The sequence below is a fragment of the Thamnophis sirtalis genome, unplaced genomic scaffold (genome assembly GCF_051295495.1).
Source record: "Thamnophis sirtalis isolate CommonGarterSnake01/CBP01778 unplaced genomic scaffold, rThaSir2_p1.2 scaffold_8, whole genome shotgun sequence".
In the NCBI taxonomy this organism is placed as follows: domain Eukaryota; kingdom Metazoa; phylum Chordata; class Lepidosauria; order Squamata; family Natricidae; genus Thamnophis; species Thamnophis sirtalis.
Genome location: NW_028261388.1, coordinates 35962761 through 36106939, shown reverse-complemented (window position 1 = coordinate 36106939; position 144179 = coordinate 35962761). Strand labels below are relative to the sequence as shown.

General features: G+C 36.5%; 8 protein-coding genes across 16 annotated transcripts; 3 read left to right on the top strand and 5 right to left on the bottom strand.

Annotated features, from left to right (window-relative positions):
- Positions 1-16724: 16724 nt before the first annotated feature.
- Positions 16725-27660, bottom strand: CUNH3orf38 (chromosome unknown C3orf38 homolog). The gene is made up of 3 exons (XM_014052776.2): positions 27433-27660; positions 24730-24950; positions 16725-20705 (listed from the first exon to the last, which is right to left on the bottom strand). Exons 1-3 carry the CDS (start codon positions 27569-27571, stop codon positions 20118-20120), a joined length of 948 nt encoding a protein of 315 aa, XP_013908251.2. The 5' UTR covers positions 27572-27660; the 3' UTR covers positions 16725-20117.
- Positions 27661-31238: 3578 nt separating this feature from the next.
- On the bottom strand, positions 31239-54801 carry ZNF654 (zinc finger protein 654). Its single transcript, XM_014052777.2, has 9 exons — positions 54630-54801; positions 47968-48113; positions 45865-45946; positions 41940-42075; positions 40785-40987; positions 38847-38986; positions 37460-37601; positions 34273-36556; positions 31239-33383 (listed from the first exon to the last, which is right to left on the bottom strand). The coding sequence occupies exons 1-9, from the start codon at positions 54759-54761 to the stop codon at positions 33376-33378; spliced, it is 3273 nt and encodes a 1090-aa protein (XP_013908252.2). The 5' UTR covers positions 54762-54801; the 3' UTR covers positions 31239-33375.
- A 609-nt stretch (positions 54802-55410) lies between these two features.
- CGGBP1 (CGG triplet repeat binding protein 1) lies at positions 55411-66910 on the top strand. Its single transcript, XM_014052778.2, has 2 exons — positions 55411-55541; positions 62406-66910. The coding sequence occupies exon 2, from the start codon at positions 62422-62424 to the stop codon at positions 62917-62919; it is 498 nt and encodes a 165-aa protein (XP_013908253.2). The 5' UTR covers positions 55411-55541; positions 62406-62421; the 3' UTR covers positions 62920-66910.
- On the top strand, positions 55474-83646 carry LOC106538326 (B- and T-lymphocyte attenuator). Of its 2 annotated transcripts, XM_087721461.1 has the most exons (7): positions 55474-55541; positions 72604-72722; positions 77026-77349; positions 78542-78709; positions 79411-79457; positions 80926-81215; positions 82847-83646. In XM_087721461.1, exons 2-6 carry the CDS (start codon positions 72653-72655, stop codon positions 81211-81213), a joined length of 897 nt encoding a protein of 298 aa, XP_087577587.1. In that variant the 5' UTR covers positions 55474-55541; positions 72604-72652; the 3' UTR covers positions 81214-81215; positions 82847-83646. The 2 variants fall into 2 exon arrangements, with proteins under 2 accessions (XP_087577587.1, XP_013908254.2); XM_014052779.2 differs by having other exon boundaries at positions 80926-83646.
- Positions 83647-89715: 6069 nt separating this feature from the next.
- On the bottom strand, positions 89716-107232 carry LOC106538321 (OX-2 membrane glycoprotein). Of its 2 annotated transcripts, none has more exons than XM_014052774.2 (6): positions 107103-107232; positions 105873-105954; positions 102573-102896; positions 100682-100945; positions 99503-99616; positions 89716-92168 (listed from the first exon to the last, which is right to left on the bottom strand). In XM_014052774.2, the coding sequence occupies exons 1-6, from the start codon at positions 107103-107105 to the stop codon at positions 92161-92163; spliced, it is 795 nt and encodes a 264-aa protein (XP_013908249.2). In that variant the 5' UTR covers positions 107106-107232; the 3' UTR covers positions 89716-92160. The 2 variants fall into 2 exon arrangements, with proteins under 2 accessions (XP_013908249.2, XP_013908247.2); XM_014052772.2 differs by lacking the exon at positions 107103-107232 and adding an exon at positions 106098-107070.
- Positions 107233-117301: 10069 nt separating this feature from the next.
- LOC106538316 (OX-2 membrane glycoprotein) lies at positions 117302-124043 on the bottom strand. Its single transcript, XM_087721460.1, has 5 exons — positions 123948-124043; positions 122914-123234; positions 119329-119646; positions 118459-118598; positions 117302-117828 (listed from the first exon to the last, which is right to left on the bottom strand). Exons 1-5 carry the CDS (start codon positions 123997-123999, stop codon positions 117724-117726), a joined length of 936 nt encoding a protein of 311 aa, XP_087577586.1. The 5' UTR covers positions 124000-124043; the 3' UTR covers positions 117302-117723.
- Positions 119421-130429, top strand: LOC148044365 (uncharacterized). Of its 4 annotated transcripts, none has more exons than XM_087721458.1 (4): positions 119421-119537; positions 125066-125164; positions 126615-126663; positions 129011-130429. In XM_087721458.1, exons 2-4 carry the CDS (start codon positions 125139-125141, stop codon positions 129206-129208), a joined length of 273 nt encoding a protein of 90 aa, XP_087577584.1. In that variant the 5' UTR covers positions 119421-119537; positions 125066-125138; the 3' UTR covers positions 129209-130429. The 4 variants fall into 4 exon arrangements, with proteins under 4 accessions (XP_087577584.1, XP_087577582.1, XP_087577583.1 ...); XM_087721456.1 differs by having other exon boundaries at positions 125066-125908; XM_087721457.1 differs by lacking the exon at positions 119421-119537 and adding an exon at positions 124697-124842 and having other exon boundaries at positions 125066-125908.
- Positions 130430-131410: 981 nt separating this feature from the next.
- CUNH3orf52 (chromosome unknown C3orf52 homolog) lies at positions 131411-142664 on the bottom strand. 4 transcript variants are annotated; one of them, XM_014052782.2, is made up of 6 exons: positions 142275-142661; positions 140388-140511; positions 137715-137872; positions 137109-137179; positions 134123-134319; positions 131411-133622 (listed from the first exon to the last, which is right to left on the bottom strand). In XM_014052782.2, exons 1-6 carry the CDS (start codon positions 142401-142403, stop codon positions 133615-133617), a joined length of 687 nt encoding a protein of 228 aa, XP_013908257.1. In that variant the 5' UTR covers positions 142404-142661; the 3' UTR covers positions 131411-133614. The 4 variants fall into 4 exon arrangements, with proteins under 4 accessions (XP_013908257.1, XP_087577581.1, XP_013908256.1 ...); XM_087721455.1 differs by having other exon boundaries at positions 134123-134322; positions 140388-140508; XM_014052781.2 differs by having other exon boundaries at positions 134123-134322; positions 142275-142657.
- Positions 142665-144179: the final 1515 nt, after the last annotated feature.

Sequence of the window (144179 nt, the reverse complement as noted above, 5' to 3'; positions counted from 1 at the left end):
AGGTGTGCTGTTTAAACAATGCATTTGATTTCAGTAGGAATTGGTACGGATTTTCTTGTTTAATTTGTGAGTCACTGCTTATTTTTTATTTTTATTACAATAATTTATTTTTAAAGAATACAAAATTTTGCCCTCTGTTAAGTCCTAGCAATAGCTCACAAGAAAGTTGAGTTCTCAAAGATTGCTATTAGCCAAGTTATAGCACGGAAAAAGGAATTCGATTATAGAATTCTGGAAACTGGGTATGTTACCTTAGCACCATTAGTATGTAAGTTTGTTAAGAACATTAAGAAAATGCCTTCTTGTTGCCTTGGATACTTTTTTAAACTGTCTCTTGACTCAAGGGGAGATCACTACCCATTTGAGAGATGCAAAAGGAATGTGCATCTTCTGCATTATTTTGGAAGCATCCATTCCTGTTTCGGGATCAGAGAATTCTGATGCCGAGGTGGCGCACTGGGTAGAGTGCAGTACTGCAGGCCACTTCAGCTGACTGCTAGTTCAGCAGTTCAGCAGTTCAAATCTCACCAGCAGGGTTGACTCAGCCTTCCATCCTTCCGAGGTGGGTAAAATGAGGACCCAGATTGTGGGGGCGATATGCTGACTCTGTAAACTACTTAGAGAGGGCTGAAAGCCCTATGAAGTGGTATATAAGTCTAACTGCTATTGCTATTGCTATCTACACAGAATTGTCAATGTGTTACAATGAAAGAGACCTGAGAAAGACTGAGAGTGAACATCTTTCTTCAGCCCATGAGTGTAGGTTCAGAGGGATAATTTATTTCCAGCAAGATCAAATTACTTTATAACTATAGTTTAAGTTCATAAAATCCAAAACTCTTCATAAATGGATACATTTCTTGTTTTAGCAATGTAATTCAGCTTACTCAAGAAAGTTCATAAAATATATTTTGACTTTCCCAAGCTAAAGTGCTTCATTGCTCTCAATGATGAAGAATTTCCTGTAGCAAGCTACATGTTAAGTTTATTTTATAGAACATAGCTGGCCCTCTAGGGTATTTCTATTTTAAAATAAATGACCCAATCCAGATACAACCAATGAAAGCAGTAAAGATTTCAATCTCCCACTAGCTGATTTATTTCAGTAATTCATCTCCATCTAGAGCAGAGATTTCCAAAAGTCTTCCATCTAGGGGCCAGAGGCCATGCTACTGCTGCTGTCACTATTTCTAGCAGACTTGTTGCTGTACCCATGATGATGCAACTGTTAAATATATTTCTTTTGGGTATCATGGGCTAGATGATTTTGAATGGCAGGAAGTAGGCTACATTTTGACTAAGCATGCACAGTATTGCACTGTGTAACTAATACAGCATATTTCACCCAATATGGATGATTAAGAGAATGTAATGAATGAGAAGTATATAGTCATTTCATTTCATACTGTTATTGATTTTAAAAATGTAGTTTATCCTTTATTGGTGAAATATATTAGTCTGAAATCATTTTATTTATGATAAGTGGTGGCTTGACACTGACATATTGTTAAAAAGGAAATCACACGTACACAGATAAGGTAGACAAGTTTAAATCAACATTTATCTTTCCTATTTTAAATAAGACAAACACATGCTTAAGATTAGAGCAATTTCATTCATTTTTGATAGATTATTCTTCTTATAAACTGACATCCAGCTTGCTTATGACACTGAAAAGCAATCCTGTATTCATTAGGGCCAAAGCATAACTCTCTATGGTGTTGAATTTCTTGAACCTGCAATTTAAGGAGAACCCCTGCAAATGGAAATGAGATAGTTCAAAAAGAAAGCATGATTGAGAGTTCAAACTAAGAACTCAAATAGCACCAGAAAGGTCTTGCCAGAAATCACCCACAAATACAATCAGTTTCATCTCAGTTTCTAGATTCAAATCTGAAACAGCTTTAAAAGGGGTCAATCTATTTCTTCTAACAGTCCAGAATATACAGAAACTGTCTTCTCAATGGTCCTCCAAGGAAGGGAAAGTTGAAATTGCTTAAAATGAGCAATAGATTCTTGAGAAATTTAACACTGTCTCTTTTAAGGCAAGCAACATTATCCTCTTCATAAATGCCTCTGATCATGACCAAATCTACCTGGAAACTTTTCCCAATGAGGAAGAGCAGGAATCCAAATTGTAGATGGCAGAACCAATATCATACAGAGCTGTATCCACTGTCTCAGGAGTCATATACACAAAACCCACTCAGAAAAGTATCTCAGTCATCTCTGAGCTACCAGCTACCATGCCTGGCTGAATTGATTTCTTCTGGGGGGAAAACTGCCTGGAAAATCCTAATCTGCCCTAACAAGTCTGAGTCACTTTAAATAGTGACTATTTCTCCATTCCTTTCTATAAATGTGAGAGGAATAGAGAAATGTGGAAGTATTACCAATCATACAGCCACAGTATAAACCCAAATATGAACTTCTATTTGTATTCAGTCTGATTTGCTATTTGGTCTCAGCATAATTCTAAGAATCTCTTGAATTAACTCTTCATCAGCTCATCAGTAAACCAAAGAACATCCTCCAGCTTGGCAAACCAGGAAAGGTTGTTCGGGTGCAATCTTACTTAAGGTTTTTGGAATCTCCTATTTCAGCAGAAATGCTCAACTGTAATTTTGAGAAACACTGTGGTTCCATAAGATACCTGGACTAGACAAATATATTCATTCTCCCTGAAGAGGCAGGTGGCCCCAATCAACTTCATAGCCATCAAGAGTTAATCTGACAATGACAAAGGACATGTGGTAATGTACCAAACCTTCAGATCACATCACATTTGCCATAAGACAAAACAGATACAGGATGTGGCATTCCATACACTTCAGGTCCTGAATGATCCCAGACAGGGCCATGGTAGCCATGAATTCCCCTATTGCCTCTGACTCCCGTTCCAGGAAAGGCATGCTAAAATTCCCCAGAACCACAATCCTGAAGATTTCCATCATCAACTTCATGATAATACCTTCTCCTTTATGCTGATGCCAAGTCCAAAAATGGATGAATACATCTTTGGAAAAAGAGGTTCTGCTTTTCCTAATAGAAACCAGATCTGTCCTCTTAGCCACCATACAATCATGGATGAGGGATTTATGGCAGGCAGGCATTGCAATTTAGCAGTAACAGCTGAACATCAGGGACTCCAAAGATCCAGTAAACTGGCTTTGGGATCAAGATTAAGGGATTTTTGGAAACAATCCTTCCCCTGCCTATCATTATATCTCCCTTTGCCAGTCACTTCTTTGATCTTTATTCTTTCCTTCAGACTCCAATCTTATCCCTGGGCTTCCCATTTTCCATAGTCCATAGAAAGAACCCTATTTACTGTCCTATTCACATACCCCTCCATGTTTTTATCAAATCAATCAAACCTGTAACATTCAATGCCCTTACCCAAACCCACAAGCTTTCTAGAATACACTTGAAACCCTCTGACAATTCTCACCTCCAATTAATCTGTTCAACTTTTATAATTTTCTATCACCCCTCCAATAACTTGCTGTCACCCAAACCGGTCAGGGAAAATATTAATTTTTAACCATGTCTCATAATTGCTTTTGAATTATGTTGGTGTTGAAGAAGGCTCTTGAGAATCCATGGAACTGCAAAGAGATCAAATCAGTCAATCCTAAACAAAATCTACCCTAACTATTCTTTGAAAGGACAGATATTGAAGCTGAAGCTCAAACACTTTGACCACCAAATACAAACAGGGGACTTATTGGAAAACCTGATGTTGGGAAAGACTGAAGGCAAAAGAAGAAGAAGACGGCAGAGGACGAGATGATTAGATAATGTCATTGACACAATGAACATGAGTTTGTGCAATCTCCGGGAGACAATGGAGGCATGCTATGGTCCATGGGTCCTGAAGAATCAGACCTGACTTAGTGATTAATCATCATCATCATCATCATCATCTCTCATTATAATCAAACATGGCACTAAAAAAACTTCTTGGATTTTTATATAATTTTTCCATTGAAGAGCCTTTCGCAGTTAGTATCTCCCTTACTTATTAAACCAAAATTCTTAAATTAAATCATAATATGCCTATAAAAATTAATATATGTAGCAAGAAGGCTATAATATAAAAGAGAGCAAAGACCCAGAGTTCAGGTCAACAATAATGGTCTTATATTGCAAGAAGTCATAGTTTGGTTGACAGTTAGGGGAAAACAAAATATTAAAACATTAAAATATTAGTATTTGAAGTAGACTAATAGAATAATTATCCAGAAATAAAACTAGTTTCTCTTTTGTAGATGCATTTAAATAGAGGCTGGGCAGTGATCTGTCAGTATAGTTTAATTTGAATTCCTTAACTGACCAGTGAGTTTGGATCCAAAGACCTCTAAGGTGTCTTCTAATTCTTTAATTATATAAGAATTCCAAGTGGTGTAAATAAAATGTTTTATATTGTCACAAATCAATCCAAATTCTTACAGAAAACAAAGACTTAATCACTGTCATTCTGATTCTTCAGGAACCCATGGACCACAGCATGCCTCCATTGTCTCCCAGAGATTGCACAAACTCATGTTCATTGCATTGATGACATTACCTAACAAACAAACAAAGTAATCAAGTAATCAAGTCTAGCAAGGGTGAGAGTACAATTAGATCAGGTCAAATGGTGGGATTCAAATTTTTTACTAATGGTTTTGTGGGCATGGCTTGGTGGGCGTGATGTGGCTTGGTGGGCGTGGCTTGGTGGGCGTGGCAGGGGAATGATACTGTAAAATCTCCATGCCTACCCCACTCCAGGGGAAGGTTACTTCAGAATCCTATTCCCTCCTGATCAGCTGGTTCTTGGGAGGCAGAGAATAGATGGGGGTGGGGCCAATTAGAGGTGCTATTTACCAGTTCTCCAAACTGCTCAAAATTTTCTGCTATCGGTTCTCCAAAACTGGTCAGAACCTGCTGAATACCACCTCTGGTCAAGTCCTCAAAGATGAGACCTGGGACGGCATAATCCATATCTAGGAAAAAGCTGATGGTCAAAGTCATGCAACTAGAAAGAAAAAGATGCAGACTTTATGATATAACTAGGCAACAGGATGAAAATTTCTATTATTTCCAATCCTTAAGAATCCTAGAGGCTGGCCTTTAAAGTTTCCATGGCTCTGAATAATCACTTGGGCTTAATCCAGCATTATAAAACAACAGATTAGAATTAGTAGCAATTAATCCGGGAACAAGAAATTGATAAAAATAAACATAAAGCAGTGATGCAAAAACTGTACCCCATCAGACACTTAAGGCTTACCAGCATAACTTTTGCCACCTCCCTTGGTTCCCAAATATTTTCAGCAAAAAATTGGACCACAGTATGTTGCACAAAGCTTGGTGGTGTCCATCAAGCAATCTGGGGAGAATTGAAACTTGTTCTTCCCTTTAGAGAAGAAAGATGAAGAAACCATAGAAAGTATCAATGGTTCCTATGCAGTGGTGGGATTCAAAAAAACATTTACTACCTGTTCTGTGGGTGTGGCTTTGTGTGTGTGGAGTGGCTTTGTGGGCGTGGCTTTGTGGGCATGGCAGGGAAAAGATACTGCAAAATCCCCATTCCCTCCCCACTCCTAGAGGAAGGTTACTGCAAAATCCCCATTCCCTCCCCACCCCACTAACCTGCTTTCCAGCTCCATTCTCCTGTTCAGGGCAATAAAAGTACATCAGCTGGGAGGCTGGGAGGAAACGGGGGCAGGGCCAGCCTATTTGCCAGTTCTCTGAACTACTCAAAATTTCTGCTACTGGTTCTCCAGAACTTGTCAGAATTGGCTGAATACCACTTCTGATCCTGACTCCTGATGGAACTTTCCAGACCTCCAGATTATCTGGAGATGCTTCAACTCTGGAACATCTACAAGCAATGTTGCCAACCGCAGGAATCCCCTGCTTCCTTTTTTTCTCGAAGCAAGGACAATGAGGATATACCTGTTCCCAGAGGTAAGCAGTTTCAATCTTCCAGTTTTGCTCATCTCCTTTAATGATCATTTACATTGGCAATCAGACACCAGTTTTCAAGAATCTAGCTGTGGAGTCAAATATGACAAAGGTATTCCTCTTTTTATTAAGGCAAAAGAATGGAGTTTTATTTCTAAGAGACTTCAGGAATGGTAAGATGAAGACCCAGAAATTTAAATCATTTTCTCAGCTTACAAAAATGTGCAAAAACAGCTCTTTTAAAAAAATCCCTAGAAGATGTTTTGAGATAAATAATTCCAAAGCTTTTAGAATTACATTTCTCCCAAAGTCTTCCCAAAAGCTTTGGTGGAAGCTTCTCCAAAAGTTCTCATCAAATAATTTTTTTAGTACAAAAACTGGGAAATTATTTAATAGATAGAAAGTAATCATATTAACTGTACTTAAATAAATTACATTTTAATTAGATGAAATCCAATTTAATTTTGTAATTGTTCTAACCTATTTTCAGTACATTTCCCCCATTCAAAGGTAAGTGAATCTTTGTAATAAAATAATGATGTTATGGAATTTGAAGGAGAAAAAACATCCATAAATGTGTAATAAAATAAATTAAAACATCAGCAAAATAAAATATTTAGACTATATTAATGGTATGCTTTTATATTTCATGTAATGTATAGAATCTCTACTGAATATAATGAACAATTATTGTTCTCCATTTCAGCTTCTACTGGAATACATTTTCAGAAAACATAAAAGGCTTATTGACTTCAGTGTACTGTAGATTTAGGCGTAATGAGAAAAAAGTTGATACATGTACTTTAAGAATAAAACAAGTTTACGTCAATCATTTGATTTGCATGCTAACTAGTTAATTAAGATCTATTCTATACCGCCAGTGTTTTTAAACTTAGATTCAAATTAACTAGAATCATCTGCATCACTGCTTGTAATGCCAAATCCAGGAGCAAAGATTATGATGCAAACAAGGCATCATGTGAAGAAGAAAGAAGTCCTCATGTTCAATCCATAGAAAAGTGAAATTAAAAGAATTAAATGGCTAAAATCACATATATCCCTAGTACATATTGTTTTGTGGCACAGGAGGAACAGGAGGTGATGAGCCAACATTCGCCATGAAGGAATTGATGAGACATCTGAAGCAGAGGTGGAGTGCTACAGGTCCACTGGGTTCGGGAGAACCCGTAGCTAACATTATGGCTGGTTTGGAGAACCTCCAAATCCTACCCCTGTCTGGCCCTGCCTGCCCCTCCCCTCCCAGGAGATCCCACGCAACCTGTTTTGGATGCGAGGTAAGTGCAGGGCCCGTGCAGAGGCTAGGCGAGGGGAAAAATAGGCCTCCTGGAAGTTCCAGAAGGTCAGAAACGGGGCCTCCAGAGCCCGGGGCAGGCAGTTTACACCCTCCCAGAGGCTCAAGGAAAGCTTCTGTAGCCTGGGGAAGACTAAAACGGTCCCACGCCATGGTGCAGGAGGTGAACTAGGCCACACCCACCATGGCCATGCCCACCCAGCAACTGGGCAGAGAACCCATTGCTGAAATTTTTGAACACCACCACCACCACCCCGATCTGAAGACCAGGCGCCAGAAAGTAGAATAAAGCAGACATTCTTTCGAATGGGAAACTCTGTGGAGTTGAAACATTTCTAAGCATTACAAAAGAAAATACAAAAGTTATTGTGAAAGAAAAACTTTACTGCAAATTCATCTACTCTGCAGCTGAGCCAGAAATCAATCAGGTTCGGTTCTCCGACATTGCTGATATTAAGTTACTTTCAAATTGGCATCAATATCTAACATGAAAGTGGCTTTACCGTTTGAACACTACAAACTCAAAGGAGAACAGAATGAATAAAACAAACACACATATACTGAAAAGTTGCCTTTACGCCACTCTTGGACAATATAGTGATAATGATGACCTGCTTTTGTTGTTGTTCTCAGATGGGGGGAAATGTCATTGCTTCTATGTCATTATACTGACCTTGATTTGCATACAAATAAATATTTCATAAGAATACGCTCTATCATCAGCACTTTACTTGTTCAAATGTAAGACTAATTTACATTCAGTATGTTGCTTCTACTGACCATCACCACTATACTCAGTCTCTCAAGCACACATACAAGAATTCTTTAGGGAAACTTGTCAGAAAATAAGCCCATAAGGAATGCATAAAAAGTTGAAATGATAGAAATAAACCAACACTGAAATATTAACCATTTCAGTTCACCTATGCATGAGAAGAAATACATATATATTTTCCCATCTTTTCAATTTACAGTAATAGTAACATAATCCCATGCATATAAATTATTGTGGATTCACTACCAGTACTTACAAACAGATTAAAGGTGAACTATAGATTTTTCCATTAGCGCTCTATTCTGTGTTAACGAATATATTAGTTCAATAAGATGAAGGTAAAGCTTTTTATGAGAAACTAAGACAGAATTGATGGGAAAAATAGATTTGGATAATGACAGTTCAACTGCTGCATGAGCACACAATTCATTTCTTCATGGATTATGGTGCAACACCTCCACACAGTGGCAATTATGGGAATTTCCCTTAAAACTCTAATGGATGTATTGATATCAAGTTGTATCTCGCAGGAGAGGTGGAAAAAGGCAAAATTGTCTAATATACCCAAACAGTTTGGAACAGCTTCTGATGCTATATATGAATTGAATAACACTGTAGCAGTGAAGCAACATATTTAATTGCATGAGTGCATTCGTTTCTGCTCTTTATTTTGGAGGAGAGTTGCCAATGCAATGAAAACTTCCTTCCAAAATGATGGATGCCTTGAACATGCAAAGCTACTATCAATCTGTGAAAACGTCATTAAAACCAATTGTACTACCATAAAACAAATAGAACATCATATATTTTATTACCTCAAAGCATGGAATTATTTTTTACAAAGAGTATAAACAATTTACTTGGGGATTATGAAAATTGAACCAAAGACTTTTTGTTTACAAAATCCATGTTCTATTTTGCTAATGGGTTTTCAGCCCCATATATCTTAATGAGAAATAATGCTAAGCACACTATGTATAAATTTAACATACTTAGTAAAATGGACTTCAGTGTGTTTAGCTTCAGATGAATTGAGTCCAATAGTTGATACTGCATTTTGTTGATAATCTCAATAGGATACTTACAGAACATTTCAATCATTCAGATGACTCCTCCTGCTCTCCAATATTAGATACTTTCACTAGCAATACCAGCATAGAGATGCACATGTGAGATTTCCACTGCATCCATATCTTGCTTGACATTGGCTTAATGAAAGGCTTGCCTTCCCCATAACTTTATCTAATGTTATGATGGCATATGGTATTTATTTCAGTTAATGCATCTAAATGAACATTGAATCAAAAGCCTACTAGATATTTGCAGAACAACCTGTGTTTATGATTACTTCTGCCCTCTCACGTACTCTTACAGGGTCATCATGTTCTAGGCACCTCCTTGAGGCAATGTCATCTGATGGGACCTAACAAGGAAGCCTTTTGTCTTATGAAACCTGCCTTTCTGATCAAACTCCCCCTGTCTCAGCTTGAAACTCAGATAACTGAAATGCTCTTAGCTTTCAAGAAAGCTTTAAAAACTTGTCTTTGTCTTTATCTTTGGGCATTGGCCCAGAATGATAGATGAGCCCATCTTCTGGGTGGAATTATGATGTAGTTGAGATACTGGCTTATGGATTTTGTCTGCGGTTGATATTTTGTCATTTTCATTGCATGATTTTAGGAGTGACAATTATTTCATGTACCTTGACTGGAATACTGACTACATGGCCTGAGTGACTATATAAATCTTCCAAATAAGATGAAAATCCATTTCAAACATATTTGTAACTCACATTTATATTGTTGTTCTTCTTTAACAAAACAGGCTTTTTATTCCACTGAATTGGCTTTTAAGGGAAATTTATCATTAAAGTCAAAATGTTTGACAGCTACTCTACTGTTCAATTGTTGCAATGCATTAAATATGGGATAATTTGATATTTTTTTTCATTATGTGCCCTCAGGTAGATGTCACATCTTAGTGACTATATAGGTTTCTCCTTGACAATATGCTCCTAACTGCTTCAAGTGTATGTCCTTTCTTTGTTACTATAAATAAGCAAAGCCTTCAGTTAAAGATTTTGTTCTCTCCCTTGCTTCTCTTATCTATTTAATTTTCTTATGACTTGTATTAAAAGACTATAGTCATGTTTAGTATTTTAAGATAATATATTTAAAATAGTTGGACAAATGTAATTTAAACGGACTAATCCCAATTTAGGTTGAAATTATGCTTGAATATATTATAACACAATTAGATTCCAAATAAATTTCAAAATAAAAGTGGTACTCCACCCTTGGAAGAGAAATATCTGATTCCATATAGCTTGACTTTCTAAGTTTATCATATATGGAAAAATAACATGTCACTTTCAATGGCTCACATGCTTGTCTCATTGTTAATAAACTTCAGTCATATCATCACAATCTCAAATGAAAATGAATGTATAATGAACACATATGCCAAGAAAACTAATAGATCTTGATTTTAAGTACCGGTAATTGAGATTTTTAACCTGTGGTCTCTGGAGAATCACCTTTAGCACTGCTTGCAGGTTCAAATGAATCTGGATGTCTCTTTCACATCCAGAGGTTTTCATGGCATGTTAACTGCAATGCTTCCTATACAGTGTCAATGTTGTTTTATATTCATTAGAATTATGTTTGTTTGTTGTAGAACAAAGAGATTTAAAGCTATTCTTGAAGACTCTCTAGATTTTACTATTTAATCCAAAAAGCAATAGTACTTAGAGTTACTGTATCTATTATCCCATAGTGCTTTACAACATTCTCTGAGCACTTTACCAATCTCAGAAGAATGGAAGGCTGAGTTAATCTTGAGCCCATCCAGACTGCAGGCAAAATTAGACTGCAATACTGCATTATAATCACTGCAACTATCTAACTACTACTTCAGGCGTGGCCAAGATGCTTGGCTTCTTGAGGCAGAGAAGAAAATTAGAATCATTTCCAGGCAATGCACCTGTTGAGTGTACCTAACAATTCAACAAACCATAGAACTGTCTTTCTCAAACTTGGAAACTTTTAAGATGTGTGAACTTCTTAGTTCACACATCTTAAAGTTGAAGCCCACACATCTTAAAATTGCCAAGATTTAGAAACACTGCCATAAATAGATGTAGGATATAGGTGTGAGCGTGAATGCTTAATAGTGAAATCAAATAATTAAAAGTCTGAATTATTCATGTGTATTTCTTTACATGGTCTTTCATTCTTATAGTCTGCATAACTGGTAGTTTTCCTATTTCTAAAATACCTAACCAGCCACAAATAAAATTTTCCCAACATCTTGTCATCTTTTGGGTAGCAATGTGACTACTTTAGCCAATAACTATCAAATGTAAAGATATTTATGCAGCAGGTCTTCCAATAGCCACTTCGTTTGTATATCTTGCTCCATTTGTTCAATCAAATGTCCTTATTTTTCTTACAATAGAATTACATTATTTTTCTTATTTCGAGTGAGTGTAAAGATAGGCAAACAGGTGCTGAAAGAAAACAATTCCCGTTCCATTCTTCCCACTGATATGATTGTTACAATTTGTAGTCAGGTAAAGTGTGTGGGCCACCCTGGTGCTTTCTATTTCAGTCTGAATCCTAAGCCTACAGGGATCCAGATTCTCAGACAGGGGTTAGTTAACAGGTCAGTTGAAATTTTGTTGTCAGCCAGCTCGCTCTCATTTTTTTCTCTGACAGCTGTCATGGATAACATTTCCCTGTACAGTATAGTCTAACAAGTCTTTTTTTCATTTTTTTTTAAAAATCACAGCTTGACATCATTGACCAATTGGGAGAAGGCTAGCTTTCAAAAACAGCAAGGCTGAGTTCAATTTTTATCAATGGCAGGTGAATCGTCTCCATCTAAGGGAGGTAATTCGGGACTGAGGAAATATATAGCACTTGCATTATTGATGAATGGGTTCAATAGCAGTTCTCTGTTCCAAAAGCAAGATTAGTACTTTTTCCTGCATGCATGAAAGAAATGCATCTCTGGTCTTTCCTCCCGCCTTTTTAGATAAGATATTCAATTCTTCCCTTCATTTTTCAGAACATGTATTTGACACGACTGACTTCTATGAGCACCTCCACCACAAGAAGAAGTCATTTTGCATCAATTCACCATTTAATATTTTAAAAAAGGCATCAGAAGAAACAAGCTGATGGGGGGGGGAGGTGAATCTCAAGGTGGTGCTCTCTCACTCACATTGATGATTTATTCATAGGCAATCTAAAACAGTCAACACATTTAGCAGAGAAATCCCCTGGGACTGTCTTATATCCACACTATCCAGAAAGAATGCATTCTTTCAAAATGGCTTTGGCAATACATTCTGAGGAGTCTTTTTTTCCCCTTCCCTCACTAAAATGCATTCACCATTTTTGATTGTATGAATAAGTCATGTGTTAAATGAGCTCCACATTAGCATTACCTCTTCTTCTGATTCACATTACCCATTTAGAAATAAAATACAGTTCTTAACCTCTGCGCCTCCCTCTCCCCGTCCTATTGATTGGAGGAGATGGAGGAGAGGATTACCGGATTGGTTTGTAGCAGGATGGAATTTGCCTAGTAGATTGAGTGATCAGGGACTAGGAAAAACTAAAGTTGCCCTTGAGTTAAACATAGCAAGAACTGTACAACCTTTTCCCATCATTACTTCAACTGAGTAATTGATCCAGGCAGTTTTTCAAAAGTATTTTGCTTTTTGTTTTTATTGTACATAAGCAGAGTATATTAGATCAGAACAGAGCCCAATAATGGAGCAAATACTGCAAGAAAAAAAGTCAGTATGCGGATAGTGCCAGTGCAAATGGTCTGGATCCTTTGAATACTAGTGGAATATTCTTTTTTAATGAGAAGTTCCTATAAAGAGAACAACTGTATCTCATGCAGATTAGTAAATACAGGCGGTCATCAATTTACAAGTTTATTTAGTGACAGTTCAAAGTTACAGTGGTACTGAAAAAAGTGACTTATGACCATTTTTCATACTTAAGACCTTGCGGCATCCCTGTGGTCACATGATCAAAATTCAGATGCTTGGCAACTGACTCATATTTAGAATGGCTGCTATTTCCTGGGGGGGGGGGTGTTCATGTGACCACTTTTTGTGACCTTCTTGCAAAGTCATAGGTTACTAATTTATCAACTGTAGTGATTTACTTAAGAATTGTGATAATAAAGGTTGTAAAATGGGGCAAAACTTACTTGATTTAGCAACAGAAATTTTGGGCTCAATTGTAGTAGTAAGTTTAGGACTACCTGTAGAAAAAGAAAAAAATTAGGGAGTACCTGCCAAACATACCTGAAGAGAGGGATAGCCCAGAAAATAGTGTGACAGTAAGTGTTGGGGAGAAGACTAAAAGTAATATGCAGGTAGTGGAGGCACCAATAATGAGCAAGCATTGAAGAATATATCAGGTTACATATTCCAATATTTGCAGTGTTTCAGTATACATTCTTAGGGTATGGAAAACAAGCAGCAAGAATTAAACACTTTCTTTCAGAAAGGCAAATAGGATTTAGTAGTCATTACTCAAAACTGGCAGGATGACATTCATGACTTAAACGCAAGAGTTGAAGGGTATACCAAATTCAAAATGAATAGGCCTTCTTTGACAAAAGTACCATTATTTGTGAAGGGAACATTTCATGTAAAGATATATGAATTTGACCATAAAAGTCCAGCAAAGAGCATTCAGGGAAGAATAAAGGGGAGAGGAAAATATCAATGAAATTACTGATCTATAATCAAGCCAGGATGAAGATGGATAAATGTCCTTCTGTATTAGATTACAGAACTTTTAGGGAAGAGAGATTTCAACTATCTAGAAAGCCAAGACTGCATGGTCGCCAAAAAAAACCTGTTTCATTTTTCAAAAGTTGAGGAACTGACAAGAGAACTTGCATAGATCTGATAACTAATATGGAAGAGTTAATTGATTAAGTAAAAACAGTAGAACCTTTGGAGGAAGGGATCACGCCACGGCTGTCAGATTCTAAAGGAAGTTCATTTTGAGCAGAAGCATACATGCATAATAATTTCTGAACCAGGCACTAGAGGCTTAGAGAGGCACTATGTAGGATCTTATGGACAGAAATCCTTTTAAAGAAAGTGCAGGTGGGTTAGGAATTTCTCAAAAATAAGATACTGTAAATACTACTGTACACTATTCAAATAAGAAAAGCACATGGAGAACAGCTGAAAATACTACTGCAGTTTTATAGAGAGACCTGTGTAATGAGCTTGGAACTGAAAAGCATAAGAAATTTAAGATAGAACTAAGGTAAATCAGAAGAAGTCTAATTTTTCAGAAATCAATTAGAAAAGCTTAAACAAAAGAAACAGCTTAAAAGTAAAACTGAAGACTTTAAAAAGTATCTTTTTTGGCAATACCAGTAGTAATGTAAGAAAAAACAAATAGTGGGCCTGCTGCTAAAAGAAGATGAAAGGATGGTAACAGATGATAGGGAGAAATTGATGTTCTTGAATTTCTAGTTTGAGAACAGATGGCAAATGGGCTCAAGTGGGCTTAAGCAGAACAATTTATACTAAGGGGAACTGGCAATTCAAGCTGAATAAAGATATGGAAGCAATGAGCTACCATGAATGAATTTCTATAGAACCAACTCTGTTACATCAGTCTTGAAGGAAAATGCAGACGTCATTTCACAGCTCTTCTCTTCAAAAAGATGATGGTGATGATGATGATAAAAGAACCCACATAATTTACAAAACTGTTATCTAGTAAAACTTTGGAACAGATTATTTTTAACAGTTTAAAATAATGCATTATTCAACAGAACCAAGCTTATCCAAATTACAGTATGCCATGCTGAACAAATTTGATCTTTCTTGGTAGAGTGAATGGCTTAGTTAACCACGGTAATGTGGTGAATATAGTGTGCTTTGATTTCAACAGAACATTTGGCAAAGTCTTCCACATTATTGTAAAAGAAAAAAAAAGAAAAATATGAGCTGGTCTGCAACACTATTAAGAGCAGACTGTACAATCATACTGTACCCAACAAGTATGTATCAAAGGTTCAGGCTAAGGTGAAAGGAAGTGTGAAGCAGCATATTACAAGGTACTATTCAATGTCATGTATTGTTCAACATATTATAAATCTACTTAATAAGGGATCAAAAAAAGATGGGAAGAGTGATGGAACAGCAAAGACTATCCCAAGATTCAGGAAGGTCCTGATAAACTAGATCAATGGGGAGATTTCAGCAACATGAATTTAAATTCCTTATGAATTTTCAAATTACAAATTTGAGAGCTAGTATGGTGTAGAGTAGTGCTTTTCAATCCATGGTACGCATACCACTGGTGGTACTTCAGCACCTGGCTGGTGGTACGCCTACGACAGGTTGAAAAGTACCGTTTAAAAAGAAGTGTAAAAGGGTAGCAGGGCGAAGAGTTGAAGTGGCGGCAGTGCTGCACAGGCCTGTGGGAGAGTCAACTGGAGCTGCGGTGTTGCCAGGTCTCTGCCGAGAACCCAGGATTGGCGCTCACGGCTCCAGCTGATTGGCACTTCCGGAAACAGCATGTAGCCTTGGGGATCAGAGTCAGCTGGAGCTGCACCAAAAAGGGGACTGGAGAAGATATAAAAGGTGGTGGTTTTGGGAGGAAAGGGAGAGGGAAAAAAAACCAATGGGACAAGAGAAGGGAATGGAGATGGAAGAGAGGCTTCTTTGAGACGAGCAGAGGGAGAGAAGGGGATAGAACAGAGCAAAGATTAATATCAGTTTCCCATTAATAGCGTGGTTGTACAGATAGTCCTCAACTTACGACCATAATTGAGCCCAAAATTTATGTTGCTAAGCGAGACATTTGTTAAATGAATTTTGTCCCATTTTATGACTTTTCTTGCCACATTAGTTAAGTGAATCACTGCAGTTGTTAAATTTGTAACACGGTTAAGTAAACCTGGTTTTCCCATTGACTTTGCTTGTCAGAAGGTTGCAAAAGGGGATCATCTGACCCTGAAAAACTGTGACCATCATGAATGTGAATCAGTTGCCAAGCATCCGAATATAAATCACATGATGCTGCAAAGGTCATAAGTGTGAAAAATGGTCATGTCACTTTTTTCAGTGCTGTTGTAACTTGGAACAGTCATTAAGCGAACTGTTGTAAGTCGAGGACTATCTGCACTTTATCACTTTTTCCCGTCTTTTTTTAGTCATCAAGTTTTTGACACCTGGCTAAGCGATGGTACTCAAATATTGTCATATCCTAAAAGTGGAACAATCTGTGAAAAGGTTAAAGAACACTAGTGTAGAGGTTAGGTACTAGACTAGCACCGTGGGATCCAGATTTGTCCACACTCATCCACCAATGTTCACCAAGTGATTTGGGACAGATCCTCTGTCCAGCCTACACCACAGTTTTGCTGGAAAGAAAAATAAAAGAATGTATGTGCAATGTCATTATCTTCCTACAATATGAGACAACACTGATGCAACTGCAAAAAAATATATGCAAATATAAGTACAAATATAACCATAGGCTTATTGATATAAGTACTGTATCAAAATTAAGATATATTATTGTTGGTCTGTTGATGTCTAGAGTACTGAGTATTTCTTTGGCATATTTTAATAAGAACATGGACAAATTGGAACATACCCAGAAGGCAACAAACAATTTACTTAAATTATAGAGAAATAGATTTTTATTGAATATTAGACACAATAGTAATAATTGGAAGGTAGTAGACTTTCTTTAGCTGGAAATATTTGAACATGTGGACTTGTATCTGACAAAGATAATGTGGGAGTAGATTCCTGAACCAGATATGGAATTGGATTAGATAATCTACAAGGAGTTTTCCAACTCTTACATTGTGATTTTGATTTAAAAAGAAATGATAAAAATAAGTCAGTACAAGCTCTTAAAAAGGATCCAAATTAAAAAGGAGCAAGAGTGGGAGAATACAATAATAAATAAATAAATAAAAATAAAGGAAAAAACTTTCAGTTTCAGTTTCCAGCAGTAAAAAATATATATCTGGATGCAGACATATCTACCAGATTTTAAACCAAAGTATTGTTATAAATAAGTGTCTCGTATTTTTAAAAAACTATTTGTTTTTGTTTTTGTTTATATTTAGAAAATATGTATGTATGTATGTATGTATGTATGTATGTATGTATGTATGTATGTATGTAAGTAAAGTCACAACCCCTGGTATGCCCAAATATGGGTGGAAGTTTCCTGCTTCCATTCTCTGTCTATTGGCTCATCACAAGAGACCATCCAGACAGAAACCCAATATTTTTACTGTTTCCTTTGCTACATTTGTGTTGTATTTGTGCTGATAAATAAATAAAGGGAGACTAGTATAGATCTATTTCAAGCTATTTTGCTCTCATCAGCTAGCCATACCCTTACTGGGATTAGAAATAGCTTGAAATAGATCTATACTAGTCTCCCTTTATTTATCAGCACAAATACAACATACATACATACATACATACATACATACATACATACACACACACACACACACACACACACACACACACACACACACACAGTGGGGCAAAAAGCATTTAGTCAGCCACCAATTGTGCAAGTTCTCCCACTTAAAAAGATGAGAGAGGCCTGTAATTGACATCATACGTAGACCTCAACTATGAGAGACAAAATGAGAAAACAAATCCAGACAAACACATTGTCTGATTTGGAAAGAATCTTTTTGCAAATTATGGTGGAAAATAAGTATTTGGTCACCTACAAACAAGCAAGATTTCTGGCTCTCACAGACCTGTAACTTCTTCTTTAAGAGGCTCCTCTGTCCTCCACTCATTACCTGTATTAATGGCACCTGTTTGAACTTGTTAGCAGTATAAAAGACCCCTGCCCACAACCTCAAACAGTCACACTCCAAACTCCACTATGGTGAAGACCAAAGAGCTGTCGAAGGACACGAGAAACAAAATTGTAGACCTGCTCCAGGCTGGGAAGACTGACTCTGCAAAAGGCAAGCAGCTTGGTGTGATCAACTGTGGGAGCAATAATTAGAAAATGGAAGACATACAAGACCATTGATAATCTCCCTCGATCTGGGGCTCTACGCAAGATCTCCCCCCTGGGGTCAAAATGATGACAAGAACGGTGAGCAAAAATCCCAGAACCACACGGGGGGACCTGAAGAGAGCTGGGACTAACGTAACAAAGGCTACCATCAGTATCACACAACGCCGCCAGGGTCTCAGATCCTGCAGTGCCAGACGTGTCCCCCTGCTTAAGCCAGTACATGTCCGGGCCCATCTGAAGTTTGCTAGAGAGCATTTGGATGATCCAGAAGAGGATTGGGAGAATATCATATAGTCAAATGAAACCAAAGTAGAACTGTTTGGTAGAAACACAACTCATTGTGTTTGGAGGAGAGAGAATGCTGAGTTGCTTCCAAAGAACATCATACCTACTGTGAAGCACGGGGGTGGCAACATCATGCTTTGGGGCTGTTTCTCTGCAAAGGGATCAGGACGACTGATCCGTGTAGAAGAAAGAATAAATGGGGCCATGTATCGTGAGATTTGGAGTGCAAACCTCCTTCCATCAGCTAGGGCATTGAAGATGAAACGTGGCTGGGTCTTTCAGCATGACAATGATCCCAAACCGCCTGGGCAACGAAGGAGTGGCTTCGTAAGAAGCATTTCAAGGTCCTGGAGTGGCCTAGCCAGTCTCCAGATCTCAACCCCATAGAAAACCTTTGGAGGGAGTTGAAAGTCCGTGTTGCCCAGCGACAGCCCCAAAACATCATTGCTCTAGAGGAGATCTGCATGGAGGAATGGGCCAGCATACCAGCAACAGTGTGTGCCAACCTTGTGAAGACTTACAGAAAACGTTTGACCTCTGTCATTGCCAACAAAGGATATATAACAAAGTATTGAGATGAACTTTTGATATTGACTAAATACTTATTTTCCACCATAATTTGCAAAAACAATTCTTCCTAAATCAGACAATGTGATTGTCTGGATTTGTTTTCTCCTTTTGTCTCTCATTGTTGAGATCTACCTATGATGTCAATTACAGGCTTCTCTCATCTTTTTAAGTGGGAGAACTTGAACAATTAGTGGCTGACTAAATAGTAGTAGTAGTAGTAGTAGTAGTAGATTCTTCCACAATTATCTGAAGTAGTAAGAATACTGCCTTTTTATAAATAGTCTGAAGATTGCAATTTTTATTAGGAACAATAAAAAGTAGCATAAGTGAAATAAACTAGATGTATTAACTGCCACAAATTAAGTGCTTGTCTTTTTTATAATATCACAATTGTCTTGTATATTTACATGTTTGTTATATGTAAATAACTAAATGAATAAGGGTTGTACATAACAAATAAGACAAATAACAAATTTCAAAGCAACATTATTTCATAAATTCCCCATGAAAACACTCTATTAAATTTAGCACTGTTATAACCTTTTCACGCATATACTGATTTAAGTAACAATTATTTTAATAATGTTGCTGCCTAAGCAGAAAATTCTATCAAAAATAAAAAAATGCTTTGTTTTGTACAACCCTGAGATTAAACTGTGAAGGGTATTTAACTAAGACTTAAAATTAAGACTTTGGCAAAATAATCTCTTGCAAATTTAACAGATTCATCACACTTCTGTATTCTTCTACCCCAAAGAGGGAAAAAAGGAAAGCTACAAGCAGTCAAGATGACAATATTACATCTGCAATTACTTTATGCTTCTCATTTATACTTGATTCTTCCTGGCTAGTCACTCCCGCCCATCCTCTATATCAGTACTTAGCAGAAGTTGACAGGAAAGTAGAAGTATCTTCTCACCTTCCCTTCCCTTCTCATGTAGAAAATAATCTGCCAAAGTAATTTTTCAAATTGTAAATTTGGGGGCAAGAATCAAGCCAACAATTACCAGCAGCAAATCTCTATGATTATCTCATAGTAGGAAAGCATTAATTTCTTAAAAAGGCAAATAAATTACTGAATGCTTTGAGTGCTCTCCTGCTGTATTTTCCAAGGCACACATACTTTTCTCCCTCGTTTTGCAAAACAGAACAGTCAGTATTTTTGAGGCTCAATCAAGGCAAGTTCCTTGGACACATAAAATTCCTGCAGTTCTTCTTGCTCGTATTTTATGCTTGGCCTTTCTATATGGGTCCCAGGCTCTATCGCATTCTGGCCAACAATCTTTAGATTGACAAACTTGATTTTCCATGTATTCTCCCTAAATGGGCAGCGGATGAGGCCAAAGATTTGTTCAAAGATTCCCAAACAACAAGTACTTCTATGAACTGTGCCAGCTACTGCTACCACAACTAATCCATATGGTGAAACTGTACACTTCAGGCCACCTGCATTCAAGTTAGGATTCAGAAAGAGGTATTCTTCTTTCACTAATGACAACAAGCGAAGGCTCACCAATTCTGCACCTGAGTACTCTTCCATGTTTTGTTCCGAAGTGTGGTAACAAAATTTTAGCGTTACATCAGCCCAAAAATGTTGTGGTCCCCATTCTTGTTGTGGTTCTCCAATCAATGGGTTCTGAGAGTTTAGCATTCTAAAATACCACTGACAAAATTCTTCTGCCAGATTGTGACACTCTTTGATGTCATCTTGATCTCCTTGTGTTCTTCCATCTTCTTGTTGCTGAAAAATAAGAAACATAAAGTAGAATAGAATAATCACTTTTACTTTATAAAATAACAAAAAATAATTAAAAAGATCCTTAAAAATTCAGAGAAAGTGGAATGAATGGTGACAGGAAAATGGTTCTTGCTTTGTAACGGTATTTATGAATGTATATGCTTTATTTATGGACTAAGGGCTTGAATAACAATTGATTTGGAGCCATTTTAAAAAACAAATGGAGGATTTATATTTCTTTTTATAATCTGTTCTATGTTCTGTTTAGTGCAATGCACTGCAAATTACTTCATAAAACATTTCAAACATGTTTGTTAAAAACTGGTTAAGGATAATTGTGAAAGATCTCATAGAATGTTTGCTACCCATCCACTATTACTTGTATTACATAAAACCTAATAAAACAATCTGAGGACCCAGATTGTTGGGGGCAATATGCTGACTCTCTGTAAACCGCTTAGAGAGGGCTGAAAGCCCTATGAAGCGGTATATAAGTCTACTGCTATTGCTATTGCTAAAACTACTTGTCAGTTTTTTCAAATTAATTCTATCATAGAAACCAATGTTTATGACTTCTGACAAAAAAAAAAGAAGCTTGGAAAGCAACTTAAAGATTCTACTTTAAAAACCCTTTCAAATAATTATATTGAGTATTTTCCAGTTGGAATCAGAATTAATTTAATTTTTTAATATTCAACATGACTCTCCTAGAAAAAGTGATTTTAATAAGGCAAAATGCAATTTTTCATACCTAAACCTAGTAAGTTATAACTGAGGAAACAAACATTTTCTATATCTACCTCTTTCAAAATAATAAGGCCACAGTAAAATATATTATGAAATATACCTCTAAAATATATAGACAGGTTATTAAGATTCAGTATCTTTTTAACATCATTTGAAAAATCTTATTCAATTATGAAAATTTAGAATTAAGTAAGAGAACCTTGGGTGAATTTTGTGTAGGGTATGTGAATGATTAATTGAAGGATATTGTGAGCTATATTATTTATTTGAAGACCCTGAATATTTTTATTTTTAATCTGAATTGCTAATAGTGACATTTTATAGTGTTTGTGTGTGTGTGTAAATATATCAAAGCATGCCACGTAGGACTTTAAAGGCCAATATCAAGGCAGGAAAAGAACGTGTTTCACCTTTTCAGAATTACATATAAGATATACAACTTTATATATCAATCCTGTTTATTCTGTAGTTGAAAAGATAGTTATTATAAACTAATAAAACAAGCAGGTACATTTGAGTTCCATTTAAGTAGGATACAAAAAATAAAATGAGTGAACAATTTTATTTATTTGTCATATTTACATGGCTGACAATCTCACAAACAATTGACTTTGGGTGGCATACAACAAAACTGAAAATAATATACACTAATATTATTAAAAACTATAAAAATGTAAAATTAAAATCATAAAAGTTATATAACTAAAACAACTTTTTTTAAAAGATTAAATGCAGAGAGATGTTAATTACACTGAAGTCATCATAATATTTTGCTAGCCCCTAGGGTCTAAGCGACTTCAGAAATATTAAAAAAGATGAAGCTAGTGTCACTTCAATGTGAAGGATGTTCCATGAAGCAGAAGCCTCAACAGAAAAGGCCTGCTGTCTAGGACCCACCAAATGAAGCTCACCAGCTCATGGTAGCCACAACATGACCTTTCTGGTTGATCTAGTAGGATAAGTAAATGTAATTGGAGAGGTAGCCCCTCAGATAATGTGATCCCATTCTATGTGTAGAGCTTTAAAGGTCAAAAAAAGCACCTTGAATTGGATTCAGAAAGACTAGTAACCAATGGAGCTCACGGAGCAGAAACGTAACATGTCTTCTGAAATTACGCATAACTACCCATTGAAATGTGTTTGAATATGAGTAGCTCAGGTTGGTAGTTAGGCTGTTGGTTTGAACTCCGAGTTTGGCAATTTGGTTGCAAATTTTTCATCAATTCAAAATATATTGACGATGTCTCCTCAAATGGTGACAAAATGTTTGCAACCAAATTGCCAAGCTCGGAGCGCAAACCAATAATTACCCATTATAGATATTCTTCAGGAGAAACCCCATGTTGCTACTGAAGAAAATATAAAGCATAGTACAGTAGTCCAACCATGAGATGATTATGACATGAACAAAGCTACTTGATCTAGGAATGGGAACACCTGATGCACAATAAAGTTGAATATAGGCTCTCCTAGCCATGACTCATAGCTGCTGCAGTCATTGTAAGACTAAGGAAACTCCCAGATCACACACAAGGTTTGTGTAAGGCAGTGCAACCTCATCAAGCACCAAATATAGCATAATTCTAGAACGGGCGATCCCAAATCCAAACCCATTCAGATTTGCCAGGGTTCAGTTGAAGCCTCTTATTACCCATTAAGACCCGCACAGTCTCTAGGCAACAGCAGAAGACAGCCACAAATTTGCCTAGTTCGCCAAAGGCAGAGGTGTATATTTAGATATCCTCAGCAAACTGATGTCTCACTCCTGGGCAATAGATCATCTCACCCAGCAGCACTCCACACAGTAAGGGCTTCTTCCCTATCACTAATTGGAATTGCTCCCTAAGAAAAGATGCAAATGCACAACACCATACCACCTATTCCCAATCCTCTGAGTTGATCCAGAAAGATATCATGGTTGATGGTATTGAAAACAACCAGAACATCAAGCAGATTTTCAAGCAGAGTAAGGATGGATGCAAAACTCATCCTGCTCATGCTAGAGATTGTTCAATAATGCAACCAATGCCATTTGCATCCTGTATCTGGGTCTGGATTCTGATAGAACTGGATCAATAATCCAATTTATCTAGGGCCTTCTGAAATTCTCCAATACAATCAGGTCCAGCAAAGGCTTCCTGAGCAGGGAGAAAACCATGGCCTTTTTAAAGAGATAATGGAACAATCTGCTCAAATGACCACTTGAACCTACTTGCACAAAATCTTCCTGCCCCCTTAACCAGCCAAGAGGGGCAGAGGTCTAAAGAGCTGGTAGCTGAGCTCAGAATCCTAAGGACTATGTAAACTTAATCAGCTCATTAGGCTCAAATAGTTTCCAGATAACCAGGAAAGATTCCTGCCCAGATATCTCTTCATACTTGCAAGAAGGCCAGCATTCAACTCTTAGCACATTCAGGTGAATTTGTGTAATAGACATTGAGCAAATTCTTCTGCATGAGGAAGGCATGTGTTATTCAAAAGAGCAGGATGGTTTTCAGGGACACAATGTGTAGAAAAGTGTTGATGCTTTGCTGCTCTTACTATCACAATGTACGCCTTACTAGCAGCTCTAACCTGCATCAAGTTCATCCCTATAGAATGCCAGAAACACGTTAGATGTCTCTCCTTTCATTTCAACCCCCTTAACTCCTCCATGAACTACAGTGTGTGCCAGGATCCACAAGACATTAGAGGTTGCATTCCTGCAATCAGATCAAGACATCAGTTGCCCTCTTATTCCAAGTGGTGGCCATGTCTTCAGATGGATGATGCAGCAGAGCAGCAGGAATAACCCACAAATCCCTCTGAAACCCATCAAGGTCCATCAGTTGCCAGGAATAGACTAATATAATGGGTCTAACTTCCTTGCAGTGGATGACAGTGTCAAGAGAATCCCATGGTAATCAGTGTGTAATATTGCCATGACAAGGGACACCAAAAGCTTCCCCAATTTCAGATCACATAGTAACTGCTCCAATAGGAATACCAGATCCATGTGTGACCACTGTCCAGTGTCAGATTCTGGATGTTCTTATGGCTGTCCTGGTGGCTATGAACTCTTGGATCACCTGAGGCCCAACTCCCATGGAAGGCAGATTGAAGTCTCCCAAGACCTCTCTGCCAACTGAGATGTCAATGAACTCCAGCAATGAATAAAAAAGAAATCATAAATGTTCTTTGAAAATCATTGAAGAGCAGTTTAAGTGTATTATTGTTTCAATAATTAAATATAATTGTAAAAATATTGTTGGCATTTCCTAATATTATTTATGTACCTCACCTGTATACTAAGATTAGTATACGTTTGCTCTGAAGCAGAGACTTTCAGCTCTTCACACCAGTACTCCTTTGCACGATAAACAAGCTGGTGTTTTTCAGAAGAAGGTGGCAATATAACTCCTTTCATTGCCAAGTACTTGAATATTATCTCTCGAAATACTTTCTTTCTTTTCAACAGCTCTTCAGTACTTTGACTGTACAGCAAGATGACATTTATGGCTTCTATAAACAAATTCAGAAATAGATATATTACCTAAAGTTAATTTTATTGCAAAAGACAACTAGCAATTTGTTTGTAAATCTAAAATTCTGAAAATATATTTCTGAATTATAAATATGTAACATAAAGATGGCACTTTTGCTGCTGAATCTGCTCCAAGAATTTTTTATTGTGGAAAGTTAGCAAAAGACATAGCACAGAAAAAGCCATTCTATAAAGATCTGTTAAACATAATTATTAGTAATTGTGGATTAAAGAATCAACTTCCTGTGATTTTTGCTGAAAATGTAGAACTTTTTCATCCACTGAAAAAGAAAATATCCTGTAATCAAGTCTCATCATCCCTAGTGAAAAAAGCAATATGTTACCCATGGCCTATGAAATGCCCCACAAATAAAAGAACTAGTCAATAAGAAACAAAACTGCCACTCATAATCCATAATTCTGTAGCTCACTTTTTTGTCCATCTAGAAAAACTCTTGACTGGACCTTTTGGAAACCACTTGTAATTAATGCATCAATATTGGCTTAGATGGGCAATTATGTGACACAAACAAAGCAACTTCCTATATTATGCTTTGTAATGAAACTTAATTTAAAAAGATATAGACAGATATAATTACTTTTTAGAAAACAAGAGGGCTGGATCAAGGTATATATTTCATTTAAAAAAATAGTTAAGAATTACACATTACTCTGAATCCTTGTCAGCAATTTATACTTTTGATTCTTTGTTATAGCATATTATCATTTTCTCAACCTTCTAAAAACTGAAGTTTTCCTATAGCAAGACAATAATATTTACTGTTTTGAACATAAGCCTATTACTCATTTGGTGCATTTTGAAATATAGACCAATAGTACACATCGTTAATGTGAGAAGATCGTTTTAAGAAGCTTTATTTTGGCTATAAAGATAGAATGGAAAGTGAATATTTCTGCTTCGTCTGGCAATCAAAAGAAAATTGAATAAAACTGGTGCATTTTTAATTATAAAAATAAGCATATTAAATAGAATTAATAAGGTTCTCAGCGATTGCAAGATCATGAACACCACTAACTTTAATATTGTTCAAATACTTAAATTATTATTTACCTACAAGTTAAGGCAACTCTTTTAAAATATACTGTAATGTACTGTAGATGTACTACTATTACTTATATGAAAGCTGTATGAAATCATCAGTCAAGTAACAATACACCCAGCATATGATTTTATCATAATGGTTTGCTCTATATCTGGGGCATATTGCTTTCCCCATTGATCTATAAATACTATCTGAACAAAGAAATTGGCATAATGCACTAATTTTGTCTGCTAATATATTTAATTAGTAAAATATTTTGTCAGAAGACTATAAGAAAAAACAGATTACAAACAAATGTACAGCTAATGTTTTCTTTGACAGTTTTTTCACTTTGTACCAGGATGGTGAAACTACTGCAATTTTAGTTGCAATAGTTCTCCATGTAAGATTTTTATTGAAACACCTTATTTTTAAAAGTAAAAACCTGCCCTAACAAAATGATAAATTGCCTTTACATTCTGGAAGTTCCTATCACGATGCTTTTACAACTCTTTTCACACTGAGATGATCATTGGTTTGAAAAATGTTACTTTTAAAACATGTTTGAAAAAGGTATGGGCATTTTGCTCCTGTAACCAAAACACAATACTAAGAAAGTGATTCAAAAATATAGAGAATCATAGATATTTTCCATAAATTACTCTGGCTAACCTTAACCATAACAGCCAAAAATTATATCCGATAAAATATTTGTTCCACATTTATTTTATTTATTTATTTATTTATTTATTAGACTTATATACCGCTTCATAGGGCTTTCAGCTCTCTCTAAGCGGTTTACAAATTATTATATATATTTTTTAGCAAATTGAGTCAGCAACTTGCCCCCACAGTCCGGGTCCTCATTTTACCCACCTCGGAAGGATGGAAGGCTGAGTCGACCTTGAGCCGGTGAGATTTGAACCGCTGAACTGCAGATCACAGTCAGCTAAGGTGGCCTGCAGTACTGCACCCTAACCACTGCGCCACCTCGGCTCTTATCATGTGCCACCATCAGCCTTTCTTCAAAGATGTTTAAAGAAAAGTGATTATCGTTGATGACTAGAAGTCACAGTGCCTGGCGCCAGTTTTCAAGCTATTTTCAAACTAAGTTATCTGTTAATAAGGCGATTTCTTTGGCAAAACGTCTGTGCCTCGCCAGTAGGCGGGAAAGAAACCTCACTGTATGAATTCAGCTGAAGGATGTCGCAGGGCCAAAATACTTCTGGCACAGCTGAAGAAGAACCCCTTATTTAGACTGTAGGAGGGGTGAGGAAACGAGCATCTCATTCTGATAAGTGGTCACAAGGAAGCACCAGGCTGGAATTAATGAATCTCAAGCCAAGAAGTATTTTCCAGCAGAGGCCTCCTTCAAACTCTCATCAGGGTACCGGGTCGTTCTAGCCCCTTAATATACCTTGGCGGTTGCTGGGCTGCACGAGGCGGCTGGTCACCGTGTCCGCTAGAGCCAGCAGGTCGTCGGTCTGGAGCAGTTCCAACAGCTCCCGGCAGCCGTCCCGCTCGCGCTCGGTCATCCCCACCCCAGCCGAAGCCATATTGATGGGGGGGGGGGAGGAGCGTTGCTTCTTCGAGCGCGAGACGGGAAGCCCAGACCAGCAGCGCGCAGCTGGAGCGGCTGCCTGAAACCTTGACAACTAGGCACGCAGGGCGTAACAACGCCACTTCCGCCTGTTATGTCTTACGCCTCCTCCCCCCTCCCCCAATCCTTCCGCGCTTCCGTAAATCGACCAATCTACACGGGGAGCGCGGGTGAAAACTGTCCGGCTTGGAACAGAAGCGGGCTTTGTAGTTCCCTCGCTTGGATTGGATGCTCTATTATTAATCTTCGTGGAGGGTTTTTTTTTAAATTAATTTCAGTACTTCAAATATTCGGTAAGATATATGGCCCTTTGAATACAGCTCTGGTTTTGCAAGACAAAACTTTTCTCTATCTTGTGCTTTCCTGTTTTACAATTAGTTTTTTCCCCCGAATAAATGTACGTAGCTGTTTGTTGTAAGCGTTGTCTAAGTTTTGTTTTGGTACTAAACTCCAAATAATATTAACCTATAAAACGTACGTGCCCGCCCGCGTTTCTTCTATACAGTTATTTTATTTCACCACAACTTATTTGTACATTATTCTTCGAGAACCATGTCAAATGTGACGACATTAAGACATATCACAATATCATAATTGGTTCATTAAAAAAACGAGAGTGATGCTATCTCTATTCAGATATTTCCAAGTTAAATTTCCATTTTCCAATGCCATACCAAAAACAAAATTGTTACCAACATACGTTTCCCCAAATATATGAATGTAACAAAAGGGACTAAATGGGTACTACGCACATGTTTTGACAATATATAATATCCCAAATATGAGTTACAATGTAAAGCTAAAGTTTTTAACAAAAGGAACTTCAGGACACAAAGTGGAAAACAAAGTAAGATTCTTTCATTGCAAATTAATCTTGTGAATGAGTCAGTTTAATACAGTGGTTAAGGCATCAGACTAGAAACTGGGAGATTTCTAGGTCATGGGCCAGTCACTTTCTCATAGCCATGGGAAGGAGGAAAAGGCAAACCACTTCTGAAAAAAACATGCCAAGAAAAGTGATGGGACTTCGAGGCTCTTGAAAACTGGGCGTGATTGAACAGAAGAATATAAAAATCTTGTTAATAATTCACAGGAAGGACTTCTATTCCCAATGAACAAATAAGCTCACCTCAAAAGACGCTGATCAGAGAGAAAGCAGAAGAAATACTTTTACACAGGTAAAGTACAAGAACATGGTTCAATTTGGCTTCTCAAAATCCATTTGTCCGCTCAATATTATTGGATTTTTTAAAATCAGTCTGTAACTAGAACTTTTGTTTCCAATAAAAACCTTAACAGTTCATATTAAATTTGCCATTCTGTACTGTGCAGTTTTTCATATTACCAAATTGTGCATTCAAGCAAGTTAAGTGAATGTTTACTTAATTATCACCTGCTTCAGGATATAGTTTTGTATTAAAGCTATACGAAATGTCTTGTTAGCTGCTGTATAGCAATATTGCACCTAACAAAATCAAATCTTTTTTTTCAGAATTTCAGACATATCTTTAATATTTTATTGAACAATAACATTTTATTGAACAAATCTATTTACAATACAAAAAATTTAAATGAAATACTACTGTTGATTTATTGCAGTTTGATGGCTCAGTTTTTATTTGTACTCGTATAAAATGCAGAATAAAATAATTTAACCATCAAGAAGGAAGCACAAATTTCCTTACTTGTTAAATCTGTAATTGCTTTTACAAATTAAACATAAGAATTCAAAAATACACACACTGCATGTAATCAAGGTGTTATACTGCGCAAAATAAATTAAAAAATTTTTTTGAAGTATTTCATCCTACACCTTGGCATTAAACAAGAAATGCTGAATCTTGTCCTACATTACTCAAACTATACAGTTCTAGATGTTTAACTGAATATGGCTAGACCAAAGTACCAGTAACCTTTCCCACAGATAAGCATTTCAAATTTGTTTTATAAGAGATGGCAGAGATAAAATAGCCAGATCAATACTTTTTGCATGACTGAGGATGCACAGAGTCTTGTGACAAACCAAATGTATAAACAAGTTTGAGACATCCTTTAAGAGTCAAGTCTTCTAAAGGCTATGATTTGGGAACCACTGTCAATATTTAGGGTAATAGAGGATCTGTTGTAGGTACTACAAGTTATCCTTAAAAAGAAAAAAATAATTGTACCTAGCTTGAGTCAGATTTAATGGAGATGCTTGAAGTAAGTACAGTATAATTTTTATGTAATGTCTTATTTATATACCTGGTATCTAGTTAGAAAAACTGTCAGCCATGCAGTTTCTTTACTGAATAGGAAGATTAATTGAGTAGCATACCAAGTGTTTATTAGCTGATAAAACATGGGGCAACACTAACAATCATTCAACTTTTAAGCTTTAATTTTTAAGATGACATAATCTTAAATACAGCAATAGTCTTCTTGTGGCTATGAAAATTTTTATTCTTTGGGTGGGGTATGGGAACCCTAGCACATTTTCAATTAGGTCCCTAAGCACTTCATAATTATTACTGCTGGCTTACACAAGCCATTTGAGAAATACCACTTTTGCAATACCAGTGGCAATTCTAAATTAACTAGAAAAGAGAACATTTCCTGCAATAATAAAAACTTGCGAACGACAAACAAGTGTTTGATTGAAGTCACTCATGTAACTCTTCTTCTGGATAAAAAACAATCAGTATCCTGTTTTAAAAGCTGATGGAAAGTCAAAATACTAATCACTTACAAAGGGCAGTCAACACGTTTTCCAAAAGTATGTATTTTAGAATATGGAGGTAGGCTCATAGGTTTAATTACTAACTCATAATAGTATTTAACAGCAATTGGGAATACCTTGAAATTAAGTATTGCAAATCTATTTTAAAGTATCTGACAAGTCAACACTGAAAGACTGGTGTCCTAGCAATGCTGCCATTTGTATAATTTATCCTAAGTATTAGTTTGGTGGTAAAGCACAATAAATCAAATAGTGTACCTTAAAATTCCACTCAACTGGTTTTTTTTATTAAAACATAACATAGCAAGTGAGAAACTGAACCTTTTGCAGAAGGTTAATCTTCCCTTTCAGTTTAATACTAAATATTTATGATGTTACATAATTTGGAATTAATTTGAAATGGAATGTTTTCCTGAGGAAAAGGCTTATATTTTTTGGATATAAGTCTGGATACTTAAATAAGTATATAAGTCAAGAGTGCAGCAAGACACTAAAACTAAAGTTGGTAGAAAAACTAATGTTTTTCATTTCTAGAAAATTAAAACCCAGCTTAGGGAATACTGAAGTATAGTTACCGATTCATACCCACAGCACTAATTATCCAGCAAGTGTCAGTACCAGGCACATCTTACTTGGGCTTAGATTATAACCTTGAATTTGGCCTGGATGACAGATCCATAGGAAATAACAGGTTGAGCTAGTCAAAAAACATAGAATAAAGTAATAGCAAACCATTTTATATTATCATTTTGAAAAGTGCACAGCTGTGTCTATGTAATAACTAGAAGTCAATCTTAGCATGTTATCTTTAAAACATCATCACCCCTAATGCAGATTAAGAAATGAAACACTAAAACTGCTAATACATACTAAGGTCCAAGAAAATCAATGTTTTATTTTTGAAAAAAGTCAGTTTCATGTATTGATATATTAAAACATGCTGTCATTTAATATTGCCAATTTTAGGACTCCTGCACAAGGAAAACCTATTCTCTAATCTGACCAAATTAAATAAATTCCAATTAAGACACAATTGAAGACTGAGATTTGCAAATAACTCCCATTTAATAATATAAAGTATTAAAATATTTTAATAAAATCTCCTATATAGTAAGATGTACAAATATATTACAAAATATATGTTTTTGGATTTTAATTATCTCAAAAGTAGATAACTTAGGTACCATATTTGTGCAATTTTGCATGACTTACAAAAGTAAATTGAAAAAGGTCTGTTCGAGTTATAATTCAAATTGTTTCAACAGTAGCCTTTGACACTTAGCATAGTCAAGCACAGCTTAATCTGTGTAGTTATTAAAAATATCATTTGGTGCCTAGATATCAGGATTGACCTAAAAGTGGTTAGAAATATAATTATATTTTAAGCATATCTGTGTTCAAAGTTTCATACTTGTTTCTTGAGAAAAAAATGTCCTTAGTCTTTATGAATAAAATGATTTTTTTTAAAATCTACTCACTTACCTGAGAGTAAGTACCATTAAACTCAATGGGACTGACTTTGGAGTAGAAATGTGTAGGATTGCATTGAAAATATAGCTCAAAAGGTCAAATAATTTCCATTTTTTTAAAAATTGTAATCCCTTTGCAAATATTTTCAAACTCCAGTGATCTACAAGAAAGATCTTAATTTTTATTATGAAAAAGTTATTTTTCATAATAGATATTTATACACCATTGTTTTTAGAGAAAGGGATATCTTGGATATTTTGGGATTAAAATACTCTGCTTTTATATGTGTACTATTTTAAGAATAAGGATTTTAAAGCTTAACTTTGCAAGGCACAGTGCAAATAAACAATTTATTTTTACTGATGGTTGGCCATGGGATTTTATATGTATGCTCACTTCAAAAATTATTCAGAAATGCTTTGAACTTCATTATATTGTACTTGCATAGAAGCCTGACAGAAAGACTGCTTAATGAATAATAGATTCTATGCTCAAATTACTTCCAAATTATTTTTATAGCATGCACTTGCCATGGTAGCATTTGAATGGATTTTTTAAGAATGCAATTGTTTCATAAAGAAAATTAAGTGCAACTTTTCAATGTTGATGCAATATGAATATAGTATTGTATCCATAGTGTCTTAATGTCAATTTAAATCAAGTGTGGCCCTTTTTAATTCATTTTCAATACAAAAGTAGATTTTAACAGGTGTAACTCATACAGACAACCTTAAAAAGTTTATGCTTAAAATTTATACACCAGCTGAATTCAGTTAAATTCTAACCATATGAATTTACTATTGAGCCTAAAACTGCTTTTTGATATCAAATATTGTAGCTGTGTGGATTTGCTAGTTCTTGTTAGGAGTGAATTCTATTTATACATTCATCATGATCAGGTCTTGAAAAACTTTGGTGCACTTGAATGCAGTTTAAGTAGGTGAATTTGGAAATATCAAAGACATACTTTAGCCCTTATTGTATGCCTTAAAACATTTATTAAGATACACTGCCCAGCACTGTTTTTTTCTTACATTCATCAGTTCCATTTCCAAGGTACAAAATATACCATTGCAAGAAGAGTCAACCTCTATACATGGATCTATTTTTAATTGATCCAATTTTAATGCACAGCAACATTGAATGTGACTCAAACTAGTTTTATCATACAGAATGGCTTCCTTTGAACATACAGATTCAGAAAGAGGCATGTCCCATAGGCATTTTTCTCTGGAACAATTGTTTTCAGTCAGCATGAAATCTTTTCGGTATACAGCCACCCAGTGAATTTACCTAAGAGTAGAACTATGCAAGAACTTGTGGCTTTTAGATAACTGGTACTTTGGGGGTTTAAACAAAGTTTGCTTGTTTTCTGGATACTAATACTGCACGGCTCCTACTATCACTTAGTTGTGACCCGTGTGCTTTAATTCTCAGAAAGATCATGATTTTCTTTAGTAATTTTAGACTTCTTTATAATTAAGGCCAAGAAGGGAAAAGCAGGTAGATGCAGAATATTGTAGTGTTCCATCACTACTCCTCAAATGGAGAAGTCTTCATACATCATTTGCTCAGGCACCTGCAAAAAAAATTAAGTTGATTAGTCCTTTGGAATTTAGTATCATACTGAGATTCAGTCATTTATTTTTCCTAAACAAAAATGAGATCAAACAAACTAAATGTTTTTTTAGAGAATATAGATGGTAGCTACCATATTTTTCCCAGTATAAGACACACATTTGTTCCCCCCCCCCAAAAAAAGAGGATGAAAATCTGGGTGTGTCTTATACTCTGAATACAGCATTTTTGGCCTACTGAAACTCTGCCCCCTTTCAAAAATGGACGTGCAAAGGGTTTGGGAGGCTTGAAAAATGCTCCTGGGAGCTAGGGAGGGCAAAAATTAGCAAAAAACTGGCGTTTTTTCTCATTTTTGCCCCCATCCCCAGCCCCAAGGACCACTCTACAAGCCTCCCAAAGCTCTGCATGTCTTTTTTTTTTGCCAAAAATGAGGCGTGCAGAGAACTTGGGAGGCCTACAGAGTACAAAAACGTTTTTTTTTAATTACTTCAAAATCATGGTGTGTCTTAAACTCCAGTGTGTCTTACAGTCTCAAAAATACAGTAGTTACCTTTTTTTCTGAAGACTTCATGGAAACATTGAAACACTGTAGAGTAAGCTTCATAATTTTACCTGGTCAAGTAATTTCAACAATGTTATGCAGTTAAGTGCTGTCAAAACTAGCAAAAATTCTATTACCTGTAATGTAATGCTTTTTCATAATACTACTGGGTTAAGGCAACACTAGATGCTACTATTTAACATTATATGTAATATAATTTTATTACATTTTTTACTTTTTTTAATCCTTTGCCTACCAGTGTTTGTATCCATTTGTTTAAATCTCTTGTTTAACATTTTATTGCTGTACAAACACCTAAAATTATACCTAGTAAAATTGTAAAACTTACTTTCATCATCTGAATCGAATCCAAAAAGTGTCCTACACTTCTTTTGTGCAAGATGACGCTGAAGTGCTTCTGAGTTACAGTAGGTGGTCAAACATTTGCTGCATCTTAGTCTTTCTGATTTGCTACACGTTTTGCCTTGCTCTGAATGTGCATCTACTTTATCAGTCAAAGTTTTTCTTCGTTTTGGCATGCTAATATATCGTTCATCAAGGTAACTCGGAGGCAATGGTCTAATATAAGGCTTTGTTAAAATTAAGCCGTACGATGTATTTTCTGTTATCTGATTTGGTTTAGAAAGTGTCTGAGAATCCACGAGAGTAGTGTCTGATATATCTGTACAGTTCTGCAGAACAGGTAGAATAGATCCATTTTCTGTCCTAGTATTGGCACTCGTTGTTTCCAAATCAGCATCCAATGTGGCTGTTGTTTGTTCCAATTCACCATGCCCATTGACTAGCTGATCATTAAGTTTACAGCTTTCTAAATTTGGCTCTACTTCTTCAGGTACCTTTTGGTCTATTAAGTTCACAACTGTGATAGCACTACCATATGCATTTTCATTCCCATTCTGGATTAGATTATTTACTTTTTTCTCAGTCTGGATATAAGTCTTTGGTTCTAGAGAATCTTTCCTTGCTTTCCAAGTGGGAATTGGCAAGTCCATTATAAGCTCCTTTTCACCACCATTATCTGCTATTTCTTGAATAGCACACTCAGATTCCAAAACAACTGAAGAAATATTTTCACTGACTTCAGAAGGATTTGCTATGTTTAAGTAATGTTGAGCTTCATGCTCATATAACAATGAAATGTCATCAAAAAGTTTACAACACTCTGCAAAGTTACACTGAGCTTTAAACTCAGTATGACTTTTCATATGTTCTGCAAGCTCAGTAGACAGCTTAAATCTCTGATTACAGTTAAAATGCAAACAGAAATATACATTTGGATAAACATGTTGTTTCAGATGATCAATAAAATGATGGGAATCCAAAAATTTTCTCTGACAAAATCTACATTTTCCATTATTCCATTTCATTATATGCTCTTGCACATTCAGATCAGTAGGATGAGCCTTGCGTGCATGCTTATTCAGAAACCGTATTTTTTTAAAGACTCTAATACATCCATCTGCAGGACACTTGAAATTACTTGTGTGATCTAAATCATTTTGAGGACAGAGCGCACCATTTACTTTGTGAAGTATAGGGAGTTCTCTATTCAGGCTGTTTTCTGGTGATTCTTCTTTCATTTCCACCTCAGGAATATTATTTGAATCATTATCACAACTACCATTTTCAACAACATCATCCTGGCTACTAACATGATTTTTGGTTACATCCAGTGCAAGTTCAGAATTCTGTATCTCCTGATTAGTAGTTGGAATGACTAGCTCCACTTCATTTTCTTCATTTTTCATTTCAGTACTGTCCAAGTCCCCATTTTGAAGGGGGACATCAACACTAGAACAGTTCATTTCATTTACAATAAGAGTTCCTTTATCAACAGAAGTTGCAGTCAGATGATGCAGTGTCATTTTCTTGATGTGATTCTTTAAGTGCTTAAGCATTATACTTTTTTGTCTGAATTTTCTACAACACATTACACATGAGAAACTGCCCTTCTTCTGATGAGCCTGGGCATGCCTCACAATATGGCCACCAACAAATTCTCTGTTACATAATATGCAACGATGTTTTGGTACATTGTGATCAGTTTTAGATGAATTAAGAACTACATGGTTCTTTTTGCAATTACCATCATTTTCCAATTGTGCTTCAGAAGTATCTTCATGGCCTAGTTCTCCATTGTTTATCTCAGATATACAAGATTGATCACTCCGCAGTGCTCGACGTGTCTTTGATGTATTTGCAGAAGAAAGCTCACGTGGACGTTCAGTCAGTTCAACTGAGGCTTTATCTCTTAGCAGTGCTAAACAGTTCTGTTTGATCATCAAAAAATTCCAAAATTCTGGATCAAAAAACAATCCCTTTTTCAAAATTGGGAGCAACTCAAAACGTACACGATTCTGAACTGAACTTATCTGTTCATTGTAGTCTTCATCTGTACATTTATATAGCTGTTCAATAGTATAATAGGACTCCATGGTGCGCTCAATAAAAAATATAGAAAGAGCACATATTCGCACTATTTCTAAGTCACTTGGCAAAAAGTGAGCAATGGTTTTGTATATCAAACATTTCATTTTTGGATCATCATGAAGATCTAGCTGAAGAGCACTTCCACAGATCTCTACACAAATCTGTAGACCTTCCTTGCCAATCTGTGAGAAAGAAAGGAAAGGTAGAATAAATTCAGAATACTTAAGAGTCTCTGCATTTCCTTCCGCAGAGCTCATATCTCAAAATTATAGCTCAGTGATACAAGAAATGGTTCCAAAGATACAATTCCCAGCATCCTTAGGGAGAAACTGGATATAAAACAAAAAAATCCAAACCCTAATATACAGGAGAATTGGTGAAAAGTAAATATTCTTAAAAGTATTGCATTAGAGAAAATATTGCAAAAAAATTAAAAGGTACATTCATTTTAAACTTATCATTGTACATTATATTTTCCTATAACAGTAAGTTCACTCAGTTGAGTCAAACCAGTTCATGAATGGAAGCTCTTTCAATTCTAGAAAACTAAATTTTGATCAATTTTTCTAAATAGTTAAAGCAAGTGCAACATATAATTATATCTTTTAAAATACAAGGACAAAGAATTTGTTGTAATTCTTAAAAGTAATTTAATTACTAAATTAAGGTTCAGCCAAGAGCATTAAAATAATGCAAAGGCTTGCAAAGTTGTTTTGGAAAGTGCTCGAAGTGCCTCCACATCAATGTATCTATAAAAATGGGAATTCACGAATACACAAATTGAAAAATTAGAAGCAGTTTCCAAAGCATCTGCATGAGCCCTATAAAAAGATTACTATTTCAATGTTCCTGTGTGCTGCAGATCCCTATATACAGAATATTTTATTCTTGCCCTATAATAAAACTTCAAAACCTAAACTTTGTAAGTACGGCTAGGGTACTATTTGCTGTTCTCCTATTCTAGATATGCAAATAAAATATTTAGATAGTATCAATGAATTCTTTTAACTATATAATAATATAACATGCAATATTTAATATTGGTACTTTTAAAACACATATCTGAGGCAAATGCTATTACTTACTTCATCCCTAATGACTTTCATGAAAGGGAAAATAACTTGTAAATTTGTAGCTATCCTTAAAAGATGGTAGCATTGATCTACAAATACTTGCTTTGATGGGTTAGATCTAAGTTGCAGTTTACTCCAAATAAAGATCAGCTCCCTGTAAAACAAAATGAAGCTTATTATTTTAGGAACCAAGATACCAATCATATGCTATTTATCATGTTAATATCTATGGTAGATATAATTCAGAGTTATAAAAATAATGACATAATTTGTGTCATTTGCATAATGGTACTATTATGCAAATCAACTTTGAAATGCACTCTCCAATTCAATGGCCATTTATTAAAACCAGCCACATCCCACATCCTCCAATTAGTGTATTAAAATAAATTTTCACTGTATGCAAATTCTACATATGGATGTATGTAATATTATCAATATATTTATATTATTCAAAAAGCTATTTGAGAGAAGTCATAAATAAGTGGTTGAGCCTAGTTTGTCTGCAGACCAGATTTCCAGCATCTATAAATGTAATAGGAAAACTCCAAATCTCTAGAGCAGTGATCGCGAACCTTTTGGGCACCAAATGCCAAAAAGAGAGTGTGTGCGCTTGTTAGGGCTGCAACCCGGAAGAGGAGCTGCCCAGAGGGCATGCGTGCACTGGAAAATGAACTTCTGTTTTCTGCAAGCTAGTCTTCCAGTTACTTTGTGCACGTACACACGCAACGATCAGCTGGTTGGTGCACATGCTCATGCTGGAAGACCAGCTCTTCCAGTTCTGGTACTGCTGCACAAACGAAGGCCAGCTGATTGTCATGCACATGCGCACCAAAAACCCAAAACAGGAACGGGTGACACTGTGCGTGCCAGGCGACATGGCTTCGCATGCCACTTCAGGCATGGGTGCCATAGGTTCGCCATCATGGCTCTAGAGCCTTTACCAATCTATGTGACATTTTTAGGTAGTCAGCTTAAGTATAGGCACTTTTGCATTCTCTTAGCTAATTCTCCATTTTTGAATTTTTTTAACAATTAAAATGTAAGGTATAGTTTGTACAGATTAATGAAATTTTGATCAAGTTTCATAAAAGCACTAGCCATAAATGAAAAGTTGTAAGAAATTAACAGAAAAAAATGAGTTATTTTCTAATTGTCAGTTAAGTAAATCAATAAGATTATCCAATATTTTAAGCAATTTATAACAATACAAAAATATCCAATACTTAGATTTCACTAATATATTGAATTGATGGATTTTACGGTCAATGAAATTACATTGAAGCACTCTTTATTCTTAATAATTAATTAGGTGTTGACCATTCCTTTATAATTTACTCGTAATTTATTTTTATTATAACACTAGTGTAAAGCAGTATTATTGAAAGAAAAGATTTACCAGATGCAATACATATCCCCTTTTTTGAGCTGTGGAATAAGAAACAATTCACAAAGATTCAATGCTACAGCAATCTTCCCTTCTTTTGCAATGTTGCAGATGATTTCAATGCCATTCTTGCAGTCAGTCCTCAGCAAATGCTATGCAATCAAAATGAGATAACTCAGTGTAGTAGTAAGTGTAGTAAGAAATAGGCTAACCTTTTACAATAATTGGAATTCCTAGCTCCTATTACTAATTCTATTACCCAATATAGGAAGCTAATAACACAAGGGAGAAGAGAAATATATACAATAACAAGAATTTATATAGCGCATATTTGTTTTTTATTAATTTAAACAGAATAGTGTTACTCCTATTTTTCATAACCAAATTTCCCATTACACTACTTGTTACTTGGCAATCTTAGAACAGGGTTAATGAAATGCTAATACTAGGAAATAGTTGTCCAATATTCAAAAAATATACCGTATTTATCGGCGTATAACACGCACCGGCGTATAACACGCATCCCCCATTTTAACACAAAAATTTGAGTAAAAATTTTTTTCATTAAAAATAAATGACTTGGAAGCTCGGAACTTAATGTTGGATTAAAATTTATAACATTAGAACATGAATTATAACATTAACTCCTCTTAAAAGGCAAATATGAAATGAAAAAACACCTCTTTGAGCAAAAAGTTATTTCCATTTTCTTCCTTATATAATATTTTCTGTTTCAACATAAAGTGCCTTCCTTCCTTCCCTCCCTCCCATCCCTTTCTTTATGTTTTCTTCATGCTTTCTTTTCTTTTTCCTCTGCTCTTTTTAAATCCCCCCCCTTCTTCTCCTCCTCTACATTTAGGTTGGATTAGTTTGTACAACGGTCATCAAACTTCTGAAGTAAAAATAAATAAATAAATCATATTTAAGAAGAAGAAGAAAAAGGAAGACGTTTTTAGTTAAGTCAAACGTTTTAATAAAAGTTTCATCTTTTAAGATTTGTCCAACACATCCAATTGTAACCTTAACAGTAAAGAATATCACCCCAGCTGCTAAAGGTTCAACCAGTCTGAGAACCATTGAAAAGACAACAGTGCAAAATCCAAAAGACACAACTTCCTCACCGCCATTGCTTTGGTACCAAATCTTTGAGGAAGGGGCTCCAGAAAGAAGGAGGAGGAGGAGGGAACCAAAGAGAGCTTTTACCGAGTCTGCGCCCCACAGCCAGGACCGTCCTTGCGCCCCTCAAGCCGCGTTTCTTCCCCGCAAAGCCCTTCGGGCAACCCGAGAGTTCCGCTTGACGCCAGAAGGGCTTTGCAGGAAGAAACGCCGCGTTTCTTCCTGCAAAGCCCTTCTGGCGTCAAGCGGAACTCTCGGGTTGCCCGAAGGGCTTTGCAGGAAGAAACGCGGCTGGAGGTGCCAGGACGGTCCTGGCTGTGGGGCGCAGACTCGGTAAAAGCTCTCTTTGGTTCCCTCCTCCTCCCCCTCCTTCCACAGTCTGTGTGACGCTGCTGCCAGGCTGAGAGCTGCCGCTGAAACAAGTTTGGGGAGGTCCTTTGCAGCCAGCCAGTTCTAGCTGCCTGCAAAGGACTTCCCCACGTTTGCTTTGAAAGAAACCTCTGCGCGGGAGTTAGAAACCTCTGCGCGGGGGTTTCTTGCCATGTGCGCGGCCGCGCGGCCGCGCACCTTAGAGGGAACAGTGGACCCGGCGTATAACACGCAGTATCGGCGTATAACACGCAGGCAGGGTTTAAGCTTGCAATTTTAGTTTTAAAACTGCGTGTTATACGCCGATAAATACGGTATACAGAGTTGTGATTTATCTATATAGTCATAATACAGGAATATTTTTTTTAAAAAAAAAACAGGCGTTTATTTTGCTTAACGTGAATTAGATTTCTATCCCTTTATGAAGATGTATCATAAAACTGCATTAAAGCTGACAAACTGTACCTCTTGGAATAGGTGATCTTCTAGCGGAGACATATAAAGACACATGAAAAATGCTTGATGGAAGTAAAGATCTTTGCTAATATTAGGATGATTCATGCAAGCTTTGATAAGAGCCATTGCCTCTGGGATGCGTTCACAGGCAATAAGATATCTGGCACGTAATTCAAAGAACAGTGGATTTTCAGAGCTTAAATATTTGTTGACTGGTAAAAGAAAACAAATAATTCAGTTATAAAATATTAACAGTAGGTTATATAAAATCACGTTTACAAAATATTGGAAACATTATATTAAACTTATAATTAAAAAGTAGATAATCTATGTAGGTTTTCTTTTAAAAACAGATAAGAAAATGTGACCAGTATAATATTACTATGACACCAATGTAAAAAAATGCAGTTTACGATCTTCCTTTTGTTGCTGTCTCCCCTGCCCCAATTGAGTGAGGCCATAAATTTAAGATGTTTCTTTCTGACTAAGGACTGGGGAATTTCAAGGACATATCCTAAAGATAGCCATTTCACCCATTATAACTCCTACAACTTCCTTCCAAAATGGAAACATGTAAATCCTAATGTAAAGAAGTGCAATCTTCTTCTACAATAATAACAAATAGCATTTCTTTAACACTGCTCCAAAATATGGACAAATAATTTAATCCTTGAAACTATTTATTTAAGACCATAAATACTTTAAATTAGAATGTTGTTCAGTGAGTTCATAATGTATTCCTATGAAAGTAACACAGCATTGCAGAACATATCTGCAGTTGCAATAAAATGATTTATTATGTGCCATCAGGTCAGCTTGACTCTTGGGAGGCTGATAAATTTTGTCCATGATGTAACAAGATGCACACATAAAATTATTCTTTAATCCTGTGCCCATCTCAGGACCAATAACTATAAAATCAATGCAAATTGTTTTCCATGCATAAGAAATAATCTCAAAATCCATAATATATTGTACAATAAATTTTCTTATCTTTCAGCCCAACTTTAGTCTTTACTTGAATTAGTTCTATTCTGTTATTAAGAAATACATTACAACATTCACTGCCTGGAATCAATTATAAAGAAATGAAATAAAAATTGCCTATATTTAACATTAATTTAAATTTTGCTATTTTCAATACATATGGAAAATGATTTGTACCTAATTCCTGAGAAGCTGATCTTCCTTTAAGAACAGCTTGTAATACAGGATCCTCCCAAGGTCCACCGTCTCTGGTAATTCGAGTCACCAATTCTAAGTTAACATTTTTGTATCTGCTGAGTCGATTCTGGCAATCCTATGGAGGAATAAATAGTGAACATTCAAGTACTTAGAATGTACCTGGGAATGTATCAGTACACTGCATATACTTCTTAGTTAACCTAAAGCAAAGATTTCACCATTTTTAGCATAAAGTTAGGGGCTACAACAGCACTAATTGCATATTTGCCAAAATGTACTAAAACTGACTGCACCATACTTTTTTTATTACTTGTCCCAAAGGAAATGTTTTAAAAATGAAAAGTTGAGGAGAGTTAAGTATCTTGTTTCCCCGAAAATATGACATGTCCTGATGACATTTTTCGGGTGGGCAAAAACATAAGACCTCTCCCAAAAATAAGCCTCCTGGACAACCATCCCCTCTGGCCAGGCAGAGCACCGCTCACCAACCTAGCAGTATCCCAAATGTGTCAAGCCGTGGAAACCGTGGAGGAGGGGCGCAAAGGTCAGGGGTGGGTTTCAGGCGGTTCGCAGCAGTCCCCGCGAACCGGTTGGTCGGCGAACCCGGAAGTAAGTAACTTCCGGGAACGCCGAAGGATCCACCCGCCCGCCCGCGTTTCTTACCCGGTTTTGACAAGTTCTGCGCTTCCACGCATGCGCAGAACGCATACAGTACCTGCACGATCCTCCAGGAGCAGCTGGAGCATCGCACAGGCGCTAGTACGCATGCGTGCACTGCGCGTGTGCACGAGGACGCCGCCGGCCCCGTCCAACCGAACCGGTTGGAACGGGGCGAGAAACCCACCCCTGGCAAAGGTGATCGCGTTGCTTAGAACCTTCGGGATACCACTAGGTTGGTGAGTGGCGCGGTGCCCAGCTGGAGAGGGGGGGTTAACGGTGGCTGCTCTCTTTTGTGCAGGCTCCCAAATAGCCGGGTACAACCTCAGGGGTGAACAGCTGTGATGTGCTGTCGCAGCAGCACAACACAGCAGCCATGAAGCCACCACGAGCAGCCACCCAGCAAACTCCCTTTCCAGCCGGGCACAACACCATTCACTGATCTTGGGGTATCGCCAAGCCGCGTGAGCACCTGTTCGCCACCGCCCGGCTCCTGCAGCTTGGCACCTTTAAAATTCCAGTGAATGGTGCTCTGCATGGTTGGAGAGGAGGTTGCGGCTTTCTGCTCCCACTTGCGCGCCTCCCAGCCTCACAATGCTCTGGCCCAGCTCTCCCTGCAGAGCCAGAGCACCTCCTCTGCCTCCACCATCCCAGCATGGCTTTTTTGGTGGCTTCCAAACCGAGTCTTCCAGCAGTAGCCGCTCTGAGCGTACGCTCTATAGTTATACGCTCTGGGAGTACACTCTACCGGCTCACAACCATAGAGCATACACCCAGAGCAGCCTCTGCCGGAAGACTCGGTTTGGAAGCCGCCGAAAAAGCTATGCTGGGATAGCAGCGGCAGCAGAGGTGCTCTGGCTCTGTGGGGAGAGCTGGGCCAGGACATCGTGCGGCTGGGAGGTACATGAGCAGGAGCAGTCGCTCGTGCAACCCCCCTCTCCAGCCGTGCAGAGTGCAATTCACTGGCATTTCGAAGGCGCCAAGCTGCGGGAGTCGAACGGCAGCAAACACGGCTTGGCGATACCCCAAGGCCAGTGAATGGTGCTGTACCTGGCTTGAAAGGGGGTTTGTCGGGTGGCTGCTCGTGAGCGTGATCACTTCATGGCTGCTGGGTTATGCTGCTGCGACAGCACAACACAACCATTCGTCTCTGAAACTATACCCGGCTCTTTGGGAGCCCGCTCACAAGAGAGCAGCTGCCCGGCAACCCCAAAACAATGAGCCCTCCCCTGATAATAAGGCCCAACCCATATTTTGTGGGTCAAAATATGACCCTGTCTTATTTTCTTGGAAACACAGTAAGAATTCAGTAAAATGAACAGAACTGAAAATGTAACTGATGAACTAATTTGAAATATAATTATTATCTGTTCACAATAATACAAAGTCACAGTTGCCATTCTTTAGCTGGCGTTGGCCTTCATATTGATCAACGTCTTCTCAAAAACCTAGGATGTCATTATGTACATTTGCAGATCCATGCAACATGACCTTTTACAATTGACAGATAGAAATTTTGTCAATTCACAGATTTTGTAAGTGCTGTCCAAGTATTTTGGTAGGGCACCCAGTGTGTTAATAACCACTGAGATCACCATGGCTAATTTATGCTATCATCTTTCAAATTTTGATTTTAGATTTTGATACTTTGTGATGTCTCCTGTTTTTTTTCTATTCCACTACCCTCTGCTATTGCCATATCAATTAGCCACACTTTCTTGTTTTCAACCCAAAATTTTCCTCCTTCCTTCCTTCTCTTTCCAGCAGGCAAATAAATGACCACTGCTGGGTGAGGAAAGGAGACACTGGCTGGGTGACCGTCACAGAACATGAAAACAAAGATAACATGACTGCACCAGCACAGAGGCAGTCAGCAGCATGAAGCACAACTTCCCCAAAATTGATTCCCTTAGACACATCCTGTATATGTTAGCCATTTACCTTACCTTGCTTCAAAAACTATTGCCCTATAACACACCATTTCATCCAGTTTAAGTCCATAACAATGAGAGTTTAGTAGTATATAGATATCACAAATAAGCAATACTTAAAAAATAGTGTATTAGGCGCTAAGCCAAGAGCTATTGAAAATTTCAACATGGGAAATATATAGGAAATATATAGGAAAAAATGTTTATGAATTTAATTGGCAAGGATTATGTAGCTTTGCTCCTTACTAATTAACATTTTCTCAACTGTCATTAAAAATTTATGGAACCTCTACAGAGGGCAAGGGAGAGAGATGGTCTGATACAATAACAGACTTTAAAGTCACAAACTGATTCCTACATGAATTTGATATTAACAATTAATTATGTTATTTATATACAATTCATAGCCTTATGCATTGACTCAGAATTTCTTACTTAAATTTTAAGTTATTTAGAAACTGAATTTTTGTTTTTGATAAAGTTCCTTATCCAGGTAGTCCGTGACGCCACAGCAACTGGATCCAAAACTTCCTGTCACTAAGTAGTACCATCAGAAAACATGATCACATTGCTTGGCAATAGCAATCCCTGCAATCCCATTTACTGTTGTTAACTCAATCCCATGGTCTTTAGGCAAGGCAATTTCCTGCTGCTTCAAGGTCAATGGGGGAAGCCAGCAGGAAGTTGCAATTCCCACACCCACAGGCTAACAGCTTCTGCTGGATCAGGGAAGAAGAAAAGGGATAGGTGTTGTGGAGATGGATCAGAAAGGGTACACAATAGGTATGACACAGTGTGTGTAAAGGTCTGCGAAAAGTGCCACGAGTAGGGGTGGGTGGGTGAAGGTGTAGGAGGGGTTGCACTAGAGGCACTAAATGAGCCAGGAAGGAGATGTGAGGGCTTGTGATAAGCACTGCATAGGTCAGGGAATGTGCACAGGGCTGTCCAAGTGACCAGTGCAGTGCAAGTTCAAAGAGGCTGGAGGAGGATGCACAAGTAGGAGAGTTACCCCAGCAACTTGCAGTCTTCCCTGCTGGCTTCCCCTTTGACTTTCTGGAGATGGAAGATTGCAAATGGCACTCATGATCATTGGGCACTTGGAAACCAGTTATTGCCAAGCATTCAGATCACAATCATATGACCAAGGGGGTGCTGGAATGGTTGGAACTTTGCGAATCAGCTATATAACTACCATTCATTCAGTGCTTTCAAAGCTTTGAATGGTCACTAAACAAACGATCATAAATCAAGGATTACTTGTAAATTCGTAGCATTATGCTTGTTAACACTTTATTATTTGAACACTAGCAAATTACCTGGATTGATCCAAGAATGTCTTTTAAAGGATCTTCATAGAATTCATCTTTTCCAAAGAATAGCAACAGTTCAAAAAAGCTCCTATAAATCAAAGCAACTTGAAGTTAAAAAAAATAAGCAGAGCAAGCATATTATGTTCACAGGTTTCAATAAAGATTTTTAAGTGAAGGAGCAATGTTGACAAAGCCCTGTGCATTCTCAATCAGGCAAGCTCATTTAACTGTACTACAGCATAGAAAATTATTGACAGGATAAAATATTGGAGTAATATTCCTAATACAATGTTGAAGTAGTATGTTATGTTATACATTAGCGGACTTTTAGTGTATTATAGAATCTATGCAAACCTCCATATCATAGAATTGAAGAAATACTTTATTAAGGATCACTATAACCTAAACATTCTAATCCAATTGATGATTATAGATTCAAGGGGATTTAAATGATGAACCAACAGTTGGTGCTAATTCTTCTATCTCCAAACAGAAGGCAAGTTTTTTTCAGTAAACACATTTTTTTCAGTTTTTGTTCACATGCATATTATTCCACATCATTATAAGACAATGGATTGTTCTCAAAATCCATGTCAGATTAAAAAAAAAAAAGCAGTCTAATGAAACTGAACTTTAAGTCCCAGTCTACAACTGTTGGCATGCTAAAATTAAAATTGTTGTTAATCAGAACTGAACCTCTATATGTATGAGGGCGTGACCCGTCAAAAGCGCGGACGGCAAAAGCGCGATCGACAAAATCGCGCCTTTGACGTCATCACAGCGCGACGAAAAAGATCGAAAAATTCAAATAAAAATTAATAAAAATTAAATTAAAGCAAGCCGATTCACATAAAGGTAAGGTTTAGGGTTAGGGTTAGGGTTAGGTTAAGGGTTAGGGTTAGCTTTAGAGCGTTAGCGTTAGCGTTAGGGTTAGGATAAGGGTTAGCGTTAGGTTTTTCGTTACTTTAACGGTTAGGTTTAGGGTTAGGTTTAGGGTTAGGTTAAGAGTTAGGTTTAGGGTTAGGTTTAGGGTTAGGTTTGGGGGGCTTAGGGTAAGGTTTTCGCTTTATTTTTACATTTTTCGATCTTTTTCGTCGCACTGTGATGACGTCACAGCGCGCTTTTGTCGAGCGCGATTTTGTCCTACGCGCTTTTGTGGTGGAACCGTATGAGGGTGCTTATTTCTGATACCCTGAAGTTTTATATATTTGTTGTTCAGCATTTTTGTGATGATCCTTTACTAGAGCTTGCAAGTCTAGTGCCTTAAATGAAGTTATCAAATCTTTTCCACAAGACTTGAGATATTTCGCGGTAATTTATGTATAAGTGTCCAAACAATTATTTCTCATTTTTGTAGAAACAATTAGATAAAAAGGCAGCTTGATGATAATACCATACTAGGTATGGTGAGTGCAAATAATTGCAACCTATTACATTTTTATATTGGGGAATTGCTTTGGCAAGATTTGCCTAAATATAGATATGCAGTTTTCCCTTTGACTTGCCTAAAAATGAAGGATGATGATACCCAACAGCAACCTGCCCTTCACTAGATAATAATGCTTGCCTCCAGTCAGATTCCAAATATGTATTCTGCACTGGCCTAAATATGCATTTTGCACTGGCCAATGCACTATTTGATATATATCCAAGAGAGTCTGGATTGAGTTTCCTATATTTCAAACTAGTATCGGAGCCTATATAAAGATAGACTTGAGTTTGAATAAATGATTAAAACTTTTTTTTTTCAATTTGAAAATGTTTTGTTGACATAGCATACAAATTATTTCATGTCTTATATTTTATTTTCTCAATTGTAACATCATTTACAACTTTATTTTAAATATGGTAATTATTCCTATCCCATAAATAAATGTTTAAACAAAGATATCTTAGTTTGGAGCAATGTTCTTTATAAAGCCCGTGTGTCCATCAGTATATTCCACACAAATTCTTAAACAGTTCTCACATTTTATACATTTGGAAAACTATGACAATGGTCTTATTCCCAAAGCTTAAAAAATTATCCTTGAAGATTAATTTTTCAAATTATCCTATACTATCCAGAAAGTTAAAGAGTTTACAATAGGAAGAGCATGGTCTACTTACAAGGCTAGGCTACTTAGCACATATTGTACATGTTCACATTCATCTGGAAAAGATACACATGCAGATGTGAAACAACAGAGAGCTGTTTGGAGTACTTGAAGCTGTGGCAGAGGAACCTGCCATCTTCCAGCATAATCTTCAACAACCTGTTTGCAGAGAAAACAGTACACATGAAACTTGATCTGAAACACCATATAAGTAGGAATATAGCATTATATTCTACAGCTAAGCAATTTTTCTTTTCAATCTCACTAAACAATACAACTATAAAATCAAGTACAAAGTTATTGAAATAAGAAAAGCAATCTGATGAATCAAGATTAACCATAATTTATGACTTGAAACTACATAAGTAAGCTTTTTTGATATTAAAAAAACCTAAGATTTTGAGTCTTAATTCCATAATTGCTTTTATAGCTTTAAAAAAACAAGCATATAGTATGTAAATAAATCATACAATTATCACTCACAATGGAGAAACATAGTATTGCAAGAGGGTAGGATGTTCAACAGTATACAAGGAAATAAATCAATTTATTATCTATTCCATTTTTGACCATTTATCCTAACATTTCTCTATCATTACCCATATATAATGCATCCCACTCCCGGCTCATCAACTTTTTAACCTTAATTTGTATTATCAGTTGAAAGTCTGTTTCCTATGTATATGTATATGTATTCAATTCCTCCAAGATTAGCTGTCAAATTCTGGCTTCCAGCTTTGTTTAAAAAGTGAACAAGATGTTCAGTATTATATCTTAATAATTCTTAAAGGGGTGTATTTAAGTATGTCTTACACAGAGTTAGCATGCAAGAACTTTTTCAATAAACAGGAATTTATTATTTATAGTCATTTTTATATGATTATATTTCAGGATTTATAATCAACAGAATTTTTATTTCACTACAGAACTATCACATTCAAAGTAACAGAAAACAAGTTCCAAAATGTTAGACGGACTGTGTACAAGAACAGTAACCTGTTTTATATTAGTAACTTAAAACATCTCATTATGAAACAGATTATCATACTTCCATCATTTTGACTTTCGAAATGTTACATTCTGAAATTGTCTTTGGATGACAGTGATTGATTTATTTACAAAAAAGCTAAATTTAATTGTCTAATAAGAAGTAATGGTAACTTTTAAATCAGCTGATTTCCTTAAAAAATAAATATATAGTATTTATACAGATACACCAATTAAATGTTGTGGCAGAAAGGCTGTATATCATATTTATATGTAGAGAAAATATAAATACATAAGATTATTTGAACCAGTATTTAATGAAGTTATATAAATAGAACTATTAGTGAATTACACTAAATAAAACTACATGAAAGAAAGTTTTAAAGCAGTGTTTCTCAACCTTGGGGAGTTTAAGTCCTGTGGACTTCAACTCCCAGAATTCCCCAGCCAGCTATGCTGATCTCTAGGATACCTGATCTCTAGGATACCTTCTTAAACTATATACAAAATCATGTAACTTAAAGAACTGCTATTTCAGTAAATACTAAAACACACTAAGAGTGATTTCCAAAAAGGGAAACCTACTTGACTTTTAATTCCAATAGATTCTCAGAGAGAGAAAAGGAATCTTTGATACATCTAACAAAAGTACTGCAAAGGTAGTTCCTTACAATCTGCTTCTACAAATAGTCCCCACTTACTAATTGCTTTCTTAACAACTATTCAAAGTTACAGCAACATTGAAAAAGGAGCTTTATGACTAGTCTCAAAGTTGCAATCTCTGCAGCATCCTGCAATCACATGATCACAATTCAGATGCTTGGCAACCAGCATGCATTTATAATAGTCACAATATATGGAAGTAACGTGATCACAATTTACAATCTTCACAGCCAGTTTCCAACAAATAAAGTCAATGTCAGAAGACATAAGTTATAGTCACATGATGTTGCATTTAACCACAGGTGATTTGCTTAATGACTGCAGGCAGAAGTGATATCATAAGTTGGCACAGTCTCATATTTATGAACATGTTGCTTAGCAATTGAATTGCCATTCCCATTTGCAATGGCTGAATGAGGATTTACTAGCCTTATTTTTCCCCCAAGAAAACAGTTCATGCTATAGAAATGTATTTCTACTTTTGTTAAAAGGGGAAAAAAAGTAGCACCATTCCATGTCTGAGAAATAATAGAAAACTTACAATTCAAAACATTCAGAATTTAAGAGGCCTGTTAGCCCTCTGATTTACAAATAAAACATAGCATCTACTCAGAAACAAGATACTCCGTACAATTGCTATAAGGATTTTTGCCTCAGTATCAACATGCTACTAGCTATTATGATTGATTGCACAGTTAGCCAGATGTTTAGATTAGATCCAGCATTTTAATCCATCTATTGAGCCCTTCCCAAAAACCTGGGATAAGTAGAAATTGTTGCTTGATGGTATTAAAGGTATTGTCACAGTTTGTAAGCTGGTCCAAGTGAAGCTGCCTATTGCAACTGAATGATAGTTTTCAATGTTGATGGTGTTCAAATGGTGCTCCAGATGTTTTTGAATTTTTATTCATTATCATTATTAGGGTCAGTGGCAGTCAACTACAGGTTTAGACTGGTTTTGGCATTTTAAACCATCTATCAAATCATAGTTTATCCCTTTTTTAAAATATATTTGATGAACTCAAGTTGGTAAATATATTTAAACATATTTAATACTCCTGCTTCCTATTTTCCTACAATTACGTATGCTATTCTGAGAAAGTTATCCAGTTTATGCCTAAGAAAGGCCTAGAACTCATCATCTCCCAATATATTGGTATTTGGGGGGGGGGCTGCAAAGAAAAATACCCATAAAAGTATGATTTAAGTATCAAATTTTATTTTAAAAAAGTTAAGTGTCCCAAAATTAAAAACCAGCTCATATGATTAATTATCATTAATCAATGTGATGTTTGCTACATAGCATTGAATTCAATACATAAATCAAAGCTTGGAGTATGTACTTACACTGTAACCAAACCAAACAGTATATAACTATAAATCACAAGAAATAAAAGAAATACTGCTTGTGCTTTCCCTGTGTGTAAAAAGATCAATTCAACTGGAAAAGCCGTCAAATGTCAATAAATGTATATAACATCAGACTTCACTCCAACGTGCTGATAATTACACCTGTTTCTCCCATTGAAATGTCTAAATGAAATATTACATTTATTTTTACACCCCGTTATAGTGAAAAATTGGAATGTCATATCTTCACTTTCAAACCATTAAAAAACTACGTATTCATAAGATTACAGTATGAGTACACTTATTATGTCAATTCAAAGTTAGCAAGTCATTCACGTGAAATGCTCTCCATATTTTTTAAAATGCACCTTACTTTGGAAGGTAAAACACCCTGATTAGAGAGGCACATCACTGTCAAATTAAAAACAAATGATTAATATAAAATAGGAAGATCAGACAGGTAGTTTATATCTAACACACAAATCTAAATACATTATCTGTATGTATACACAAAATCAGTTTGCTAAATAAACAATGGTTGATTATTACACTTTTTGCTAAGTCAAGTTGAAAAACACATTATGATTATGAGTAATAAATTAACTCTAAATCTTAATTATTATTTTTTGTTTTGCTGACACCAAAATATAACCGATTTTGGATAGCTCTATATTATTTTTTAATCACTATCACACTGATTTCAAAACTGTGATACATGATTTATAGGAACTGGCTTTTGACTCTTTTCTCGGGATAAACTGATATACTATAGAGTAATCGGGATCTCAAAACAAATTTTAAAAGCCTGTTGTAAGAAAAATGTGCTAGAAATGCTTCAGCTCATTTATAGGATTAAATATGATTTTTAAAAATAATTTTCTGCAGTAAAATAAAAATATTATCTGCATAATCTTAGTGGTATTATTTACGTTTATGTTTACAGCATATATTGACTTACATTTTAAATATAGACACATCTCATCTATGCATCTCATGACACTAAAACAGCCCAAAATTACTTCTAATTTTAACACATCAAAAACTTTAATAGATTTTAGACTACAGTACATTTTATTCAACAAAAAAATTTCAGACTTACTAAATTACATTGCATTTATATACTAAAAACTTAGACATGCAATTAAATTAATGCTTCATTTACATTATTCTATAAATGTTCCAGTTAGGAAGAAAATTATTACACATATTAATCCTATTCTGAGGCAAGACTCAATAATTTCAGATATAAATATTCCACTGAATTATACCTACAGCATGGAAACTGACGCTTGGACAAAGAAAATGGGTACTCCATGTTCTACTTATAACCAAAAGATTCTTCAGTATTAGAAAGAAAAATATATGCCCCAATTCATTAAACACTTTGCAGTTTGTTATTAGCAAGTCATCAATAAATGACTTATCAAGATAGATTTATAATTATAATAAAATATAGTTACCATTCATTAAAAGTGATGTAGAACTTTTATATTTATATGAAAATTTATTAATATGTACTCTGTATGAAATCATTCTTTTTCAAAATGTTTGTTTTGAATTCAATTAAGAGACTTTTTAAAAAAGCCAGGAACAGAGAACTGGAATGAAGTCTTTATATCGGTGGCATGGAAAATATAACAATACTATTGTTTTCAAACCTGTTTTTACACAGGATTTTATTTGTGGATTTTTATGTGTATTTCCTATTCTGGATATAGAAAAGCATCCAGTATACGGCCACAGAGGTAAGCTTCTATCAGATATATACATTAATATTAATAATTCTCAGAAGTATTATAGAAATATACTTTAACATATGAAACATATTTAATATATTATTTCTAAATCAAAAGTCAATATGAACCACACATCAAGTTACATCATAATTCTCTTCATTTTGTGTAAATGTGATACAGTAAAGGAATCCAGACACTGAGGTATTTCAATCATATTTTATGGCATAGCTTTGTGTGAATATAGTAAACTGTGGTTTATTTCATAAACAATGGCTAAATGATTAATTTGATATATGAATCCAGCCACTGCTTTAGTACAATTTTATTTGAATAACAAAGCAAATGTATTCACTAAAAAAAAACACAAAACAATTGTATTTAATCAGACTTATTTTCAGGTAAGGATAGGATTCCACCTAAATAATGTAGAAATGCACAAGGCTAGCATAAAATGAAAAATCATGTTTAGACAAGTTCACTTATATTCTAAGTCTCTCAAACATAAACAATTAAACACAATTTAAAAATCATGACAAAGCAATGATATAATCAGAAGATTCTTCATACATCACACATGCCAAACACTTAAACATGTGGCTTTTTTCTGAATATGTTAATTCAGGTAAATGTGCATGATCTTAATTTTCATTTGGGCCTTTATTCCAACCCCACCACAGAACTATCTTTAAATTTCCCAAGCCATGTTGGGATGAAGTAGAACATATAGAATTCAAGATCATGGGATCTTATAAAAGAAAATGCCAGCAAAGTAATACATGACAGGGTTAGAATGAAGTGGTAAACTTAAGTCAACACACCTGTAACAACCCATCGAGATCTTCCCTCCAGCTTCCATCCCATCAAAAAAAGATACGCACTGGCAAAATATCTTCCGTAGGTTCTTAATGGGAAACTAAACAACTACCGGTAATAGCAATAAGGCAGCAATGAGGTAATGAACTCCCATTCAAAACAGTGGGGTGTTTTCTCAGCACCCCTCATTCATGCTCACCAAATGCAAAGTTTTACGACAAGGAGGCGGTGGTCTGGGAAGAACTGACCCCCCCCCCCACCAAACCCCTTTAAAAAACTAGCTTTTTCTTATTGCCTCAAAATCCATGCAAATGACCAGCTGTCTGAAAGGAATATAAATCCTTCCATTCCCCACTATCCTGTCAGAGCTGAAGAAGCTTCTTGGATAAGAAGCGAAACACCTTCATAGAAAAAAACAAACAAGGAAGTCCAGTTGCCTCCTGAAAAAAACACCTCTGAGACAACCATGAAATGGATGACTGAGAATCTCCACAGACTTTTAACGTCAATTAAAAAAAAAAATCCGAGAGGGCCACCAACTCGTGGAGCTTCGGAACGGAACCCTCCCCACACTCCCCTCACCCAGGTAACAGCAAATGGAGCGGCCCGCGAGAGGACGAGGGGGGAGGCCATTTGCTGCACCTCAGAACCCCTAATCCCGTCAGACCGTGAGGTAAAAGGAAAGGGCCAGGGCCAGTTTCCAAGCCACCCAGGGTGACAGTGACAAGGACAAAATGAGAGAGAGCGCTCGAGGAGCGGAAAACTGACGTCGCGAAAAATCAACTCCCCCCTCACGGACAGCCGCCTGCTCGGCCACGGGCGACTTTCTACCGCTCTCCCTAGAAGGGAGCGAAGGAAGAGAAAAGGCAGAAATGAAAGAAAACCGGGTTCCTTCGCCTCGACCGGAGAAAGGGGGAAGCGCCTCCGGGTAGACTCGCCCTCTTATTTATTTTTTCTCCCTACAGCCGCTAGCTCTGCAAAAGGCCGAAACAGAGGGAGGGAGGGGAGCCTCCGACATTTTCGCCGCAGAAAGATCGGTCCGAAATTCCTTGGCGTCCATCGCTCTGCTGTCTTCGCCCCGCAAGTCCCGGAGTGTCAGTCTACGGGGGCGGGACTAGCCACTCACCTGGCAGAAGCGGTAGCAATAATACTGGCTGCTCAGGGCAGGAGACAATCCGGCGGGAAGATGCGGCTCATTAATGGCCTTCAGTTCCTCGCCGAGTCTCTCCGATTCCTGGTCACTCTCGTCTTCCGCCATGCTGCTCTGGCCGCCCTGCGCGTACCGAGTCCCAGCTCGCTCCCCCGCCCCGATCTGCCGGATGACCCGCCCTCTCGGTCGCGTACTTCAATTCCGGCACCGCCCCCCGCGGTGCCTTGTTAGTGGTGCGCGCGCTTGTCAGTCAAGCGCCGATCCCTCATCCTCTGACCTACAGAACCTTCATTCCAGCGAACCCCGGTGGTTGAGCCCCCGATTGGCCGAGCTGGATTCCCTGTTCGAAGCTGAACTTTCGGCAGCACTTTTTGATTGGTGGAGAGTGTTATCGATAAAATGAGCTAAGCCCCGCCTTTACCCTTGTCGATTGGGCCCACATTTCATCCTTCAAAGTAAACATCTCCGCCCACTCCTTGCCAGTGGGCCACAATAGCGGTACAACTTCCGTTCTTTCCTTCACATGAGTGGTGGAAAGCTTTGTCACTCTCTTCCTCGTGAGCCACCCAGAACGGTGCTCACTTTTTCTAGCCTCGCAAGAGGTGACTCGCTTGTAGCAACGCCTTCATTGGAAGAGGTGTTGCTAGGGGGTTACATCCCGCCTTCCTCGACGAACCAAAGAGAGGAAACAAGTCAATTCAGCCCTACCATCCGCCGCCGCCCCCCCCCCTCTCCCCGCGCGCGCCTCCGTGCGCCTGTCTGTCTGGCAGGCGGCTCCGCCAAGTCTGACCCACGCCATCGCGGAGTTTTTTGGGGGGCAAGCACGGGAGCAGATCGGAGGTTTGGTCTCGGTCAATGTGGGAGCCGAACTCCGCGCTGTCAGGATCGGTAAGGACGGGTCGGAGAGAGACGTTTTTCGTTGCATCAAGTGCAGCACTGTAACCCACCTTCTCTTCTCGCCCCCCCCCCCGCATTCCCCCAGGCGGGGAAGAAATACGAGTCTCGGTTGTGTGGAACGAGATTGATGGGAAGGGAAGGAGACTCAGTCGGGGTTGGGGAAGAGAGAGGGGTTTGGAGGAATGTCAGAAAGGGGGAGGGGGCTCAGAAAATTTCAGGTGATGGAGAAAAAAAGCCTTTGCACAGTCGATGGAGAGGGCTCTCCTTTAAAAGGAGGGGAGGGACGGCAGAATGTCTGCTGGGGACACAGCTTGAAAGAGGTTGCACCTGGTGGGAGGGACGTTTTCTGTTAATATAATGGGCATTTCTGAGCCAGCCAACTGTACAGCTGACCAGGGTTTATAGAGACTTGGGGGGTGGGGGATAAGTTTGCCACCTTGAAAGTATTTACATGGGAGAGGATTCATCTGATTTTGGAATAGCCGAGGGTTTGGGGTTTTTGTTGTTGTTAGTTGCGAAGTCGTGTCTGACCCATCCTATGGACAAGATTCCTCCAGGCCAGTGGGTCTCAATCTTCCTAATGCCACGACCCTTTAATACAGCTCCTCATGTTGTGACCCCCAACCATAAAAATATTTTCTGTTTTCCGTATTTTTTTAAAATAAGTGTTTTCCAATGGTCTTAGGCGACCCCTGTGAAAGGGTCGTTTGACTCCCCAAAGGGATCGTGACCCATAGGTTGAGAACCACTGCTCCAGGCCTTCCTGTCCTCTACCATCGTCTGGAGTCCATTTAAGCTCACGCGGACTGCTTCAGTGACTTCATCCAGCCACCTCATTCTCTGTCATCCCCTTCTTCTTTTGCCCTCCATCTTTCCCAGCATTAGGCTCTTCTCCAGTGAGCCCTTCTCTTTGGTGGCCAAAGTATTTGAGTTTCATCTTCAGAATCTGGCCTTCTAAAGAGCAATCAGTGTTGATCTTCTTTAAGACTGAACGGTTTGATCGCCTTGCAGTCCAAGGGACTCGCAGGAGTCTTCTCCAGCACCATAGTTCAAAGGCCTCAACTCTTTGGCGTTTAGCCTTTCTTATGGTCCAACTTTCACAGCCATACATTGCAACTGGGAAAATCATAGCCTTGACTATACACACTTTTGTTGACCGACCCTTAAAGATACAGGAAAAATAGAGATGCAATTCTGAGACCGTTCCCAGTAGATAACAGTGTGGGACAGAATAGGTATGTATTCTGGCAAGTAATCCCACTGTCTTCAATTTTACTTCTGCCCAAGGGAATGTGCATAGGACTGCATCCCTGAATGCTCTTATTAAGCATAAGAGCCATTCAAGAGAGCCCCACTTACTCCTGAGCAAATATGCTTGAGTATGTGTTCTGAGGCTGCAATACTGAATTTCATATTATTAATAATTTGATTATCAATATTAATGTTACATAACAGAATAAAGAATAAGAGTTGGAAGGGACCTTGGAGGTTTTCTAGGCCACCCCCCTGCTCAAGCAGGAAACCCTACACTATCTCAGACAAATGGTTGTTCAATCTCTTCTTCAAAATCTTAGGTGTTGGAGCATTCACAAACTTCTGGAGGCAAGTCGTTCCACTGATTAATTGTTCTAATTGTCAGGAAATTTCTCCTTAGTTCTATGTTGCTGCTCTCCTTGATTATTTTCCATCTGTTGCTTCTTGTCCTGCCTTCAGGAGCTTTGGGGAATAGGTTGAACATCTCGTCTTTTTGGCAGTCCTTTAGATACTGGAACACTGCTAGTCCTTCTTTTCATTAAACTAGACATACCCAGTTCCTGAAATTGTTCATATGTTTTAGCTTTTAGTCCCTAATCATCTTTATTGCTCTTCTCTGCACTCTTTCTAGAATATCAACTTTTATATTGTGACCAAAATTAAATGCCAATAGTTTATTTCATTAGATGCCACTAATTGTTTCTAGCCCCAGATTAATTTTGGGAAGTAATCCTTATTGTTACTCATATATTGCAAAATAAAAATAGGTATGGTATATGATTTGCTATTATCCCACACTGTTCAAACAAGAAGCTGTGTTATTGTCAAATACACAAACCAAGAAGAACGGTTTTCTACTGATCCTACCTTTGCTCTTCTTGAGTGTATCATGTTGAGTAGTAAAGCTTATAGGACTGTGTTTGCTTAAACCATAGTTCACCTTTAGCCACAATTCACATACTTTGCAGGTAGGGATCTTGATGAAGCTTGGAACTTAACTGCACAGAGGACTCAATTTTAATTCAAAAGAAAGTTGAATGAATCCTATCTGAAGTATAGCTCATTCTAGCCAGGCAAATGTGGGATCCGCCAGATACACCAAGTTAAAATAGCTTTTTTATGCCTGACAGGTGAAATAAATTTTACACATTATAATTGATCTTGTGCACATTGTAGCGTAAACATTGTATAACATTCTGGAATATCATTCTTGAACATGTATAAAACAGATTTGTTACATTTTGGGAATAAGTGTTTGGGCTATCAAAGTATATACTGCAAAACCTAGAAGAAGTGTGACAAAGTTTGGTTTTTCACTTTAAAATTAAATTGCTTTAGGTAATTTGCATAATTAATATCCATGCATTTAATAAATTTTCCCCTTTGTTACATTAAAAAAACACAGATTTTGGAGAGACTGTCCTCCAAGTGCTTGGATGCCATTGGTTGGTTATCCCTAATCTTTCTGATTTTAACTGACAATAAAATATAACCTCAAGTTGAATGACCATTTAAAAAAAAAACCTATCCTGAATCATCAGAGAACCTTATACTTTCCACAGATCAAGTAACTTCTTTACCATGTTTTTTAAATGGTCCAGTTTTTGTGTTGTTTTGCTACAAAATCTTGATTTGTCAAATCACAAAGTTTAAATAGAAGCATGCTTTAATTTGTAAGATTATGTATTTGTGTTAAGTATATATTCCCCAAATATCAAGTAATTAACACATCAAATTTAGAAAATATGGTTTTCAAGCATCTACAAAGAGATGGGGAAGAGATAGGGAAAGAAAATGGGAGTGCTAAAAAAGCATTTGACCTCAGTTTTAAATTAGGGACAAGAATCACATTCTGGGCTGCCGGGAAAAATAAATGATTAGATTAATATCATATTTATCTATAGTTGATATTGCCACAGTGGTTGCATTCTGAAAAAAGTTCTTCAGAATTTAGGAAGAGATGAGACAGATACATAATCTTCAGGTGGTTTCAGTTGTTTCAAGTTTATGATCACAAATTTGATAATAAATACCAGAAATGATAAGAGCTTCTGCATAGTTAAATATTCTGAACTTTCTTAAATCACTTTAGGTGTACTAAAATGGATTTTTTTAATACCTGCGCTAAACTATTTGAGCTAAGAAGAGCTTATCTTCTCTGATTCCTGCCTAAAAGCTAGCCATAAAAAGTTCATTAGGAAAATTAGATTATCTCTAAAATTTGGCAAGTAAGTACTGCTATTGAGAAACTAGAAATTAAAACACATATTCACTTTGGGCATGATTTTTTTCCTTCTTAATATTATTATAATAGTATCAAAGCACCATTTGTTGGTAGTCTACGTCAGTTGGACATGCAGCTGCTAATGGATCAAGAATCAGTATAAGGCTTTAGATATCTCCATTACTACTAGAAAGGCACATTGTTTCAACCTTCCTAATTCATCAGTTAACCTTTCTTTTCCCTTTCGACAAGGTTTTCAACAAACCAAATTGTTTTATCTTGTTCCATTAATGCAATAATTTTTAAACTAGTTTTTTGTCTGGGCCATTTAAACCTAAATCATTAAATATTTTAATTTGAAGTTAACAATTTAAAATATAGATAGTTTATAAAATAAAATGTTGAAATATTCCATTAATTTTTATAGGTAACAAAATTTAGTGATGGTGATTCTGTGGAAAACATGCTAGAATTCTAGCTCATAAAAGTATTTTTTTTTAATTGACAGCAACAATTGTGTAATAAATCAGAAGCTAATCTGACAATGTTTTAGCTGCGGTGAATTTCTAGTACTAATTTTCAAAAAGAAGAAGAGCGAATTAGGTTTCCAAAGCAATCAAAAGTGTCTGCTTGGTATTTTACTATGAGGCTGAAATTTGATCTGACAGCTGAGTGGACTTAAGCTGATACTGTATGAAGACTCCTTTTTCAACACTTTGTCATGCTTTCATCTTTGTCCAGAATAGGTGTGCTCTTCTTCCAAAGTTTTTTCAGTGAGGGTCTTTTATCTTTTTTTAAAATCTAATAAAAGTGATTTCTAAAACAACATATACACAATTGCAAAAAAAAAAAGCTTCTCAATAAATTCTGTGAAACATAGGGACAAAACAGTAAGAAAAAGATCCCTGTTCATCTTAATTTTTCTAGGCTGCATGTCTTTGCTAGATGTCAGCAAACAGTACAATAATAATAACCTCTCTGTTAGGATTTATTTATACTGTGTTTCTGAACAGAAATGTATTTTGAGGATAAAGAACTCTAGAACATCTAAGCCATTTGTGCTTATGTGATCTTTGGAGAAAAAAAACCTTCTTCTACCAAGAAAACTAAGAAATCCAATGGTAATAGACATGACAGGCTTTAAAGATATGTGCTTTCTGACCAATTAGGGAAGGTGCCATTCAAGTAATTTTTTGTGATTAAAATGGTTGATCTACAAGCTGTTTAAAAATAAAAATTAGTTTCACATAGTTGTGTACAAAATGTGTTTTGATCTGTATCAGGTAAGAAATATATTTTGTGTGGCAGTTCTATGAGTATTTTGATAATATTCATATTATACTATGAAATATTCAAGCTCTGTATTTTTGGATTTCAAGTAAGGGTTGAAATGAAATACTTTGGTTGTCCATGATTTTAAAAGAGCCAATAGAGACATGTAGTACATACATACAGCATACCAAATAATGTGTTGGATCTTTAAATACAGTGGAACTCACTGAACTTGCAAATTCCCCTCCCTTTCTGCAATTTGCAGAGTTAAATTGTAAAATGTATACCTTCAATAGGAAAGCTCCAGTATAAAATAGTTTCCTCCATGAAGGAAGAATGGATCTGTCTACACAAAGACAAAACCATATTTCTGAAATACCTTAGCACTCCTTTTGTTTTGCTTTGTGGTGTCCATATTTTTTAAATATTCTGTTTGTTTCATCACAGGAAATGGTATCAATATGTATTGTCTGCACTGGTTAAAGCATCAGTTATAGTATACAGTCATGTGAAGAAAAAAGTACACCCTCATCTATCAAGGGGTAATAAAAATCATCTGGTCCTTTGCAGTTCCGAAAAGTAGGTAAATACAACCGCAGATGGACAACGCATGACATATTACACTGTCATTATTTTACAAAAAGAAAGCCAAAATGGAAAAGGACACTCTTACTGCTTTCATATGTATGAAGAGACTAAGTAGCAGCCAGGTGCTGCTAATCAAGTGCCTTTGATCAATTGATCATCAGCAGGTGTGATTACCTCTATAAAAGCCAATGTTTTAGAGTTTTCTGGTCTCCAGCATTGTAGTGTGTGTTAATGCCAAAGAGTTAAGACATCAGCAATGATCTTAGAGAAGCAATTGTTGCTGTCCATCATACTGGGAAGAGTTATAAGGCCATTTCAAATAATTTAAAGTTCATCATTCTATAGTGGGGAAGATTACTCACAAGTGGAAAGCATTCGAGACAGTTGCTGATCTTCCCAGGAGTGGACATCCCAGCAATTTCATCCCAAGGTCAGATTGTGCAATGCTCAGAGAAAATGCAAAAAATCCAAGAGTTACATCTCAGACTTCACAGGCCTCAGCATGTTAAATGTTAAATTTTATGACAGTATAATTAAAAACAGATTAAATGTTTTGTCTGCAAGGGTTGCCAGGAGAAAACTTCTTTTCTCTAAAAAGAACATGGCAGCCTTTTGCAAATTTGCATATGAACTAATCACTAGACTTCTGGAATACTGTCCTTTGGACAAACAAGATGAAAGTGGAGGTGTTTGGCCTTAATGCACAGTGCCATGTTTGGCAATAACCAAACATAGCATATCAGCACAAGCATCTCATACCAACCATCAAACACAGTGTGGAGTAGTAATGATTTGAGCATGTTTTGCAGCCACAGGACCTGGGCATCTTGCAGTCATTGAGTCGATCATGAACTCTTCTATATACCAAAATATTCTAGAGTCAAATGTGAGGCCATCTGATTGTTAGCTGAAGCTTGGCCGACATTGTGTCATGTAACAAGACAATGATCCCAAGCACACTAGCAAATTGGAATGGCTGAAAAAGAAAATCAAGATATTGCAATGGCCCAGTCAAAGTCCAGACCTCAACCCTATTGAAATGCGGTGGCGGGACCTCAAGAGATCTGTGCATAAACAAATGATCACAAACTTCAATGAACTGAAGCAATGTTGTAAAGTAGAATGAGCCAAAATTCCTCCACAACTATGTGAGAGACTGATAAAATCATACAGAAAACATTTACTTCAAGTTAGGACTGCTAAACGGTGGTTCTGCAAGCTATTAAATCACAAGTTATACTTAGTTTTTCACACATGGCTTCTCCATTTTGGCTTTCTTTTTATAAAATAAATGATGACATGGTGTTGCTGTTGTACGTCATGCGTTGTTCATCTAAAGTTGTATTTACCTACTTTTAAGAACTGCTAAGGCCGGATGATTTTTATTATAATACGTAAAACCATAGAACTCAAAGAAGGTGGACTTACTTTTTCACATGACTATGACTAAATTCTATTGTACAAATTGAATATAAATGCAAAACCACACACTTTCTCTCTCTCTTTTTCCCCCCCAGTTTATTAAAGGCAGCAATGGAACGATTTGATGTAAAGCCACCTCCTTCCCGGAGCCGTTCAAAGACTGCTTTATATGTGACCCCTCAGGATCGTGTGACTGAATTTGGCAGTGAACTGTATGAAGACGGGGGGAAACTCTATTGCAGTTTTTGCAATGTAGTCCTGAATCATGTCCGCAAGTCTGCAATCAATGATCATCTCAAATCCAAAACACACACCAAACGTAAGGGAGAGTTTGAAGAGCAAAGTGTGAGAAAGAAACCACGGACCCTGACTGCCTCTCTGCAGTGCAACAGCGCAACCCAGACAGAGAAACCCAGTGTAGTCCAGGACTTTGTAAAAATGTTTCTGGAAGCTAGCATTCCCCTTGAGAAGGCTGATCACCCCGCTGTACGAGCATTTCTCTCTCGCCATGTGAAGAATGGGAACTCCATACCCAAGGCTGACCAGTTGAGGAAAATCTACTTGTCTGACGGGTTTACAAATCAGCTTATTAAATCTGAAGAACACTGAGAGGAAAGCCACTTGGTTCTAGGTGTCAAGTGTTACAATTGCATAGCAGTGATGTGGTTTATTTTTATATTCATGCACCTGCAATAGGTTTTGTATTGTAAAATGACAATCTGTCTTGGAATGCAGTGGTGTACAACCAAGAGTTGATGGCTATAGAATAAGAGGTTGCTGAATTTGGAAGGGGGGAAGGAGGGGGGCAGGAAGTGGTAAGTAGGTGCCATATTGCTTAGTTTGTAATCCCAGTCCTTAATACCGTAGAAAACTTCAATTGTTTCTTTTACAATATATTTGTAAGTGAACAAATTAGTTATGGTTGCCCCCAAGTGTTTAATTTAGGGCTTTAGTACTAAAGATGTCTTATATGTGTCATATTTATTAGGCCCATGTTCTTTGTATAAATTTATCTTCAATTTAACTGTATTTAGAGTTTTTACAGTATTCTTGAACTTTGATTTCCAATGGAGTTGTCACAGTTCTGCTGTGCAAACAGCTATTCAAAGCTTGCTTTTTTGTTTGATTCTCTATAATTCCATACAGCGTAAAGTAATTCACTCTTGTAAAACCCACCTAAGTGCCAATGCACTTTACATTGAAGGTAAAGCATAGCACCTGCATTTAGATTTTTATTTCTATAGACCTCCATTTGGATATAAATGGACTTCCTGAAAGCAAAAATGTATTAGGCACTTGGCAGGAGTAAAGAATGGTTTTGCAAGGTTTTAATTAAACTACAATTAATCAGAAGAAGCCACAGGCTCCAATAACAGCATTATGTATTATAAGCAGTTTCTTATCAATGGCAGGGGTTTGCAAATAACGTCTCTCTCAAATGTTATTTTCTGACATGCTATTTCTATTTCTTAAAATTAGGAAATAGAATTGTCCTGAATATCATTTGAATATCTAATACTGTATGTTTGAACATTGCTTCAGTTTGGATCTGTGTAAATACATGTCTGAAACAGATTTGCTGATATCTTTACTTAAATACATGTTTCCTTTTCTTGTTTGAAATTCTATGCTGGGAGCATATGATTATTGATAATTTAACTCTTGATTAAAATGTTCTTCATGTGTTACTTAGCTGCAAGGTATAATTTTGCCCAAGTTAAGCATGTTTAATTAAATAGTGCTTAAATCCTAATGATTTAAATTATTATATAATACCTGCTAAATTTTGTTTTAAAAAAGTTAATGTTCTGAGATCATGCCCCAATTAATTAAATTTTACTTTATAGTAAATTAGCAAAAGAAGCAGAGCAGTTTCTTATGACTGCTATGATTACAAGTACTACAATGAAATGCACACTCCATTCCAGTGAGGGAAAATACAATGGAACTTTTCATTATTGAGATCGTATTTGAATTAGATCATGCATTATTGTCTTAGTCTTGCATATTTATCTTTCTTTGAATTCAAATTGATAGACAGGAAGCTAGGCTGCTATCCTGTTGCACATTTGAAATGTCCATCAAGTTCATAACAAAGCTTAACATTAATAAAAGTCTAAGCTCTGCTTGGTTTATTAAAGTCTGGTGCTTATACAAATTGTTCTCTGACTTTTTCCAAAGAACTGCTTGGCATATTAAAAATTGCGACTTTCATCTTTAATTGACAGATTTGTGTACAAAATTAAGCAGGTCTTTTTTGTAAGAGTAAACCCCAGAAAGAGTCTTCCTATGGGGTGAGTCATTAATAAGTCATCATTAAATTTTTATCCTTTAATTTCAGTAGTTTTGTTTGTAAATATTATTAAGTCTGAATATCGCCTAAAGTTTCTTCTAATTTTGGAGGAGCTTCTAGCTTTCTTCACAAAAAAAACCCATTTCCTTTTCTACTGTTTGTGCTTTTTTATTTCTTGTCAAGTTACTCTAAATTTTGCAAAAATTTAAAATTGCTTCAAATTATCCATCAAAGCTTGGGGGCAAATGAGATTGTTCTTCCTTAGCTGAACATTAGTAAGCCTTAATTTAATTACCTATACCTGGAGCACAATTTCCGTAACTAAGTGCTAGCGTGCATAAGTCATATGGCAGCATAAACAAGGCCTGCTAATGGTATTTTTTGAATTTCTAAGACTACCATACTTGTTGAGTTTTAAAATATGTCCATAACTATATTAATTTGCAGAAGTGCATTTCAATTTTATAAACAGGTCTTGTCATTATAAAATTTAGGATTAGATGAGTGCCTCTTCCTACAAACTAAGCTCGCTATAATAAATTAAAATTAGGAAAATGTCATAATTTTTATGTAGGATTTTGTTTTTGTTTTGCAGACTGAACTGATACTTTTGTAGAGATTTTTCTTTGTTTATATAAAGAAATTTGTCTGTTAGTTTAAATAGGGGACTGTAATGCATTATCATCAATAGATGTGTATTTCTTGTCTGCCTCATTCATAAATCTGTTTTGTATGAAGGTTAGTAACAGAGTGGAGGCCCTGTATGTAATGCAATGAAAAATGCATGTTTTAAATTTCATAAGATTATATCATTCTGCTACATCGCTACTTCCATTTGCCATCTTGTACATTAACAAGGACATACCAGCAGAAGCCTTTTGTGTTTTTATGTTTTCTTTTCACTGTTCCAGCTAACGTACAGAATAGTAGTCCGTGTATCTTCCCAGGTTTCTCAAATGGCTTACCACAAAGTGATTTATAACTTACTCCATAGTAAGTTACATAAGTCTGAAAAGACTGCAGCCTAACAGAGGGAAAAAGTAAAATTGTCTTTTAATCTGCATGAACAGTAAAAATCATGGCAAGAGACATTAAACTTTTTTTAAAAAAATCACAATTTTAAATGTGCAAATGAGATCCAGAGGAGCAAACGAGACCCCTTCTTTTATTATTTTAATAAAATTTGTGCATATACAGTGAACAAGGAAATCAGTAATGCTATCCAGCCAAGATAATACAAGATTGTTAAAACAGATTTACTGATCAACTATATGGACAGAAAAAGCCAAGGCTGCAGTCTTCTACTTGAGTACTTGAAAGTAACTTGTTTTGGATTTTCTGTGAAAAGTGCTTCTAAATAAATTGCATAAAATCAGGCTACATAAATGTAATTTTTAGGCATAAGGCTATATCTGGCAACTCGGTATTTGTGTTCAAGACAAGCTTGTATTCAGGTTTTCTTAGAACTGAAGTGGGTGCATATGTGCACATTGTGTGGGAAAGACAAATGTTAGGGTGTTTGAAAATATATTGAATGAAACAATTTTGATAATCATAATGTTGGATATAAGCATCAGATTCAAAATATCCTGAATGGGTGAATAAAGATACTAATAATGGTCTGTTGAATATAGACTTAGCTTTACTCCCAGAAGATCAACGGATCTTGGTCATTGTTTGCTTTTCACATTAATTTTAATAGAATTTAAGTATAGCCAATGAGAATTAAGCTGCAATAAATTTAGATGAGCTTTCTTCCATGTGGAACTATTCTGAATTGGTCTTCAAATATTTGATGCCTATCTGATTATCGTTTTTTTTTTAAAAAAAAACTAATTTCTAATGCCAACTTTCAAGCCTAATACTGGATTGAAAAAAAAGTTTAGTTTTTTTCAGTCTAGTTTATTATAGAAAGTATTTCTTTTTCTAGCTAAGGAATGTTCTTACAACAACATCCAAAATTTTAACACTTACATTTTTGAGAGTTAATTGATTGCAACCATACAAAATTTAACTGCTAAATTCTTAACTTAATTCTGTGTCTCTCTGGTAACATTTTTTCCTTTGAACAAAATAAGGAACATAATTATAATGTAATAATTGCATTTAATTTATAGATGCATATTGTATGAATAACCTTGCTACCCTTTTTTACTATTCTATCTTTGAATTTGCTGCTAGGTTGATTTTTCTTTGGTTTGTTTGTTTGGTTTGGTTTTTGGTTTGCTCATGCATGTTGAGCATTCATTGTCTTTATGTTTTTAATGCTCTGTGTTAACTTTACAGAATAAAACATTTTAAAGCAAAGACTGCTTGAAGCAAAATGTTATATTTAAAAGCCTCAATGTACTAATGATATTTTTTGCTTTCTTCTATTGCTCTTTACTCTTTACACTAAGAATGAATATCTTAGTATAATTAATTGCTTTGCTTCATTATATGAGGAAAAAGTTGTCAAATTATTGAATATAATGACACTAGCCTGAATTGTATTTTAAAACTGCTCTTCCTTCAAAAAATAGTTCAGGGAAATATGTGTGGATTTTTTCCATCCCAGTGCCCTGCAAGTTTTATTTTTATAATATTAGACTGAGAGTTAGTGATTGGTCTGAGGCAGATTGGGAGCCTCAAAAAGAAGTAGGGATGAACACAGATTTCCTTACATGCAGCCCGGGGTGGTACTAACTTCCCTACCGGTTCGCAAATGTGAGCATGCACACACACTTTCTTCGCTCGCACGTGCCACCTCCATGCATGCGCACAGCCTTCCGTGCATGTGCTTTTGCCAAAAAAGGCCTAAATGGGATGCCAAACAGCTGCGGTGAGTGAGTGAGCCACATATTATTTCCGCTACCGGTTCGTGAGAACCAGTCCAAACCGGTAGAATATCACCTCTCATGTAGCCCAACATTAAATTCTTTTTTAAATTGTCTCTCTGAAGATGATAGCTACTTTTTCTTCTGCTCTATTGTGTTCATTTCTCCAAGACTTCCCAGCCAAGTCCCTGCAATTTTCCTGGCAAGATTTTTGAGAAGTGGTTTGCCATTGCCTCCTTCTTAGACCAACTGATGCAAGAGTAAACAGAAGCAATATTATGCATGGCCAACAAGGACCCTTCCCCAGGAAAGCTATACTATTTTGAGGATATTGCCTTTTTTTTCTGCCAAGAAGCTTCTGGTGGTCTGTACATGTACAGCCAAAGGAAAGTACCTAGTTTCCTCGGAACTTGAAACAGGTGGTTCTCCCTGAACACAATGATATCTCAGATTATTCATGAAATAGAGATCATTTGCACATTCCTGTAATTACCACACATTGTAAAAATTAGCAAGAATAGCAACTTGGTTTTTGGATATTTCTCACATGTTCAAAAAAATCCATAAACATCAGATTCCCTGAGACCAAATTCTTTCAGATCACTATCTAGCTTCAAACTGCAATTTTTAGCCTAGGGGTTTTAATAAAAAGCACAGAAAATTACACACTGCATTTTACACTGCATACCTCCACAGAAGAAATGTTTTTTAAATGAATGAAATTATAACAAACTGCCTATAGATGGCACTGTTTTCCAAATAATGTCTTTATTTTAATTGCGCTTTTTTTTTTTGAACTGGTGACTTCCTTTTTCCAGTATGAAATTATTTGAAAGGCCACATTATGCAAAGAGTTTCAAAACTTACTTCTTGTAGTATTACAACATTAGCATGAAAAGAGTATGTCCATAGCTGATTCTAGATTCTCAGGTGGATTTTTTTTTCTTCCTGCTAATTATCCCCACATAGAAAGGATTTTCCATTTGTTTTAAAATAATATTTATTTGTTTTAGTGACAATAGTTCATATACTGTAGCTTGTCAATTCCCTTGAGAGGACTATGGTCCTTCAGATAGCCAGGCCCTATGCCATGCAGAACTTTATAATTAATAACCACATCTTGAATTGCAATTGGAGACCAACTGGCAACCAATGCAGTTTTTGTAGCAGCAGCAATTTCCTAACTCTTTTTTAAAATGCAAATGAGAATTTGATCCTTTGCTTTCATCCATGTTCAATCCCTATATTCTTTCCTGTCATTTCTATAGTTTCTAACATCATTTTATTCTCAATATTCAGATAGACTATAACAATTTGCTCTTCCTGGAGAAAAGTTTTAATAATAGGCAGGAATAAAAAAATGTCTGTAATATACAGAATGTATGTACATATTCTTCTATGTAATTGACAACATACATAAAAATGCCAAAGGAAAGTATCTATTCTTTCAGTTTTGGAATAGTTTTTTTTCCCTTATAGTTGCCTTTTCACTTTCCTCCTTTGGAACTTTTAGGCAAGACATCTCAACAGCTTTGTATCTAAGTATATACCAGGGACATGCAGTCAGGGGAGGGAGGGGAGTCATCAGTCTGTCATCAGGAAAAGAAAAAAAATATAAAAGGAAAAAGGCAAGAGCTGAAGTCAGGCTGAGCTAGTTGCTGCCAGAGTCACTGTGGATGAGACTGCTTAACTGTTTAAAAAAGCCTCTAAAAATGTGCCTCTACAGGAGGAGGCGGGAGAACGACATACCTCCTCTAATCTGGCGTTTTCTGATCACTCGAGCAGAGTTAAGCAAGGGTTAAAAGCCAAAAAATTCCTTATGTAGAAAAGGCACGTAGTTCTCTTGCCTCCTCCTGTAGAGGGCATTTTTAGAGGCTTTTTTAAACAGTTAAGCAGAGTCATCCATTGGGGATTCTGGCAGCAGCTAACCCAGCCTGACCTGAGCTCTTGTCTTTTTCTTTTTACATTTTTTTTTCTTTTCATGATGGCAGGCAAGAGCAGAGTTGAAATCCTCTCTGAAACAGCTGGAAAAGGTACATGTGGGACAGAGGGAGGGGGAGGAATTCAAACTTCATCCTCCTTGTGCAGGGCTTTGGGCAAAGGCTGGAGGAAAGTGCTCTCCCTCCCCAAGTGTAGTTTGATTGCAGGCAGAGCCATGTTGTCTTTTCAAACCTGTAATCAGTGAAGCTGGGCTGGATCCTTCCGGGGCTGGGGAAAAGATGTGTCTGTGTGCTCCAATATGGCTCTTTGACTGGCTTCCTGCCTCCTCTTGTGGTCTTCCTGGCTCCCTCCAATCCAACTTTGCGTGTGGGTGTGTGTGTGGGGTGTGTGTGTGTGTGCTTGTTTGAATGAGAGAGGGAAGGGGGTAGGAGAGATAGTCCAATCCAACTTGTGTGTGTGTGTGTGTGTTTGTGTGTGTGTGTGTGTGTGTGTGTGTGTGTTTGAGAGGGAGGAAGGAGGGGAACGGAGAAGAAAAAGAATGAAGGAAAGTTATTTAGCAAAGGAGAAAAACAAATGCTCTCACTTTAAATCAGAACTGAGCATGCCTGGCTGTGGAATTCTGGGAGTTCAAGTCCACAAGTCTAAAAAAATTGCTGCCTCACCAACCATAAACCTCACCGCATGTCACTGGTATATATGTACATCTAGAGTTAATGATGGTGAAAACCATTTTCCTTAGATGATTATAACAACATATTTGGCATCCTCATAATGCCATGCAGACAGATTTTACTTGTAATGATAGAATTTGGAGATGGAAAAGTTGGAAGAGAATCATCTATGCCAACCTGCTCCAATGTACAGGAAAATCCCTTAAACTATCCATGAGCAAATGTTTTCCAGACTCTTAAAAAATCTATAGAGATGAAGGGCTCACAACTTTCATTCATTTGATATTTAATCAAATTAAAGTTGAGATTTCTATTGGAAGAAGGTGGTACCATCTAGAGAAAAAAATTATTTAGAAGATAGAAGATGTTTTTTTTTTATCATTAGCCCTTCTAACTGTATTTCCATGTGGAAATACTAACACAGTGACTCAATGAAATGACTAATGGTGCAGTGGAGGCTTGCAATTACAAATTGTTGTAATTCATCCCTGTACAAGTGACATTATATCCATGGCACAGAACCAGTGGTGGTATTCAGCCAGCTTGGACCAGTTCAGGCAAACCGGTAGTGGAGACCTGCAGGTGGGCCCAGGAAAGCACTATGCTGTCCTATTTAGCCACGTTTTCTAAGCCACGAGCATACGTGGAAGGTGTGCACGAGCAAAACGCATGCACGGAAGCGAGCATGCATGTGTGATCAGATTTCAGTGTGCAGTGAACCGGAGGTAAAATTATGTGAAACCCACCTCTGGACAGAACTAGACAATATACAACGTTTGTGCTTGATGTGTTTGTGTCCCCTTTTGATGAATTTCTGGCTGGCAGTACTGTACAATTCCTAGCAACAGGTTGGTATAATTAAGGTAAAAGAGCCTGAATGCAGAATTACCAACATGCCAGCATTAGTAGTTTGAAAGACAATGGAGGTCTCCTAACGTGACAAGCAAAACAACAGCTGTTATTTTATTTTTGAGAAGAGGGGAAAGAGATGTGTGTTTAAGCGTGGAACAGCAAAGGTAGAATTACATATCCTGTTAATGGCCAGGAAGAAAGCACTGATTGCTGACCACACTCTGAATTCAGGTATAGTTCAGAAAGGATAAGCTTACAGTTCCATTTGCATGCTAGATTTGGAAACATCTAAGTATGCCCTCATTAATAGCATTCTGGTATCTAAATAGATCTTAAAGTAGCTGATCCAGCCCATATTTATTTTGTGCACATTTTATATTGGATTTGTCATGCTGAATTCAGAAGTTTTGGAAAATGAGGCTAGTTGTCTGGAAAAACCCAGTAGAAATATATTCTGTGATCATGTCTCATTTGCTTATTATTATTTTTTTCAATTATGAAACCACAAACCTTGAACACGATGCTCAGAAACGGTTGCTCATTCTGTCTGAAACTCTCCTTTTTGCTTAACATAATCTTGATGTAATACCTCTGAACCTCAACTGTGATTAAAAGATCAGGATTGTCTGTGGGCACCTAGTTCCTTCCTCAGTTTTCTCTTTTTTTGTGCAAGTTTCCAAAACGTCCTCTAATATATTGAAGAATAGATGAAGAACATGGGCACATGATGATTGCGGAACAACAGTAAGTTGTGAGATTTTAACTGTTATTAATAGTAGTTAGGTTTGCTACCTTACAAAAGTTTCAGTTCCCAAATCTACTGAGAAGACCAAAAGGAAGGTTATTTAAGAATAATTCTTAAGAGATTTGTCTTACTGTAGCTTGTTGAACCATTGTGTTTCTTTTCTGTGGCCTAGCTTCATGCAATATGCTAATCCTTCGTGTGATTTCTAAACCATGGTTTGTAGGTTTTCATGTCTGTTGTGTTTTGTTTAATAAACCATGATTAAAGATATAATAGGTGTATATAATGTATATAATGGACCAGGTAGTATGTTAATACATTTTCCAGTGGGACAACAGCACAGCATCAAAAATTAATTTCCTCACCCAATCTGTTCAGGTATTCTATCGAATGGATAGACAATTTCTCTCTTACAAATGTTGGTCAATATTTCTGGATCACCAAGCATGATCAATTCTCACTTTAGCTTTAATGGAAGATGCTGATACACCTGCCTTGTTGTTCAGAGCCTCCTTTTAGCTGCAATTTTGTTGGCATTGACCACCAGAGATTATATTGAACCTCCTGAAATGAAGTTTTAACAAATATGATATATACCAGCAAAGTATTGCAGCAATTCTTTAAACCATTTTAGCCTTACATTTTAAAATACCTTTAAACAGTTATATGAAACTACACAGATACGACTTTGATTTGGGTTTGCTTCCTTTTATTCGGCAGTAGTTCCTCTTACGAGGTGGAAAAAGATACTAAAAGATAGCAATAGCAAAACAGTAAGGTTGGGTTTGGAAACCTAGAGCAGCAATTCTACTGCAGGAAGATCTAGGCTGGGGGAAAAAAAATCTGCTCCGTGTGAGATAAAGCCCTTTTCCACCCCCTTCTTTCTTTCACTTCTCATGATCTTGCTGCTTGCGAGCACTCAGAGATGACTTAAGAATGTCCAATAATGCTAAAGACAATATTTCTGTTCCACAGATTCCCTTCCATTTTCCCAATGACCCTGAAGTGAGGAGAACTCCAGGCCATGTACATAGGCAACACTGTACTACTGCTCCTCTTGTTGATGCTGATGGTGGACAACTCATTGGCACATGGTAAGGAACACTACTAAGAAAAATCTTTTTCAAAATAATAGCTACATGTGCATGAATTGTCTTTCTAGATGCTGCATAAGGATTCATGTGGGAAAACTACAGCTCTATTTAGATATATGAAGCAAGATATGGGCTTGGTACTCTTCATTCATATCTTATTAAAATTCTAATTCTGTTAAACGTATTTATGACCAAGTTATTAACTTTCGCAGGACAAAAAGCAACACAGAATATTTTTCAATTCTACTTTTTGTGTTTATGTGATTGAATAGTATAGATACACAATTATATGTATATTTTCTCAAGCTAAGTCCAGCGGATTAGACTGTATTTTCCTATAAAGCAGGTTTGCGCAGGCCAATTGTCTTAATTTAACCTCAAAAAAGTGCATTTGGTCAGCAAATGTTGCCGACAGATTTTAACATGAGCCAATGGATAAAAAAGCAGTTTGGATTTTAATTTGTGAAATGTGCAAACACAGTAAATGTTTATATATATTTTTCAAAAATACAGAAATGTGTTTGTTGCATTGTGTGCATGTGTGTGTGCGTTCATACATACACATATATGCACATGTATAAATACTACAAAAATAGAGATGATCAAAGCAAAAATGAAATGTATATTATGAAAAAAAAGTTTATAGATTTAAGTTTACGTGCCCATTATATTGACTATGAAAAACCACTTGGGTATACTTTCCAGAACCCTAGTTTACACCTCCTTCCTAACATGTGGGAATTTGGAATAGAGCAGGGCAATCGAACTCCAGTCCCCATGCACTGGCCATGCCCATGCGCGGTTTAGCGAAAGGGGGGGGAAGTCCCCATATGTCACATGATGCTGCCATGACACCGTGACCCTGGAATAGAGGGGTGACCCCCTGGAATAGAGGGGTGACCCCTCTGGAATAGAGTCTCAAAGGAAATAGTAGTACCATCATCTATGGTGATTTCAACTTGCATTTTTAAAAAAAATTATTAAGGTTGGCCCTAATCTTGACTTAGCCTGGAGATCCAAAACTTCTTGAGCAAATTTGGGCGTGGTTGTAAAGCCAGATGGCTGGCCTGGGATGGGATGTGAATTGGAAAGCAAGGGGGATCTAAGAAGAGAATTTTTAATAATAATAATAATAATAATAATAATAATAATAATAATAATAATAATAAGAAGAAGAAGAAGAAGAAGAAGAAGAAGAAGAAGAAGAAGAAGAAGAAGAAGAAGAAGAAGAAGAAGAAGAAGAAGATGATGATGATTTTATTCCACTTTTTATTGTATAATTCAAGGTGGAAAATATAACTAATACCCCTTCTTTCTATTCCCGCTCAAAAACAACCCTGTGAGGAGGGTTGGGCTGAGAATGAGCGCCTGGCCCAAAACTACACAACTATTTTTTGTGTCCAAGGCAAGACTATAACTCACAATTTCCTGATTTCTAGGCCACCACCTTAACCACTATACTGAAGTGGGCCTTTTGAATGGTTGCTTTACTGGATAGCAGACTGCTAGGTTCCAGATATTTTAATATCAGCTTCTCTTGCTTTCCACATGGGTTTACTCCACCAATCTGTGGTCAGGGCCGGATTTAGATGAAAAGAGGCCCTAGGCTATTCCACTTATGAGGCCCTTTCACCTCCCATTTTTAAGTTTGTAAATTACATGAGAGACAATAAAATACATCATTACTGTGATATATATCAATATATATCAATATATATCAATATATATCAATATATATAGCTGGCCTCCTGACGGAGGGCGGCTCTGCTCTGCGTCAAAGGCAGCAAGGCCAGCCGCCTCCCCTGCTGCGCTCAGCTGCCCGGCTCAGCCCCCTCACCTGCCTGGCCACTGGTGGGCTCTGTGTCGACGGGGCAGCTACTGGGAGCGGCCGCGCCTCTCACCCGACCGCCGATGCCGGGAATGTGGGTGGGCTCCCCAACTGCCGCAGCGCTGGAACAATCTTAACCAATACATTTTTATGTTTGTTTATTAGTCATATGCGTAGAATTTCTCCTTATTTTCGGTTCAGTGTTTTAGTGTTCACTGTTTTTAGAATAGTGTAATTTTAATTTTGCTAACAATTTGAATGTAGGCCCCTCTTGATCTTGAGGCCCTAGGCTGAAGCCTAGTTATCCTATAGGAAAATCCAGGCCTGTCTGTGGTCACCATTCCTAGATGTACACCCTGCTATCAGCCAGGCAATGTGGACCTCTAGATCTGGTTCTTGGGAAGAGAATATTCAAACGTTAATCTAGTATTGCTGGAACCTTGTGAGAACCTGGTCTCAAGATAGCAGCAGAAATAAATTCTAATGGGGAAAGCAGACAAATATATTTATCACTGTAGAGAATTGTGCACAAAAGATTTGAGAATCCCTGGCTTAGCCTACATATGAATGTTTCCTCTGTCTTGATCAGAGGAATTTTGCTTCCCCTTAAAATATGGTTTCCTATGGGTTTCCACTTCTCCTTTAACTTCTGTTTTTCTTGTCCACATGAAAAGAACAAAGGTTAGTAGTTTCAAATGAGTTGACATACTACACATGAGGAATTGAAATAGTAAGAGGAGAAGTTATAATATATATTTCTAAGTCTTGGAAAGGGAAGATGAATTTTTCTCTCAGTTCTTTCCTACTTGTATTTGTATCTAACATCCTTATCTGCAATACAAATTTAGGCTCTTGTTCCTTTCCCTCCGAATGTTTCCTCCCTTGGTGCAAGTTTTGTGCACCAATAAATTACATCCACTTATTTTGATTATCTCTCTTCCACCATTGTCCTTCCCCCAAGTATTAAGATTAGAGTTATTGATTAATGGTTGACAGTTACTTCTGTGAATATATGTACCCGCACCATAATCATACAAACATACCACACCAGCAATTAGGCCCAAAACATGAAGATTTTTAAAAAGAATTTGCTCTAGAATGGGCAAAAAAAAGAAGAAGAACATGAATCCAAATTTACAGTTTCACAGACTATTTATATATTTATCAAAAAGTTTGTAAGTTTCATGTGAAACGTCAAAAGAGAATTATTAGGCTCTTCCCTTGCAAATTTTAATAATACTTTTACACATCCAAAGAATTAACTCCCAAGTCTGAAAACATGAATTGTTTCCACTTTAAACCTACAGTGTTTTTAGCACAAATAAATCAGCAAAAGTCATATTTCACCTATTGTAACTTCTTTTTCTACATGTCTCAAAAGTTATATATGTCAGGGGTCCCCAGCCTCTGGACTGCAACCCACTACTGGTCCATGAGCTGTTTGCAACCAGGCCATGGAAACAGTAAGCACATGCACATGCATCCTCACTTGCGTGAGCAGCAGGCAAGCACACCAACACATGTTCCACACTCACGCAAATGAAACTGCATGTGCTTGCCTGTCACTCTCATTGAACCATCCTGTCCCTCCCACTTCCCAAAATCGCAAAACTGGGAAGATTGGGAAACTCTGATATAAGACACTGATGGGTTTCGATTCTCAAACTTCAGACACCTTATTTTAATTCAGCTTTCATGTATTTGCAATGTTTTTTTTAATCATTTCTGCTTTTCTCAGTAACAGCTATACTATCAGCTTTTTGGCATTTATTTAGCAAAGTGACCTTCAAAGTCAAACAGGAGGATGAAGAAAAGGAATCATTTGACTTGTCTTTCACGTTGAAAAGTAGTCTTTAAATTAGTTTTTTTTTTTAAAAAAAGAAGCAAACTTTTCCATCTGTTATTTTAGAGGTGGTGAGTAATGATAATTGAGAGTCTTAATCTGGAATAGGCCTGGGCTTTTCTCAATGTCTGTAAGAGACTGGGGACTTTAAATTTACTTGTTGCTATTCCCTATGCTATATTGTTTAAGACTGTAAGGGAACAGAAGCCTCATTAGGTGTTCTAATGGCAGGGAAGTTGATTTATATGTCAAGAAGACTATTCATAAATTTGGATCCTTAACCTTTGGAATTCTAACTTTCGTATCTGGCTTTCTAACCACTCAGCAATGGTAGCACTTTTTATTGGAACAAATTAGTAGTCCCAAGGCCAATATAAACCCTATGACAACTTTGTATAATTCTAAATATGTTCACTGGTCACTGAAGGCAGAAGTTTATTATCATCATGTTCAAATGCCTATGTGTTCCTGACATTTAAATAAGACTTACAAAACAAATTAACTCGTGAAAGGGGGAAAAAAATCCCACACAAAAAGTGATAAAAGATGTCTGTTAGATATTGCATACATTGCTACTACTGAGATACATATGTTATGCAAAGCATAATTTCCATCTTGCTTTTCTTTCTCAGATTCTGAGGATGATAACTGCACCATCATTACTATTGAAAGAGGTACAAAATACTATAGTAATCTTGGTGACTCAGCCATGCTAGAGTGCCCAGTGATCTACTGCATCAAGAAGCCTGAAATGAATTGGCATATGCTGAACAGGAGGGAAGATAAGTTCCATATGTTGAATTCTGAAAAACAACACTCCATTTCATGGAGAAATGAAAAAACGTTTGTTTTGAATTTTCAATCAGTTCATAAAAATGACAGTGGACAATATCGTTGTGAAGCAATACTAAGTAAAAGTAGACTTCCGAGTCATGTTGTAGAATTAATTGTTCAAGGTAAGTTTTCAGGCAATATTTATCCAGTTTATCATTTAAAGCTCTCGCTTCACCAATCTTCACATAGTTCAGCATAATGCCTTGGGAGTAGGACAAGTTATGAAGTTGGAAAGATACAGACGTTAAAATATTAATAATTCATTCAATCTGCTGATATTGTCTACTAATGACTCTTTTTTGTTATTTTGCTTAAAAAATCAACATTATCATCAACAATATGATTATCTATGCTATACTGCTGGAAAAAACTATTATTAATCCTTTTTTTTAAAAGTGACTAATGTAGTTAACAGACCAGATAAGGGTAATAAATTTAAGCTTAAAATAAAACCAACAAAGCTAAAAGCTAGTCTTGGAACAAGATGTTCAGGGAATAGAAAATTATTCTGTTGAGGGTGAGATCACAAGGGTGAGATCACAAGGGTGAGATCACGTTCTGGTTCACAATTTAGGTATAGGCCTGAACGTGAATAACCAGGTTTTTTTAGATTGCCAAACCTGTATTCACACAGTTAAAAAGTAGTAGAGTACTATGTCTGTTCCATGATATGTTAGTTCTAGCTAATATAAATGCTCCATAATTTTGAAGCCTAATATGAGCTACTTTTGAAAAGTATCTAGAAATGTCAACTGGTCCAGAGACTAGTTATAGAAAACGTAAAAAACATCATTCAGTCCACTTCCAAGCACAATTGGAGGAATAACTATATCTTACAAGGAGCAGACTACTTGAAAAAGTCCATTTTTCCATAGCATCCTGTATGGATTTTGTTAAATTTGCCTGGATTATTAAACTTTTCCAATGCCAGGCCTTGGCATTAATCACTAACATGATAGAGGATGTATCTTAATATTTAAAAGCTTAAAAATAATTGTGAAGACTGAAATGGGCCAGGGAAATCTAGACCTATTAACATCTTTGGAGACTTCTCACATAGGAAATAATAGGTAAATAGGAATACTTATAAAACCCCATCCCCAACACTGAGACCTTTACTGACACATTTTGTTTCAACCTGCAATTTATTCCTTCACATAATTTCTCTGACATTTTAGATTAATTGATACTATTATATCTACAGTGCATCCTAGAATTCCTTTCAACTAAGCGGCAACAAAAAGTGCCTTTATTAAAAATCATGCTGCTATTGCTTTAAGTGTTAATGAAATTTTAAATGCACTGTCTGTATAGATCACAGTAACTCATCCGTGTTTCTAAGTACTACAAATGCTACAGAAGATCAGAAACTACATGAAAAGAACAATATGTTGATTACGATTTATTCCATATCATCCCTTGGTACTCTGTTCCTCATTGCCGGCTGCTTTGGATTGCTGTATTTCACAAGGAGGCATCAAGGTATGTTATATAAATTATTTCATTCTTTCAATTCTCAGTTGGTTCCATAATCAGGGATTTTTCAGTCTCTGCCTTTTGTTTTCAAGTCATCTTTTAATTTATTTTCTATGCTTTTAGAAAGGGACATGGTGGCTCAGTGGCTAAGACGCTGAGTTTGTCAGTCAGAAAGGTCGGCAGTTCAGTGGTTCGAATCCGTAGTGCCACGTATAGGAGTGAACTCCCATTACTTGTCCCAGCTTCTGCCAACCTAGCAATTCGAAAGCATGTAAAAATGCAAGTAGAAAAATAGGAACCACCTTTGGTGGGAAGAAAACAGTTTTCCATGTGCCTTCGGCATTTAGTCATGCCAGCCACATGACCATGGAGACGTCTTCGGACAGCGGTGGCTCTTCAGCTTTGAAAGAGAGATGAGCCCACTAGAGTCGGGAATGAGGGGATATGTGTGAGGGGAACTTTTACCTTTATGCTTTTAGAAGTATTGATAAGGCTACCAAATTGATGCTTTTGAAATTCTTAAGTAAAGGTTGTTTATTTAAAATATTAATGAAGAGAAAAGTACATTAGCATTTGAAATAAACAACCTTTATTTCAGAAACAGTTTTGATTTACTTAAAAAGATACTGAAATGTTTCCTTTATGAGAAACTATATTTATGAACAATGTAAGATTATTTTAACAACATACTGTCTTTTCCTTCTCAGTAAAAAACGGCCAGAAAGTAAAAAACCCAGAAAGTGGAAATAACAGGGTATGTTTGTTATTAACATGTCTTTAATTTTTTTTATTCTCATCTTTCCCTGTATGTGCCATTGGAGATGTAGCTAAATAATATTTTTTTATAATAGAGAGATCAGCAGGAAAAGCAGCCTTTTGTTCATTAGTTTTAGGACGCTGATGAATTGGAGGAAAAGAAAAATGAATCGCCTACATTGAAACATTTAAGTGAATATCACACTTCCCTTTCTCATCTCCAAATACTTAATACACATAATCATGTTTTCCTATTACAATCTTCTCGTATCATCCTTTCAACATATGCCAAGTCAGGAAATAGATAAGAATATTCACACAAATATTCACATAAATAAGTTTAACACACAAAAAAAGATTTTTACTATTATAGGCTTCAGTAAGAGAATCTTGGACATCAGACTGTTATACGAAAGAGAGTTAAGGTGGTGTCACATCAAGATTTTTTTCACACTCTCTTCCTTTTTTGGAGTTTAATTCAGAGGTGGGTTGCTCCTGGATCAGCCTGGATTGGGAGAACCAGTAGTGGCAGCGGCGGGAGGCTCCATCCACCTGCCTGGAGTGAACATGCGCAAGCGAACCAGTAGTTTAAAAAAAATGGAAACCCACCATTGGTTTAATTCATATTTTACTAACTGCCATATTTTTTCTCCTACTCCTATAGTTCTTGCTTTCTGGCCTGGTCTGTTTCTTGCTTTCTAGCCTGGTGCCTTAGCCATTAGACCAAACTGGTTATTCATAGAATAATAGATTTGGAAGGGACCTTGAGGGTCTTCTAGTCCAACCCTCTGCTCGGGCAGGAGACCCTATAGTGGTTCAGATAAATTATTGTCCAATCTCTTTTTGAAAGCCTCCAGTGATGGAGCATCCACAAATTCTGAAGGCAAGTTGTTCTATTGATTCATTGCTTTCATTCTTACAAAATTTCTTCTTAGTTTTAGGTTAGTTCTGTCTTAGTTCTCCTTAGTTCTAGCTTAGTTCTGTCTATTTCTCCAGATTATATATATATATGAAAATAAAGGCTTTACTTCCAGAATGTTGCCATTTGTACAATGATTGATTTTTTCATTCATGCATGGTTTAAGATGAGTCAGCCTTCAAGTCAATAGTTTACTAAATATGGTATTTCTAATGATTTCTAACATTTCACCAGTCACATTACATCATACTGAACTGCATAAATGGATTTGCACTACCAGAGTGTTTGCAATTTCAATATTAGGAAAATGGGGTGATGATGGCAGAAAGAAAGAAAAGAGAATAACACATTTTCACACATTCCTTTAGTAGGATGTTCAATTATATAGAAATGTTGTTCCTGTTTTTATAAAGTATTTAAAATTAACATCATATTTGATAATTGAATTGTTTGGTAATTACTCTTTTGTTTGCTGACAACTAACTATACCTATGTATTACATTCTTTATTTCTTGTTATTGTGATGTCTGCTGATAATTGCTATAAGAACAATCAACGCTGCAATGATAGCACGACTCATGTCTCAGATGAAGGAGCCTTCTTTAATGAAGATTCCATGCCTTGCTTGTTTCAAGTTCCCAATGGGAATCAAGACAACTACCAGAAGGCATCTAGAACCAGTCTAAATTCCATGAAGTTCAATGAAGGTTTACCAGGATATAAAGAGGACTCAGTTATTTATGCAACATTAAGCCATGGAGAACTTCTTCAGAGAACCAAGCCCCCTGAAGAAATTGAATTGACAGAATATGCCATCATTAGACTGAAGAACTAAAGGTGGACATCATTCATCGTTTTATGTTCTCTAGCATGGCTTAGCAAGCTTATCCACAAACATCATTTATATACACTGTTTCTATTTGAAACAATATTCTGGGGGGGGAATAATTATTTATTTGCCAGATGATGCGTAGTTTAAGTGAATCACATTTGCTATGTAATTGCTCTTTCTATTTCCATATGGCTATCTGATGTATCTCTGTATAACCAGACATTTCCTGACTCAGCAATTGGGATTCCTTTTGTCCTATTTCGGGGCACCATATCTGACATGTTTGAGACCCTTCCTATAGAATTTTACTAGTAAGTTTTTTCTAGAGTAGGTCCCAAGATCTTTCTCCAATCTTATAACTTATTTCTCAACAGTTGTCCAGGGACATCAACTGCCATGGTCCTTGTAAACCCAGATAATCCAGAAAACCAATCCACTATGGGACTCTTTTTCTGTTGTCTCCTCATGATTAATGGGTTTGTGGATACTCTTAGTCTGGCTTCTCGGTTGAGACCTATATAGTTTGAGTGATCCTTCTGGTATACTTTCTGGTGATATACCTTCAGCATAGCTCTTAAACATAACACATGACAAGGGAGTACCCACATGCAGTGGTTTCTATGTATATAGCAATTCCATGGGTATAGCAATATAGCAAAATACCCATAGCACTTAGACATATTCTGCTTCATAGTGCTTTAAAGCCCTCTCTAAGTGGTTTACAGAGTCAGCATATTGCCCCCAACAATCTGGGCCCTCATTTTACCAATCCCGGAAAGATGGAAGATTGCATCACCTTGAGCCAGTTAGAATCGAACTCTTGGCAGTGAGCAGTGAGTTAGCCTGCAATACTGCATTCTAAACTCTACACCTATCTTTGTAAGATGGCAGCATTTGCCTATTACAGATTATTTCAAGGTTTCTGGTAACTTCGAAGGTATTTATAAAAATATAAGTCACAAACTAATTGCTATTTCCATGTATACAGCAATTAATTTGTGACTTACATTTTTATTAATATCTTTGTACTAGAAACCTTGATATAATCTATATATAATCTATAGTATACTATTTTGAAAACATCTGGTAAACATAATTGCTTTCTTCCCTACAGTGTAAAATAGGTATTAAAAAGATAGATGGGGTGACTTCAGCAATTTTGGTTCTTCATTCTTTGCTTCATTAGGAATACGGCCCTTAATTAAAAAAAATACTGTCTCTCTCTGATCAGATTAATCCATGACATTATTGATTTCATGAGCAGTTTATTACTGAGCTGCTTTTTCAGAAGATATCGAATATTTTATCTGTATTCTATAAAATTTAGCAATAGATATTGATTGCTTTAAAAAAATCAATGAGTTGTCTGAGGAATTAAAACTTGTCTTCTATTAATTTGTTACAGCAGTTTCAGCTCATTGTGTAATTATTGGGAAAGCTTAACAACTAACTGATGTTGCAGAAGCTATGCTAACGTGATCTTCCCAAAAATATAATTTATTGAATAACCAGGGATAGACAAACTATGGCTTAATGTAACATGCAATTTCTGATTATTCAGAGATATTGAGATCAGATGAGCTTGTCTATTATAAACCATGGTTTACTGTCTTTTGTCCATTATGTTCTGATATAGCTTTGACAGTTAAAAGGAACCAGTGATGGAGGCCACATACTTTCTCTGATTACCATCTGCTAAGAACAACCAGAGGAAATGTTTACATCTAGGCTTTAGGCTTCGAGAGATAAAGTTGGCCATACCATAGCAAACAGGATGCTGGCCTTGATGGATATTTAATCTATTTAATGAGGCATTTTTATATCTCTGATGATTAATTAAATCAGCAGTTTGATTTTCCAAGTTGATGTCCAAAGCAATTGACCCCACAAATTCTAGGAAGTGACTGGGAATGATACAGTTCTTACTAATAAAACTTACTAATATTGAAGCAGGAAGTGGATGTGACTATTTAAAAAGTGAGTCTGAAAATTAGTAGCACTGATACCAAGTGCATTACTTCCAAAATATGTTGTGCCTAGTTAATATTCATCTAATGATAATAAGGTCGACAGATTTATTTTGACAGAAGGATTATAGCCTATCACTTGCTACTTGGAAGACAATCAATATGCCTCCAAAAGTAAAATAAAATGTAAAGTGCTCATAGCATCACTAAGAACACAGTCTAACTGAAAGAACAAGAATTGAATGAATTGCTCTCTCTTTGAATTCAAATATGTAAAAGAAAGAAAACAGGAAACATCATCAAAAACAGACACACTACAGAGGAAAGCATGTTTTTCATAGATAAGAGGGGGCTGTGCAGTTCACAAAAGGAAGTGAAACTGCATATAAATGAGTTCAGTTAGAACTTTTGGTGGAAATAACAGCATAGGAATGCTTGTATCGTATTCATCGCATGTATTTCATCTGCAGGGGGAAAAACCAGTCCTTTCATGTCTGTTAGCTAATAATCAGTTATGTCACTATTTATCTTCAGCCAATAAATGTTTATGTCATCATAATGCTAAGCTAGTCTTCCCCAATCTACCATCCTCTAAAAGCCATATATAATTATGTATGTAATAGTAAACATTCTTGAATTACACCTAAAGTTCATAGAATTGACATCTCATTCTGACCTGGTCCACTATAATATCTCATATTTATATAACTCCAAGAATCTAGTTTAAAGATCTGCCATACTGATGAATATACATTTTCAAATTACAAGAAAAAAAATATTATTGTTTTTAATTAGTAAGCAGATGGCTTTAGAAAGAACAGTCTCTTGGAGAATTTAAAGCAAAATTATGTTTATCAAATATATTGTGGCTGTTTCAGTTGATAAAAAAAATATCCCCTTCCAGCATTTCAGTTCTATGATTTTATTGTTTAGAACCCTCGATAACTCACTGCAAAGTCTTCTAGGTGTATCCATCATATATGTTGATTTCGCAGAAACAATTTTTATTAACCTTTCTTTCACTCATTTCTCATAATTCATTATGAAGGTTGGCTTCTGCCGTTTATGGAACCCATCTTTAACCTGTCTTATCCTAAGCATAAAACTAATCCCCTGTAGTTATAGGAGTATTTCAGTTTCATGTTAATCTATCACACACTTTTAGCATTTGGCTCTTATCGCTCAAGAATTTGTCAGTCAATAAATAAACTGTTACATAATGATGTTGTAAATATTTACACATAGATACATACTATTTTTGTTTTAGAGAATTATGTGGCAAGGTAACATTTGATCCATCTCAACTAAGTTTTGTGTTTGTTACCAGTTTTACCAATTTTAATGTGTGAAATATAGTTTAGTATAAGTGTGGATTAAAGTTGAGGTGGATAACCAGCAAAAGATACAGGTTTGTCTCTATTAAGCTTAATATACAAATATTCTGCATTTATTAATTAAATATTTTTCATTGTTGAAGTTACCCGTTTCCCTGAAAATAAGACCTATCCTGAAAATAAGCACCAGCATCTAATATAAGCCCCAATACCCCCCCCCCCCAAATAAGCTCTACTTGAGAGCCTGCGTAGCTGGCTGGGAGCCCATTCCATCTGGTTGCTTGCCGAGCTGCGGTCATGAGGCAAGGCAGGGAGAAACTACTCCATGTGCCCTGCACCAGCTTACCTCAGGGCCGCTGCAGCCAGGCCATCCATGTCCTGACACCTGTCTCATGGCAGCACCGGCATCCATGTGCAGCAGGAGCCAACGTGGCCGCCGTCTCTCTTCTTTTACTTGCTTGTAGCTGCAATGGAGCAGGAGGCCGAACAGTGTGCTGGTGAAGCGGCCATGAGCAAAGCAGGTGTCGATGAATGGATGGCTTGGCTACGGAGACCCTGAGATAATCTGGTGCGGGGTGCACGGGGCAGCTCTATTCCCCCACCTCATGGCGGCACTTGCACACCATGTGGCCTCCTTACCTGCCTCAAGCAAGCAGAAGAAGTGGGCCTCCCGTACATGGGGGAAAAATAAGACACCCCCAAAATAAACCCTAGTGCTTATTTTGGGGCCCAAAACAAAATAAGATCTGGTCTTATTTTTTGGGAAAACATGGGTATATAATAAGCACATAAAATCAGCAAATGCCTCTTCAGCCTTAGGAAACTGACCATGAGAACTCAAAGAGCCTTGATCATCCAGCCTAGTGTTCATTGAATTCACTTTCTTTTTTCTCCTACAACCAAGACATGAAGAAGAAACCAATAAACCAATTAGGAATATAGCAAATGTTCACATGTTTCCTAATAACTGGAACTGGAACTGGAACTGGAACTGAATAATCTTCTGCTTTAAATACTCAAGGTATTTATGTACCCAAAAGAAAGAGGAAACTTTTCGCTACCAAAATAACAACTTGTGAATTTCAGGAAGGGGGCATTTGCAAAATAGGGGCAGATTAATTTAAAGAGAATATAGTTATTAAAGGGAGAAACTGTTTCTGGTTGTCTCTGATAGAGGATCCAAGACAGGTTTTGTGGAGCCCATAAATGGAAAATCTCCCTTATCTTTAGACTTATCCTTGAGTGCTCTTATATGGTAAATGTCTTCTTAATCTCTTTATTACTATGCAATCATTCACTCTAAACCCAGAGAACTTTTTTTCCTTCTTCTTTTGCCTTCTTTCTCTTTTCTTTATTTGTCTCCTGGCCTTTCTTGTCTCTTCCTCAGGAAATTTTATTCTTTCCCACTCCATAAAATATGTTGAAGAGTGGAATTAAAATATATACTGTAATATTAGCACCTAAGAAAAACATTAAAATGCTGAAAATAGTAAAGCTGCAGATTTGATGATGTAACTGGTGAAATGTAGAGATTCTTTGGTTGGGCTGTTTACTGTTCGGCTGTACCTGACGAAAGACCAATTGTCAAGGAATTTCTAGAAGCCTGGCACTCTGACAAATCAACCCCCAATATACACATAGACATTAACAACATCTCTAGACTATGCAATAGAGTCTCAGTCTAAAAAGGAACACTGTGGACCCAACCACCTCTCCACAAGCAATCAGCATCTAGATCATCATACTGTAGATTAACTGCAAGGTTAATATCAAACCAACAATCAAATAAATGATACCCCAATCAACAAACTGCCAAACATTATATTGTACTGTACTGTACTGTATTGTATTGTATTCCATTCCATTCCATTCCATTCTATTCTATTCTATTCTATTCCAGTACATAGATTCGGATTCAGGCTGCAAAATTCTATCTGCCATTAGGTGACAGAAAATAATTCAGAAATCTTTAACTCCTTACTAAAATTTGAAGATATCTCTCCAAAGGAACGCTCAATTTATAGCTAATCAGCTATAAATTGACATTAAATTGCTATGAATGAAATGGAAGACATTTTTCTGAAACCTGATAGAGTCGTTCTGCTGTTACAAGTGGGAGGATATTTCCCATGATTTGCTAGTCTTCTAAAAATGGAAACTACTCACAATGCTCAGGAGGAAAACCCACAGACTACAAACATGCCATTCCTCTATTTTAAGCTTTTTTACTTCAATGTGCTGCTGCAAATTTGTAGTATATTTCAAGGCCAACAACAACATAAAATGGCCCCAAATCTTATTTGTGCCCTAAAAGGAATCATGCCCAGGCATGTTTTCTTAATTGACATGATTCATGTTCATATCTGTTGCTATTTGCTCAGAAACAAACATATATAGGAAAGAAGCCAAAATGAGTGCAAATTTCTCATGAACTGTGGCACCCAGAGTCCATCAAAAATGCTGAGAAAATCTTCTGCTTCACCAGTTTGAAAAGAACAAATTCTAAAGTTCATGAAATGTACACAGTTGATTACTAGCCAAGTTTTGCTTCTGTTTTTTCTAAATTCTTGCACATTATGTGAGAGTGGTTAACCTCTCCAAGAGGTGAAAAAAAGTTGTAAAAATAGCAACTTTTACTGGTCTGTAAAAGCTGCATTAAGGAGCAGTTCTGCAAAAAATAGTTGGACTAGTGGATTGGATTAAAAGATTTACAAGGTCCCTTCCAGCCCTATGATTCTATTCTGACTTGTCCTGTCCTGTCCTGTCCTACCCTATCCTACCTAACCCATCCCATTCCATCCTAGCCTATCCTAACATCTGTGCCTAAAATATGTTGTGCAGAAATAACACTGGCTCTGCCTTAAGAGGAAAATCTAACCCAAGGTTTCTGCATGCCTAAATTTGTAAATGTCATGATCAGAATATGGAAAAAGAGAATACTGTTCCTATTTTAGAGGGCAGGGCAGAATCTCAAAGATTTGTAGCATTTGTGGAATGGAAGAAAAGTTTACTTGTGGAGATCTAATCTTTCCAAAACAAGCCCACATGACTTTCTTGAGAGAAAGTGGTTTCTTTGCCTTACCATTCACAGAGAGGAAGGATAGCAAGCAATTGCATCTGAAGACTTGGACTCTTTTTACTTTATTTACTTTATTGCTTAATTCCAAAATGTTTACTTATTCTGGCATTAGTTGGCTAACAATTTGTCTATTTTTCCTTTTGCTTTCAAAAGACATTTGCTTTGAACTTGATTATTTGAAATCATTTTTGTACGTATTTTTCTGGATCAGTTCTTTGGAAAATACATACCAGGAATGGCTTCAACTTTTGTGGATTTTTTTTTTATAAATATAGAATTTTTCATGTATGTTCCTTTACATATTTTTTCATTTATTTTGTATTTCACCTTTTTATTTAAAAAATAGAGAATTTTTTAAAATGTCAGCTAACATGTTCTAATGTTGCAAAACTTTCATTTCCATGTTTGATGTATACTCCTGCATACAGGGAATTCAATTCCTGGAGCTAGCAAGGTGATACAAAATATTCTAGAATCTTAGGCATGTAGCAAGTCCATAAAGCAGAGAAGTAAAGCAAAATACATCTTGTGACAGAGATTTTAAATACAGTTGACGTACGATGAAAATTCTGAACAGTTTTACTGACGGAATTCTAAAACACATCAATGAAAAATATTTGTTGTGTGTTTGTGTTCCACTTTTGCAAATAAAAATGTGGTAGACCCAGAATGACATTGACTCCAGATCTGGGTCAGGAAATGGAAATATTTTTTACAAAATTCACAACTTCCTGCCTTTATTTCTTCAATCATTTTTACCAAATGGTGTGATTTAAAAGAACAATGATTGATTTATTCCATTAACTTAACCGCAGTACATTTCCTCAGTAGGACATGCAAGATAGTAGGATGGTAGGATAGTTTGTTTCTAATTCTAGATGAACATTCTCATAACAGTATTGAAGTATTTTGTTAAATTAACCTAAATCAAGTAGGCTTACTGTCAACGGTGGGTTTCACATTTTGCTACCACCAGTTTGCTGTGCACGCACCCCTTCCATGCATGCATCCAGCCTTCCATGCATGTGCTTTGCTCGTATGTGTGCCTTCTGCACATGCACCCGGCCTTAAAAATGTGCCTAAATAGGACAGCATAGAGCCGGGGATGGTAGGAAGGCCTACCCGCGATTTCCGCTACCAGTCCAGGCAAACCAGTCCAAACTGGCTGAATACCACCTCTGCTTATTGTTATAAATGTTTACTTGTTTTCTCCACGTATTAGCAATATTTTAACTATTTGTATGCACAATCTTCAGTCGCTCTAAATTTTTAAGATCTTTTGCAATATGTGGATACCAGGGGTGGGTTCCTGCCAGTTCTAACCTTTTCTATGGAAGAGGTTCCACAAATCTACAGTGCCATTTAGAACCAGTTCCAGCTCCCTCCCCCTGCCTGTCCGCACATCATCAAGATGAAGAGTGAGAAGAGGAATTCTGGGAGTTGAAGTCCACAAGTCTTAAAGCTGTCAAGTTTGAACACCCCTGGTTTTTTTTTCAAAAGGGTTAGGGGTGCAAGGCTTGACAGCTTTAAGACTTGCTTGCTTCAAATGCCAGAGTTTCTGAGCCAACATTTTGGTTGCTAAGCAAGAGAGTTGTTAAGTGAGTTTCACCACATTTTACAAGTTGGCAAGCCACTCCCACCCGGTCACAAGGCCGGCAAACCACTCCCATCTGGTCACATGGCCGGCAAGCCACTCCCACAAAGCAGGTCACACCTACATAAGAGGTTCTAAAAAAATTTGAAACCCACCAATGGTGGATACCCATGGAAACAGTAAACATATTACATCTATAATCACCTGCAACAATTCTTCCCCTTCTCCCTATATTGCCCATTATGGTTTAAGGAAAGCTACCAGGAGGTATAATTTGTATGTAATATTCTTCAGTAAATTCAGCTAGTCTTTCCATATAAGTGTATGCATGTAGATCTACTGTACCTTTCCAGAGAAAATCATAATATATCCATGTATCACTGCAGTAGGAAAATACTCAAAACTAATTAATGTAAAATGGATATTAAAACTGATTGATGGTCTTAAAGTTGCAGTGGAAATACCACTCTTTTAAATGTGGAATGTTACTAAGTGTTGGGTGTTACTTTAATTAATAGCTTGCTCATCTCCTGCATTTTTAAATAAATCATTCTTTATTTTTAAAACATCATAACATCATTATTACTTTTCAGTTAGCTTCACTGAACCATTTTTTCTGTTTCTTACCATATCCAGCAGATTAGTAAAATGAGCTTAGTATGACAGTTGTATAAAGTCATGTCGCAAATATCTTGCATTTTGGGAATCAATGGATGTATGATGGAACAATAATAATTAAAGACACTTCCAGTAAACTGAAATTTTATACAGCATGACATTTTTGAAAAGAAAGTGAGAGTGTGCAACTGCTTCCATTACATGCAATAGGAACCGATACTAAACTCAGTAATAAACGCAGTGCTATTAATAGCAGTAACATATAGAGTAACTTATAATAAAATACTACACAGTAAGAGTAATAGATGAAGCTAAAGCAAGCAGATGAACCTAGATGCATTAGATTTACAACATCAACTTATAGCAAAGAGATATCTAAGCCAAATATCATTGCCTGAAGGTTTTCAGAAATAGGATTATTAGATTTTGGTTTTCGTGGTTTTTTTATTTTTTATTTTATTTTTTGGAGGGCATAGACTTCTATAGCAAGGAAAAGTCAGTAAGTTGATGTCCAAGGTAATGAGAAGCCATAAGGAAGTTTGTCTGGCTTGGTGCACTAGGTTAACCTATCAATTACAGCTCATTCAACAAACCAATATTTAATAAGCCAGGACATAGCCCGATATTGTAAACATAATAACCAGGAAAATAGTCTCTCAAGTTCATCCAGGAATTGCATACAAATGACATTTTATTAAATAAACAAAAGTCATTACTTTGAATTATTTAAGGAAAGGTTCAGGTAATCTTCATTTAGCAAATGCCTCATTTAGAAATGCCTCATTCACAGCTATTTACTTATTTATTCTGCTAAGTTTTTATCCCACCTTTGTAGATAACTCAAAGCAGTGAACATATCTAATACTCTTTCCTCCTCCTGCAGGCTGCAGGTGATATCTGCAGTACTGCAGGCTACTTCTGCTAATCATCGACTGCCAGCAGTTTGGCAGATCGAATCTCACCAGGCTCAAGGTTGACTCAGCCTTCCATCCTTCCGAAGTGGGTAAAATGAGGACTCAGATTGTTGGGGGCAATAAGCTGACTCTGTAAACCGCTTAGAGAAGGCTATAAAGCCCTGTGAAGAGGCCTATAAATCTAAGTGCTATTGCTAGTGCTATTTTCCCCACTACAACAACCCTGTGAGGCAACTGGGGCTGAGACCATGTGATTGGCCCAAAATCACCCAGCCAGTTTCCATGCCCATGCCCAAGGTGGAACTAGAACTCCCAGGCTGCTGGTGTCTAGGCCAGCCTTAACTACTATACCAAATTGTGATGCTGATAAAAAAAATTACAATATTTATATTTTATTAACCCTTGCAGGTCTGTAAAGCAACAAAAAGTGAAATAAAATTGTAATCACAGTGCGGTTTCATTTAATGAACAGTTCACTGAATAATTGAGTTGCTGGTCTAAGTTGTAATCACTAAATGAAAGCTACCTATTCTTTAGCTAAAACGTGAAGTATGTTTCTTCCCTCATTTCAGAACAGCCCTATAAGTTGTATTGCACATAACATTGAATGTCAACCTCAGAAAATATCTGGAATTCTCTACTTAAAAGGGAAAATATGTCTGATGGATAAGAGCTTCTCTAGTCAGTTGTCTCCTGCCTCCTATAGTAGCAGCATGGTTGACTATTGCGTATTTAGCACATCCATGTTACTAATAGGCATATATACTATGTGGTATTTTATTCAAATATATTATATGGTTATATGTATAAAGAAGTATTCTACAAATAGTTTAGGAAAATAACATGAGAAATACCTGTAGGACATTTGTTTATAAATAATGCACATATGCAGAAACTTTCACAAACAACTTCAAATAAAATTAAGTGCAGAGACTTAAAAGCTTTACCACTCCTGATAGAACTGCCATAATAGAAATATAGAACAAGTTTTCTATTAAAAATTGTACAGTTCTAAACTCTAGGAAATCTATATTTGACGTTGTACTGGACGGGGAGAAGAAGGCAGAGAAGAAGATACTTTCCTTTAGCTACCAAGCATGAATCTAATTAGTGGTCCAGAGTTGATAATCTAACCATTCTTCCACATCTCTAAGAGTAGGGATGATCACAATCGGCCACTGAACATGATTACTGAAAACTCTCAAATTTTAGGTCACTGTTGAAATCTTTCTTTTAGCTGGATGATTTGGGAGCTAACAGCCAATCCATTTCACTGTAGTGTGGAAAGCTCAACTATGTCAACAGAGAAATGTAAGCATCTTTTTAAGGCAAGTAGAGAAGCAGAACTTGGACCACATATTCATTTAAACTGTTGTTGCCTTCATAATATGCATGGTTGATTGCTTTTCAATTCCATAGAGTAGACTGGTGCGGGTTGAATCCCTTAGAATCCTAGAAGAGAACCAACATAGTTTATATATTTCAATTTTGTTTTGTTTCTTTCGTCTTGTTTAATGTAAGTGGAGCTTCCTCACTTTTCTAAATCTTTTTCATTTATTTTTGTAAGCTTTTGTCCCTTGATCTTTCAGTTAAATTCCTTGTGGCAAATGATATTTTTCTCAGTGTCTTTACTTTTGATAATATTTCTATTCTATCCTAATCAGCAGTGTAAATAAACTCATCAATAAAACAAGAGCAAAAAATACGTGTCTCCAGAGAATCATTAAAATACTAAAACATTAATCATGTTGCTTATTTTTACTGCAAGGAATCAAAAGCTAGCTGAAATGTTGTTTTCCACGTCTTCAGAATGCTGGAAAAGAAAGGGCCAAGTGTCCCTCTAGGGAGCAGCATGTTCCATGGTATGTAACCATCAAGAGACAAAGAACAATAATAAAGTTATCCATGGTAAAAACTAAAACAAACATTGCAAACTATTATGATGCTATCAGCCAAACATTATTTCAACTTCCACAAGTTCTCTGAAATAGTATGTGCTATATTCAATACCTCTAGAAAGTGAAGTTTGAATTCCTGGAGGTAATGAAAAATAGCATCCTCCCAAGACATTCAAAATGAGATTGGTGGCCCAATTCTGATGGGAGAAGGCAGTCCTGAAAATACTTCAGGGGAAAGTACATAGGGCTTTATAAGTCAAAGCAATATTTTGAATTTCACCCAGAAGCACATCAATTAGAAAGCAGCAGTTGAGTTTCCTTGGCACCAAACAACAGTCAATAAATGGGCAATTACATTTTGGATCTACTAGTTTCTGAATAGTCTTCTAGGGTAATACCACATCAGCACAACATAACTCTGTGGTACCGAATGTTTCAGCTATCTTAGCCCATGGTTGGAACAACTTGTTAAAAAGAACAGATCTTCCCCAATGTGTGGGTCTTCCTTCTCCTATAATCATCTATCGAGTGCTTCCTGAAATACATTTCTTTGCTCATCATTATGTCAATACTGCCCTCCCTCATCAATGATTCTAGTATTTTGTACTATTTGTTTTTCCTGGTTCTGACCATAATATGCAGAGCATTTTTGTAGGAGCACTAAATCCAATTTATAGTCAATCATCTACCCCCCTGAATGATAATCATTATCCAAACATCCATCTATCAATCCTCACCACAATCCTACCCACAACACTCACTTTCTACCCCATTTATACAACTTCCTAATAGCCTTTCCCTCAAATTTTCACAGAACTTCTGACCTTCCTTATACACCGCTGCTGCTAGTATTTTATAATATGACAAGTATCTTCCTCTCATTTCCCTACGCAATGAATATGGAATACCGTTCATCATTCATTGCTCATTACGCATTGTCTCTCCATGGGAGCAAATTTTCAATCTACCAGTTGGACTGTCAGCCTCATTAGGTAGACCAGACCAAGAATCAGCTCCAAGGAAGATGAGATGTGCTATAATAACTCTGTCTTACATATACCTCCTCTAAGCTCCATCTTTGCTCAGTCCATATTCTTCTTCCCTACTATCTTCACATCCTGTCTCCCATCGCTTGCCTTTAGTCCAATTCTTTATTTGCAGCATTCTACAAACTGCATACCCTTCACTCTTAAAACAGTCTACTCCATTGCTTACTCTTTTATCTTCAATCTTGCCTATACTACAAAATTCTCCCTTCAAATTCTTCCCTTCCCCAATAACCTCCCTTATATTACCATTAGCAATCAACCATAACAATATATTGACAAATCTTTTTTTTTAAGTTGATGGCAGAAAAATGTTTCCATGTACTTTTGTTTTGTCCCTTGGTCTAGCCTCTACATATCTTTATCAGTCAGGATTTTGTTAGCAGGGTACTAAGAGGGCAAAATGCAGCGTGAAATATTCTCAAGTTAGAATTCTAAGTAACATTATACTTTCATAGAATTGTGATATTATGATCAAAGAGTTGTGTCCTTTGTGCCACCTCCAGTATATCAGGGTCCAGAAGAGATCATACAGATATCCAAGAAAACTATTCTTAAATGCTTATTTTTTTGGAGCATTTCTCTCTTCAAATTTATTTGTTCTTTCTCCAAAGCCCTAATCTACTCTAAAAGCATGTAATCTATATTTCACTAATAATTTAAGTCCCTTCTAGCCCAAATACAATGGTATTTAATGGTATTAATGGTGCATTATCTGGATGTCAAGCTCATTAAGTAAACTCAAGCACATAAGCTAATTCCACTGTATTGTAAAACTATAGTAACAGTATCTTGCAAATATGAAAGTGGAATTCTCCTGCCATCACCTTTATTATCCAATAACCTAGGGAGCCTAAGCCTCTTGCTCCACTTTCTCTCCTCCCACTATGTAGCTGACTGTTTCCTAAGCAGCATCTCTTTACCCCATCTCTCAAGTTCATTCCCCACATGCTATTAACATCGGATGACTTTGGACTGGAGAAAAATGCAGGTTTGAGTCCGGTTTGTGTTTTATTAATTAGCAGGTTTGGGCCCAACCAATATTTGAATGGAAGATCTACAGGGAATCACAGGGCTATAGGCTAAACTGGAAAGAAAATTATATGAATGTATCCAGAAAATCACCACAAGATAAATTTAATTGGAGAGAGGTTTTACTTTCAATAGCTGAATATGTAAACATCAGTGAAATAAAAGAAAGATCAGGCTTTTTCCTGGAAAAATAGCGGTACATCCTGCTTATTACACAATGCTACCATTTGGAAAAGATTCCTTTCCATTGTCCATCAAAGCAAAATGTTTGAGAGTAGAAAGAGCCATTTTTGCAATTGAGTTGTAAACCTTAGTGGGCATATTGAATATTCTTCCCAGAATGCTATGACTCCTGCAAGGAATATAAGAAAAAATTAACAAAGATTGAGCAGAAAGTGAAGTGAACTAGCACAAAGAGTTGCTAGTTCTTCAAAGCAGCATCACTTCCCCTCAGCTTTTTTCTCTTCCCTTTTGTATCAACGGCTCTAGCTGCTTATTTAATGATCAGCATCTCCTTTTCTTTCTACACATTCACGAAATGGGTTTTATTAAGCTTCCTTCTCATTTTTCTACACTGGTCTTTTATCGGGTACAAGCCAAGAGCCATTACAAAAACAAGCAAACCTCCTTGTTGAAGTGAGGTGGGGGGATCATTTTAAATTACTTGTTTCTTCATCATAAATTACAGCATACTGATTTTCAGGGCAGTTGAAGTTACCAAGCAATAAAATCCTTTTTCTAACGGATCTTAGAGATGGGAGAAAGGAGCATGTGAAAATATATCTAAGTATCATACATTCAAAATTCATATCAGACTTCTTTGTTTTATGACAGGAAGTTGGCATTATCTTTCCTAATGACATTTGGCTTCAAGATAAAAATGTGCAGGAAAACACACCCCAGCGCTTCCCGTCAAAGCATTCATTTGTGTAAATATGACCTTTCAAATTTCAAGATCTCTCTCCCCAAAAAGCCAGACATTCCCAAACTACCTCTATCCCCCCCACCCCCCGGATATCAATTTTATAAGTTAAGAAAAGTTGGTGTTCCAAACATATTTTAGCAGTTTTCTGTACTGCGAACTCTCACATTCAGAACCTCTTATTACTCATGATTTTTTTCATAAATTGTCTAAATTTTTCATTGTCATCGTCATCATCATCGTCATCATCATCGTCATCATCATCTATTTATGGTCAAAAACCATAGAAACGAAGAATGATTTGCAAAACTGAGAATTAACTATTCTTCCAGTATGGGCAATTTTTTTAAAAAAATTGATTTAACACTCTACAATCAAAGAAACTCTTGTACTTTCTTGCATAAAAAAGTACTAATAAAAATAGTACAAAGGTCAAACTATATAAGGTAAGACAAAAATAATGAATAGGATATTACATTGGGAGAAAGTACTCCAGAACTGCTTAGATTTCAAAAGTAGTGAAGTGTGGATGTGTGTTTTTTTGTGGAAGAGTTATAGAAATGTTAAACCTATCCTTTTGTACATCCAGATCTGAGGTTTTCTTCTTCACTTCAATCCAAGCTTTATCTAAGCCCAGTTTAAATATAGACTGCAGATCAGCAAAACTTGTAAAACCAAGTTGTTTTATTTTGTTTTTTGTTTATCTCAGCTGTCAATTATGTATGCATTATTTCTATTGTTATATACTGTTTTTCAGTGCTTTTAACTACTGTTAGCCATCCAGAGTTATGAATTTGAGATGGGCGACTAAATAAATTAAATAATGAATACATCGAATATTATTTGTTTTTTTCTTAGGGAATTATATCTATCAGTAAAAGTTGGGCTAAAGAATTACCCCCTAAACCACGGGCCATACAGCAAAAGACTTCGTACTTTATCTCTGAAAAGTTTTATTATTGTAGATAGATAAATAGATATTTATTTCCTGTCCTGCCTGTGTATTAAGCTATTGTGTTCTATGTTGTAACATGTTTGGAAAATTGGTCTTTCCAGGAAGTAGTTGACTAAAACTAAATGCCTATAATTTATATTAATAAATGCATAAATATATAAATGCATATTATGCAATTATGACTGACCTATAGATTTTTACTCTTATACACATTCAAAACCATTTAGATAAAGCCTGTTAATATTTTAGGCAAACATTCTAACAGTTTCATTCATAAATAAACATGTACATGTACTTCCTAGCATGCGTTCAGCTGTATAAATCAAAGCACCTTTTAAAAGTTCTTTAAGTTCTGCTACAACTTTTGATTTCTTCTTTTTTCACCTACATTGTATTCATTTTTTTTATTTCACTGAATTCATCAGTTCAAAACCTTTACCACTTCCTCCTCATAAGATCTGAGGTGTAATACTGTGGTCATCACCAATCCAGACCATATATATTTGCCTCTGTCATCCATCATGGCTTTGTTAATCAAGATTTTCATGTAACTCTTTTTAATAAGATAGCAGATAAAGGAGAAGCAACCAGAACTGCCTTTGGGCTATCTGTAACATTCCTGCTAATAGTCTGTTTTCCTGAATTTTAGCCAGTATGTCACAAGAACAGCAAAACCCCACTTTTACTTGAAACATGCTAGTGTTATCCTATGTAATGCAGTACACTGCAAGACAACATACAGCTGCCCACAAGCCGCCAACTAGAATGTAAGTAAGAAAATAACTTTATTTTAGTAACCACAAGTCATAAAATAGGAATGCCATGAACTAACAATAACAGAGTTTAAGATAGAGTAATAAAAATATTAGATTCCAAGGTTACAACAGAATAAAGCCAAAATTACAACTAAGAAGAAGTATTTCTTTCTCAGTTTAAATGACAGCAAAGCAAAAGTAGGAATTTGGTTGCTGACACTTGGAAACCTATATGCAAGAAGACAGTTCAGTATTTCAAAGACGGAGCCCTTGAATTCATCTGCCATTAATAATTGGGCCTTGATCTCATTGTAAATGGGGCAGTGGAGAACATAATGGATAATGTCCTTCGCTTGAGCCCATCACTTGCTCTGAAAATTTATGGACCAAGAAACAAGTTACCCATACTTTAAAATGATCCTTTTTTCCCTCCTCACTTCAACAAGGAGGTTTGCTTATTTTTGTAATGGCTTTTGGCTTGTACCTGACAAAAGACCAATGGGGAAAAATGGAAAGGAAGGCTAATAAAACCCATTTCCTGAATGTGTAGAAAGAAGCGGAGATGCTGAGAATTAAATAATCAGTTAGAACCATTGATACAAAAGGGAAGAGGGGGGGGGGAAACAGAGGGGAAGCGAGCTGTTTCAAATAACCAGCAACTCTTCGTGCAAGTCCCTTCACTTTCTGCTCAATCTGGGTTAACTTTTTCTTACATTCTTTGTAGAGGTCATAGCATTCTGGGAAGAATATTCAATGTGCCCACTAAGGTTTACAATTCAGTTGCAAAAATTGCTCTTTCTACTCTCAAACATTTTATTTTGATGGACAATGGAAAGGGATCTTTTCCAAAACAGTAGCATTGTGTATTACAGTAGCAGGATGTATTTCTCCAGTAAACAATCTGACCTTGCCCCTTTCTTTTATTTCACTGAAGTTTACATAAGCAGCTATTGAAAGTAAAACCTCTCCCCAGTCAAACTTATCTTGTGGTGATTACTTGGATACATTCATATAATTTTCTTTCCAGTTTAGCCTACAGCCCTGCGATTCCCTGTAGATCTTCCATTCAAATATTGATTGTGTCCAAACCTGCTAATTAACAAGGCCCAAATCGTACTCAAACCTGCTTTTTCCTCCAGTCCAAAGTCACCCAATGTTAATAACATGTGGGGAATGAACTTGAGAGATGGGGTAAAGAGATGCTGCTTGGGGAACAGTCAGTGAAGAGAGGGAGCTCAGGGGGTGGCTTCCATACTTTTATAATGCTGATACAAAGATAAAAAATTGGATAATTATAGAACAGTGGCATCTTTATTAGCTTCCCTTTCAAAAAAACCAATAGCTAATATTTTCTCTCCTCTAAGATCTAAGTTCTTCCAAATATGGTAGGGAACTAGAATGTACAAGTAATGTGCCTCTAAAGAATGCTTGCATAGATGTATTCTAAGGATTTATATGCTTTATCTACTTGAAATGATGTCAAGTAGGGATTGAAATGTCTTTTAGAGATGTTTAAAAACTTTTATCAGGGAGAACAAAGAAATCAATTGACTGGAACTAGTATTTGTTCCAATCAGGGGTGGGTTTCGACCGGTTCGCACCAGTCCCTGCGATCCGGTTGGTCGCCGAACCCGGAAGTAAGTAACTTCCAGGAACGGCGAAGCCCCCCCCCCGCGCCCGCCCACGCACGCCCGCACACCCGCGCCCGCTCCTTACCCGGTTTTTACGAATTCTGCACTTTCCACACATGCGCAGAACGCATACAGCGCCTGCGCGATCCTCCAGGAGCAGCTGGAGCATCGCGCAGATGCTAGTACGCATGCGCGCGCTGCGTGCATGCATGTGTGCACCGCATGTGTGCGTGAGGATGCCGCGTGTGTGCGCGAGGACGCTGTGTGCGTGCGCGAGGACGCCGCCGGCCTCGTTCCAACCGATCCGGTTGGAACGGGGCGAGAAACCCACTCCTGGTTCCAATATAGTATTATGGATTGTGCTCTTTTCTAATATATTAGTGCACATGTAATGAGTAGGATGGGGCAAACTATCCCATACCAATATATTTGCTTGATATAATCCAAGCAACTTCATATGAAGAGAATTTACTACATGAAATCAAGTAGTAAAGCATTAAAGATAAAAATGTTTGACAAATTCTTTTTATAAAACTGAATAATTTACCTCTCTGTTTTTTCCTTTGTTGTCTCCAGCAGCATACACTCACAAAAATAACCAGGATCACAAGAATCAAAGCCAATACAACTGGTATCACAGGAAAAGATTTTTTTGTATCATCTGCATGGGAAAAAAAGGGAATGTTACTGCAGATCTATATTACTGAAACTCCATCAATCCACCTCATTAGAACCTACAACGAAGGTGTGTTACAGTTACCATTGGTGAGGGACCTCTGTTTGGTGAGATGTTAAATCTATCTATATGTTGTGCAATTAAAGAATTTCATCATGAATATTCTTTAATTTCACAACATATAGACATATTTAGCCATAGTTTCAATTGGGAAAATGTGACCATCATAGACCAACCAAGTCCAAAAATGCCAAAGAATTTCTAGAAGCCTGGCACTCTGACAAATCAGCCCCCACTAGACACATAGACATTAACAACATCTATAGACTATGCAATAGAGACTATTCACTGAGCCTAAAATGGAACACTGTGGACCCAACCACCTCTCCACAAACAATCAGCATCCAGATCATCATACTGTAGATTAACTGCAAGGTTAATATCAAACCAACAATCAAGTAAATGATACCCCAATCAACAACTGCCAAACAGCCAAACATTGTATTGTGTTGTGTTGTGTTCTACTCTATTCTATTCTATTCCAGTAGATAGATTCAGATTCAGGCTGCAAAATTCACCCAGCCTAAAAAGGAACAGTGTGGACCCAACCACCTCTTCACCAGCAACCACCATCCAGATCATCATACTGTAGATTAACTGCAAGGTTAATATCAAACCAACAATCAAATAAATGATACCCTAATCAAGAAACTGTCAAACAGCCAAACAGTAAACAGCCCAACCAAAGAATCTCTAAGATCACCAACACCAACAGGGCAAGCCACCATTGATAGCAAACTGTACTCCTAGCTAACATCACTGATGATGTTAGCTAGTTTGGGTAATAAAATATCTGCAAGAAAACAAGCAAGGTCAGAGAGCATCAAGGACTCCTCATGTCAACCCTGAGCTACAAATATTCTCCTTTATAAGTAAAAAAAAAATATTAGCAGAAATAAGATTTTCAAACACTCTCCCACATACAGACATAGAGTTTTATCAGCTTTTAGAAAAGTGCTTTTATTGGACCTATTTGTTCTGTTAACTTACCTATTCCTTTTCCTAGCACTTTAATTCTTTTTATTTTTCCTCTGTGAGAAATCTTGCAAGTCAGCCCTTGTTCAACCTTTGATTTGCTTATTGAAATGTTGCTTATGACCGATAATGTGCCATTTGGGTTTGTGATATCCTTTTCTTTCTTTACACCATCTGATGGATCCCATGAAATATTTGGTCTTGGAAAACCAGTTGCTGAACAGTTGGCATGCAAATGATTACCAGAGATGCTGTAGTCTATAGATGTTTTGAGATCATCTGTGACACACATCACAAGATCAGAACTTGATTAGTATAGCAATAATAATAGCACTTAGACTTATATTAAAGTGACCAGATTTTAAGATGGGTAAAGTGGAACACCATTGATGGGGGGGGGGGCTCGGAGCACCTGAACTGTAAAAAAAAAAAGCCTTCCCCCGATTGCCTTCCCCCAACGCCCCCCAATCCTTTCAAAAGCCACCCCCATCGCCAGCCTCTCCCAACTGGATCCCTGCCTACCTCCCCTCAGCTCACCCAAACCAGGTTGCTGATGGCAGCTTGCACGGCATGGCTGCAGGGAGAGCGTTGCCCGAGAGAAGCGGGCAAAAAAAAACTTCCAATGGCTGAGCCGCTTGGCCTGGGACTGAGCCTCCTCCTCACTGCACTGCCGCCGCTGGAAAGCCACCCCCCCACCCGAGGCCACCGGACAGTTGTCGCAAAAACATCGCGCATTGATGCATGCATGCACAGGAGGGGAGAGAGCCTTGCCCCTCATCGGGCGCTGAGAGCGAGCCGAGTGGAGGGAGGGAAACCACTGCCCTCTAAAGGTCACATCGGGAATGACACTTCAGAGAAATAAAAACTTTTTTTTAATGGCGTCCTTTTTAAAATTGATGATTCGGCGTCTTTTCTTTCTTTCGGAAAATCGGGACTTTTTGAACACGCCGCGGGACATGGGACAAATTTTGAAAAATCATGACTGTCCCGCCAAAAGCGGGATATCTGGTCACCTTAACTTATATACCACTTCATAGGGCTCTTGTAATATAGTATAGGAGCTCAAGGGAACAATAAAATGTGAATGAGGAAACGATTAGATTAAATGCATTCTTTCAAGTGGAAAGTGGACTTCTGGCTAGAAAATTCACATAATCATTTCTAGGTAACATCCTTAAATGTCATAGAAAGTACCATTATGTCTCTTTATATTTTATGCAATAAAATACAATAACATAATACCCTGTTAATCTAGATAGAATCCATTTTGCTCTCCAAATGTTTTGTATTTCAATTGATATCAGACTTAGACAATATCCAAGAGATTGTGTGAGTTATTCAAAATATTTAGTTGATGCCAAATGAACACAATATCTTCTAATTTAAGCTAACTGCAAGGTATTGTGGTTTAAACTTTTGGAGGGAACTAAAACGGTCTCTGTGTTATATGGGCAGTACTAATTAGATCTACTGCAAGAGATATCAACTCCATTGTTGCAGTGGCCAAAAATAATAATAATCTCACAAAACGAAAACCCCCAAATGTTTGCAAAATAAAATGAATGTGGACTTCCTGGTGTACTTTCTATGAAATTCTATCAAATTTGTCCTGAGTGAGGACTATTGATTATTATTTTTTCCTTGCATAATTTAGTGTTCTATGCCCTCAAGTAAAGCACATGGGTTATTGCAGTGTTTCTCAACCTTGTCAACTTGAAGATGTCTGGACTTTAACTCTCAGAATTCCCCAGCCAGCGAATGCTGGCTGGGGAATTCTGGGAGTTAAAGTCCAGACATCTTCAAGTTGAAAAGGTTGAGAAACACTGGGTTATTGTAATAGTGCCTCGTTTAAAGACAAGGCCTCATCAATACTCTATTGAAGCTAGTTTTATTTGGGCAGACTTACCATAAACAGAAAGACAGGGTTGTCCCATGTGAGGTCCTACAGGAAACACAAGAAATGCACACTGGTAGCAACCATTATCTTCTGTTGTCACGTTCAGCAAATTAATAGCAGTATCGTTAAGGCTCCAAATTATTAAATTGATCCGATCTTTATCTTTTAAAACAATTGAACCTGTATCTTTCTTATATGTTGCAATGTTTTCATCATTTCCATTCTTTTTTTTGGTCCATGTAACTTGGTAAATATCAGATTGTCGTAATGAAGTACATCTCAAAGTGACATTGCCACCTAATTCCACTTCTTGATTGCTTGTCATTACCGGATCTGGTAGAACACAAAACAGTTCATAATTGCTAATTATACATGTACTTCAGATAGCAAATATTTGTCTTTATAAAATCCTTTCTCCCTAAAAGTCATTTGAGTAAGTTGCTTTTATAAATCCAAAATTGCTCTGCTCATTTTAGCCACTCCTCCACTTGTCTGGTAGATAACAAGAACTGCCTGTGCAAATAAGCAAACATCTTATTTCATCTTTATTATCTCTCCATTATCTGTTCTCAGATAATGAACATCTTCATTATCTTTTCTCAAAAACAGAGTAATAGTAATATGTATATATAGGTCTTTCCAAAATTACAAATGACAAAGAATATACTGGAAAACATTCTGAGTGGTCTATGCAAATGTAAGAATATTAGTTGTGCAACATTTAAAATATATGATTTTCTCAATTGAATATAATGAAAGCTGTTCCATAAATACCTTTTATAGATTTTAACTTGTATTCCCTAGTTTATAAATAGAGAAGCTATTGTCTCTATTTATAGGCTACAACTTATATTTATAGGCTATTTGTACAATCATGTAGAGTTAAGGCAAATACATAGAAATAGCTTCTCTATTTATAGGCTATGGAATATATTCAAAACTAGTAGACAGTATTTTGTTCTGATTTTTAGTGATAAATTAAAATTCCTGCTATGCTTATAATGTTCCTTGCTCATCTTTGTTAGGCTCTTGGATTAATTTCTACAACACTATTATTATTTTCATCAATTACCGTAAGTATTCTATCGAATACTTACAAATCCAAACTACAGAAGAAATGTAGAATCACATAGGACTGGAAACGTGAGCCCAACTCTCTGTTAGTTCAGGAATTAAAATTAAAGCAGTCCAAAAATATAGCTGTCAGATGCATATAAATGAAAGGGACTGTACCACTTCTCTGTTATTAGCTCTACTTATCAAATTGCTCTTATTGTTACAAAGGTATCCCTATGTTTCAATCAAATATGTTTAAACCCACTATGCCATGTCTGTAGTCTTATTTTAACTTGTAATAATATAATTCTAAAACCTGGAATGTCCCCATTCAGACATTCATGGCTTTTTAGTTCACTGTTTATAACAAGATCATTCTGAAGGTTTTCAATTTATAAATGTACTGGGATGCAGATGAAGACCATGTTATTATAGATAGAATGAAGAGTTGTAACTTAGCTGGTAAAGACAATTGTTGATTCGCTGAACACATCTTAAAATGGAGAATCTCCCTAATGTTTAGTACAAGCAGAATAATCTAGGATCTTTTTTGGACCAGACTGCTTTTAGGGTTCTCTTAGCACCAGAGAAGATTAGGGTTTAAATAGCTGAAATGTAAATCAATCACAGCTGTACTCTGCAAATGTCAATTTATGTTACGTAGGCTAAATTAAAGATTATTGAATGAAATGGGTTAAGAAGCAATGATGCACTGCTCCATCCCAGGCTAATCAACTTGTATAAATGAATATATTTCCTAATGCTTAGCATATCTGTGATGAATTCACATTGCAGGTGGTTAAATTTAAAAATACTCTGACACCTCAACAAGTCTAGACACAACTTTAGCCAAATAAATCCCAGAGTATTCTAGTTAGATGAAATATCCGAGAAATCTTCAATTTTTAAGATGCAATCACAAAATCAACACCTTTTGTAATCTCTTCATTTTGTACATTCTTTTGTAAACAACCAATCATTTTATTTCATTACTATATGTCACAGTACGGTCATCTACATTCCTTTCATCTGCAGGTTGAAAGTTTCAGACTACTCATGCTATAAACAATAAACTATAATAAAATATGCAAATGATGCAAGTTCATGGTGTGTGAATAGTGACATATCAAATTTCATATCTATGCTCTCACAATGTCAGTATTAGGCAGCTGTCTATTTTTAATAGCCATAGCTTTCTTTGAACATCCCTTAGCATCTGAAGATAATTCTACTTTTATAAAGCACAGAAAGGTTAAATTCAAAATTCTGACAAGTAGCCATTTCAGATGTGAGAGGCACTATTAAGAAATGGCACTGCTTGTACAGCAATAATGGTGTGAAAGAATTATCAACAGGAATTTTTTCTCTGACATCATTTTTTCTCTGACATCAAGAGCTGAAGGTGGCACAGTGGTTAAATGCAGCACTGCAGGCTACTGCTAGATCAGCAGGTCAGCGGTTCAAATCTCACCGGCTCAGGGTTGACTCAGCCTTCCATCCTTCCGAGGTGGGTAAAATGAGGACCCAGATTGTTGGGGGCAATATGCTGACTCTCTGTAAACCGCTTAGAGAGGCCTGAAAGGCCTATGAAGCGGTATATAAGTCTACTGCTATTGCTATTGCTATCACAAAATATGCAAAAGAAAATGTTGATAACTCTGAAATGTTTTGGGACAAGATGCTTTGGACTGATGAAACTAAAAATTGAAGTATTTAGCCATAACTAGATAAGATACATTTGAAGAGAAAAGGAATAAATTATTTTAAGAAAATAACACCTTGACAACTGTTAAGCATGAGAGTAATTCTAAATATTTTGAGGATTGTATAGCAGTCAGTAACTTATGATACACTGTGCAGGTTGAAGAAAAGATAATTTCCCCTGATTATCAACATGTCCCAGAATCTAATTTCTAAGTTAATGAAGAACCTGAACAAGACAATAATTTGAAATGACTTCCAAAATCAAAAATAAACAGGAGAGAAATATGAAAGAAAGAAAGAAAGAAAGAAAGAAAGAAAGAAGGAAGGAAGGAAGGAAGGAAGGAAGGAAGGAAGGAAAGAAGGAAGGAAGGAAGGGGGGAAGGAGGGAAGGCAGAAAGAAAGAAAGAAGAAAGAAAGAGAGAAAGAAAGAAAGAAAAAGAAAGAAAGAAGGAAAGAAAGAAAGAAACAAACAAACTAACTAACGAACTGTAGGAAATAATATAATATGACTGTGGTGGTAATAAATTATACTTCTCAAGCTGGACATACCCTTTGTGGAACAGAACACTACAGCTATTATGCACAAAGTCAGATACTGCAAAGTCCATGTAGTATAAATACCCTCCATTCTCTAGGAATAGTAAAGGAAAAACAAATTAGTAAAACATTTTTCTACCCCCCAAAATCATTTTGAATATAATGAAAGAAGACCATGTATCAATTATAGTGTCTTCCAAAGTCTAAGAAAGTAGCAGAGAGAAGGCAACATCTTACCTGACATATTCCATACATATAAATGTTATTAAAAATCGTGAAGAAATGGAAATCTTTGGGAAAGCACACAGAGAGTTCAAATCTGCTGGATCACCTGGCTTGTTTTATAGTATTAGAAACAACAGAATGCACAACAATTTCTCTCATATTTCTGAAGTGATATACAGTACAAATCCATGTAACAGCAAGTATGATTTTCATGGGCTGTTGGATTTTCTAAATGAAGTGATCTGTATATCTGTATGTATGAATAAAAAAAAGAAAAATGTACAATACATGGAGATGGAGTTGACCTTCAGTTGATAAAAAGAAACGGGAACCCAAATACTATAATTCAAGTTGATTCTATATCCAAACACAAGAGAATTCCTATCATCAATCATCATAAAACTTCATTCTTCAATAATATCATTTCCATTCTTAAACTCTAATACAATTAAAAGTTCCCCTCAAATCTTTATTTTTCGATTTTCTCAATTGTGATTTCATTCTACAGATCCTTCAGTGAGCTACTTTGCATCATTAAACACCTCAATGGAAAGCAAACACAACCAAAAAACTTCAAGGGATCCTTAAAGCAGCTCCCTCAAGCTTTGAAGTACCTGTAGCTGCTTTGTGATACAGATCCAGAGGGACACATCATTTGTGAGCCAAGTGCCTACTGAAGAATTTGCACAACCCTGTTAATTCGTATTTATTTACTTATTTATGTACTGTTACCTACCTTGAGCATGTCTTTGCAGAAAAGCAGGCTACTGTATATCAACAATGAAATAATTAACCATCACTCCAGCAATGTCTAAGTCTAAGTCACTTTGTACAATTCGATTAAATCCAAAAGAAAAACAACGTGAAAGACCCAGGTTACTTTTGTTCACTGCAGATTGGGAATATCAGCAGTGAAAGAAATCAAAACCAAAATAGTAGAAGTAGCACGCAGCACCATCTCCAACAAAACACTAAGCTAAACAAAAACAAAACAGAAGCAAAACGACACGAACCCACCATCAAGTTCAATGGAAAAATTCTCAGGCACAATGAGAATCACAGAAGGATCTTCTTGCAAGTTGTAAAGCTTCTCAAATACATTGAGAAAATCTTCTCAAGTGTTCTGAGGAAGAAACGGAAGCCTGGACTAAAGTTTCGAAGGAAGTAGAAGGCATACTTTGGCACCGTGCTAAACTTTTCTTCATTCCTGAAGATTTCCTGGCTTCCCTAGTTACACACACACACACACACACACAAACAGACACAAACAGACACACACATAAACATACACACATCAGTTTCTGGTGGATTTGAATGTTAATATATCATCGCCCCTTAAGGCTGCCTTTAATTAAACCAGTGCGAAGTATCAAACAGAGTATCAACAAGGATATATATATACATACACACATACATACTGCACAGTGTGTGTGTGTGTGTGTGTGTGTGTGCAAGAAATATACATGTAAATTTGATCCGTTTGATATTTTGGATTGGTGGAAATTAAGGGGAGGTGTCAGATTAACATTCAATTCCCCAGAAGCTGGATGGCTATCTAAGACTAAAATGGATTCTGAATGAACAGTATTTTATATGAAGTGTTTAGCTAGGAATTGCTGTTCAAATATACAAAAAAGCCCAGTCATAAATGCAATAGCCTATGCTAATTTGCATAAAAATAACTGATATAACTAACTGGCTGGAGAGGATGTGTATACAAAATATAGTCATGTACACAGGAGTCAATTTTCTATCTTTGCATACATACTAGAAATACATATTAGTTACTCTGGACATGGTCACAAATTACAGAACTACTGGCTATGCAAAAAGCATGTTCTGTTTCAGTGTGAAAAGCATGAGTTGGAAGGCAATTATGTAGATTAATATCTCAGGCCAATTGGACAATACATCTTGGATATTAGGAACATAGAAAAAATATATCAAGCAAGAGGAAAGGTAAAGGGACACAGGGTTACATATAATACAGATAGTCCATGAATATCTGGATAATTCATTATGTTACTGAAAAGGCATTGAAAATTCATCTGGAATTTCCAACATTGATCTAGAAATATTCAAAGATAAACAAAAGCACTTCAGACCTGATTTATTAGTATTTCGTCATTTTTTAAATTTCCTGAAAAACTATTTCTCCCCAGAAATGGAAGAAAAATTGTTTTTAAAAACAGAGAAGAAATGTTCAACACAGTGCTGAAAGAGAATCAATTGCCAAAGAAACATTGAGTTCTTACAACTGATACTTTCTAATTATAACTCAATCCCACTAAAATAACATATGCTTGTGATTCAGCTTGTGCAAATTCTTGAAGAATGGGCTTAGAGAAATAAGGATTGTTATAACGACGACATGGGAAGAAAAAAGTGTCATATGGAAAAAATGACAGGATACAGATGGAAGTAACTGGGAATGGAATAATAAGAAATAGTGGAAGAAAAATATTTATCAAAAGAAAAACAGAAATGGCTTTTTCCTGCTTTTAAGGTCAATGGAAATATGTCAGTGCAACAATGATGTGAATTGCCTTAAAGACATCCAGTGCTCTCAAGAGATAGGCAAAAGTAGTAAGAAAAAAGAGTAACTACAAGTACAATAAGTACAATAAAAGTAAATTTATTATTCATTTACTGGTGTTATTTCTTTAATAGAAAGAATTTATAGTACTTCATTCTAGACAGTTCCAAGGTGGTTTAAAAACTGCAGAGCAATTCTAAAATACAATAAGAAGAGGTGGAAAATAGTAAACACAACAAAAGCAGGATGCAGTGTACCCATTCCAAGAGTATGGTAATATCAGGAGAATTAATGGCTGGAGAAAGCCAATAAAACAGGATTTTTTTTTTTAAAAAAAGAACAAAATTAAGGATTGATACCAGGAACATCATGTCAAAGCAGAAGTGCCATTATGAAGAAGGCCCATCTCTGGATCCCTACCAAATGGGGATCTTCCCCCAGGAGAATAAATGCCTCTGTGGCCAATGTCATTTAGGACACATTTTGAGGTAACCCTGAATGGTTTGGAGCTAGAAACATAAAATATCAATACTGTGACTATGGCTTAATAGGAGACTACTTACTAACTCTCAATTCATAGGGTTATGCTAGAAGATACTGTGATTAATGGAATCAAAAGCTGATGAAAGGTTGAGTAACAGAAACAAAGTCGTCCATATGTTTTTAAAACCAGTAGGTTAATAAAGACAATATTTCATATAAGCAGATCAGAATCCAATCTGCAGTAAATCAAAATAATCAGTGTCTTCCCAGAATACATATTAGAGTCCTATGATTCTTTCGGTCGTTTTGATCAGAAAGGAGCTTTTGTCATTTGGCAACAGTTATTACAATCTTCTAGATCCAGAGATTTAGTTTTCTTTGTTTTGTGGTTATATTTACTGATTCTTTAATAACAGCAGGAAGCATCCCCCTTTCTATATAATGATGCTTTCACCCTTTACTTCACCCACTGCTTCAAGTCAATACTCCTTGGCCTATTTGAATTAGTTCACAATTGGAAAGGATTAAAAAAATCAAGCTGATAGAGTAAAAGCTTAAATTTCTTCTTTACATCTCCCTGAAAGGCTGAAACTGATTTGGGACATTGTTATTGGGGGGGGGGGGGGGATAAATTTTATCCTTGAATTGCATTTAATTGTCTTGATAACTGTAACAGCAAATATCAAAGAGCTTGCACAGAAGAAATTATTTATATTTAAAGTTCTACTGGATTTCTATTTGAAGATCGAATGGAGACAGCAAAATAAACATTCTTCACTGCTTTCATTACCAAACCAAAGGCACGGTTATGTTCTCTAACACATATACAGTTATCTTCACAAACTTATGACACCAGTGCTTGAATTACTTGATATGCTTAATTATTAAAAACCGTCTGAGAAACCAGTAAAAGGTTAATATTTTACAACATTGGAGACCCATGGCACCCCAAAGTTCTGCAGTAGGATCAGGGTCTCAACAGGATCATCAATTCTAACTGTAGAAAAATAAACATATCCTGAATACATTGGATTCACAAGTTTTTATATTAACTATGTTAATAGTCAGGGGCCAAGGTGGAAGCTATAGAATCAAATTTCTCCAGTCACCAGTCTTAGAATTTATTGAAATTGAAATTTCACTAGTCTTAGAATTTATTGAAATTGAAATTTCACTAGTCTTAGAATTTATTGAAATTCTAAGCTGTACCATCCAAAACAAGTGATGTGAAATATAATTGGGTAAAAGGTCACCACAGGAGCATCATCCCAAACCAGAATAAGAATGTTAAAGTGGTCCATTTGCTGTGCTTAGTCATGATTGCTATTCAAAATATGTATTCCATAGAAACATATACATACGTTTTTTTAATGTCTGGTGATAACCCATAAAAAATTTCCAGGAATACACTTAGTATAGCTTAGATAGCAAAATCTATTTCTCGTATGCCTTCCCACCCCCCCAAAAAAGCCCCATCTGTACATTTACCATATTTGAGTCATAGAAAAGAGATTCATTAAACCTTAGGACAGTTGGTAGAAGAGATTATTTTATAGCATTCCAGATCCATTTAAAATTTCATATTTAATTCATCCATTCTTTCCCCCCCTCTATATACTATACTTTAAATTAGAAATTTCTTGGAGCAGGGATCTGTATTCTACAAGGGCTCTAGGATTCAATATTCTCATAATCAATAAAAATAAAACCAGCTGTTTACCAATATCAAAACAGAGAAATGGTTCTAGTCTACTTGTTTAAAACACATATAATAAAAGATATCAACCACATTTACTCTTGAGAGAGAATTTGCAATGCAAACATTCACTCCAATGCAAAAACCCATCTTAAGGCAGATCTTAGCCCTAGTTTCTTTCTGCACAACCAATTGAACAATATGACTTCCTTGATACTGCACACACTTACCTTCAGTTGCAGATTCCAGTCGTGTGGAAAAGGAGAATGCAGCCAAGGCTTCTGTATCCAACTAAACAGTGAACTGTGATTTTTTTAAAAAGTTGGAATGCTCCTCCTACCCTTCAAATCCTTATGCCCAAGGGGTCTCAAATCATTATTTTACTCAGAACATCTGAACAATAAATGGTTACTAAAACTGGTTTGATAGATGTTGTCATCTGATAATCTCAAAAAGAATCTTATCTAAATAAACTACAAAAATTTGTCCTAAAATAATCCTGGTTGATCTGTGTTGTGAACTGCAAATCATTTAGAATACCAAAAGATCTGGAATGATTTCTGCTTTACTGGAAATGTTAAATGATTGAACTGGTAATTTATTTGGGTAAACTAATCAAGAAATGTCAATCAATACAGTAGGATATAGAGGATGTCCTTAGTACATAGACCAGTGGTTAGTTGAAGATTCTTGCTGAAAATATATATAGCCTTTTTAAGAAGCTGATGAAGTGGAACAGGGTTTGGAAAAAACAGTTACGTACAAATCATTGTTTTCAACTCTGCCATAACAAACTACTTTTAAGTGGTTTGCAAAGGTTTAAACATCAACTATTTCTAAATTTCTGATATGATTTTAAAAGAAACTGGCAGACACTGCAACAGGTACACAAATTAAACCAGAATGATTCTCATTGTATAGATAGTTATGATGTGAAAGATTTGAAAGATTTGCTTTCTTGAATGAAGTCACACAATAAATGATTCAAGTAAAATTGCTTCCAGGAATCCCGGTTTCATTAGATAGAGAAGCAGAACAGTATTCTGATCCAATATATAAAATCTTAATTAAATCTTAAGAAGTTTAGTGGGACTTACTCTAGTTATTTAGGATTTATTTATTACAAGTTAATCTGTGTTGTTTTCAGACATTATTGCAGCAATCTGTCAAGAAAGTCTGGCAAATGAGCTTTTGAAAACAAATAAAGATATTGAAAAGATGTGATTTTAAACTAATCTGACACCATCACTTTTAATAGTATGATTTCGCTGGATTCTGGACCTGAAAAATAGGACAGAGACCTAACATGACTCAAAGCTATTAGTTTTCCACTCCTGCTTTGATGGGTTATCTGAACTTTGGAAAAATGTATTTGCCTATATTTTAGTGGCTAAAACTTGAAAAATTTGCTTTTTAAAATTTTACAATCATTTCACAGTATTAGTTTATTTTAGCCAGAAAACACACTCAGGATGTTGTATCATTTTAAAGTTTTATCAATTATGTTTTCATGCATTTTTAAAGATAAGAAGTGAGCCTGTTTCTCTTGCATTCTCTTTGTTTTTCCACATATACACCCCGGTATCTCTAACACAGATCTATCTATATATTATTTTTCTTGAATTGTAATTTGAGGGGGCGGGGAATTAGATAAGAATATCCCTTCCCATTTCTATCAAACTTCAAGTATGTTTTGAATAATGATGCAGGCAGAGTGTTTTCAACACCAGATGGCAGCATACGGTCTTACCATTAAGAAAGACTTACTGCACTTGTTAATAAAAGTGCAAGACCAATAACTTGCAGATATTCTGATTACTTGAGAAAATATTAGCACTAATACATAATTAAGATTTGACAGCAACTTCAAACACTTGTGACCCGACATTAAGAACAGCTAGCCAGCTGACCAGAGATTTTCATAAACACCTTTCCCTGACTGGAAAAAAAAGTATGTAACAAAAAAACCCTTCAGAACTGAAGAAGCTTCTTGGATGAGAAGTAAAACATCTTCAATGAAAAACAAAACCCAGTTGCCTTTTAAAATAGCACCTTTTGGTAAGACTAAGATGCAGAGTTATGTCAAAAGATAATGTACTTCACAGATTGCATATTTGTATGTGTTTGGGATTGCATTGTATGGTGACAAATTAAATGCATTAATCTGTTATGTTCTCAAGCCAAGGCAGTTTGGTCTAGTGATTACTGCACCTCCCAGTGGAAACTAGGAGACTGTGAGTTCTAGTTCCATTTTGCATGAAAAAAAGCTGGGTGACCTTGGGCCAATCTGCCCAATTCATCTCCCAGGATTGTTGTATGGAAAATGCAATAGGAGGCAGAACAAGTATTAGATATGTTTGCCCTTATAGGTAAGATATTAGAGTTTGTCTATTGTTTAGTTAGCTTACCTTATGGGGGCATCAAAGATTGTAATTTATCAATGATTTCTGAGATTACAGGTAGTCCTCAATTTACAAGTTTGTTTTGCGATGTTTCATAGTTACAACAGCACTGTAAAAGTGACTTATGACTATTTTTCACATTTATGACCATTGCAGCATCACAATGATCATGTGATCAAGATTCAGACATTTGGCAACTGACTCATATTTATGATGGTTGAAGTGTCCTGGAGTCAACCTTCTGGCTAGCAAAATGAATGGGGAAGCCAGATTACACTTAACAATCATGTTACTAACTTAATCACTACAGTGATTACTTAACACCTGTGGCAAGAAAGTTTGTAAAATAGGGGCAAAACTGACTTATTGAGCAACATAAATTTTGGGCCCAATTGTGGTCACGTTGAGGGCTACCAATATTAATACTTCTCTGTACTGGGTTGGAATTCCCTAGTAATTCCCTAGCTGGAATGCCCAATACTAAAAAGGTATGCTAAGGCCCTTATTTAAGAGGTCATGACTGTCTGATTTTAAGAACTATGGGCTGATGGCTGTTATTCCAAATGTAGCTACGCGCTAAAATAGAATCCCTGCAGCTCCTGGCATTGTTGGTGAACTTGCTGTAGTACACAGATACTCTTTAACCCTGATAAATAATATTGAAAGGACCCCTGAAGGATTAGAGCATACTCAGAGTGTAAACTAATTGAGCTTTTGTTAAATTGCTGTTGAGAGAAGCTCCATTGTAACCTAACGTGCCAACTTCATAGATAAAACTTCTAGGCAAATTGCCAAGCTTAGCCTAGTAAAGTATGAAAAGAAAAAAAGTGGATTGTACCAAGCAACCTTGCTTGTAACTTGAAATGTGTGTTCAGCATTCCCTAACAAAGCTCTGTCTTATATGCCAGAAAATGTATTTCTTTCCTCTTCTAAGCTCCATTGTTTTCAGTGCACTGAGAAAAATCATGATGTTTGCGTAACATGAAATAAAGTTTCTAACACAATGATGATCTGTACAAGATGTGTAAGACTATAAGAAGTTTGACAAAAAGTTCACAGACCTCAGACGGTGAGGTTCACGCCTGTTTTATTCTCTATGTTAAGGTGCTCTTGTAAGATGGGAAACAAAAATGCCGTCAAGTCTTTTTGCTTTCTGCAGAAAATGAAAACTGATTATTAGTAGCCTCGTGTTCAGAGTTGCATTGGAATGATCAGATTCTGAGCTGAATTCAAAAACCTTACAATACCTAGCAGAAGGAAATAGGGTAGTGCAGTCCTGTCCCTATTTTTGTATCTTAAAATTGTTGTTGCAAGTGTTGACCACAATGATTTTACCAGAAATGGAGCAGGAGGTGAGAAGGAACAGTTTGTGCAGATTCTACTTCTATATCTCTTGAATGATGTCAGATTGGCTTTCTTAGTGAACCCTGCAATTATCTCTGTAGCTTCTCTATTGTTTTTAAATGAAAGCCTAAGGGGGGGGGGGGAATCACTTGAAAGGATTGTGTGGAATTGGTATGAATTTCTTCAAATGTGCTATTTGTAATCATCTGCATTTCTCTTTCATATAAACTCAGGTTTTTTGTGGTGGGAAGGAACCTTCAGAACCCAAGTGAGCAAGTGTACAGTAAAAAGAAAAGTTTGATGGGAGAGTTTATTTATTTATCCATTTATTTATTTCTTTTTTTAATCCATTGCTTAGGTGCCTCAACTGCCAAAGCAACTTAGGCAATGTACATGATAAGAAATAGCTAAAACAGAATCAAATATTAAAAAATATAATACCCTTACTAGGGAAACTGACAGTACCATGTAAGGCACCCAAAGGGAAGTTATAAGATACAGTGTCCAGGGCCAGGTTTTCATAGCTTTCCAACAGAACAGCAAGATTGGATCTGCATTGATTTCAGAGGGATGCTCCTCCACAGGACAGGGACTTCACCTCAACTCAGGAGAGTGAAGAGGGCAAAAGAGGGAGGAGAAGAAAAGTCACAGATCTGGAGACCCTGCTGACTGATGGCTGCTGCAAGTTGGTGCTAGTTGCCCATTGCATGTGATTGGAGCATAGACTGTAGAAGTCATAGAGTGTGAAGATTGACGGTAAATTTACATCTTTGTTATAACTGTGAATTACAACTGTGAGCTGTAAACAAAGCAAATGCTAAACAAGGAATAAAAGATTCTGCTAATGTAGACTTACAACAAAGTAGCATTAGTTCATCTAGTCCTATCTGGTTTATCTGGGAGAGCTGACACCAATCTTGCAACTCTGAAATTTCCTGCTGCCACTTTTAACCGCTTGATCGATTAGAGCAGGTCCTTCCTAAGGTTTTTTTCTCTGACCTTTAAGCCACTGGGGGCTCCTGCCTCTCTTATCTGATGGTTTCCTAGGCAGCATCTCGTTTCTTGAGGTCATCCACACATTCCATTACACATTTTGTGAGCACAGCAGATCTGATCTGTTGATCTGTGCTTACAATTTAGTGTTTGGTGTGAACCAGCCTTAGAATCATGCAGAAACTTAGAATTTTCTTTTTTCTTTTTTTAATTATGTGTTATCAAGTCATTTTAAACTCCTAATAACCACAGTCCCTAACTGTTCTTTCAGGTCTTTGGGCTCATCACCACTATATCTGATTCACTTACCTTGCTGTTGTTCATGTTTTCTTCTCTCTCCTTCTATCTTTTCTAGCATTAGAGCCATTTCTAGAATGTTCTACGCATCATGTAGAATACTTTGAAATGTAGGATACTTTGAACCAGGTCATTTATGCTTCAAGTGAAAACTCTCAGGCTTTCATCATACAAACAGGTTTTCTTTGTTTTATGAAAATCAAATGGTTTTTCAAAAGGTACAATGGGCATAAGACATCACTGTTTTAACATAAGCATAAAAAAAGGGATTGGCACAAGTAAAGGGAGCTGCAAGTAGCATTTTAAATATTGATGTTTTCTATTTATTCTCAGCTGTGTCATATACACATCTAAACTGTACAAATAATTTTAAAAATATTTATATGTTTATTTTTATTAATACCATAACATTTACTATACTGTCAATATATAAGGTCTTTCAATAGTTTGCAATAAAGTTAAAAACAATGATAAATTTAACTCAATAACAGAAGTGATCATAACAGTAAAAAATTACTGATTCATTGGTTTGACTTTACTGTCTTACAGACTACATATGATGGACAATGGATAACATCCACTCATTCTGTTTCTGTGGCTGCCATATTGACAACACTCTGGATAGCTTACAAGCATTAAAAATGCTGTCCTGTGTGAAGAGATAACTCAAATAAATCTCTATGATCTAATGGTACATTCACACAATATCCAAGCCTAGTGCCTGTGGAAGGAGTGAAGCAGTTAAGACTGTCTTGAATAATGCAGTGTGAGGGCCAATGGAGCTTGAGAAGAGAGAAAATGGGGCTCTGTGATGTAACATGAATTAATAGACAGGGATCCAAAACATGTCAGTCCTGTCATAACTTGTCAGGTACATATGTAGACATAGTTGAAGATAGGCAAGAATACTCAGAATACAAATATTCAGGCCCGGAAGCCATTCAAGCTTTATAGATAACAAACAGCACCTTGAATTTCACATAAGTACAGTTCACTTAGCAGAAATATTTTATAACACATGAAGGGGCATCCATAACTATTTCCCCACCACATTCTGAATCAGCTCAGCTTTCAATCGGTCTCTATTGATATAATTAATATATTTCAATAGTGACCTTGTTATATTCTTGAACTTGTAATTGTGTGCATGTGTGTTTCTGTTGCTTGCATTTTAACTTTTATTTCAAAATTTAACATAAGTCATCTTTTACAACTCTGTAATGGAATTGGAATTGTATCTTTAGCAAAGTTGTACTACTGTCCTGTGTTATTTTTTACCATAAGGATCATTTCAATTGTCATAAATGAAATTATTTAGAAATTATCATTTCCAAATACCAAGTGCTGAAAGGAATAGAATAAGTAGTAAATAAAACAATAGTTTAATTTCCAAATAAATATTTTTATTTAACATTACTATATTATTTAGCTTAATGTCTGGTTATCAGTATGCCTTACACAGAATACAGCTCATAAACATTGATTGTAAACACATAGGCAATATCTAATTTGGGAAAAAAATCCAGAATAAGGAGTATTTATTTATTTATTTATTTATTTAGCATGTTTAAGAATCACCCATCTCTCTCACAGAAAGAGTCTGAGCAGTATACAAATATAATATTAAAAGCATAAAAACTGTACATAATATTTAAAAGAGGATATTTAAAAAAGGAATGTGAAAAATTAATTAAAAGGCAAAGAGAGAGTCTTTAGGCGTTAACCAGCCTGCTGGATGCCTGTTTCTCTCAGTGCTCAGAGCAAGGCCTCAGAGCTATGTGTTCATGCCTTTCCATCATATGATTTCATATTTTATATGGAAACGTTTCATGTGTCAAAATATTTATATATAAATAAAAAACTTGACTGAAAAAAAAGAGAAATGTTTCATGTGTCCAGAAACTTTCCTTCAGCGAGTGATTTCACGGGGGATTTTTTCTTTGTGCAGCCATTTTTTCTACATAATGTTCTTCTAGAACAAAGTGGAACGACCTGGCAGAAAAATAACACATTTTAAAGATGAATTAAGGAGAAGTTTTAGACTGTAAAATTATAATCTGTTTAGAACAGAATTTTCAGCTGAGAAAAAGCTGCTTATTGTTTATAGAACTTGAAGTACTCTGCTAATAATGCTTGGGACTTTTATGGATTGGAATCACTTCACTTTCAGATTCTATTTTTCTGCTGGCAAAATTAGCATGGAAATAGAGATTATTATTTTTTATTGCTTGTGTGAGTAGAAATGTCAATTCTACACTCAACAATTATATCATATTACCTGGTGTACCAATCAGCTACGGTATTTGTATAAAAGTTATCCTGCCTTCCTCAGTGCCTCTAAAAAGCAATATTGAAAGTCTAGATCTGCCTTTCCTTACTTGCTTCCTATTGGCTATCCTTCCTTCACCAATCTCCTTCATGAGGATCCTGTGTATATATATAGATATATTCAGCTATATCCCCTGACTTTGTGGCTCATCTGGGTCAGCAAAATCTGTTGGTGAAATATATCGAGGACTGAAGTCGAAATTAGCTCTAATTATCTCCTACAATGTAATTGACCTTACTGTGCTGGGGCGTTTAAATGTTCCATGGATACTATGGGATATATTTGAGCCTTACCCAGCATGGAAGATTTTGCTCTTTTTCTACTAGTATTTGTCTTCTTCGCCGGTATATGAAAAAGATAAATAACCCCAGGAGAAATAGGGAAACCAGTAAACAGATAGCTGTAATAACAATTCTTTGATGCTTCTTTGGGGCTATAAAGAGAAAATAATAAATAAGAATTAGCTTATCAAATAATAATAAAAGATGGAATAGAAAACATCAGGTGCTCATAGAACTGCATTAAAATCTGGCTTTGTAAAAGAATCCTAGGGACATAGTTTGTACTAGATCCAGTCCATTCAGTGTTGTCAAGAGGATAACCATAATATAACATTTCTAATACAGATGATGGATCCAATTGGAGCACTAATGATATGAGTGGGAAAAGTCTAGAAATCATATACTGAGGTTTTTTCCTAATATACTTCTACAGAAATACAATTTTTAAATGCATTCTTTACAATGAATACTTTATCTACTTGTCTAAGTCAGGGAAATGGCTTGCCTTTAGAGATGCCAATTAGAAATTCTGCAAGTTATAATCTCTAATACATCAGTAATAGAAACAAGCTGAGAAAGTAGGTTTGTTCTAAGTGGGTTTTTTGGTTTTTTGTAAAATTAGCAAGTCTAGTTTTAAAAAAACCACATTTACAGAATTATAGATTTGATCAAGGAAATGACTGACATCCTTTGGGCTCACTTGTATATGCTCATAAAATAATAAGCACATGAAGAAAGTGTTTGCAAAGAAAAATAGTAGGTAACTTCTAAGACAAACTATGGTAAGACAAGAGATAAGAGAGTGGGTGCAGGAAAAGGGGAAAGGAAAAGGAAAAAAAGAAAGGAAAGGAAAAGAAAGGATTTTTTTGACTTTAAACCCACCTGGTTTGCACCTTGTTATCTTGTTTTCAGGTAACGTCAACTCTTGTGAAGTGTTTAAAGATGGATGATGAATAACACAGATTACTGAATTTTCTGAGACTGTCTTGGACAAGACTTGAGTAAACGTGCTAGTAACAGTTACAGTCTTATTCGGGTGCAGAATCATATGTGATTTTGGCTTTATCTGAAGAGGATTCTTCATCTTCCAGGTAATTACTGGAGTTGGTCTTCCTGTTACTGAACAGTTTATTTCTCTCATTTCTTCCTTATTTTCTGGATTTGGAACTTGTCTTACATTTATTTCAGGTTCTGTTAGAGCTTCAAAACAAATTGCACAATTAATATTTATAGCTGTGCTTTGGGAGTAAGAAAATTTCAATTATTCTTGCTTCTGATGAGTTAGATTGACATGGTATTTAGTATTAACCAAATTACTCATTTATTAAGCAACAGTAGAGAGGAGAGAGCAATAAAGGGAATGATTTCCTCATTAGCAATGGACCATTATGGTGAGAAAGAAGGGAGAGAACCTAGAAAGATACTGTATGTAGACCTGATTAGCTACCACTATCTGGTCTAGTATAGGTATAAAATAGATAGAACACATATCCAGGTAGCATGCTACATATTGAATTGCTGTTGAGTGCATATGGTCAGCAATGATTCACCTCTTTTTAGCCGAGCTGGATTAAATAGTAATACCTATAACTGATAGTTACTCACAATCATATATAGAAATTACAGAGTTCACTGCCATAAGTTGATTATGATTATTAGGTTTCCCAACCTAAACCCCACAGGATGGCAAGTGATTTGGTTGCTGCTGAAACAGGAGGGCACAGCAGCAGCAGCAGTATTGCCCAATACTGTAGGAAGATCTGTCACCTTATAGTTTGAATTAACTATCTTGTAAACTGTTGCCAAAGGGTTTCAATCCAAGCAAAGTTGTGTTAAAACAGCAAAGAATCAGGTTACATGAATGCAGAACAGGAGCAGTTTAAGTGGATAAACTGTGGAGTTGATATGACTGATCTTCTGTTGCCCAATATTAGCCACCTCCCCATCTCCTTCCCGCTATTAATTGAGCCGAGGTGGCGCAGTGGGTAGAGTGCAGTACTGCAGGCTACTTCAGCTAACTGCTAGATCAGCAGTTCAGCGGTTCAAATCTCACCGGCTCAGGGTTGACTCAGCCTTCCATCCTTCCGAGGTGGGTAAAATGAGGACCCGGATTGTTGTTGGGGGCAATATGCTGACTCTGTAAACCGCTTAGAGGGGGCTGAAAGCCCTATGAAGCGGTATATAAAAATCTGCTATTGCTATTGCTATTGCTATTGCTATTGCTATTAGTTGTTTAATTAGGAGGTTTCCAGGGATTTCAAGTAAAGATTCTTTTGATGTACTGTATACTGTAATCATGGAAATTGTCACAGAAAAGAAAGGAGAGTTTATAGTGTCTTAATGTAATAGCATGCAAAACTCCATGGCATAGCGGTATCTATTAGCTGATGTGTTGAAAAACTAACGTAGTAAGACCTGGTTAGCACTTAGGTGGGAGACTATCAAAAGGTTTAGAGCTGGAGGCTATGGTGATATATGGGGGGGGGGGAAACATCCTGAAAGAATAGCAAGCACTTCCATAAAGTTACCAGGGAAATGATATGAACATATGCATATAACTTCCAGGAGATAGCTGGGATGAAGAGAATCTTTACTTTTACCCTAGAATTTAAACAATCACCATCTGTTCTTGTATTGTGAAACTGTCTTATTTTGTTTATTGACGCTGCAAAAGATGCCACAAAAGGCAAGTATCATAGATTTTTATGACTATGTTAAACAATTGTTAAATTAATTGTTATTGATTCAGAGAAGGAATGATGATTAAAATGTTATCATAATATCTATTACTTAAACCTGGCCTAAAATCTGAAGTTTTATTGGCTGATTTACACAACTAAATGTGTACTGCAAAACATAATTACAGTTTTTATATAATTGATATAACCCCTCCTCAAAAACCTGTATATTAATATTATGCTATCATATGGTGGTCCCCCAGGGAAAAATACATGAATTAAAAATTACTCAATCCTATTTTAGCCAAATATAGCCTATTATACAAAACAATTCAGATTTCTAATTCTAATCATCACCTGGATTTCTGTTATATGAGTCATCGAACATACCTGGTATCAGTAGCTCTAAAACAGGGGTGTCAAACTCACATTGTCACGATGATGTCAGGTGACGTATCAGGACGTTTTTCCCCTTCACTAAAACAGAGGTGGGGATGGCCAGCACGTGGTGGATATGGCCCATGGGCCAGGAGTTTGACAACCCTGCTCTAAAGGATATTAAGCTATAGTAAACATTAGATTCAAGGAGTGTTCCTGTCTTTGTGAAATACTGTCACCAATAACCTGCAAGGGTTATCTTATAATAAAATAAAATACACTACCCCAAAAGGACAAAGACACTCAAGCTAGCAAAATATGGAAATATGAACTTTTGGAAATGGAGCAGAAAAACATCTATGTTACTTTTATGTTGAGTAAGTGTTTAATAGAAAGTGGCATCACCCATTTCTGCTGTTCAGCAATAGTTGCCTGCCCATTCTGACAACAGGACAAGTAAGCAGTGTAGATAAATCACACAAGAAAGATGGAATGTGTTGATCAGAAGAACCAAGAGGCAAAACAACCATGAATGATAATTATCTGCTTTGATTCTCAATAGTGATCTGCTTTGGCACAGAGGATAAACAAGCAACAAGTTCTTAGACAATAACTTTCATGCAATTCTTTCCCCCTACTAGCAAACACTTGAGCACAGGTCAGAGAAGCAGAAGATAATAGACATGGGGCAGGAAAGGTGTTAGAGATGCCTTAAAAATCAAGGTGTGAATCTGCAGGCTTTTTTTCACACAACTGATAAGAATGCAAGATAACATCGCTGAAAGAGGAACGAGATAGAAAAAGAACCAAATTCATTACAATCTCATCATGACTGGAAAAAAAACAAAAAGGAGGGGAGGGATTGGATGAGATGGGGCAAGACAGCTTAAAACTGGAAACTGCATCTAAAACATTTAGAAATTACTGAATCACCTTATGAAGCTCATAGATATCAATGCCTTTAGGAAACCAGATACTGGAATTATACAATGCATGATACTTCACTAATCTTCATTCAGTTAAGCAATCTCTCTCTCTCTCTCTCTCTCTCTCTCTCTCTCTCTCTCTCTCTCTCTCTCTCTCTCTCTCTCTCTCTCTCTCTCGCTCTCTCGCTCTCTCGCTCTCTCGCTCTCGCTCTCTCTCTCTTTCTCTCTCTCTCTCTCTCCCTCCCTCTCCCTTTCTCCATGTAATAAAATTTTCTTCTTTTCTGATATTACCATAGTTAATGAGATTTTCCTTAAGTCATGGAACAGAGGCAATCAACTTACACTAGTTCAGAGAAACTGTTCTCTTGTTTAGAGAAACTATTTATTGCACCCTATAAATGTTATACAACTGCTACAGGTAATGCTGCTGGCATGAAATGATCGACAATTGTTGAAGATCCAGATAATAAAACAATATAACTTACCATAGACTTTGAGACATATCTTGCCTGAAATAGGTCCTAAGGGAAATGTATTGAAGATGCAACTATAACAGCCTTCATCCTCGAATGTCACCCCATTGAAAGTGATGCCAGAAAAAGTCAAATCACTCTGGGAAAGATGGATATTGCTCTGGTTACTCAGCAGTTTAGCTCCATTAGCCTTGCTGTAAGTTGCTATGTTGGTTTGGTTTTTTTGCCAGGTGACCTGAACAATGTCATGATTTTTGGCCAACTGACAGAACAGAGTCACATTTTTTCCAGTTGTAACAGTTTGAACAGGCTCATGAATCACTTCTGTGTCGCCTGAAAAGAAAGTCCAATATACAAAATTCTGAAGACCTTTTAAAAAATGAATTCTTAATGACAAAATAAGTTTATATCACCACATCAGCAGTATTCTGAATATTGTACTTACCCAGACTTTAAGATTATTTAATTAAGCACCCCTCCAGGTGCAGTTACAAATAGTAATAAATAAAAATAAATACATGAAATAACTCTCTAGCTTAGTAGCAGTAGCAATGAGGACATACCAGCATAGATAGGGTGTCCTGGAGGAATAGCTTTTGCATTTTAACTTGTGATAGCCATATTTGATGTTAAAGTCATGCATTAGTTTATCAGACAATCTAGCAAGCCCCAGTAACATACCACAATCTGATATTACCCTGCTGTCAATATTTTTTTTTCTCTACTTTATCTGAATCTGGCATTATCATTCAATCTGTTCTGCTATCATTGGCATCATACAAGAAGAAACATTGACATTTGCTGTTGAGATTATAATATCTCAGAGAAATACCATTCAAAGTCATCTAATCACATGAATTTGTCCATAATACTAACACGCAATAAAGCTAATCAACAAGCAAATACTTGCTCTCCTCTGGCTATTTTGAATTACATTAGATACAATCTGTTGGACCAGATGCTAGTAACTGTGGAAGTTGTAGTCCAAAATATCTTGAGAGCACCAGGTTGACTACAGCAATCTGAAAAGTTTGTCCAAAACTCACCTACAGAGTATTGAGTCCAGAGAATACAGATAACAAGGAATACAGAGATCATTTTAACTCTGTATGATGTTAAGACACTGATAAGTTATGTTTAGAGTCCTGATTTATTACAGAGAAATTAAAGAGAAGTGAAACCTATTTTTATTATTATTCTGGGAAAGTCCTTACGAAATCACATTAGGGGAATTCTGTGGCACTTGATTTTTTTATATACTCAATCCTATATTCACTTACTCTGAACCAGGACCCACAATTTTCCGCAATCTAGGATAACCTGTAGATGTACTACTATAGGGTAGTTCCAACTCGGTCATATATTCTTGGTCATTCGGTTTACTCTGAATTTCCCAATGTTTAATATAAATGGAAAGAAAACACTTGGAATCAGCTTCAAAATCCCATGTTACAAAAGAATCATTGGCCTCACTATTCCACTTCTTTCAAAGAGATGGGTTACTTAGCAATATGCTGTAAATACATTATGACTTTAGCTTACTACTAGGTATGAGGCCCATTTTCCTTTAAAACCGCAAGCTGTCAGTTGACAAGAAACTCTATAAAAAGAAAAATGTGGTTGCCTTGCTAACCACTACCTGTAATGATAAAGGTTTGTGCTGCTACTATATGAATACAAGTTCATTGGACTGAAACAAGTTAGCTCATTATATTTATATGTATTTAATGAATAATAGTTGCTTTTCAATTTCTTTAAATTTTTTAGCTTTGTTGGAATATGTATGGATCTGTGGTTTGTCACATGCTATGCAAAAAACTAAGGAATGGGCTTCATTTTTTTCTGTTGTGATTATGAGCATATGAAGTTAGACATATTACTAAAGAAATCCTGGCTGAAGTTCCTGTCTTGTGACAGAAAAACTGTCACTTTAGCTGATATGTAAGTAGGTTTATTAGAAAGCCAATGTTTCAGTATCTATTGCAGTCTGTTCTCTTATACTGTTGGGAAATGATGTCATTTGTTTGGTAACGACACCCCCAGAGATGATATGGGAGAGGAACGTTTTTTTCCCACACTGCAACATGCCTGTATTTTAATTCTAGAGAACTTGTGAAAGAATGCTTATGACTTTCTGACAGGAGTTTTCTTTTGGTCTTTCCAGCCAGCAATAACCAATCCAAAGAAGACAGAAAAACGAAAGGGGAAGTTAATTTAGTGTTACCAGAACAGAAGACATGGGAAACAAAATAGTTAAAAAAAGGTAAGTTCCAGTTTGTTTCAAGGTCAATGTTTCACTTTAAGCTTGTGTCCCTACAATTACTATAATTAATGCCAAGGTCAAGTTTTCCCAGGATTGGCAAAGTGCCCAAGATTTCACCAATTGCCAAGGTCCATGTTCTCCTATTATGAGGATTTGAAAAGTGATTTTTATAATTATATAAGTGTAGAGACTACTTTGAAAATATGTCTTACTCCTCTGCATTTTATATGGTTTGAAGTATGTTGAATTTAGTTGTTAAGGAAGGGATATCTAAAACTATAGGGAAATAAGATTCTACAGATTAGATTTTATCAGGAGAAAAGTGTTATTTTCCCTCCAATTACTAAGCAATATAATTTAAATTGTTCCAATTATTAATTTCTGGAAATTTATTTCATTTTTGCCAATATGGAAAATAACCCTTACTCATAATAACTATGTTTCTTATGAATAACTGCTGGATAATTTTGAAAACAGACAGTCATTATTTTTATGTTCCAGCAGAAGTATGTGCCGTTTACCTATGCTTTTCACCTAGTCAATGTTGCAAATTCTACATTTGTGTGAATGACTGAATGATTGATGAATGAATGGACAAAGATGAGAAATGAGGTCCTTGATTCATCCCCTGATGTTGCCTGGGATTGAAAGTGAAACAGTTTGTTCTGGTTGATCCATGGATGGAAGATACCAGAACCATAAGCTACCCTGGGAAGTTGAAAAATGTCCCAAAACAAGACAATGGTAAGATACTTCACCATACATACATACATACATACATACATACATACATACATACATACATACATACATACATATGATTATGTATAGGATTGCAATATAACTTACCATTTATTGTCTTAAAATGTATGTAACAACAGAATTGTGCCTTTATCAACTAGTTAAAATTAACTAATTAACTGTTATCCCCCTCTAGACTTTCCATCACTAGCAATGATTATCATCAGTAGGATAAAAATATGCTTATTATTCTGTAAGACTTTGAGAACCTAATCAAGGTACTGTACGTGCCTTCTAAAAATCGCAGAAAGTGTAATCATTGAAGAAAAGATAGGAACATATTGCACAGTAAAGTCAAAGCAGAAAGAAAGTTAGTGAACACAAAAGAGCAAATAAATTGGGTAGAATGCTGCTACTGGTTTTGTCTTGATTTTATCTGCAGAAAATTGCAGAAAGAGAAAGAAGCAATGTACCATATTTCCACCATTTTGCAATGATAAATAAAACTAACAAAGGTCAAGATAAGAGATAGTAAAGAAATCTAAAATAGTCAAAAAACAAAAGCAAACAAAAATCAAAAGGAAAATTCATAAAAGAAAACATTCAGGAAACTTATAGATTCAAATATAATGTTGATTCAAACAATGAAATCATTAATACCGTGGCTGCTCAGCCCACTTTAGCTGTTTCTTTAATATTTCTATTGCAGCAAAAAACCTTGGTCTCGTTTTAGAAGAAGACATGCAGTGAGAAAAGATGTAAGTAGTCTTCTTGTTTAACTTTTTGGTTCTAGGCTTGCTTGGTAAGGGAATGTGGCTGAGGTATATACCAGCACAGGAATCTATAAAGTGAATTATTTGAAGATACTGTTGCTTGGTTAGGATTTGTAGTAGGAATTGAGAAACTCAGGTTCAATCTGCCCCAGTCATGGAAATTCAGGAAGTGATTTTGGAGCAGTACAATTTATCTTCCAGGCTAGGATAACAGTTCGCGTGCCAGCAAAGAGGGCTCTGTGTGCCATCTGTGGCAGGCGTGCCATAGGTTCGTCATCATGGCCTTACACCCTTCTGTCCTCCCTTTAAGTCAGGTCTCCTGTGTGTTTATTGCAGATTTTATGGTGCTTTCTATTTTTAACCATAAAAGAGAAATGGTTAGCTGTTACCTTCTTCTGAGAGTTTTTCATTTTTCAGTCTATAGATGTGGGTTTTCTTAAGTTATCACAGTGGTCATCTACTTACCTTTTCAAAGTCAGCAAAGTCAGCTTGGTGCTGCACCTATTGTCATCACTGTTCTTCCTTATATATTTTTGAGTGCAAGAAAAGCATAAATTGCTCGAATATAGGACAGGTTTTTCCTTGGATTTCTCATTTTATTTCCAATAAAACCTGAAAACATTTCCTTACTTTCTGATCAGGTATTCATTGAAATAAATGAATTTTAAGATTAAAAGACTGAAAAGTTATGATTTATTCATCTGAGGTCCACTCGCTGGCAAGCTTTAAACTTTCTCATTTGAACCTTTTTTCGTTTGGAATTGTTTGTTTTATTACTGTTATTACATGTTTCTAGTGTTTAATAATGGAACTGTTTTAAAAAGTCAACTTTCTTTAGGGTTCAATAAAAATTATTAGTAAGCATGGTAACAATTTTGTGAGAACAAGGAGTTTATTATGCCTCTAACCTCTGGCCTGAATCTATTTAATTGCCATTTCCAATTCAATTGGAAATTTTGTTAAGAATGGCTCATGAATTCTCATGAGTTACCATGAAGGATATTGCTCTGGATCATCCTTCTTCTAGAGAATTGATGTCTCCTTGCCTGTTCCTTACCTACTTTTCACACTGCTAGCATAGTAAAAATGTCCTAAACTGTTTTGCAGCAGCTGTTTTTACATGTTTTACAGTCACCCCAACAGGGGTAGGCTTCAAAAATGTTAGCAAGGGGTTCTCTGCCCAGTTGCTGGGTGGGCGTGGCCATGGTGGGCATAGCCTAGTCGGCTTCCTGCACTGCGGCAAGGTGGGCGTTTTTGTTCTCGCCTGGCTCTGGAGGCTTTCCTCAAGCCTCCCCAGGCTCCAGAGGCCGGAAATGGGCCCGTTTCCAGCCTTCCCTAATATTTTTCACCCTCCCCAAGCCTCCATGTGCGCCCTGCACTTACCTGCATCCAAAACAAACTGCATGGGGATTCCTGGGAGGAAAGGGGGGTGGGGACAGCCAGCAGTGGGATTTGGGGGTTCTCCCAAACCTCTGCGAACCCCTAGCAGCCCACCTCTGCACTCCAACTATTGTAAAGGAAAATAGAAGAGCTGGACTTTTTTTTTCTTCATTTTTTTGTTTTGTTTCCTCGCTGCAGTGAATCAGCAAACTGGGATCAGGATTCTCACATTACCCATTTCTGCATCCTTTTAACTTGGTTGCATTGCTACAACTGTGAGAGAAGGGGAGGACTGTTATAAAAAATGACCACAGAGATGTCTAAACAATACCTTCCTAGGACTCTATTACCAACGGCAGAGGCGGCTGTTAAAACCTGTATCTACTGAATCCAGCAGCCATTTGGACAACAAACTGTTGTCAACAATGAGCTCTGGGATTGAAGCCCAGGATTCAACAGAATAATTTAATGACATCAGATAACTGATTCCTTCACCCTGTGACTCAATTAGATTTGGTGTGTGAGCAATACTTTTGAGGCTCATATTCTAGGAAGAAAAAGGATATTCAGCCACACTTTCAATGGCAGTTGTACATATTAAAATGCCAAAACCTGGAACTGCTATTGTTTTTCAAATTTAAAGCATAATGAAACTAATTATCTGGACTATGAAGATTTGTACACATTTAGCTTACAATTTTTTTACATTTATTTTGATTGGTTTTAGTTTTACATTAATTAACATTAACCAAGTCTAGATCTAACTAATATTTGAGTTTTAATTACTTGACTAGCCAATCTAAAGAGTATACTGAAAGAACTGTAATAAGATAATAAACCTAGTTACAGGTTATTAACCAAATTAAGAATAGTAATTAAATTAATGTGTAGGAAACATATGTATTATTAGAGCTCTAATATGGAAAAAATAACATTAATCTCTTTTTATCAGGACAACACTTTTTACAAAATACCAGACAGCCATTCTGAATTACATTATACAACTATTGACTTTGCAGAAAGTGCCAGTAACAACATAAATGCGTCAAGCACTATGACTGATTATGATGATATCATCGTTATTTCCAAAACAATGACATCTGCCGGCCAGCAAGACAGCAATGATTATGATGATGTACTAATAAATTAGGAGTTGCTTTACGTATATTGTCTGCTTAGTGTTGTTTTCTCTGGAAAAGCCTGTCAAACTGGCGGCCTACAGGCCACGCCCACCTAGGCTACGAAAAAGGCAAACAACACTGTAATACGTCACAATATGGCCCGCAATGCGAGTTTGACACCCCCGGTATACAGTACTGATGTTTGCATTGTGATATATATATGTGTATGTACAGTCAATAATGTTCTCTCTCAAACTGTTAGAGTAGTTTCTAGGATCTTCAATATTTCATGGTGTTCTGTGCTGAGATTCATACTGTCTCAAAGTCCTGGTCTAATCAGGCTATCCTTTGGTATCTACCAGACCATCTGAATCAGTCGAAACAACAGCCTTCACATGGAGAATATAACCACACCACTGCACAGTGAGTTATTAATACAAAATGCTCAATATTGAACAGCAACTATTTGCCAGGCTTTCAGTTGTAGGGAAATCTGGGAGAGGTGATACTTTACCCACCAGATCTCTGGTCATCACGGGGATAAAGAGTTGTCTTTCCCCATGTCTTCTGTGACCTCATTCAGTTCTGATCTATCAGAACCCGTCAATTATCTAGAAAAACAGTTGGTAGGTACTGAGTTTAGATATATGGTGAAGGAGGATTTCTTTAGAATGCTAAACCTATTGTTAGTTAAGTCACCCAGAGTTACCGTGTGGCAACTAGGCAGATAATAAATTTTTACAATTTAAATAAATAAAAGCCTTTTTCCCCAGAAATGATGAGGAACTGGCAGTTAACATGTGAAATGAAAAATAATTATCCCCCAGCACTGAGTAAACATTGTTAGTTGAGCTATTTTTATGTACAGCTCGGTACTCCAGATCTATATTCAAAAGCAGTGAGGACATAGATCTTTTAGAAGACCATTAAACCCAGATTTAAAATCAACCCAAATCTTATGATAGATATTGTATTTGTGGATGTGTAGTGTTTGGTGAAGGTGATCTCCGTTATTCTTCCAGCCGCTGTCAACACTTTTGTGCAGAGGGGAATTGACAGAATCACCCATTTCCCCTATCACTCCTTCAACCCTGGCAGAATTTAGGAGACATACACTTTGCCTGCAGAATCAGAGCATTGGTGGGTAAAGATCCATACTTTACTGGACAGCATTAACCTGTTACAGCTGCTCACAATCAGGTAACCAAGATGCAGATTCAAAGTAGCATATTTATTGCAATGAGCAAAGGGTTAGGTTACAGAATCCTGAAAATAAGATATGTTTATTTTGATCCTCATCTATCAAGGATCACATTAAGATGGAGCCTCAAAATTATTGGGGGGGGGGCGGGGGGGAGGAACAGTAATTGCCAACTTCCATAAAAATGTCCTTTCCTATTCTGGAAAGTTTTGCAACGTTCATTTTCATTATTGGCAACAGGGGTTGCCACAAAGAAGAGGGAGTCAAACTATTCTCCAAGGCACCTGAGTGTAGAACAAGAAGCAATGGGTGGAAACTAATCAAGGAGAGAAGCAACTTAGAACTGAGGAGAAATTTCCTGACAGTTAGAACAATTAATCAGTGGAACAGCTTCCCTCCAGAAGTTGTGAATGCCCCAACACTGGAAGTTTTTAAGAAGATGTTGGATAGCCATTTATCTGAAACCATATAGGGTTTCCTGCCTAGGCAGGGGGTTGGACTAGAAGACCTCCAAGGTCCCTTCCAACTCTGCTATTGTATTTTGTACTTTTTTGTATTATTCTTAGGCTCAGGGAAATCCATCACAAACAACCTCCACCATCCCTTGGATCATGTTGGGGTGGAGGACTGTCTATTGAAGCAGGATAACTTCTCTTACTTTAGCAGGGAGCCTCTGCCATTTCACAGATGAATAGTAACACCAGTGCTTGATATTCTGAGTAGGGAAGGATTGACCAATAAAATTGGCCAGAGTTTGGAGGTACTTTTCAGGTTCTCAATTAGAATTGTTGCATATAATAAGTGTGCCCTTGAATTGAAAATGCAGCTCTTGAAAATGCAGATTGTTTCAGCCAAGGGGGTTACTTACTAAGCTTACAGGAGGTGGTGAAGAGAGGAGTTAGCATTTGTTTCACCTGTTGCAATAGAAGGAAAGCCCCCATTCTGAAGAATTTGCACTGAAAGGAAATTCCCACCTATGGAAATCCACCCAGAGTAAAATGTTTGCTTTGAAAGAAAATTTGTCCATAGCTTTACTGAATAAAGGTTCAAAGTTTATTTACTTGAGGAAATATAAGAGAGAACTAAAGTAAAAGCAAACACAGATATACAAAGTCAGTTACAAAACCAGAAACAAACATAAGACCCGAATAGAAAGAGAACCCAGTTTCTCAGCAGCAATTAATGTTGTCATCCAAAGATTTCCAGACTGATATAACAGAGTCATGAAGACAGGCTTTATATCACTTCCCAGCAATAGCTGCGAAAAGTCACACAATGTTGGGAACAGCAAGAGAAACATGAATACAAAATACATGACTGTCGAAGGAAAAAAAATCAAAGAATATTCATGTACTTGGGGAAATCATTAGGCCATTTTTTTCCCTTTGGCACAGAGAACTTAAACTATTAACATCTTCAGATGCAAGGATGGTGGGATTGCTGTGGAAACCTAATCTTACTTTTGAGGACCTAAATCTTGCAATGCCAACAACAACTTTTGCAGAGTCAATCTGATGAGTATATGGAATGTGGAATCTTCCCTTAGAGATAATGTTTGTAGTTTGTGGACATGCCTATGGTAGATTGAACCATAAACCCAGACTGAGAGATTTTGGCAATGTTCAGTAATGCACACCCAAGGTAGGAGGGTAATTTGCCCTTTTCTAGGAATACTGAATTTGGTTACAGTGTTACTTGTTTAGGAGACAACCACTATGCCTTATAATTTTTCCTATGTATCTTTCAGTTTCAAATAGTTCAGAATGCAGGAGCAAAACTCAATTTTAACTAATGACTTTTTAAATATTTTCCTATTTTTATATGAAAAGTTAAAATAGCATTTGATTTTTAAAAAGTTGCTACGTAAAAAAATCAAAGTATACTTTATATTTCAATGAATTTTTTTTTCAAAGATAGTTGTTACCAAAATGTCATCTAAGATTCAAAAGCAAAACTGGCATATCTTTCAATTCTAACAGAAGGCTTTATTTGTTTCAGACTTTAAATATTTGCACATATTGCATACAATCATATTTATATTGCTGAATTAGGGAGTTTTCACTTTTAAAAAATTGCAAACAAAGCTCTTAATTGTTAACATTAATAGGAAGAAGATAAAAAAGGTCTTTCCAAAGAAAAAATGACTTGTTCATAATAATCTGTCTGATACAAACAATTCAGAATTATATAACTTAAAGATAGCTATATTTCCTAGGGAATTACCATTTTCTTCATTCAAAAGAAATTGGAATTACTGTACAATGTATACAAATGAAAGTAAAACTGACAGATTCATTCATTTTTCATTTTTTTTCATTTTATTAAGATTTATAGGCCGCCCTTTTCCCTGAGGGGACTCAGGGCGGCTTACAATCACAGGGGAGGGGGTGCAGTATCAAAAGACAAAACAAAATGTGAACAAAAGAAAAATAATAAAACACAACTTTCATTCAACAATCAACACTCGGGCGGGTAAATTGGGAACCTATCCCCAGGCCTGTTGGGAGAGCCAGGTCTTGAGGGCTGCGCGGAAGGTCTGGATGGTGGTGAGGGTACGGATCTCCACGGGGAGGTCGTTCCACAGGGTCAGAGCTGCAACAGAAAAGGCTCTCCTCCGTGTAGTCGCCAGTCGACATTGACTGGCGGATGGGATTCGGAGGAGGCCCAGTCTGTGCGATCTAATCGGTCGAAGGGAGGTAATCGGCAGAAGGCGGTCTCTCAAGATTAGTCCATTCCTACTGTATTTTATTCGTTAGAGTTAGTGTGACTAGTAATCAATTTTGTTATTAATTATTAAATCCAACATTCTCAAAGTGACATAACAAAAATATTGTAACAAAAATAATAAGCAATAATAAAAGCAATATTTCTATATAATTGTAGGTGTTTTTGGTTTTTTTCTTCAAATACACTTTTTTGTAGATTTCAGAAAAATTAAGAAAATGTGCTTCTTATTATTTCACCAAAAAGGAGTCTTTAAGCTGAATAGGATTTTACTTATCTGAGATCTGGAACATTTGTCCTCTTATCAAAATTGTTGCTTCAGTTTCTGGTACTATATTATGCTCTGATTGCTGTTCAAGGGGTTTATACTGTTGTTCTAAATATGAATTTGTAAGTGTGCAATTGTCATATTTTTCTGCTGTTGCAATATAAAAATTCATAAGAAGATCAGAGGAGTCCTTCAAGTCACTCTTGAAATCTGCATTCAGTTCTTCCTCCCGTATTGATGGTTTATGTTACTTTAAAAAAAAAGATAAGCATTCCAAAAGTATGAAAAAGGAAACACTTCTAAAATTATTTATTATTAATACTTTTATACCATGTAATTACTTCCAATCCAGATATATTTATATATGTATACCAGTTGTTACATAAATGTTAGGTATAGATCCTTAACACTAACATAAAACTATCTCAGGTTTATAAAATATTATTTAGCAATTATAGCCATTAAAGAGAACAAATTAGGATATTGTTTGATATATCTGGAATTCATTTTGAAGTATGCCCATGTATTTTTAAGAGTCGCAAATATCAGCATTTGAAAGCTTAGTTATAGATATGAATGCCAGGATGGGAACTGATTGTCTCATTGTTTAAAACCAGTTATCAAGCTCGGAGGACCAAATGTATAGTTACTAGGATGTTGGGCAAGAGGTCATGAATTAGCAGAGTAAATGTCCTTTAATTTCTCTCAAAAAAGAACATGAACTTATTATCCACTTTCTTAAGCACTTACATTTTATTGTAACAGAAGATGGGTCAAGTATTATATCTGTACATTCAGGTATATCCAAGTCAGAGATGTTTTGCTTGTCATATATATTTTGTCTTAAAATATTCATTACAAACTCTTTACTCATTCTATACTTCATGAAGTCAGCACTCTCAGGTGGCACCAAGAATTGCAAGTTGTATGATGCTGTATTGTTTTCTCTACTGAAGGAATAATAGGAAGTGAGAATGAAATGCCAAATGGTTAGAAAACAATGGAAGAGAATACTTGTAGCTCAGGTTTGAAGTACAGGGTTCTTAGTCTCCTCCGAACTTGGTTGTTTTCTTGCAAACGTTTCATTACCAAGCTAGGCAATTTCAGCATAATGATGTTACCTCATTTGGTAATGAAATGTCTCATGCTGCTTAGTTTGGTAATGAAACACCTGCAAAAAAAACAAGCAATCTCAGACATCACCAAGGACCACAGAATTATAAAACAATTCCACCATAATGTTTCTAAGGTTTTCACTTACCATGTTTTAAGTGTTTTTAAAAATATGTTGCTATATGTCCCACTAGGTAACATAGACTAAGAATCAATGTCACAGGGAAGCTAAGACTATTTTAATTGACAGTGGCTATAATAACAGAATATCACAAGTCTGATTGTGTCATGCTCCCTCCCCTTCTTTACATGTGTAAATTAGGGAGATGTCTCAGCCACTTACTTTTGCTTACTGCTTGGTTTTGGCTTAAAATATGTTCTTCTTTCACCACTTAACTAATGGATTTGGTTTATGTCTGTCAAAGTCATTTTCCTTACGCTCCACATCTGGTGCTACTGTTACCAATGTATAGTATGTCTCTGGAAAATGGACGCATTTCATTTATACAAGATGTGAAATTTGATCTCAGAAACTTCAAACAGCCTGATTCTTACAGTAGCTTCCAATAACAATTATTTTTAACACCAAAACTCAACATTTTTGTTTACTGGAGCATGGTCAAAAGGAGGTCTAGTAGGGTAGGCCTGCAACAGTGGTGGGTTCTGGATCCCGTTGCAACTGCAATGTTCCAGCTGTTTGGCGGATCGTAGCACAGGCACCTTGTGTGCCATGCGTGGAAGCACCGAAGAGCTCAAATACAGGTAAGTAGCTCGGGCGAGTGAGTGGGCCCTCTGGAATTTATACCTGAACGGTACCCGGTGCTCCAGGCAGGCACCGCTATACCCATACCGGTGCGTACTGTCTGCAACCTACCACCGGCCTGCAAGTTTGAAGTCTTTCAGATCCAGACCCTCTGACATATTATTTCAGAATCAAAGGGCCTGTAGTTCTGCATGAACCAAAGCATTTTCTCACAATCATGGCTTCAAATAATATCTAATAGGTGCCATATCTGAAACAAATATATGTTGTATTCCTTCTCACTATATAAGTAGGATAGAAATGCTTAAAAACATTGCCTAATTTATTTCTTGAAGGAGCAACTTAGCAGGACGTTGGATTCTTTAAATCTTTTATATTGGAGAAACTTCAATTTCAGGGTTCGGTCTTGTCCCCCCTACTTTTTAACATCTACATGAAACCGCTGGGCAAGATCATTCGGCGGCACGGGATAAAATACCACCAGTATGCGGACGATACTCAGTTGTATCTGTCCGCCCCGTGCCAACTCAATGAAGCGGTGGACGTGATGAACCAGGGCCTTGAAGCTGTTAGGGACTGGATGAGGGCTAACAAGCTTGTGCTCAACCCAGATAAGACCGAGTGGCTGTTGTGTTTCCCTCCCACTAATTCGGCAAGTATTCCATCCCTCAGGCTGGGGGGTCAAATATTATGCTCCTCAGACAGGGTCCGCAACTTGGGAGTCCTCCTGGACCCACAGCTGACTTTTGAACACCATTTGTCAGCTGTGACCAGGGGGGCATTTGCCCAGGTTCGCCTGGTGCACCAGTTGCGCCCCCTACCTGAACCGGGAGGCTCTCACAACAGTCACTCGTGCCCTTGTGACCTCTAGGCTGGAGTACTGCAATGTGCTCTACATGGGGCTGCCCTTGAAGAGTATTCGGCGACTTCAGCTAGTCCAGAATGCGGCCGCCCGAGCGATTGTGGGTGCACCTCGCTTCACCCACATAACACCTATCCTCCGCGAGCTGCACTGGCTACCAGTCAATCTCCGGGTACGCTTCAAGGTGCTACTTGTCACCTACAAAGCCCTTCATGGTAGTGGATCTGGGTACTTGAGAGACCGCCTACTGCCAATTACCTCCACCCGACCAATTAGATCCCATAGATTAGGCCTCCCCCGAGTCCCATCTGCCGGTCAATGTCGACTGGCAACTACGCGGAGGAGAGCCTTCTCGGTGGCAGCTCCGACCTTATGGAACGATCTCCCCGTGGAGATTCGTACCCTCACCACCCTCCAGACCTTCCGCACAGCCCTTAAAATCTGGCTATCCCGTCAGGCCTGGGGTTAAAGACTGTAACCCACCCGAATAGTATGAATGTTGTGCTTTTAATGATGTACTGTCCTATGTGTTGTTTGTTTCCCCCCCTTTTCGAGTTGTAAGCCGCCCTGAGTCCCCCCAGGGAAAAGGGCGGCATATAAATAAATTACTCATACTCATACTTATTCAGATTGTTCAGTTAAAAGGTAAAAAAAGACCAAACAAGTTCAATAACCATAAAAACTGCTGGAGTTCTTTACAATTTACAATATTCATGTAGAATACTATGATTGACTTTAGTCATGAACAGGATACAATTGGGGATAGACTGCATCATTTTAATATATTATGTGTTCTGAAATTATGGTATGGCTGAAATAAAATGCTTATTAGCATAAATAATAAGTGCATTTCAACATACCATAAACTGCATAGACAGTCCTTATTCTTTCATTCCATATTTTCTTTACTTTCCCCAGCCCGCACATAATTACCAAGAGAAAATTCCTAACCCTAAAATTGCATAATTAAACATGTGGGGTTTTGTCACCCTTCCTACCTGAAGGAAATAACTTCAGATGAGATAAAATATCTTCCCAATGCAGGTGAGTAACTGTATACATCCTTAAGCTTGAGAGAGAAAAAACACTAATCATCATCAGTTAGACAATATGGAAGGAATCCTCTCATTTGATTTGCAATTAACTTCTGTCTATGTATATTTTTAATTAATTTGAAAATCTAGTTTTTACTTTTTTATTTACTAGACTAAAACCTGATTTTTCTTTTCTAAGGCAAAAATTCACTTGGCTATTGCATGTGACTCTCCAGCAGAATGCTACAAAAGGATGCTAGGTATTCTTATTAAGAGCTTCAGCTTCTTAATAAGTAAAATGATATTCTCCCTTATATACCATAAGTGTCTTATACTCAAAGGGCAAACATTTCTAACCCAAAAATATTACATTTCTAGCCTACAGATAAGTCTTAGCTGTCTAACAATAGAAAAGAATCTGTTTTAATAGTGAAAGAAAATACTGAAGGGAAGAAAAAAACTACTCTGTATACAGTATCTCTGATGATAAGTCTAGGGAGAGTCCATTCCATCAATGTTTTTACTTTACAACCATCCTAAGGCAGTTCTACAAGGCTAAAAAGAACTTACCCTTTTATTAAGATTTTTAGCAAACACATCATATGCAGACTCTGAGAGATACACATTAGGGTTTGGACATTTAATGTTTACTATTCCAGAGAAATTGTGTTGTTTACCACTTGCAATTAACTCAGGATCCCAATATTCATCTTCATCTATGTGAACAACTAAAATAACAAAAGGGAATAAAATTAGTTATTATTCAGGCACATAGTCTAAATATGTCTATAGAAATTCAAGAGTCTTATTTCATCTAGATCAGAAGTCAACATTTTTTTGTAATTGGAATTTGGAGAACAAGTAAAATTGCCATGTAGAGTACACCTTGCCCATCGTCTAAATAATTAGTAACTGGATGAGAAGCTACTATAGATAATAACTGCTATTGTCTCTTTTCATAGAACCAGGACTTCTAAAACTCTTCCCAGTGCATTCATCAATACTGTCCATGACAGTGGGTTTGGTATTAAAGAGGTTAAACCAAAGTTGGGTTAGACTTTTTAAAAGTCTTCAATGTAACTTATCTAACTTCAGAATGAATTGAAAGGTATTCCTGGTGTGCTTAGCTGTTTCCCATTACCTTTCCCACTTCCTGTCTTGGAATGATCCTATTTATATTTCCGCTCCTTTTTGCTTGCTACCCCTTCTCATTTGCATATATTTCATAATCTGGGTTCTTGATTTGCATTGGGTTCCCCCACTCAAGATTCCACACATTCTTGGATGTATTTAAGGATTTGAAAACCTTATTCTTGTTCTGTAAAGGTGATTGGTGGAAGTGGTTGTGAACAGATACCAATGATTTTGGGACTTCTATATTGTAAAAATAGTCTGTAAAGCTAGTTTATACATAAGTAGGTTTATGTTTTTATGATTGGACAATATTATTTTATTATAATTTAAAATATATTATTGTATTATGGCTGAGGGAAGGCAACATGGTTGGTCAGTGGTTGAGACACTGGGCTTGTCGGCTGGAAAGACGGCAGCCCAGGTTCAAGACCTGAGTGCCAGGTGACAGAGTAAATTCCTGTTCCTGTCCACCTAGCAGTTCAAAAGCATGCGAGTAGATAAATAAGTACCACTTCAGTGGGAAGATAACAGCACTCAATGAGATGATGCTGGCCACATGACCACGGAAATGTCTCAGAAAGCACTGGCTCAGTGGCCTTGAAACGGAGATGAGACTGCTCTTTATAGCTCGCATACTCTATACTCTGATTAGCAGAGTAAAATGGGAGGGATTCCTTTGCCTTTACTTTATTATGGCTGGACTGTGTTCTGTTGAGGTGTGGGTTTTAAATGAAAAATAGATTTTTAATGAGTAAGAAACTTCTTCTCTTTTCTGGTTTTATCAATAATGATTTTATCTTATAGGATATATTACAAAATGATGGGAGAGCTGAGAATAGAACTTGATCTCCCAGCAAATAATGAGTAACTTAATAAATTCTTAAAGTAATTGGCAACCATGGCTCAGTTTAATGTTAATAAAAATAGATAGGGTGGTATTAGACTGTTTTTTCATATATACACATGCATATGAACACACATGCAATATATATTCATTTTAAAATTTGTTTTGCCTTTTAAACCTCTTTCAAAATAATCATTTTTACTTCAATCTTTGCGCTAGTGTTACTTTATGTATGGATGTGTGTTCTTTTCTCTTTGTTATTGCTTTTATTGTTGTTTTACTTAATTAAGGAAAGTTTGTATTTTATGCTTGGATAATATATGTCACTATTAGAAAAAGAAAATACCTAACAAAGTGTATTCCTTTTTTAATCCCAATGTCCTATGAACATCAATAAAATTTAATCTTTTGCCAGAGCAGGACACCACAACCAAATTAAGAAAACCATCCCCAAACATATTGATAGGTTATGAGCTATCAGCTTATTCAGCTTATTTAAATGATATATCAAAGGGCCTAGAACCATGATGATGAACCTATGGCACAAGTGTGGCACGCACATGGCATCTCCAGCTGCTCTTCTGGTTTCTGATGTGCGCATGCCAGCCGTGTCCATGTACACACTTGCTATCTGGTCTTCGGGTTTCTGGCACTCCGGCACACACAAAGATCAGCTGGCTGGTGCGCATGCGCATGCTGGAAACCAAAGACCAGATGGCCACAAGCACGCACACACACAGGCGTGCATTCTGGTTTGGGCACTTGGTGCCGAAAAGGTTCACCATCATTGGCCTAGAAGAACCTATAGGTTGGTTCTACTGAAGAACGTTTTTCTCAGCAGACAAACCCCTTTATTTAAACAGCACTTAAACCACTTAACTGTTTCCAAATTCCAAGAACCATTAACTTTAAGATGCTTCAATGTTCTCCTACAGCAATTTTGGATAGCCAATACAAAAAAGTTCCCCATGAATTGAGACTATGCACCTGCAGACAAGGGGCTGATGAAATTACAGTATAGCTCATCTCCTGCTATACTATACCTTCTAGAAGAACTTACAGTATAAATATTTCTATGGTCAAGCATCTAGGGAATTCTGATGTTTTCTATGTAGATCTGCTGTTATCATATCGCTATCATTCAATCTCTTTAAGGGTAGATAGTTTTCTTATATTGCCTGTAAAATTAGGCAAATATTTACTATCCATTAACAAATCCACCACCAATTATATATTTTTAATGTATTATTAAAGTGTTTACAAACCTGAATACAAAATTAAACTTAAAGCAATCACAAAGATCAACACTAAAAAAACAGATGTTAGAACCATCCAGAGTTTGCATTTCCAAAAAATAATTGAAGAAAGTGGTTTTAAGCTGCTTGTCTCCTAAAGACACAAGGAATTAGAAAACAAAAAAGCATGTTATATTCTTAAGTATAAAACATTCAAACAGACATACTCAATAATCTTGAAGGAACAAAGAAATGTGTCTTTCACTACACATGTTTGAACACATCTTTGGTGACCGATATGACCTCCAATGTTTTAACCCAAGGTTTTAATCAGCACTTCCTAGTTCCTTAATAAAGGAACCTGGGGTATTTTGATATGCAAAGTAAGCACAGTACTACTCAAGTACATTTCCCCCCCAATAAGGAACATTATGATTTAGGGACTAAGAAAATATATCATATTAAGTCAGATAATTACTCCACTTAGCTCCGTATGATCAAGGATGACTAGAAACAGTTTTTCAGTTTCAACGAACAGAAATGATAACATGCATCAAACAGGATTTGGAAAAAATTAAAAACAAGACATACAGCTTTATGGAAAACCAGAAGAAAAAGGGAAAAGAGAGAAAATATAATTAAAAATAAAAAAGAGGCATCCCAACTTCAGCTCTAATAAGCCATAGGAATCAAGCTAGACTACTAACTCTCTGAGCGACCTGGCATTGGCTTATCTAATCCAACATTTAATACTAATCCTACTCTAGGCAATTTTCTTTTTACTCCTTGGAAATAAGTAAAAATCAGCAGCAGTCAGTTTGGACAATAAGAGGTGTAATACAAATTTAAAAAATCTTGCAACTTTTTAAAAATTTGTCGGAGGGACTCATACAATTTCATCTTTTTCAGTGAGATAGCTATAAAGGCCCTAAGAATGAGAATGTATTTTATTTCATTAATTTATTTGACACCCCCCCCCCCAATACCTTTATTACTTTATAAGATGATGTACATATCTAATACTCCTTCCGCCTCCTATTTTCCCAACAACTCTGTGAGATGGGTTGGGCTGAGAGAGAGTGAATGGCCCAAAGTCACCCAGCTGGCTTTCAAGCCTGAGGTAGGACTAAAACTCACACCCTGTTTCTTTTTAGGCTGGCACCTGCTTTAGAACCAGGATCACATATTCCTTAAGCTTATGGCTTGAAGCAGCTAAAGAGCCTGAAGTAAAAGTCCTGACTCTTGTCTTGCAGTTTTCTGGTAACTTTGGGCCAGTTGCCCATTCTCAGCCTGCCTACCTTATAGGGTTAGACTTCTAAGATAAAACAAGGGGAAACTGCCTGTGAAGCCTCTTCGAACCTTCAGGAAAAAAGGGGGATAGACATTGAAAATAGTCATCTCATCTTTCTAAGCCTATAACTTAAAATGATTACTATTATGACAGATGTAGGAAAGAACTAGAATAATTGCTTGTCTTCTACTGGAAGATGGAGAGAATCGCTCCGACAGGACCACACAGTCCGACACAGTTAAAATGCCAGAGCTCAGAAAAGCGCCCCTTGTTAACAAAAATGTGCATTGTTTTACTAGCGAAATAAATACACAGCCTCTGATTACAAGTGAAAGAAACGCCTAACATAAGCAGTCACGGTGATAATGTGATAAGCTGCATCGATACCGCACATAGACACGGAGTTGACTCATTCACTTCTTGTTTTACCCCCAGTAGATTTCCTAACTCCTCCCCCCCTCCCCAATTGCATTAGAATTACTGCAAAGTTCCCAGGTTTAATAACTCCGACTAATTTCCTTCTTGCGCTAAACGGGACGCTGATCAAGTGATTCCTGTTTTCACATCCTGGGAACAAAACAAAACATTTCCCGAAACCGAAAGAAGTGAAGCATGCGGTGGCTTACCGCGGCGGCGGCGGCGCGAGGGGCTTCTTCCTGCAGAAGCTCGCTTTCTTCCCCCCTTTCTTCATCTTTTCGCCTTAACTCAATGCCCGGTTGATTTTGCGCGGGAACGAGACCATTCACTGTGCTCATGGCTGACTTAGTTTTTCAAGGGCAAAGGCAACGGGGAAATAACTTGCATTCCCTTTACACGTCCAGACTCGATTGCGCTGATAGAGAAAGTGGAAGACGAAAACAAAAGCAAAGTGTTGGGCTCCAGTGTTGCCATGAATAAGGATGATTTTTATAATAAAACGAATAAAACGAGCCAATGTCTGATAAATGTTTTCCAAGATGCCTGTAAAAAAAAAATCAATAAGGGAAGAAGAACGCTCTCCTTCTTTCTATCGAGTCCAAAAAACAACCTTTGGTTCCAAAGTTGCGCAAGACTGACTTTTCCGGTTCGACCGCCTTCTATACAGCAGGTACTTTAATCGAAACAAGTTTTTTTTAGTGGAGTGACAAACGAAAAGGTTATGCCTTTGCTAGGCTAAAACAAAAGCACTGAAAAGGAATAATTTTAGTATTAGAAATACAAACTTAGAAGCAAAGATCAATGGACTGCAGCCTAAAAGTAGACAAATTCAGGCCCAAAGGCGTTTCCTCCCCTCCCCAAAGTCAACTGGACTTCCCTGATTTTTTCCTTGAAAACGTTTGGCTTCTCATCAAAAAAAGTTTCCTCGGATCTGACTGAATGGTAGGGAAGGAAGAATTAGTGCTCAGAGTGCTAATGACCAGATGATTTCCAATCATCTGGTCATTAACACTCTGAGAATCCTTAGTTGGTTCTATATAAAACCTTCTGTTCCCCACCATTCATCAATTTAATGTGTTCTTTTTCCCCTAACGAGGATATGAAATTCTACACCAACTTTTATTAATTGATTCCGTCCATTTATGTCACACGGTTTCTTAAACTCGATGGCACTTGCTTGCGAAGCCATGCATGAGTTTGGCTAAAGTCCTATGGACAATTACTTGGAAGAAAGTTCATTGGATTTACAATCAATCAGTCAGACCAAAATTATGGGTTTCGTGGGAAGATCTAGTTGTTACAAACATCAATGGCAAAATTGGGAAAAATAAAATTGAATACCATCTATTAAATGTATTGGTGCAATTTTACAAGATTCCAGAGTTCGACGGGAACAAATTAGAGCCATTTCTGTCAAAGCTAATAGTGCTAGGCAATTTTTAAAAATCTAAATTGAGGAGATGAGTAGCTACCGCCATGAAGACTTTTAAAGCTAAAACTATATCCCAAATAATGTACTGTGTATCGACTTGGACCTATTTTGATTCAAACTCCTTGGATATTGTTCATTCTTCCTCATTTCAAGTTGTATTTTGAATGCTTTAATCTGCATGGAAACAAGTATGATTCACTGGAAGTGAGTTTCTGTATTTGCTAACCCTCCTTTTACCTTCAGTTTTTGTTTTCCCCTGGTTCATTGGCTCTATCAATTCCCTTTGATGGCTTTGCATTAAGCTGTAAAAATATCTAAGCAGACCTGTGTTATTACAGCCTTTCTATCAACTTTCTGTTGCCTCTAGGCTCATAGGTTTATAGAAAGAAAAATATGAAATTTGTCAAATCTGTGGTCCACTTTCCAGTCTGAGTTCCAGTTTGGAAACTATTATACACTCAAGGTAGTTAGTTATTCAACCTTACTCCTTCAGTACATTGTACAGCTTTATCAGCAGTACTTAATAGGAGATGTAATGGAACCAATTCCCTGAGAGATGTTGTCTTTATGGTCAGAATATTTCAAGATTTTTTGAATATATTTTTCCATTTTATTTATTAAATTTAAATACCAACCATCTTATTACCCAAAGGGACTCTATGTTTTCCTATTGCCTTTTCTA

Bases quoted from the DNA above. Each gene is read 5' to 3' on its own strand.
- CUNH3orf38 (XM_014052776.2), bottom strand. From the start codon at position 27,571: ATGGCTTCGGCTGGGGTGGGGATGACCGAGCGCGAGCGGGACGGCTGC. The intron at 24,951-27,432 runs GTATATTAAGGG...ATTTGTTTATAG, and splicing joins GCAGCCCAGCAACCGCCAAG to AAGCCATAAATGTCATCTTG. The intron at 20,706-24,729 runs GTGAGGTACATA...CTTATTTTTCAG, and splicing joins ATACTAATCTTAGTATACAG to CAACAAGAAGATGGAAGAAC.
- ZNF654 (XM_014052777.2), bottom strand. From the start codon at position 54,761: ATGGCGGAAGACGAGAGTGACCAGGAATCGGAGAGACTCGGCGAGGAA. The intron at 48,114-54,629 runs GTGAGTGGCTAG...CTCTGCAAACAG, and splicing joins ATTGCTACCGCTTCTGCCAG to GTTGTTGAAGATTATGCTGG. The intron at 38,987-40,784 runs GTACAGTTTGTC...TTGATTGCATAG, and splicing joins AAGATCACCTATTCCAAGAG to CATTTGCTGAGGACTGACTG.
- CGGBP1 (XM_014052778.2), top strand. From the start codon at position 62,422: ATGGAACGATTTGATGTAAAGCCACCTCCTTCCCGGAGCCGTTCAAAG.
- LOC106538326 (XM_087721461.1), top strand. From the start codon at position 72,653: ATGTACATAGGCAACACTGTACTACTGCTCCTCTTGTTGATGCTGATG. The intron at 77,350-78,541 runs GTAAGTTTTCAG...CTGTCTGTATAG, and splicing joins TGTAGAATTAATTGTTCAAG to ATCACAGTAACTCATCCGTG. The intron at 79,458-80,925 runs GTATGTTTGTTA...AATTGCTATAAG, and splicing joins CAGAAAGTGGAAATAACAGG to AACAATCAACGCTGCAATGA.
- LOC106538321 (XM_014052772.2), bottom strand. The intron at 100,946-102,572 runs GTAAGTCTGCCC...TGTGTGTCACAG, and splicing joins ACCCTGTCTTTCTGTTTATG to ATGATCTCAAAACATCTATA. The intron at 99,617-100,681 runs GTAAGTTAACAG...TTTCCCATGCAG, and splicing joins AGTGCTAGGAAAAGGAATAG to ATGATACAAAAAAATCTTTT.
- LOC106538316 (XM_087721460.1), bottom strand. From the start codon at position 123,999: ATGATCTCTGTATTCCTTGTTATCTGTATTCTCTGGACTCAATACTCT. The intron at 123,235-123,947 runs GTGAGTTTTGGA...CTTTCTTTTCAG, and splicing joins CTGGACTCAATACTCTGTAG to GCGACACAGAAGTGATTCAT. The intron at 118,599-119,328 runs GTGGGTTTAAAG...TTCTCTTTATAG, and splicing joins GATAACAAGGTGCAAACCAG to CCCCAAAGAAGCATCAAAGA.
- LOC148044365 (XM_087721456.1), top strand. From the start codon at position 125,841: ATGGATGGAAGATACCAGAACCATAAGCTACCCTGGGAAGTTGAAAAA. The intron at 125,909-126,614 runs GTAAGATACTTC...TTTCTATTGCAG, and splicing joins TGTCCCAAAACAAGACAATG to CAAAAAACCTTGGTCTCGTT. The intron at 126,664-129,010 runs GTAAGTAGTCTT...TCTTTTTATCAG, and splicing joins GACATGCAGTGAGAAAAGAT to GACAACACTTTTTACAAAAT.
- CUNH3orf52 (XM_014052781.2), bottom strand. From the start codon at position 142,403: ATGAGCACAGTGAATGGTCTCGTTCCCGCGCAAAATCAACCGGGCATT. The intron at 140,512-142,274 runs GTAAGCCACCGC...TTGTGTCTTTAG, and splicing joins CTCGCGCCGCCGCCGCCGCG to GAGACAAGCAGCTTAAAACC. The intron at 134,323-137,108 runs GTAGGAAGGGTG...TTATTCCTTCAG, and splicing joins TCTGAAGTTATTTCCTTCAG to TAGAGAAAACAATACAGCAT.